Source organism: Corvus cornix, chromosome 4 (assembly GCF_000738735.6).
Source record: "Corvus cornix cornix isolate S_Up_H32 chromosome 4, ASM73873v5, whole genome shotgun sequence".
In the NCBI taxonomy this organism is placed as follows: domain Eukaryota; kingdom Metazoa; phylum Chordata; class Aves; order Passeriformes; family Corvidae; genus Corvus; species Corvus cornix.
Genome location: NC_046334.1, coordinates 48,850,047 through 48,994,225, shown reverse-complemented (window position 1 = coordinate 48,994,225; position 144,179 = coordinate 48,850,047). Strand labels below are relative to the sequence as shown.

The following is a 144,179-nucleotide window of genomic DNA, read 5'->3' as shown; positions in this document are numbered from 1 at the left end:
GCTGACTCGGTGCCCCAAACTCTCAAACCATTCGAACATTTCATAAAAAGCTGCACTTCTGGAAGGTTTGATATGTTTGCCAGTATCCACACAGGCCCTAGCAATTTATTTTTTGGTAGTAAGTCCTACTCATTAATTGAATTTCAGAGTTTTCCTGTGCGGTTTTAAAAGTAATTTGGCTGGAGGTAAGACTACAGACCCCAAGGGCTGTAGCCAGCATTTCTTTCACATAAGTCACAACTTGCTTTAGGTTATATTTTCTTTGGAATGGAATGCTAATTTGTTTAGTTATGTTGGTCTGAGGGCATCAAATTGGACCATACTGTCACTGGTAACAAAAACAACCTCACAGACTGCTCAGGACATCAGTAAAAGTAATTGGTCAAATGACTTCAGCCAGCCATAACTCTAAAGGTAGACATCTGATAAGTAAGTCTTCACCTTTCAGGAGCTATCAGTCCATACATCATTCTTGACAAGAAAAGGGCCTCATTCCCACAGCTTTAGCACCAGAAGGGTTTTTTTCTCCTTAAAAATAACAGCTTTGCACAAGATAGCACTGAAAATTTTATACCAGCAATTACTATCTTACTGAATCATACCTTAAGAACAGTTCTCATTGTATATTTGAGTCTATTTTTAAATTGCACTACTCATTCACTGAAGCAAGACCTTTCAAATCAAACCTTAATACTAACTCCAAGCAAAAGAAGCTATCATGCTTCCAGCTGCTAACAGTAAGATGAAATAAAGGTTAGTTATTTAGTAAAATTGTTTGCGGACAAGTGGCTTTTCTGTCATCATTATGTCTCAGACTAACAGAACAATTTTCCTAAACTATAAGAGTATTTTTAAACTTATGAGTTATATGGCCTCTCTTTTTAAAATTGTTACACTCCACAGCAATGTGAAATTATTATAAGGAGCAAGGCAGTAGTCTTGTTCGTGGATAACGTGAGGATGTGCCCTCTGTTCCTGGAGCAGGTATCACCCAAACCCCTCTGGTGAACAGTGCAGGTGGGCTCCCAGGTCTGGAGTCCCAAAGCTTTCCTCTGCTTTAAGATGAGAGTAGCCCTGTCACAAAGAGCTCTCTCTAACAGATAATATTGAATATAGATCCAGAGACTTTGCTTCTCTCCTTATATTGACTTTGATGAAGAATTAAAATTTAGGAAGAGTAAACTCTGCCCTTAAAGTTTAGTTCTCTTGACAACTGAAAAGGTTGTGCCACCATGTTACAATGCATTTACCTCCTGATTTGGTAATTTTTTTTGCTATTGTCAAACTTTAATAGGTCTGGCTGCATTGATTTTGACAGAATTAATGACTCTAGAGGATCAAAGGTGTCAGTATAACCCTGGCTATGTACAGCGTTAAATGATAACCAACGTACAAGGTTTCAGATGCAGGAACTTCAGCCACCTTACTCTGATGATCTTTTAATGTTATCAGGAAATAAACATTATATAAGGCACCTGAAATGTGATTCATTAAACTTTTTGTTCCAATGCCATTTCTTAGAAATGTTTTATACAGTTGAAGAGACATAAGTAAATTCTGTTTCACTTTGTCTTCTCATCCCTTCTTTGATAGGAAGGAGGAGAAAAGAAGGGAGATCATCCTGGGTTATGCACACAGACTAAAACTCCTGCTTTGGCAAACTGTGTCAAGAAGCAAATGCTCATAGGCACTGGTGAAACAAAGATCACCCCAAGTTATGGGAGAGATGGAATCTGCAACCACCAAAGCCCCTCACCTGAATACGCCTCCGTGGATACCTGGAACTTGGACTGTAAGTTAAGGCACCACTGTGGGAAATTGAGGTGAGATAAAGATGGTACTACTGTCCAGGTGTTATCTCAGACCGAGGGGGAGGTAAACAAAGCTTGGGGAGAAGAAGGTGTCACTGATAATGGACAAAGGAAAGCCAACACAGCAACTGTGCTGGAATCAGCTCAGACTGAGTAAAAGGTAGTTTTGTCAGGGCAAGATCACAACCCACCTGCTCAAGAAACCCACTGACTCAACAGAAGAGAAAGACTGAGCATGGGACTAATTAGCAGCAGAAGTGAGGAAAATATTTAATGAAAAAAATAATTGTGTAGCCAATGAGCATTAATGCCTTTGCTTGCTAAAACATACAAATAGTAGAAAAACTTTGAATTACCTCGGGACTGCCACCACCGAGAAACCCAGGGTAAAGAAGGACCAACAGGATACTGCTGGATCCATGGGTGGTGACTATCTTCCTCTTGATGTCTCTCTTCCTGTCCTCTCTTTTCTATTTTTATCTCTCTACCTCACATTAAATAAAATCTTTGTTATTGATTTTTGCATATGGGCTTGTTTGCACCTAAACTTGGGCAGAGGCACCTCTCACTAATCAAGTCCAATCTACATGCTGGGAAGAAGAGATGGTAGGGTCAAAGTGAAACTAGTACCAGCTCCAACGTGCAGCCTGGGACAAAGCAGGTGCAGCAACTGCCACGGGCAACTACTTTGAGTCCATCACAGTTGCAAGGCTGTACAGCTGTACTACATCTTTACCAGCAGTGACCTTCACACCAGCCATTGGCCCAGCTTAGGAGAGACTTAATGGCCAGGGAACCTTGTGCCCATGTTCCCTGTGGGTGCCGCAGGCAGTTCCCCAGTCTTCACCTTCAGCCAGCACTCCACTGGGAGGGACAAACGCACCAGCGGCATGCCTGAGTACATGGCTCTAGGCTGCAAACACAAGTGCAAGGTAAAATCATGGCATACAGATGTACCTCAAGTGCAATCACCCCCTTTGAGGCTTGGTGAGCTTATATCAGACAGTCAAGCAGCCTGTGATGCTGCTTGCAGTTCTGCTGCCACTCGCATCAGGTGCCAGTTTTGTCTTTTCCTTGCATGGAAGGAAATATTTTTGCCTGAAAGTTTTCTAGTGATTATCTTTCTGAGCCTCTCATCACCTCTTCTAATACATAACATTTTCTAGCTATTTATATGTCTGCACCACATAGCTTACAATCAAACTAATTTTGTTTGTATCCCTTAGTAGAAGTTCTGTCCCCTTACACATACTCTAGTATTCAAAGGATGATAATTCTGTGGTATTTAGCTAATACATAAATGTCCTGATGATAATCAGAAATGGACAAATTGGCAACCGCATCCCAAATGGGTCTCAGCATGCAAGCCTTGATAATATATAATATAATGTAATATATACTATTATATATAATAATATATACCCTTGATATATATGGGTACATGGGAAATCAGGCTCTTTCTTCTTGAAAGTCTACAAGGTAATGCTGAATTCCAGCTACTACACATGAATATGTGCAGACAGGAGACATAAGCTTTGTTGCTCTCTTTGTTCAAACTTCGGTACAAGCTACTGAAAAACCAAACAAAATACTATGCTTTTAGCTCTTCCCATTAATGGCTTGTTTCGCTTTTCTACCTGTTTTCACCTTTCGACAAGTCATTCTAATATGTGATCAGAAAAAAAAAGGGGAGGCATTATGATACCAAAAAACTGCTCATGTGAGTTTAATAGCTCTATTTTTATAATTACTGATTGAAAATTATTATCTCTGCATGCTGTTGAAATATATTTTCATGACACATTTTGCATCAAAAACGCCAGTCTTCCTGCTCAATAGTCCTGCCTTTAGTTTGCCTAGTCCTTCATCTGCTGAAAGGAGGCTCCTCTGTGTGATGCTCCTTTGTGCAGCACAAAAACACACCTCATTGCAGCCATTATTTGTAGTGGGACTGTCTCAGAAGGTCACTGAGATGAGGCAGATTAGAAGACGTGGTAAATTAAAGTGAATGACAAATGATCCAAGGGGACCATGAGTACCACCACTTGATAATTGCTGTGGGATAATATTGTTGGGCTTGAGTGCATGTCAGGGATGTATGATGCTGCCCGTGCCTGGCGCATCCTGAAAGGCACCAAGAATGATCTGATATGGAGATCTGTGGGTTGAGCCAATGATAGTTTGTCTTCTGGATTATCCAAACTGTAGTGTATTCCACCAAATGCAACAGTAATCCTTTGCCTGAGCCTGACAAGCTGGGAATTGGCAGCTCCTCATCATATTGTGTGTCTTGGAAGCCAAGGTTCTGCCTTTCTTTAGTGCAAGAAAGGGGGGCTAGGGGACCCTTTGCTATCCAGAGCCTTGAACCACCCACCATTGCCTTCCTCAGTATGAGCAGCCTCCAACCTGGGGAACGGAACTATAAACATTCCAGGTGAAATATTAAGTGTGAATGCAGATCTGACAGAGACAGGGACTGTCATCACTGATGCAGGACCTGGTGTGACAGCAAGAGAGCAAAGAGCAGGGAGTTATGAGGAAGCACCACCATTCCCAGGGTCACACTGCAGTCTGGCCAACAAAGAAGTATCAGCTTCTGGCAGAGATGGGGCTTTGTGCTGCCTCCCAGGCAGGGAGCAGAGGGACCACTACTCTCCAGCTGCTAGTGGGCTAAAATTTTTCCACTGAGATGTTGCTTCCTGGGATTGCTGTTTCTTCCTTTGTATTTGTAGGTGTCTTTCCCATTACTATTATGTGCACGAGGTTGTCCTGAAGGCTGTCAGGCTTTCAGAGCTAAATTCATGTAGCCACAAACTCAGTGAATCTCAAAAGGCGTCTTGCAGTTTAAGATTGTCAGGCATTTCTAAACTGTGTGGCCACCAGGAGTTTCAGTACATAGCAGATATATTTTTTTGTATGTGTCCTGAAAAGTTTTGCTCCCAAAGGATGTTGATTAAAAATTCTAATAGGAGTTTTAACAGCCAAGCTACATGAAAATGCTTAGCCTTTAAGTACTGTCCCCAGCATTACTAAAATTATTGGGAATACACTCTGCATTGTGTAACAATTATCCCCTGGTTTCTATTTTGTTCCTCTAGATCATCTTGCTTCCTTCAAGTATCCTGTCTCCATGATTTATTGCTAGATCTGCTTTGTCACCATCTGCTCTGCTATTGCTCAAGAAAGAACAAATCCCCAGAAAATATCACAGTCCAGACTAAGCACCATATAAGCATCCTTTTCACATTCAGCCAAACATTGACTAATGGCGAGCTAAGCTATAATCACAAATTCCCTCCTTTCCTGTTCACTACAGTTCAAATTCACATAAAAAACTTGGTGGAATTCAGCTATCCTCCTTGGGGATATAGGTTACCATCTGTCTGGTTTCCAGTGGTACATTTAAAAAACATTTGTCCCATTTTCATAAAACATCCTGCTGTACAGAAACCATTTTAATATCTAATTACACAGCATTATGTATCACATATGTCACAACCAGAATAATTTGGCCTAAGTTTCTCTTATCTAGTCTAGTCAGTTTTTCTCCTTTAAATTAAGTTATCCAAACACCTACAAATCCAACAGCATGCCTCTAGCTAGAGTAATTAAAAAAATAAGTAAATACTGAGCTGCCTGAAGAATATTTTGGATTTAATTTGATAACTTATATAAGATTTTCATTTCAAAAAGAAGCAACATTTTAAACTAAAGGTTAATGTGCTTACCATTGCATTAAAACATCTAAATTAATAAAAGCAGGCAAGAGAACGGCAAAAGGTATCAGTTGTTATGGTGCCCTCATGAACATAAACATATGCCAAAAAAATAGCAAATAAATTATTCTTTCCCACTCCTCAAATCTTGCTAGTTGTCCCCAGAGGACAGTCACTCTGTAGTCAGTCAGGGGACAGCATCTTCCCAAGCCACTTCTACTCAGGGTGCTTGACGTGAAGCCTACTCAAGCCTGTGGGAGCTTCCCACTGACCACTAAGGCATGGTGCAGTCAGGAACCTTTGGAGAGGGTCTGGGAGAGGCAGCCAGGCTGCATCACCCCCCTGTGGTGCGGTCACACCCCCGGCCAACCCACTTGCCATCAGTAACCGCCCCTCTGAGCATCTTTACAATGCAGTTAAAATTCTCTGGGTGCACAGATGCTCTGGGAGTGTTGTGATTTCAAGTGAACATGAAACTTCTTGATACCAAAATCCCATGAAGTGGCGGCATTCCTTGTCCTAGGCCTTGCACCACTTTGCCTGGCTGTGCTGTATTTCTGCCCTGCTCACACAGGGATGATGCTCCAGCAGTGGAGGAATGATGCCTAGAGCACCCTGCTTCCCCATGCCCTTGCCAGGATCTTTCTTCTCCCCTAGAAAAGAGGGCAATCCTCTTGGAGAGCTCCAGTCTGAGTGGGACAAGGCTGTATCAGGAGCTGGAGCTGAATGAGAAGAGAGACAAATGTAAATAAGAATAAAAATCCTTCCTTCTTCTATCCAGAAATTCAAGTAGACCCCTTGGCCAAAAATATCGGTATCCAGCACCAGTCACTATCCCGGGCTCGGCTTTGCAGTGCCGGAGCGCGATGCAGCGACCTTCCAAAAGCATCTTTTTCGTGAAGCCACTCAGCAGGGCAGCCACACACTCACACACGCGTGCACGCACAAACGCATGGATAGCTTCAGTAATACGGGTCAGTGGCAAAGAGGCAGGAAGGGTCGCTGTATAGAGCTCCATGGACAGCATTTATTGCAGCCACACCGTAAAGGGATCCAGGGACAAAGACAAAAGACAATGGAGGGTCCAGGTTTAAGCAGAGGAGCAGGGCGAGCATCAGAGACCAACGATCTGAGGGCATGAGGGCGGTACAAAGGGGGGACTAGGGTAAGGGAACCAATATGGAAACTCTGGGGGAGTGGTGAGGGGCAAGAGCCAACTGGGGAAGCAGAACTGGGGTAGATTAACATAACAGAACAAAGCATGCTGGGGAAGCCTTTTCTGCTCACCCTAAGCTGAGGAGGATCTCTGATACCAGGGCCTGTCTCACCAGCAGACTCTCTTTGTCTGTTGTACCACTGGTTCACTGGCCACCGCAAGCACCAAGCTGTGTCATGATACTTTTTTGTGTTACCAGGTTCTGGAAGATTCAAATAGTATTTCCCACAGCTACCCCAAGGAGAACACTTGCAGCAGACCACTCTTGAGATGAGATACAGATGACGGATAGAAGCAATTATTTTTTTGAGCAGAATTGTTCTGCCTGTATCTAGTCAGGAAGCAGCTATTTTTTTCACAGCTATTTGTCTAAGAGAAGCTATAAATTTAACTAAAGTTCATAGGGAGCATAAACTCTTGAGGGTGGTGGAATACTTCCCTGTAATCACATTGGTTCTGTCACAGTGAAACTGAGGCAAATTACTCAGAAGTCTCCCTCAGTTTCTCTGAGTGTTCCAGATACATGTGACACAGCTGGTCCAAAGAACATTACTGATGATGGAGTGTGTAGGATACGATTCTCCCCCAGAACTCAGAATCAACTTAGAAACACGTGCAGCACCAAGAGGCTCACCCTGAAAGCAGTCAATCTTGATTAACCAGCCTATCTCTACTGAAATGCCTCTGTGGTCTTCCACTCTGGCTGCTTTGCAAGGAGAAGGTCTATTCTAAGGAAGTGTCTTGTTGGAGAGAGGGAGAGACGGAGTGGTTGAATACACACAGACATCTTGAGAGACTTAACTCTGTTATTCCTAGAGCATGAATAATAACAGGACTTAACCTAAGGTGTATGACTGGGGAAAGGAGACCCACATTCCCAAGGACTGGTCATTGGTTGCACATTAGCAAACATCAGTTGTCTGATGTCCTGAGCACACTGTGGGCACTTGACCAGGCTCCCCATGAAACAGAGGGAGAGGCAGGACTGTCAGCAGTGCAGGGCTGGAGGTGTACATGCAATCAGAGCTACCCATCCTTTGCAAATGATGATTATTTTCATTATGTTATTGGGGTTAAACTGAATTCACAGTAATAAATATCAGACAGAGAATGATGTAGTTTAAAATATGGACATTGAATCCTCAGGAAGAATTGCAGAAAAGAAGGGAAAGTTTTAAAATTGCTTAGATTTTAGAGAACTTGTTCTATTCTAAAGACATCCCAGTAGGAGAGAAAAAGCTCTTTGTAGGAAAAACTTCACAGGCATCAGATATTTCATTATACTGCCAAGCTGTTCAAGGAGATTTAGAAAGTATTCGGATATCAATACCAAAGCCTATTTGCTAACTACCCCCAGAGGTATTATTATAGTATCAGGTGCAGCTATCCAGGAGAAAAATAATCTGATACCCATAAAAATTTATCAGCTATTTCAGGACAGATTATCTGACCAAGAACAGTATGACTCTGAAGTTATCTCAGAGGAGACCACCTGAGCTCTGTAATACTCAAACAGACATATGAATGAGTAAAAAAGAATGCTGGTAAGTATCATAACATATTTCATTATAAGTCTGTTATCTATGGCTCTTACCTCTTCAACTATCCAATAAAAAATACATAAATACAGAAGGAAAATTATCTCTAAATTTACCTAGGTTTAACTTTGCACTTTTTGCTGAGTGACAAAATTTTTAACTTCTTGCCCAAAGCTACATTTAAACATCGGGTTTTGAGCACATTCACTCATACAAAAACTGTGATTGCTGGAGCCATCGTGCTTACAGCCAGGGTACAAAATAATCCTCCATTTATGACTTGCCTATGCACAGAGGTCTAAGCACTCCAATAAAGGCAGGATTTAACACTCATCCCACTTCTCATCATAGAATTAATCAGGACAACTGATGGTAAGGCAGGCATTTAATAAGCAGATAATAGTAATGATTTTTGCACGCATAAAGAGATAGTATCTGATGTCCCTGACCTGTACAGAGGGAAAGAAGTCAAAGGTTTGTATAAACTTATTAGAGGTGAGAACAGAACAAAACAAATAAATTATCTGTATGATTAAGTTGCCTTGTGAATGAGAGTGGTTACAAGCGGCCATTGCTTTAAAGAAGTCTTGGCTCTATCACAGTAAGGAAGCTGCTACTCTGGGCACCTACATGTTTTCCATAGAGATTCTTGTGTCACCAGTTCCCTGCTGCTCATGTGCCATTAATTCACCAGTGGGTGAATTGGCACAGATTTGATCACATGGATGCTTCTATTTTATTTAACTGAATTAGGGTTCAAATAAGTCTCAGCATATTTACAAGTCCTTTTTTGTGCTGAGTGTCCACATGGCCACGTAAGGAGCTAAGCAGACATGTTCACTCCTTGTGCTTTCAACATTGTATTTAACCTTTCATCCCGAAGTGATGGGATACTCTGCAGCATTCTTTGCATAAACCTGAAGTATGCACTAAGACAAGATGCTAACTCCATTTGACGACTGCTGGCAAATGCAAGACAGGAATACACATATATTCATACCAGAACATATATTAATAAACTTAATGAGCATTTTAAGAATCTCAAATGACCCAAAGCAAAAAATATGAAGTGCTTTTTTATGATTTTCAAGACCGATAATTATTTTAGTGTCTCTGTCTCAGTTCAACTTCTCTAACTAGATAGAAAGCCCTAGCTGGTACAGTAAACTTCAGAATATGAAAAGTGTATATAATTTCAAACATATCTCCTGCTTACCAGAAGTTAACTAAATTATATTTTGGGAAAAAATTGTTAAAATCTGCTTGGTTAATTAATAAGAGGGTACTAAAGTAAGTCCACAAAATATGTATGCATCTTCAATTACAAAACAATATGACAAAATGAGCTGTATTATTAGTAACAGTGAACCTGAGCATTTTTATTCTTACTGTGCTAAGGACTGTGATTTCCTGTAGCGTGTTTTTAATACCTCCATATTTGATGGAGGGTGTGGGAGCAAGCCATCATGAAATCTGTGACTGGTCTAGCATTCAAAGCTGAGAATGCCTGAGGACTGGGTACTGATGGCATAGTTACCAGTGTTTCATGTGAAGACAAGAATTTTTATCCTGTCTTAACTATTGGTGGCAAAGATCTGAAATTTGCTAGCAGAGACTCCTGCAGAATAATTTTCTGATACTTAAGTTCAACTCTGTAGTGCTTGTGTAATAGAGTGATGTTTGACCATACAGCATGTGAGCTGCAGAACAAAAGTTTAGGCTAAGAAAAAGACAAATAGGTGACTGCAGAGAAGTGCAATTATTCATAATTTGAAAATTGCACTAGAGAGCACATTAGCTTCTGAACAATTAAAAGAGGACTTCTCACAGGAGTGTAAGATTAGGTCTTAACTAGGTTAATCTACATGGTGTTTGCTTGTTTCACTCCTGGGTACTCTAAAGCATAGCATTTGTAACAGGTCTATTAATCAAAGTGATGGAAGAATAAAATATTCCCGCTCAGCCAGGAAGGCATCAAGTCAGTATCAAAATCATAACATTTTAATTTAAAGTCGTCTATCTGGACTTTGGAACTGTTTAGATTGTGCAACCAAAAGTTAGAAACCAAACATTTGAGCTAAGCTGATAAAACATGATCATTAATTGAGGCTGAAGTTAACAATCTGTCACTGAAGAAATTTGTAGTGGCCCCTGAGCCAAAAGTCTGCAGTAAGACATCCAAAGCAAGTTCGTAATAATTCATCATCAATTCAGGATGAGATAAAGTCCTCAAAGGAAGCCAAACATGGGTAATGCAGGGGACTACAGGCAGTCTGTTTGATAAATATTAACTTCTCTTCTGAGAGGGAGGCTAATTCATGATTCAGCTAATTTAGGATTGGTTTTTATAACTGGATTAACAGTAATCTAGGGCTGAGGTTACTGTTACTGGTGTTGTCAAAGATTTATATCGAGATGCCAGCTATCAAACCCAGTTGTTGGACTAAGCAGTGTACTCACACACATTAGTCCCAGCTCCACCGACCTCAGCCTAAACCCCAGTGGTTTATTAATACAGGTGGTGTACAAACAGCCTCAGTAATAAAGTGATAAACACAAGTGGGATGCTCTAGTTCGTAGCCACCCAGCAGCAAAGAGCTCAATACCAGGATGTGAGCACAGCATGCTCTGTTGAGCACTGGGGATTTTCAAGGGACAACCTGTGGGCTGCTGGAGGTCTGCAAGGCCCACAGAAGGGGGTGGTGAAAGCAGAAGCCACATGTATTCCTGGTTCTTCCTCTATGTCTACTTTTGCCTTACGCAATGGTTTGCAGTTTCTTTTATTCACCTAGTGTCCTTCAAAAGCTTCTTGAAAAGGACAGCTGTACATAGGATAGAAGATATAGGAGGGGAGATGAAGGAGGACTCTTCAGTGATGTATTTTCCCTTGATTTTTTTCACTTGCAAAAAGTAGCCTGTGACAGAGAGTAAAATATTGCCGATATGTTACTAAAACAAACTATGTGTGTGGTACGCTGGACACCCTCCTGCTTCTCTCCTCCAGGACTGTGTGACACATCCCTATGAAGCCACTGGCTGTGCCTGAGCAGGTGCTTGCAGCCTTGCTGGGTGGATGAACCGAACTGGCAGGTTCAAGAATGTCCTGCACTCATTACCGGTCCTTCCAGCTCTTGGGAAATGCAAGCTCTGCGCAGTAGCAGCACTGGCAGGGAAGCGAGGTGAGAGGCAACTGGAGAGAGACAGATACAGGTCAGGAGTGTGGAGAGAGAGACAGCTGGTGGATGAAGCATCCACTGCCACCAGAGGCGCGATCTGTTGTGCTCTTGCAACACACTGCACGAATTGGGCTGCAGTGATGTCTGCAACTGCCATCCCCATGGGAGCTCTCCCACTGGGAATGGGACATGCACTCCTCCTGCCCTCTTGCATGGCTTCACCCGGCTGTTCTGAACCCAGCCTTGATATTATAAACATCATCTTTCAGACAAATAATTACTCTCCACACTCTGTGTCATTTCTCATTCCTCACACGACAGTCACGCACAGTCTATATCACAATGCCTCTTTTGCAACACATGCTCTGCACTAACAGAAACTGCTGTCAGAAGAGGAAAAGCCATGACGTTTTTTGGTTATGAATACCTCCTCTCATGTCTCCTGGCGATAAACCGCTCCTGCCATATCCCAGGCCTGCTCCGTAGATGGCAGTGTGCAGTTACTTTCTGTGGTATATTTACCTATTAGCTGCTTTCTTAACATTTGCTGGAAAACTACTTCACTCAGTAAACACCAAAAATGATAACATGGAAAACTATATTTAAACACTATAAATTTCATATCTGAAATAGAAGTATTTGCTAAGTGTTTGCTGTAAACTTCAGAGTATCATAAATCCAGTTGTTTTTATAGGTCAGATCCCGGAAGAAATCTAAGCAAAGAGACTGAAATGTAGATAAGCAAAAGAAAATTTCCTCAGGCTGTTGCATATAAGAATAATAAGTAAAACTTTGAAATAAAGTTATCAATTCCCCAAACATGACTACATTCAGTCTACGAGAATACTTTAAGTCAAATTCAAAAGCTAAATATTTTAAGTCGACATTACAGCTCTCCAAAATAACTAATGTGTTCACCAAAACACTTTATGTACCTCCTCATAGTTCTTTAAAGTTTTAGTCTTTTTTAGTTTCCTACATGGCAGAGTGTAGCCTGTACTGGTTCTGCATGCAATGTCTTCCTACACAATTTTTCCCTGAGTAACAATCAGGCTTCACAATTGCATTGATTCCTACATGGTGGTAACCTCTACAGTGCAAAGGGTGAAATTAGCTTATGCAGACTCTGCTGTTTGTGTCAGAGGATCATAGAATCATAAAATGGCTTGGGTTGGAAAGGACTTTAAAGATCATCTCATTCCAAATGCCCTGCCATGGGCAGGGTCACCTTTAATTAGACCAGGTTGCTTAAAGGCCTGTCCAACCTGGCCCTCAACCCTTCCAGGAATGGGGCATCCACAGCTTCTCTGGGCAGCCTGTTCCAGCGTCTCACCACCCTCACAGTAAGGAGTTTCTTCTGAACAGCTAATCTAAACCTTTCCTTGTTTATTTTGAAAAGAGTGTTAGTGTGTCTGCTCTAGGCTTTGAGTTAAAGCCAGTCCCCAGTTATTACTGATCCAAAATTTAAAATTACTATATATTAATCTCACTAGATAAGACCTCTTTCTGGCACATAAATCTTGTTTGGGCAAATTTTAGGACACTGCACTCCCCAAACAGGAAGAACAGGATCCCCAAATATTTCCTCTGTGCACGTCCTGCTCAGGCAGACAGCCTGCGCCTGACAGCCTGCTCACTGCATGGGGAGTTGGAAGTGGCACTGCTGCAGGGCTTCTTACCTCCCCTGAAACAGTTCTGGATGGCCACAGAGATAAGACTGGATTAGGTGAGTGGCAGGACCCATCTTGCTCGGGATCTGGAAATGCAGCATATCGGGAGCAACAAGCACTTGAGCACAGCAACTCTGCACCTACTCAAAACAGCGCCAAGGTGACCCAGTCCCTGACTTCCCCTAGTGGGAGTTGAGATAGAGCTCCTCCTTAAATGCAGTCAGAACAAAGAATATGGGTCTCAGTCTTCAATCTCACCTAATCGTTCTTTCACTGATTAGATTATCATAAATATAGAACTAATTTATGTCACCAAATGCTAATTTCTTCAGACCTGACATGTCTTAAGTTCTTTGGGAAATCTGCTGTTTGTAGGAAGTGTTAAGAGGCCTTTCCAAAGACAGGATAAATACAATGAATGGAAAACCCCACAACTATCTGCTATAAACATGCAAAGATATCGATGCAAAAAAGGGATGGGTGGTCCTCAGCTGGGTGAAATGTAGCCTGAGGAAGATGGTTGAGGACCTGAGCCAGAGGAACTGAGGGATATGTTCAAAGATGCAGAATTTGGCTGTGTTTTTTAGCATTGGAGAGCTGCTATTTAATGCCCACAATAAATTTGCAGCAGCAGTAATAAAATAATTTTTAAAAATTCCGGTTTGCACTACTAAAATATTTAATAAAATTATCTGTTTGGTTGCCAGTTCAAGCGTAAGGGACCAGTTTAATTTACCAGGCTTAGTGCTACAAAGGAATTACTCTTTTAAATCCATAGGCTCCATTTCCTATGAGTTATTTGTGTACAACTCTCATGTGTAATAAGCAAACTACTAGAGGTAGATATTAATATGTCCTACAAAACAAGTTCTTCCTTAGTTCTTTACAGGATGTATCCTACTGAAGGCTAAAGATGTTCCATAATGTGCCCATTTTCAGATTTCTTTGTGCATTATTTGCCAGTTATTCTCACGCTTTAATTTCATGATAACAAAAAAAAGGAAACTACATATTTTTAAACTTGGGCATATTTTTATTATGCACTCTGTTAGCTACGGATTGAAACAGTGCTCTCATATGCAGCACTATTTATTTTGGAGAAAAAGACAAAAGCATTGGTATATATTCTTTTTTTCTTTTTGAATTCTCCTATTTTTTTTTCCCAGTGTGAGTGAAAAAAACCAAAACAGTTGTCTTCATTTTCTGGTAAACACATTTTCTTTCTACACTTTTCTACACTCAAGTGTCATGTTCTCTCACATCCTTTCACTTTTTTTCTTGGTCATTAATTCAAGGAAAAAGAAATGCACACTCTGCTACAGAGCAAAGCAGGTCTGATGCTATCTCTCTCCTCTGACCTTTCTGTTGCACTGTTCATTAATGTGACTGTTTGGGGGATTAGGGAATTGCCTGGCAATAGTACACTGAGCTTTCCACCTCCAGCTGGTAAGCTTGGTACTGTTTGAAAAAGGCTACAGCAGTCAAGATTATTAGGAAGTATAGTTATTTACTTGCAATAACTCATTTTTTCTCTGCAAGTTACAGAGAAGGAGCTCTGTGCCAAATCATAATTGATTAACAGTTTTCAGGTGAAAATGTGGCCATTTTTCAATCTCTTTTTGGCTGTCAAAACATTTCCCCATGTTCAGTGCTTTGAAAACAGCTCTTAGAACTACAACAAAACAGTCATTTTTGTACTTTATTTTTTACTTTTTATTTCAGGTTTTTATTAGCTCTTGCTCTACTAGTGGTTGGTGTAATTACGTACTGGCCTTTTTTTTTTTAGAATCAAGAATTGTTGCTTGGAGAATTTGTTTCTGAATTCCAAAGCACAGGAACTTCTAGTTTAAAAGTAAATTAAACACTTCTTCAGAAAACCTTACTTGATAGCCATAAGACAGGCTATTTTAAGCCACAGCTCGAGTGAAGAAAGGGTAATTGCACATCATGTAAGATCACCAATTCCTATCTATCCTAGACATCTGTCCTTGCTCTTCTACTCCTCCCAGCTCTGTGCCCCTCTGGATGCGGAGATGGAGAGCATGGCAGTGGTTGTATAGAGGAGATACATTCAGCACACGTGAGTTACTGGATGTAACCAAATCCCTTCATCTTTCATTACATGGTCTCTGTAGAGCTCAAAAGTAAGGCAAGAGTGATCTTCTAAAGGATAGATGGGGGATGGCTGGGATAATATGTTCCTCAAATAGGGACGGCTGCACTGCTGGGTTAAAAATATCTTCTACTCTTGGTGTCTTAGGAGGAGAATGATGGCTTCTGAGGTCTGATCCTAACTCCTCTACCTAGCACCGCTACAGACTTCAGATAAGGAACCATTACAGTGACATGGGTATACCAGTAATCCAACATTCTGCTGCTTGAGTGAGCCCTAAGGCACTCATGATTAATCTCACTTACTTTGACAGTCATGAGGCTGGGATAACCTGACTTCTTTTTCCCCACAACTGTAACTAGCTTTCTCAGTGGGTTACCTGGGGGCAAGAGGAAGTGGTGCAGCCTTTAAGAGCTGGCTTAAGTAACCTTACCCCTCAAATATTCCTGAGAGACTTCAGAAAACAGGGTGGTATTCCTGACTGGGGTGGGAAACCACGCAGTACTGGTCAAATCCCAGTAATAAATCATAAAAGGCTGACTGTCAGAGCTGCAGCCTCCAGCCCAAAACGGAGTAGAACAATGCCTCCCTCCCAAATATGAATACTGAATACTGAAAAAGAAGCAAGGCAAAAGAAAGAAGAAAAGCACCACCCCTTGATTCCCCTTGATTCAGTCAACCAAAATACACTTTATGGGCTTCTTGGGTCTGTTTCAATTTGCTGACATAGGCAATAGGATGAGGCTCTGCAGCCAGAGGAGGAGTGGAGACACAGCCAGAGCCTCCTTGGGGCGTGGGGCTGATTCTGGGGCACCTCCCAGCACTCCTGCCAGCCCTTCCAGTCTGGGCCTGGCAGGTGATAGGGATGCTTGTGGCCTGGCAGGTGGCTCTCCAAGCAAGGCAGCTGCAGGAAGGGTGTTCTCACAACCAGCTAAGAATAAGGATGTCATTTTAGAGAGCAGCATACAGGATTTTATTCAACACAGTCTTTATATGATTAATGAAGCAACTCAGGTAGCTGAAGGGCTTGCAATTTAGGTGGAAAATTATTATTTTTTTTTTTAAGTGAAATCTGCTTGCACCAGGCTGTTTTGAGAAGCTGCTAACTGAATTTGGCCTTTTTTAATCTTCAAAATCCAAGACAAAATTTAACGAAAAGCTGGGGTGAAATGACTGATCCTACAGGATATGACCATCAAGAAAGATATGAGCTGAGCCTATCTGTCACTGCCCTAGTCAACACAGAAGTGTGATGTTATTTAGGAATTTTTGTGAGATTTGGTTTCTGCTTGGACTCTAGTAGCCAAGCCAAAGTTTCAGGACTTTACTAACATTGGTAGTGCCTGCCCGAAATGATATTAGGATTTACTCTCATGCTAGAGCTTCATGGGTTACTGGCTTGCTCTATACTCTAAAAGAATGCCAAAAATATAATAGTGAAAACATGGGAAAAAAAAAAGAAAAAAAGCCCAAATCCAGAAAAGAGAATGTAGCAAAATTATTATTAGGAAATATGAATATGTTCAAGAAGATTTTAATATCTGTTCTTACAACTGATCTATTTGGCAGTAGTGAGGTAATTACTGTGTGCAGGGAGGCAATGATTTCAGAAGTCATTTAAGAAAAATTGTTTGATCTTGCACAGAAGCAGATGATGAGTACTATAATGTGTTCTCCCTGTAGGTTTGCTGTGGAGACACTAAGAAAAGCCTGGTAAATAATAATACCTTAAAATGCAATTAAAGTATCTTCTCTCCCTATTATATGACTGATTTCACCTTCATAGTTTTAATACTGAGCTTTATAAACAACAACAATCAGAACTACACGAGCTTTAAAAACAGTGTTTCTCATTCAAAGTTAATGTGATGTAACTAAGTTGATGACACATCACCTGGAAGCTGGAAGGTTTTGGCTAGGAACAAATAATAGGCAAAGGCAGCACAGGTACTTTGCAGGAACATCACCCAACAAAAGCCAGCCTAACAGTGAGCTACTCGGAGACATCCAACATCCTCAAACTGCAGATGCAGGATGCTCACCAACAGTTTACATGATAGCCTTTTTCCTGTGTTCTTAATTATTTGGGGGTTTAGTTTAAAGCAAATGACAAAAATCAAAACAAATGAATCTGCTTGCATGTCAAACTGCTTAAGGACATGGTTGCCCAGATGCAACATTTACAGGAAGGGGAGCAGAACAAAGGTTTTTCCTATCTATGTCAGAACAATCCAGTTCACCTCCACTACAGTTGCATCACATTCTGCAAGCTGTGTCAGTATTTCAGAGAAAGGAAAAAGACCACAGAAGTCGGTTAAGACCTCAGCAGTTTATAGGAAAACTCATGTATCTCCCAAGCTTTCCAGGTTGGCAGTGTTTGCAGGATCAGTCCTGAAATTTGCCTCTGACTTATTTGGCACAAGGGAGAAAAATCCACTTGTGTGATTGAAATGCCATTTAGCCGCACAAAAGTAAACCAATCACACACACTTGCAAACCAATACTTAAGAAACTCTTAAAAGACTTTTCTTGCAGGATGGGGAAATTTGTGATTCAAATAAAAGGAAGGTTAATTGTGTCCATTTACAGAAGATCCTGTACAGCTGCCATCACCTCATGCAAGAGGGGAGCAGAGAGTAGCCTCTGCCTAAAGGAACACAAAGATGAACATTTTATTAACAATCCAAGCACTAGAGATGGAACAAACAAGGAGAAATAAACCCAGGTCAAAGTCTTCCTGATGTCTGTGAACTGGGGCCTCAGTGCCCCCACCCAGAACTATCACTGCAGTTCCTATCGTAGCTTAAGATCTGAAATATCTCTATATCTCTGAAGGTTTTTTTCAGACCAATTTTTTTTTTTTTTTGGAAGCTGGTGAATTAAGTAACAAAATCAACATATGAGCTGTGAGATATTTACTCATTGACTCCTACCAAATGTGTCTTTCCTGCAAACTTGAGAGGATGGCTCTGTTGTCTCTCTTTCCTCTGCACCTGAGATAGCTAAATGCACCATGAAGACCTTACTGAGTTCCTGCTCCAAGTCTCATCCTGGTCAACACAGAGATTCCTTTTGACCTTCCTGGAAGCTGGATTAGGCCTTTAAAAGTCATACATTTTAAAACATTCCATGAAGGTTATGTTTGCTTTAAAACCACGGTGAAGTAAATGCAAAACTGTATTAATATTTAACATTGGCTTATAAAAACTAGGATCTTGTAGTCAGGACAGCTGGTAAAAGTTTAATTCACATCATCGTTTCAAAATGAAAATGCAGAGGAGAACAGAATATTGCATTTTCACTTTCAAAATCTACTTGTTTTCTTTTATATCCAGTTTTGCTATTTCTATAGCCATATCTGTTAAGCAGCCATGAAAAATATTTTTCTTTATGCAATTTTTTATTTATTTTTCCAATTTGTTGGTACTGGTTATACATACAGAAATCAAAACAGGGAAAAAAGGGTCAGAGGGAAAAAATAAGCAAATATATTAGTTAAAAGAAAAAACCCCACAAATATTGTGCTTGTGGACTGTATTTAGGAGTTGGCCAGAAGAATAATGTCTTGATAGATGGTTCTGGGTACACAGTTTTATTGCTGGTACACAGCACACTTTGTTCCTTTTGTTTGACTGAACTTGCCAACTTTGGAAATTAGTGACACGGGCATTCAAAATGTTGGACAAGTGGTCAGACTCTGATGTACATATTCATACCCCAGTGGTAAACGATGTCAGGAAGTTTGAGATGCAGGAAAAATGAATTCTTTCGTCCAGCACAGCTTTAATATAAGTTTTGTAAGCACTTTCACTGTTCGAGCAAGAGTGCCTCTTAGATAGCACACAGGGGAGGCATCATTTAAAGAAATGTTTCTGTGCTTGAACCAGAAGTCCAAACCTGCTCAGTTCATTTAAAATGTTTTTTTCCTCTAGAATAAATGAATAAGCAGTTCCTGTTGTGGTTTTTGCTTGGTGATTTGCTATTATTCTTCCAGCAGAAAAAGGATTGGATTCTTATATGAACAGATGTGTTCCTCCTCCCTAGCCCCACGCTCATTCTCTCCCTTTGGAAAATAGAGGCGATGGGCCTGGTGTTTGACTAAAAGAGGCTATAAATCTTCCGGGGATGAAGAAGCTGCTACGTCTTTGCACATAAAAGTTATTGAGGAAGGGAAACAGGTTAAAAAGCAAAAAGTCCTTGTAATAAATCATACGCTGTATTTGGTTTTTTAACCCTTAGAAGCGCAAGGCTGCTTTAATAAATTGGCAGTACAGAGACCATTCTGTTTCGTGTTGGCCACAGGCGGGGAGACAGGGGCACAACCGGGTGTGTAGGACGGGAGATGCCCGGACTCCCGCTCAGCCCTTTTCTCGCGGAGGCCGGGCACAGCCTGCCGAGAGGAAGAAGGCCACGCTAAGCAAACGCGTATCTGGCCGCAGCCTCACTCCCTCCGCGCCCGGCCCCGTCCGACCGACAGGTACAGAGCGGGGCCGGCCGAGCCGCGGGGGCCGGGGCCAGCGAGGTGCGGGGCGATGCTGCGGAGGCGCAGGAGGCGGCGGGGGCCGAGGGCGGCAGGTGAGCGGCGGGGGCGGCCCCGCGGGGGCGCGGCCGGGGGTCCGCGTGGGTGTGAGTGAGTGGTGTGAGGGTGTGTGTGTGTGGGGGGGGAGCTGACCCCGCAGCCCCCGGACGCGGCGCAGGAGGCCCCGCACCGCACCCGGGGCCGCCCCCTGCGCGCCCCGTCGGGGCGGGCGGCGGCGGGGCGGCGGCGGCGGGCGATGGCGGGGCGGCGGCGGGCGCTGCCGCGGCTGCTGCTGCGCTGCCTCCTGCTGGGGCTCCTGGGCGGCGGCGGCGGCGGCCAGCCCGGCGGCGGCGAGTACTGCCACGGCTGGGTGGACGGGCAGGGGGGCTACCACGAGGGCTTCCAGTGCCCTGAGGGCTTCGACACGGCGGCCGCCACCATCTGCTGCGGCTCCTGCGCGCTGCGCTACTGCTGCGCCGCCGCCGAGGCTCGCCTGGAGCAGGGCGGCTGCACCAACGACCGCGAACCCTCGGAGCCGGGAGTCACCGCCCGTGAGTGGCCGGCCGCGGGTCCCGAGGCGGGCGGGAAACGGTGCCCGCGGAGCATCCCCCGGGCCGAGCCCGGCGCCCCGTCCCGGCGGGTGGGCAGAGGCGGGCGCGGCTCCAGGTGCGCTCAGGCGGTGGCGCGGGGGGCGCGGCCGCGGAGCGGCCCCGAGCCGGGACAGACCGGGAGGGAGCGCGGGGTGCGCGGGGGCTGCAGCTCCGCGGTCCCGAGGGCACCGGCAGCACGATCCCTCCTGTCTGGAAGGCGCACTTGTATTTTAAGCTCGCATCGGCAAATTCTGCTGTGTCTAACTTTACTGTTCCCGGAGGTGTGAGTGGGCCCCGGTGCTCTGCACGCACAGCCCCACCGTGCGAGTGGCCGTCAGTTTCCCAAACAAAAGAAATCAGGCAGCGCGTACGGAGACTGGTTTCCGAAGTCACACGTTCTGCGCTTATTTTCCACCTTAGGAAAGGAAGCGATTTAACAGCATCTGCAGCATTTGAGCTTCGCCTGCAGGTTTAAGCTGTTACGCTGGACAGTGCCGGCGATTTGCGGGATGAGGGAGGGGGAGAGGTGTGAGCTATACCTAACTAGAGCCAGCGAACGGGACACGATGTAGACAGCTTTTACCTTTGGTAACTATTAAAACTGTCAACAGAAAGAAATTTTTACTGGAACCTACAGGGTTTAAACTCTGATTTTGTTTCAATGATAGTGGTTTAAAGTTCTGTCTTCTGAGCAGATTGGTGTGTCATTGGGACTGAAATGATGTGGGGCTTCATAAACACTGTGAAGTTTACTTCTATAGAGAAGACCTATTACTTAAGTGGGCTAATTTGCACGGCTTTTCTTCTTCTTTCTTCTCCCAGAACCAATCTACGTTCCATTCCTCATTGTGGGATCAATATTTATTGCCTTCATTATCGTGGGCTCGCTGGTAGCAGTTTATTGTTGCACATGTTTAAGACCTAAACAACCATCGCAGCCAATACGATTTTCTCTGCGGAGCTATCAGACCGAGACTCTTCCCATGATCTTGGCCTCCACAAGCTTCAGGACGCCATCCAGGCAGTCCAGTACCGCAACAAGTTCCAGTTCGACCGGCAGCTCAGTGCGCAGGTTCTCCTTCCCCCGGGCAGAGCCAGGGTGCCTTGTGGCCTCCTCACCTCCAGCGTACACATCTGGCTGCTTCCAGACAGCCCATACAGTCCACCTGACCCAGCCTTCGGGATTTCTGGTGTCGCCGCAGTACTTTGGGTATCCTCTCCAGCCAGAGCCTGCCCTGGCTGGGAAAAGCTGCTCTGATTTTACTCAGAGCTGAAAGAAGTTGTGAAGAAGTAACGCAGCCTTTGCAAGCACAGGGACTGCTGCTGTTGGGTGTGCTCTGTGGCTGCAGGAATCTGAACTGTTCCTGTGGGTGAGTTGCCCTTGAAAAGTGCAGGGTCTCACTTGAGATTGCATTTCCCAAACTTGGATCACACTTACAAAGGAATTGTAAAACACTCCAAACAGTTGCTCTAAAACCGGACTGCTCTGCCTAATTTGTGCAGTATGTGTTCAGAGACAAGTAAAAGAACCATACTGGGACAAAGGTACTCAGTATTATAAATGGCATTTTACCTTAATGCAGTTAACTTAGTTAACAAACAATGGCTGCATTCCGCTGCTAATAATCAGACTAGTTCTATAAAGCAGCAATAAGCCTGAGAAGTAAGAGAGGAGTAATACTTACTAAAGAGGATCCTTGAAAACATCTGACTGCTTACCGCTTCCATGAGCAGTGAAAATAAGAGGAAGAATTTTATTAGATGTCAAAATGCAGAGGTTTTTTAAAAATATACACAATCTACCTGAACTTACACTGCGTATTTGTATTAGTAAGCTTTAACTATGGTAGATAAAACTAGTACTAATTAGGCTAGTTGAAGATCAGACAGTCCCAGGTAGCTGAATTATCTATGAAGAAAGCAGAATGTATTCAGCAATATCACCAATAACTTCTGCACATAAAATTCTAAAAATACCATTCTACTAAAGCATTCTTCAGAAGGAAGTATTTATTGTCAGCTTTTTGCTCAGCAAGTATAAGTTGGACAAACTGATCATGAAGTTCTGATTGTAAAATTAGCCATGTATAAAATGTAAAGACAAGTTTGTAATTTAAAATGTATTTACACCATTGACATCACTAATTATTTAGTAGTAACACGCAAAAAAAATTACCAATAAACTGTGTGTTTGAAATGTTGTGTCATCTGTATGACTCTGTACAGATAGTGCTTGTTGAATTTGGTTGGTGTAACTATTTTGTATTTTTTCCTGCTAAAATAGTTTATTCTGCTGTTTAAAGTGATTTACAACTTTAACTGCACCTGTTGTGCAGATTTAATATAATATAAAATTCTGACTATATAGCAAACTGATAGATTCATTTATGTCTTTTGCATGCAGCTGCGGTGAAAAATTGGTGAAAACGACACTGATTAGTTGGGTATTTTAGATTAAACATCCTGCACTAGGAATAAATTCTGTTTGCCCTTCTACATTCCTTCACCTAAGTAAACCAACAAACCAAATGGAAGAAGAAAAACATCTAAACCAAATACATGCAGTAAGCAAATGGAAAATACACAGAAAAAAAATGCAGTCATTAAAGGGCTTCTCTGTATACTTATTTTTGTGAAAAAATGAAGTAATTCTGTGGGCCAGAATCTACAATATCAGAGGCTGAGCTTTCCTATTTTATCAGCTTCAAACTCCCCATGTGTAGGATCTCTTGAAGTATGTTATAGCTGACCTATTTAACAAGTAGTTTAGAAAAGCTTCATTGGTTCGAGAATTGAGTTATTTTTTTCATAGCAAATACCTAGTGATCAGTAGTTAAGACAAAAATATTTTGAAATTATCCTTTTAATATGTTTTTTATTGCACAATTAGCATTACAATCCAACAGAAATTACTGCTGGAAATGCAGTTTCTAAGCAGAAAGAGGAGTTCTATACAATGATGTTTTAAGCAACAGGCTCCAGCTTGAATGCTGTAATCATTAATTACAACCCAAATCATGATACACAGCTGTGTATATGTTTTGCAAGATACTAAAAATTAGATTTTGAGTATTCAGGAAATTAATTGAAAGTTAAGTGTTCTGGCCTGTAATTTAATTTTAGAAACAATCTGCAAGGAAGGGGACAGGAAAATTTTTGCTTGCCTTTGATGAGGTTTCACAGGACTCTTCACTGAATATTTTGAATGGCTACAAAATATGGACTGTTCGTCAAGTAACTTCTTGGAAAGATCATTGAATATTTCAAGAGGTATCAGCTGTCTTGTTCAGAAGCATACAGTGAGATGTACTGATCACTCCTGTATACAGCAGAAACAGCAAACCAATTAAACTGTATTTTTTTACACATTATAATAAGTCTCCAATTAGAAGAAATCTTTACCTCGTAAACCAAGGCAACACAGACTCATTCTGGAAGCAGAAACTTGATCAATTTTAACTAAGAAGGGGCAATTTATGTACCTTTAAAGAGTGGTTAGTTATCAGAGCCACTGACAGATGGTGAGTGGCTGAAATTCAGTGTTTTCCTCAAATAAAGGCTGTACACAGCAAAGTTGTGAGTTTGGCCCAGTCACTGCACGTTACCATTTGGTGCTGTACAGGCCAGGCTGCTTCACTGCAATGGTCCAGAGGGCTCTGCAGTCAATTATTAATGCTTTAACATGTGGACAGATTTTTGCTACACTTGCATACAGCCTTAGATTTTAATGACTATTCAGCCTAAGGAGAGCTGTGAAGTTTGCCATGTAGCATGAAACTCAGCCTAGAAGGGAAAAGACCCCTCTGAGCCACTTCCTTTCTTCCCCTGATGCTGCATAATGGGTTTGTCCTCATAGAATAGCTGAAGAACTTGACACACAGGAATAATTTCACTGAATCAGACTCACATAAGTCTGTAAGTTTATAGAGTGCTAAGTACTTCACAGATCAGTAGCCAGACTCCAACAAATCCTGCAGATGTGGTTCTTAGGGTGGGAAAGATCAGGTGTAGTTAAAATAGCTGTACTGGGTTACCTGTAAAACAGTTGAGGTGGGGATTATGCACCATCTACAAATAGATGGACAAAGAAGACTCTGTAAATTAAAAAAAACCCCTATTATTGTTCATGTAGTTACAGTAGCAGTGACCTATATAGCTGAAGGGAGAGGAAAGAAGGTGGCCAGAATACAATCCATGGATGGAAATGCTTTTGTCTGTGCCAGTAGTTTCTGACCCAGATGGATTTGATGTGCAGGCGAGAATGCTGGATTTCCTTCCTAATGGAAAGAGCCTTTTGGCACTAGATACTCCTGTGATTTATAGGAATAGGAAAATTTCCTAAAACTTGCAGACAGAACAGAAACGACATCATGATAGCACTTTAATGACTAATGAAATGGTTTGAAGGGCTGGATGTACGCTTGAACTGAAAGCAATTGCTTGCTATCAGAAGTAACATTTGCAGGCAGTACTTGCTTTACTGCCACGTTAACAAAGTAGATTTAACTATTTCTTTTGGAATTCCGGATTTAGTTCATACTCCTTTTACTAGCGCTACACCAATCTAAAATCAAAGAATATTCATACTCATTAAATTGATTATTGTAATTCACACACGATGCAAGAAATGCTTGGATTGCCGTTAACTGGTAATGACTTAGATCAAACCCAAGCCTTCTGTGGACAATGAGCAATAGTGACATGCCATTTGTTTCGTGTTTCTACAATTTGGGATTTCTTAAGTGTGTATCTCCAAAATGCATCAAGACTTTCCAGTGCTAGGAAAAAAATTACAAGTACTTGCAAGAATGTCTGAAGGATTCTGTTTGAAACTAGGTAAGCAGTACAGTATGTGGCTATGTAAACTCATGGATTATTTGTAATACTAATCCCACTGGAATAAAAAAACCTGAAAGTGACAATTTCAAAAGTATCAAAATACTTTTAAATTGTCACTTTTGTTTTGTCATTACTGCTCAGTCACAGCTTGACATAAGGACATTAAGGAACATTAAGGAGATGAAGTTGGTTTTCAGTGTTTTGCTACCTATTGCAATGTGCTGTCTGGACTTGAACTCCTCTGAACAATGTGTCTGCTTTTGAGGGAGCCATTGCTCCACAATGTGGCATAAAGTTTTTGACTCACAGTTACACTGAGGCTGTAATTCCATGCTATCCTGTTTTCATTAGCAAAGGCAGTCAAGGAAATGCCTTTCTGTTCTTTTTATTCTTTCCATCTATGACTTGTGCAAATTCAGGGGGCTGTAGTGTAAATCAGGTTAGTGAAATGATTTTAGCTTAAAAATAATGTTTGGTGTAAGAAAGGAGGAAAAGGATTTGAGAGGGAGCCTGGATCATTATAAACTGGATTATAAATGGAATAATTTCAATGGCCTCATGACTGCCAATGTAATAGAGGTGGTAAAATATCATGAGGTGGAATGTTCTTAAACCAGCTCTGCTGCTACAGACTGGATCTTGTGACACTAGCACCATCTAAGATGCATCTATTATTGAACCTGCTTGGATAGAATACAAAATAAATTCATTGTGTAGTGTATATATAAAAATCAGTCACCTATCTACAATCAAAACTCAGTTAAGGTTTGGATATACTGATTTTTTTCAGTGGCAGACACTGTTAGAGGAAAGAAATACCAGCTACTATCAAAGCCAAAGGATAAAGTATTTACCACTGCTGTCTGAAAAAGGAGGTGACATTTACTGCTTTTTCAGTTTACCTTAAAAAACCTTAAGAACTCTATGGTATTTGTGAAGTATTATTTCTGGTATGTCTCATTTTAAAGAATTCAAACCCAAGAATGATGAGATATGTTTTCCTCTGAAAGTAATCCCTAGCATTTTCAACCAATCAAGTCAACAAAGCTTCTTAATTTAATGGCAAAGTTTATTAATTTTTTAACAATTAAAAGACAAAACATTTAAAATTTGCTGTTCAAAACATGCACATTCACCAAATCCCAAATGACATTTAACACTGCATAGAACTGAATGTATTACTAAAAGAACTATTTAAAAAACACAGTGCATTTAACATCCAGTTAAAACTAAACCTGAGAAACTACCATAAACACCGAGTCAAAAAATCTTCATTCATGCAGCTTCGTAATTTCCACAACAGTTTCAGCAGTAATGGCTTAGTGGAGCTGTAAAACCTCACTTTATCTTGAATGCAAATTTTGCTGTTTCAGACTGACCGCTTTCTGCAGCGGTTCATACATGTCAAACACTGAAAATTGTAATGAAAAATTATGTTGAAGTAGAAGAACAATATTAACATACTTATGGCTTCTATGCTACATTAAAGAAACACCATAAAATATGATTAAAAAAATAACCAAACTTGTTCTGGTCACAGCTTTGCAATTACAAATCACACTCTACATGGAAATACTTTTATTTTGGTATCAACCCTCAAAAGTGCCCAACTTCGCACATCATTGCTCAGATGAGTCGCCCTTATACTCACAAGCAGTCCAGTTGAAGCCTATATGAGTAGTGGTTTGCATAAGCAGGAACCAGGTTTGGAATGCTAAAATATTCCTTTGTTTAATAAAGATCTATTGGTTAACAGCGGGGAAACTGGGGGAGCGAGGGCAGAGGGGGGGAAGGAGAAACTCATTATTTGTTGAGTTCTGTTACCAGTGAAAACATCCAGGACCAAGGAAGCTGAACTGACAAACTCATTTGCTTACACAGCACTAGCTTCTCGATATATTATGAGCAGACTTTTAACGAAGGCATTAAAAAACAGAGATCAACAACCACCATGCATCGCCTCAGAACACTTAGAAATAGTGCCTCATGCAGACAGAATGATAAATTCATCAGAACTACAAGTGCTTTTACACAATACACACACAAAAAAAAAAAGGGAAAAACTTTTCTCCTTAAATTTAACACATATTCCAAATTACTCATCATTCAAGATGGGTTCAAATGTCATGATATACGTCTTAAGACACTTAATGCTCCTCTTTGTAACAAGGTGAATTTTATGGATGTATGTGGACATATAGGAATCTTCAGCTATCTCTTAGTGTTTCAAAATATTTTATTTATCATTTTATACAAATAGAATGATGACTAAGTATAAATCTGTTGAAACTGCTTTGCAAAAATATGTGTAAAATTAGGAAATGGCAAGAAAAAATTCCAGATACAAAGTGTCAATAGGTTTGTTAAAATTTGTTTCCAGTTACTCTTTTGAATAATTTATATATATATATGTATGTATATATTTAAAAATAATCAAGAAAAATTATTTATATAAGATACCCGATTTTTAGTGGCACAGGTTCAACTTTTAGATGGAAATTTTTAATACTAACTTGCAGTGCACATGAAACAGATGGAAAAATCCATGTGAACCCTGTATTTAATACACTTTTGAATTTTCAAACAGTAAGAACAGAGGCATTGTTATGAGCATTTCTGCCTAAACTGTTTTTTTTTTTTCCTTTAAACAAACATCAGCAGAATCCCCTTATTTTAACAAAGATATGACATACTAACAGGATGGTAATAGATTATATTACTGTGTACTTAACATGAAAATAAAGTGCATACTGTATACTTGGCCTGACTTAAAAATGGGCACACATAGCTAAGATAATCTTATATTTTAAAGTGAAATTGTATAAGCAATCAAAATCCACTGGTTTTGCCACATTTGTTTTTTTTGCTATTTTTAAGAAGTGGTATCTTTCAACCACTAATTATCAGAAAAAGCACACAGACAGGAGAAAAATTAATCAAAAGTAGTAAGAAAAATGCACTTTGCAAAATACTACTTCGAATTCTGAAACAGTGTAAGGATGAAATGCTGTGATAAGATTATCTTACAAACCTTTAAATTAGTCTAAATTTAAATTAGTCTAAATCTTAGCTGTTTCAGTCACTTTTTTCCTTTTTAAGGTAGTTAAATTTGGGATATACTGCGTGTTTTCTTCGAACTGTGTTACAATGGTGAGACAGAATTTTATTTCATCGGAAGAATGAGAGATCATGTAAATATCTCACTGTATACATTTTACAATGTATTCTAATCCTTATTTGCAAAATTAGCAAGGAAACATTTAGAACAGAAAAAAAATTGCCCATAAAGAGAGTATGTACAGATTAATTTTATACGAGTTAAGTACACTGAAAGATTATAAAGGGGCAACAGTGTAATGGTTAATTTCAGAAATGTTTTGAAGTTGGTCATTCTCCCTTGGACGACAGAAAATAGGGATCCCCATTTTAGGAAAGGGGCATGCCCCCAAATTTTTTCTTGCCTTAGGTCAAGTGATTTGGCCCTCCCATATTGATCCATCTATTTATCTATGCCTGAAATGGCTTTTCTGAGGGCAGTCCTTGTCTGCATGCCTGACTGGCAGAACTGTTTCTAGTGGGATACGTTCCCTTTGTCCTTGTGCCTTCTGTTTAAAGATCACTCTGGGCAAGTGAGAGGAAGACACTGCGTAACGTGCATATGAAATGCAGACCGCCTTCCCACTGGTACACCTTCCTAAAGATGTACTTTCATACAGTGCCTTTTGTTGGGCTTTCTCTGTGTATTTTCAAGTTCCTCTTAGAGTGGAGCATAAGAAACTTGGACAGTGAGATTAACTGTAAAGTGTTTAGCTAGATGGAAGGCAAGGAGGTCAAGTCACCTTTAGTAAGTACATGATGAAGGAGGGCAGAGAAAAGATGGGACTGGATGACTTGCTATGATTTGAGAGCAAAGAGGAAATACTTAATTTAACAGATCACTGGGGATATTGTTGTTCTGCTTTTCCATCTGGTTGATCTCCATTGAAAGAAAAAAAAGAGATCATTCCTATGTAATGCATAAAAATTTAATTAACAATAAAACCAACTGCTACTATAGAAAATTGTACTTTAAATGTAATTATGGTGGCTTTTAAACCCAGAATTAAACATGGACTAAAAAGTTGCAAGAATTAACTAAATTTTGAAGTTCAAGTAGCTTTTCTTAATTTGAAACCTGATGATTGTTGGATGGCAAGCTGAGAAATATGAAGTATAACTACTTAAAGAATGTATCACAATGTTCTCATTTAATACCACCCTCTTTTTTTTTTTTCCCTCATACCAGGTGTGTATCTTTTTCTGCAGTCACTTCCTCTCCATTTTAATTAAAGGTGAGAGTATGTAAGTATTCTGCATGACCAATAAGTTGTAAAGAGACTGCTGCAATGTATTTCACACCTTTATAGGAAGTGACTTTAGTGCAAATAAACCAGTACATACCACAGACTAGCGAAGGGCATGCTTTGCTCTGTATTTCAATGTATGCATTTCAAATAATCTTAGTATAAAAATGTTGAAAATTCGATTAATTTTAAAAAATAAGTTAAAACAAACTTTCTTTTGAACCTACAGTATAAGCAGATACAACTAAGCATCACAAAAATAATTAAGTTTGCTAACGGGAAGTAAGGCAGAGCAATTCTTAAAAATTGAATAAAACATTATGTGTACTCCATTATACAAGTTGGCAGCCATATTCAACATATGCAATACTAAATGAACATAAGGGGAAAGCTTTTATAAGGCCAAAGGTGCAAAGACTTGCAGTTTTGAAAGCAAATGCCAAAAAGGCCACTCAAATTAGACTCACTGTACTTTCTCCTCAAGTGTGGAGACTCAAGCATGCAGTTCTGAGATCAGGACTGGAGATAGTTTCCTTTCAAACTGTTTCTAACAACAGAAAACATTTATGGAACTTCTTTGGCAAATGCTTTTAGATTAGTTTGACACAAACATCTATGAGCATATTGACTCTTTCTTAAAGAAGGTGAATTAACACCATTAAGATACTGTTTTTTTCAGCACTTGTTGAAATCAAAGGCTTGTTATCAACTGTATTTAAATATATTAACACTTAAAAACCTTCACAGATGCTAGTTGATCTGTCAATGTAAAGTATGTTTAGCAATCTGACCACTGCCCTTCTAGTACATGACCAGTATTAATTCAATTTCATTGTAAAATAAGCAAGCTGGCAAGATACAAGGTAAATTCCAATCTGTTTACAAAGGCTAAGCAAATACTTGTTAAAAATTTAGAGATGGTGTGTTACAGTATAGTTGCACAGTGCTTATGTCTACTGAATACACAAATCCAAACTTTATGGAACAAGACCATCATATATCTTTCAATGTCTGATAACTGGACCATGGCCACAGCTCCCAGCAAAGATCTAGTAGCCTGTCTCACAAAAGTAACAACTAAGGCCCAAGTCTCGAGCTGTGTTCCTTCACCATTCCTCAGGCCTTTGCTTTGTGGTATCGTAAGCTCTTATTACTTCAGACTGGGAAACTATTCCATTTTCATCTTGAGAGAAGGCGTAGCCATCTGCAGATATAAAGCAAAAGAGAAACAAATTAAGTTTTGATCAATTTTATTTTTTTAAAGCTTTAATAGAAACAATGAAGGTGAATAAAGGGGAAAAAACCCCTTTTCAACAGTTAGTTAAATCCTGTGCCATTTCTTACAGAATTCTGCAGTTATAAAACAGCAGGAAGAACTCTGCGCAGCATCTCAGGTATGAAGGGAAACTTAACCACAGGCAAAGAACATGGTCTAATGGATTTAGGATACTGCATCTTTACTATAAATAAATGCAGCAAAAGGCAGAATTTTACTATGTTATTAATGGATACTAATTTTTGTCAGTGAGCACTTACGAAGCAAGTTTTGCTGCAAAGAGTCAGAGCGATACAAGTTCACATGGTTCTTCTTAAAAACATTCTTCAGTAGTTGGGCTCTTTCAGTTAAGCTAGAGAGAAAGGAGACACGTGAAAAATATTTACTTACTAATTACCCTATCCCTTTATCTTTGAGTTTACTCAATGGGAATTTATTATTAAATGAGAAGTGTCCACCCTCCTTTTTCTTTTTAAATTGTGCCTGATGAATTACCAAGATGATGATTAAAAGCTTGTGTGAGGACAGATTATTAAGTCCAGACCCCTGGTAATGGTTTTACTTGTCACAGTACAATGGCAAAATATCCGTTTGAAACACTGCTGTGTGCTGACAACACAAATGAATAATATTGTGAACCTTTCAGTGTGACTCCTTTAGAAACACACAATGTAAAGAGAAGACACTGTCTTCCTTGATGTAGCACAGCTTGAATATTGCCAGGCTGAACTGAATTAGTCTTTTTTTTTTCTTACATAGAAAGTGCTCCCAGCCTCTATTGACACAGTACCCCAAGGGGATGGGAAATGAGGTGCAGGTAAAGCCACATTCATGGTCATCAGCTGTGTGTACAGAAACATATCACTTCCATGAAAAGCGTTCTAGGAAGGAGTATTCCCCAGGAAACTCCAGAAGGTGTTTTTCTGGAGATCATACCCAAATAACAGACTACTGTTGCTGCTAAGGTTGGCCCATCTCCTTCCTCCTCAGCACTACTGAGTTTGTTGTGTTGTATGCTTATTGTGCTTTAGTGTGACTCAAGGTACACCCCATTTCAGCCCAAGTGGAAAACAGAAGCATTTAACATTTTTTAAATTGAGACTCAAGCGTCAGCCAAATGCTGCAAACTGTAGTGAATGGAATAGCAAAGGTATTGGGTCTCCCGTCTGTCTTTCTTACACTAAAGTTCTCTGTAATCAGAACTTATGTTTCTAAATACCAGGTAGATGAGCCATAGCTCAGAAAAATTGCAAAATCTTATCATTTTTAATAACATACTAAATATGTGCAAACGACTATATTAAAAAAAACAACCAACCAAATTCCTCAGTGTCTGTCTTGATTTGATATTCATTGTGAATTACAGCCTGTGTTTCAAGAAATACCAACCTATCACTCAAACATTTCAAATGCTGAAAAATCCAGCCCTCTCTCTATGTAAACTGGTCTAAAAATTAGTTCAGTTTAAAAAAAGGCATACCTTACATTTAATCAAAGTATATAGTGATTTGATATTGCTACTGTTTTGCTAGATTAGCAAAGTTGTCTCTTGTGCAATGACGTAGTAAGTAAAACACATTTCACACACCTTATGTTACCAAGTTATGATCACTCAAATTACTTTTTAATATTATTGTCAATTAGCTCAACAGACTTACCTTCCCAGGCTATCAACCAGATCAAGTGGTGCAAGGAAGGGAGCTAGCCTGCTTTCCTTACTAGATTACCATTCAAGACATTAAATTAGAAATGTTCATTCTTTCTTCAGTGACTATATACTTCTCACATATGAAGCTGAACCACTGTTTAAGCTGGAGAGACTAATGGTTTATCTCACCTTTCTGTTCCCCTCTAGTCTGGTGGTTAAAGCATATGGTGAAAGCTTGGCTTTTCTAAGTTGGAAAAGGAAAATAAACCTACTATTTGCACACCCACAGAGGAATGCTATCTGGAAAATCTACAGGCTAAGGTGATAGGCAGGGGAAACTGCTTCTGTGGTCATGTTTTGAATGAAAAGATGGAATGAGACTTCCTTCTAAGAAAAAAATTAGGTACCAATTCCAGGAAGGTAGTTGGCATCTGCTGACTGAATCAAGAATGGAGAGGCTGAAGTACTGAGACACATCTTACTCTCAGTGCTTTCCTAAGCTAACTCTCTGGGATTTTTTTCCATCCTGCTTGCTCCTCTATGTTGTGTAGGAGCTTTCTTTTTTAGTTTGGAGCTGTAAACTGTTTAAGTGACAACACTAATGAAAAATTAGGGACTGAAATCTAAACTACAAGAATACAGAGAATGAATAAATAAATCAGTATCTTCATGGAAGATTGGAAGCCAAGGAGGTGGAAGACAATGGGTACACTTAGATGCAGTTATCAGCTGTATCTCCTTTGCAAATACATCTGTGAAATCCTTATTAATGTGAGTGGAAATCATCAAATTTCTATGAAATGTTTGACAGGTGTTATTTTCTAAAAAAAATATTTCATTAAAAACATTAGCATGCCTATTATAGCATTCTCAGTACCATCATTCTTTGCTTGTGTTCCAGAGTGGAATGTTCAGATTGCTTAAATGGTAAGCAGTGAAAATACTGCCTCAAAGTTTTACAAGAACATGAAGTATGCACACATCTTAGCTGATGTATAATGAAGTTTCTCCACTGCACAGATCTGATTGCTGGTAAAGAAAATACACAATACATAGGAAATACGCTTGAGAAAAGCGCTTTCAGCTATTCAGGTATTATATTCTGCTCTTTTTCTGTAACTGAAATACTGTGGGCTCTTTATTCTAAATCAGCCTATTCGAAAGCATATTTAAATATCTACATGTAAGCCAAGAAAACACGGTTTCATAATTAACCAATGTTAGATCACAGTAACTAAGTGGCTGTGCTCATTATATGTACCTATATGGACAAGCAGAATATTAACTATTTTTGAGCATGAAATGTATACCTTTACAGGCAATTAAACACAGTTACAGAAAAAAAATTACTACTTTATGGATTCCTGACCAACCACTTATCAGGTCTAAAAATAATTTCTCAGTGAACTGAATTAAAAACAATGATTTTATGAAGCAGCATTTGAAGTATATATCTCTAAAGATGTTTCCACAAGTTTGGGCTGTTATTCATGTTATTGTTAGTCCATGTAAGATTCACCACAGTAATAATATTTTTGCAGTAAGTATTAATACTGTTGTTTCTGCTTAAGCATTTTATATAAGTTATCCAAAAACCCCTTTCTGAATAATAGCTTATATAAAAAAAAGTATCCTTTTACCTTAGTCACTTCAATTTTAAGTAGAAATGGCTTAGTGGCATTCCAATTTTATGTCTCTAATGATAGAAATTGTACTCTTTGTGGCACAAATTTGTTAATACACCGAAGCTGCTCTATTATTTACGCTATCAAGGTACCCTCAAGTCAGTAGTATTCCAACATGAAAGTTCACTTTCTGTTGGAAAAGTGGTGGTGCAAAATTTGCACGTTCTTACTCAAGATATATTCTTACTTAACTGAAAAATATACGGGACAAAACAAATTCTAATGTGTTGCTTACAGAAGAGCCAAATAAAGTATTTTTGTACAGTTTCAGTGAAAAAGCTCATTAAACATCCTTACACATACTGAAACAGCAAGATACAATAGCAATGCTCTTCCTGAGCCTTCAATGGAAACAGTTTAAAAACCTTTTCAAATCATCATGGTAAAAATAAAAGGGATGGTATATTTTAAGACTGTATTATCATGTCCTACTTTTAAAGCACATTCTAAAGTACAATAAAAGTCTTTTAGGAACAATATTTAAAATTATTTCAATGTCAATGCCAGTTTTTATGCTAATTTTCAGAAAACAGCTGAAAGTGCAAATTTATAATTTAAATAGAAAATTCCCATCCTAAGAATCTTTGACAGGAAAAAACCAAAAGGGCAAAGCCTTACAATATTAGTTGTAATTAAATGCACTCAATATGATGTCAACACAGTTCTAAAAAATGTGCAACAAATATATTCTAGCTGAAAAAAACAGCAATAAAAATTAGCAATATCATACTTCATAAAATCACAGAATTGGCTGGGGCTGAAAGGGACTTTAAAGATCATCCTAGTTCCAGCCCCACTTCCACTAAATCATGTTGCTCAGAGTCCCATCCGTCCTTGAACACTTCCACATCCACAACTTCTGTGAGCAACCTGTTCCAGTGCCTCATCACACTCACAGTAAAGAATTTCCTCTTAATATCTAAACTAAACCCACCCTCTTTCAGTCCTGTTATGACAAGCCCTTATACAATCTCATGGCTTTCTTGTAAGCCCTCTTCTTGGTAAATATTCAGATACTGATTGATTACAACACCTATTCAACAGAAGAATCCTGACCTGTTATCTGTGGAAGCTGAGACTTTTGTGTTGCAGTATTTCTAAGATGAGAGTGGACAGAGTGGAAAAGTTTCTGAGTTATCTTTCTCACTATTTCCCAGTTACCTTTTAATCAAGCAGTGATTTGTATCTTCTTAGGTTATTTTGGCATTTCACGAGAACAAATCCCTTTTTCTGTCACAACAGAAAAAGGTTCTCCCAGAGGTATACACACTAGAATAAGAAAGTCTTATGTACATATTTTAAAAAGATGTAGAGGACATTCCTTGCCCATTTAACTACTTACTCTACACTGGTAACTAGTTAATCCAGGCTTCTGAAATTTAGGAGACTCAAAAATGCTTACAAAAGTCGAATCAAATTTTTGTAGATGCAAGTAAGCCAGTTCATCAGACCATTTCTTTAACAATGAATACTTTCTCCATAAAAGGTAAAATTTTGGCTGTATTACCTGAATTTAAATGCATTAAAAAATAATGGATGGAATAAAATCTTTAGAGATACTGAGTTGTGTAACATCCACAGACTTGCATATAAGGTGGATGCTTGTATCCTTCAGAAATACTGGTCTAAAAGTAACTTTGTGGAGAAGGAATAGATCTAAGAAAGACATTCTGGCAGGTAACTAAAAAGCTTTCATGGAGCCCTCATGACTACTTAACTGTGGGATAAAAAGCTAATTACAAAACCGATGGTGAAAACAGCAATATCATTTTACCTATGTAAAAAGGGATTTGGAAGACATGCTGTGTGTAGAATGAGAGAAAAGCATCCTGCCTAGACAACTGAAGTTAAAGTAGCTGAATTGGGAATACAAGACAAGTCTGGTATACAAGACAAGGAATGCAAGTATGAAATACGAAAAAGACAGGTTACCTTACTACTTCTTATCCACAAGATGTTCCCCTTTTAGCACCATCCAGTACTAATGTCTGCTTTCTTTTCTGCAACTCACTATTCTACAGCTTTTTCTCTTTGCAAAAGGGCACAGAGTATAACTGCTTCTGGCTCAAAGCTCAGCACACTGACAGATGAGTTGGTTAATTTGGAGGAAGATCTTGCCCTCAATCTGTTTGAATGACCACTGTCACTGGAGAAAAGCATCTGTAACAATCAATTCACATCACCTTTAAAAGCAAGAGAACTTACTCTTGCAAGCACTAGCTAGGTCTTGCAGTGATGAAGGAAAAGCAAGCTCTAAAAGTAGGAATTGCCACCAGCTAGGGGGTTCTGCAGTACTTCCAGTGTGAAGCTGCTGCTACAAAGGCAGCGTATAGAGCCTGATAGGAGATTGTATGCAGGTATCTCCTCTTTTGTAGCCCACCACACCAGACTAGGTGTTCCATGGGCTGGGATAAGCTTCCAGGCCTCTTGGCACCTCCCCTGTTCCTTGTTACCAGGGGAGATGAATCCAACTACAGACAAAACATTCTTGTGAAAGCTCTTACACTAGCTGGATACTTGTCCATTAAAAATGGTGGTTATCACCTTGGTATCATTTGATCTCATCCTGGTAAATCCTAGTAAGCTGATTCCCACTGAACTGGAGGAGGGATACAATAAGATTGAAGGGAAAGGGAACTAAAGCATCTTATAAAGTACTTTCTGAAAATTGAACCTATAGTAAAAGAAGTGGCTGTGTTTTTTCTGGTCTCTTTCTGTGCATAGCTTGGTAGGAAAAAAGCCTTCTTGGCTAAGCTTTTTGCCATGAAGATACTAAAAGAACAGCCATCCAAAGCAAAGAAAGAACTGGAAAATCAAGTATCAGCAGTTTTGGCTTTTTTTTCAGACTTCACAAAACTCATGAAAATGAAGACAAGAAAAGAAAGCTCTAGTTCAGCCAAATGGCACTAATGAATTGGAAGGGGGGCAAAGGGGGATTTTGTCATCTCATACATTCAGTGAGTGCTTGCTATGAGTCCAGCTGGGGTTAAAATGTCTGAAATACTTTAGTAAGCGCACACCTTTACATGTAGAAAACGTCCAGTTTTACCTTCTCCCTTTTCAAATTATCTGCCTGGTGCGTGAAGGAGGATGTAACAAGGGAATTCTTGTGGAGTCTTAAGTTAAAAACTTTTCTTACCTCATATAGGTTAATCAAATTAGTTTGTTCTGGACTGGCATCAAATACAAAGCCAGCTTGTTATATTCAATTTCAGAAAATCCTAGACAGATTTTTTCTGTTTGTCCCTATGCTACTGTGCAGCTTTTACAGAATTTAGTTTTTGGTTTTTGTACTTAGGCCCTGTTTATGGCTATAATAGAAAATGATGCAGGTTTGAACTCATTTTGTTCCAACCTATTTCCTTCTTATTTTGTTTGTGAATTAACTGTTAACACAGGCCAAAGTGACACAATTAAAATTGTACCTCAGGTTTGTTCTATACATAAGAACCAGAAACCAGTCATCTACAAAGAAACACATCAGCTAAAGCTTTTGGTAAAAACCTGTATGTCAGCATACGAAAAAACCCACAGGCTCAGTAGACCTGAAGGTCCTTCACAGATGCCTTTCATTTGTACAGCTTTTGAAAAACAACCTTTTGTCTTTGATACATGTATAAAGCTTAAAATATTTAGCTTTTTTTTTTAGACAATGTTCTACAGATTTTTACTGTACCTCTTTCCATGCACAACTGCCCCAGGATCCTCAGACTTTGCTTCCAACTCCTGAACTTCATCTACTAGTGTCTTGTAAGTAGCTCTCTTTACTCTGTAAGTACATACAAAATACTGCCAGATTTACTCTTCTTGAAAGCAGAACAACAGACAGTTTTAACACTTACATAAATATTCAATTTATAAATCCATTTCCCCAGACTTAAAACTAAGCATTACATGGAGAAATATCAAAAAACAAAGCTAAAGAATGAATTTTATCAGCTGTTCTTGCAAATTAGAAACAAAAATATTTATTAATAAAACACTACAATTATTGAAACATTTAAAATACTACTAAATTTCGTAATAAGGTTTTTCAAAAACAAAGATGGCAAAAAAAAAATTTTATATAATCACCAGAATTGATCTTAATTTTTTTTTATTATATTAGCAATTAGAATACACACTTAGAAGTCAGTACTTCGTTCTGTAAACACTGGCATTTTCGTACTCACACTTTGTATACTATATCAAGAAGTAAAGCTGTCATAGGAATACACAGGAGTCCCATCCAAAACACTCCGGAGCTGAACATCATAGCTGCCTGAAGAGAAAATGCACAAAATGCGGTGTCAGGACAAGAACTAGAAAAGATTTTACAAATTTCACGTAGTTAGTTGAGGCTATCAAAAGCAAATTAAAATGAACCATTCTAGTCTGACTAAGGTGAAATAGAACTCGAACTCCTTTCTAAAATTGCCTGAGTTGCAATATAAATCCAGTAAATAGTAAGCACTATTTCATGTCGAGAGGCTGGTAGAAAGATACCCTGCTTAGCTCTTTGCAGGGGGGAATCACCCGTCCGCAGTGCTGCTCTATACCACTATGTTGATTACAGGCATTCCCACTAAAATCAGATTTATCAAAAATTCACCCTTTCCCAACTTTGTAAACACAGTTTTCCCCAACATTATGAGCAGAGTTTTCCAGTCTGCAATCGACTCTAATAGGATGTAATGGTTTCTGACCCTTCATATGGATACTGGACACTGTTACAATCATTCTGCAATATAACTTGGATCAAAGTTAGCTCCCACAGAACTCACTGTACCACAGTTCCCACACTGCCACAGACTCCTGTTAAACAGACGGCTTAAAAATGAGAGTTAAGGAAACAGCTATTTATGTAATTATGAAAGTATGCAACATATTGTTAAATGAAGATCTAACACATTAATGCATGGCGAAATATTTGAAAACCCTGTAATTGTTTTTATCTGTGTATTTTTTTTTTCTATACACTGCTATATGTAATACATAGGAATTTCTTCTGTTCATAACTTGGTCTGTAGAAATACTAAAAACTAAAATGTACTGAATGGCCAAAATAAACATCACAATATATGGACATCAAAGGAAAAAAGTCTTTACCCTTGTAATTCATGTTCAAATATCTACATCAATAATATTGTGGATGCAAGGAGTATGATAAATACTTACTGAAGCATGTTACTAGAAGCTTGATTGCAGTCAGTATTAGAAATATTTTTATAATATAATTAGATTGTAGAGAGGTTGAAAGTAACATGACTCCACAACAATATCCTTTCAAATCCTTTGTTTCATTACTTGGAGACCAATTTCTTTCAAAGGTTAAGTCACAGTATGTAAAACAAATAAGCTGAAATTTTACTAGTTTTAATTAGCAGAGCAAGCTTGCAGTAGGTAGCTTGCAGTAGCTGAAGTCTAATTTCTCAACATGCGTACATGAACATTTTAGAATTATACTCAATGTCAATATATAAAAATAGAAGTGAATTATTTTCAGAAAAGAACCCTAATTCTCATATAAGCAAGAAGTTCTATTTACCTTGTTTTTGTATCCAAATCCCCAATGACATTGATTCGTTGGAAAGCATTAGAATGTATTTTAACTAAAAATATGGTAAACTTTCCATGGCTATGTTAAAAGGACATAGATATTGCCCTGATATTCTACTAACTATTTCTGCCAACAGCTGTCAGCAAAGGTGTAAACACTGAGCAGTGGCAAGTTCAAAATGAAACAATTCACATTTTTAAAAGAGAAAAAAAAGAGAAAATTTTGTATCAGGAAGTGAAGGAAATGTATAAGTGAAGAAAATGTATTAGCAGTCACTTTATAAGCAAAACCTGACTTTTGACATACTTGATGCAATACTCATTTTCTAGAACAGGAGCTAATAGGAAATGTCTATCACAAATGCATTTTGCAAGACATTTTATAATTAAGTAGCAATTAGATAGACGGTTCCCATAAAAACAAGAAAAAAGCACAAAAATACAACTTGAACTAATTACAATTGTTAGTTCCTATTATTAACAACGTTTTTTAATTTATAAGGACATAGCAAAGAGCTGTCCTTGTGTTAGCCTCCCGGTATTAAATGTTTGCTGGTGAAACAGCAAAAGTGATAATGTAGGTCTTAGGATGTTAATTCTGACCATTGTAATGCTAACTATGAATGAAGGAACAACTGGCGCCTACTATTCACTCCATCCAGCCTTTGGCTTTACAAATGAACAACATGAATTGAGGTAAAAAAAAAAGTTTTTCTGCGTCATATTTGAAAGCCTGTCAGATTTTTTTTCTTTTTACAGAGTTAATCCAAACCTAAAAGATTTAAAGCCGACATTCGCGTTAAAGACAGAGGCCCTCTTTGTATTTTTTGGACGAAGAGGGGAAAAAATAAAATCCCACAGAGGTATTTCCTTCCTTTCTGTACAAGAAAGCTCCCCCCTCACTCTGTAGAAAACATTTTTGTCTCTAACTTTTCACATCTCTCTACACATAGGCAGGTCATCTGGGAAATGGCAAACCAATCCTTTTCAGACAATGGCACTAACAGGAGCAGCCTGTTCTGGGGACGGACTCTGGCTGCCTCTGTTTGTGGTTTACAAATTGTTCCTAATGTGAGAGATTTGTGGTCTATGCCAAGTCTTCCCCCTTTAGGCCTTGTGAAACCAAATGGAATCTGCCACAAAAGTGGCTCCCAGGGGAATTCAGAAGTAATCCAAAATGAGAGCTGGGAAGCCCAGTTTATTGTAGGACTTACAGATTCTGCAGGGAAGATAAATAATTTGTTCTATGTGTAGCTCATGCCCAACATATTACAACTTTCTAAAATAAATTAACATTGTTTTTTAAGTTTAGATTTTTATATAGGTTCTCATTTTTCAAAAAAGAAAAAAAATCTGAGAAATACTCCTTTTCATGACTTAGTGGCAGATAAGAAATCCTGGCTGCAAAATATTTTTAATGCACTGCTGAAGATGTAGTGTTAGGAAATTACATGTCAGAATGAACAGAGAATATTTGCTTTTTCCTCATTATGAAATGATCTGCCAAAACAGCTAGCTCAGATTTTAAAAAGCCTTTTAAAAATAAGAAGAGAAAAGATGAAAACAGTGGTAAAATTCTTGCTGTAGAAAAGCTTACCCTTTTCAGTTTATCTATTTCAGGTATCATCTAGGTACATATCTTCTTCCTCTAAACTACAAAGATATAAAATACCTCAACAGCATCAAATTAGCAAAAGTTTCTCCTCTCAACATACAGAAAAAACTTCATTAGTAGTAGTTATGTGCATGTGTTTGCCTTCATATGTGCCAAAGTACTTACTGTTGTAGTATTAAAACAGATCTGCATTAACTTCCAGTGCAATGAAGTTCCTACAAGTAAGTTCTTGTACTGCCTCTAGTCTTTCTTTGCTATGTAGAGTTTAAAAAACATCTTTTAGCTACTTTTAATTAAGAACTGTGTTCCTCAGAATTCCAAAGAATTAAGTTCCTCTCTATTAGGATCACTGGTTATTAGGTACATTAACCAAGACAGACCACTGGAAGCAAAAAAGGTAAATTGGGCAGTTCAAAGATCAGCTCTGCTGTTCTTGCTCGAGAGAATGAGAATGTAACTACTGAATATGGAGAAGGATCTTTAAAGTGTATCTGGGAATAGCAGATTCTGGCTCACAAATAAATGTCTACCACCAGCCTTGAGTACAATTAAACTGTGACAGTTTGAGGAGTCAAAATGGAAACTACTTATCAGGAATTAAACAGAAAAAGAAAAACCCCTTAGACAAATACTTTTGATTCCTGAAGTGAAAGACAAAAAGCAAACTTTAAATAATTAAATAGTTAAAATATGTTAGTATTGGAATGGTAACATAATTTTAGGCTCTCAGGGGAGGACAGATGACCAAAAATGGGTATGTTTTAAGGGATGAATACTGATTCACTTAAAAAAAAAATCATCAATAAATCACTGAATTTTTTTGAAGTAATAATATTCTCCACACACTGAAACATTTTATTTCTCTAAACAAGAGGTTTGCATAGGTGTAGAAAGGAAGACACATACAGATCACTGATTATTGTTTTGCCAAGACTCACAGGTCTGAAAAGACAAGCTGGGAAAACTTGGAAGGGAGATGAAAATGTGCTGAAACTGTAGGATAATGCCTGTAGGGACCTTCTGCTGAGAATGGTTTGTAGAAATATTTTGGATCATGAAGGAAAAGCCTAATTTTTATTGTTGAACTATTTCAAAGTTCTTGAAAGCTGTACTTCAAACATGCTCTATAATCAAGGAATAAACCCTTGCTGAAAATTTAGTACACCAGTTATTCCCCATGAAATGAAGACACAGAATCTGGATAATATTTTAATCCAGACTGGTAAAAAAGCAGTGCAAAAGTAAAAAAAAAAAAAGAAAAGAGAGAGAAAAAAAGAGAGAGAAAAAAAGAGAGAGAAATAAATTACAGCACAACTACCCTAGATATTAGCCATTGAAGAATGACTGTAACCCACAAATTTTGTGACAATGAAGTGGGAATTGATAGACTTTGGTATCTGCTTACCATACAGAGCTCAAAGCAATTTTTAGAAATAGAGACTGCCAACTCCGTTATCTGCCAGGTTCCCTTCAAAGCATGGCACAGTAATTCTCTTGTTTTGAAGAATTTAGAGAAATAATTACTTCCCAAATTTTAGGGGCATTATTTATGACTGTCCTTGCTAACATTGAGGAGAAGTCCCATAGCAATTTTTCTTAAATATACAACCGTTTAAATTTATTGTGCTGTATTCTGCAAAAGCTATTAAACTAACACTCAGCTGTTTTTTAAAAATGCAGGAGACAAGTATCAATTAATAGCACTTTTTACAGCTGGAGGGACAACACAGCAGGGTGCAAAAGCTGTAAGATCCTCATAGAGAAGCTGTTGATGTATGGGCTGGATGAACAGACTGTGAGATACACTGAAAACGGACTGACTGGCAGTTGGTGATCAGTGGCAGTCTGGCTGGAGGCCAGCAACTGAAAGTGTACCCCAGGGGTCAATACTGGGTCCAGTTCCATTTAACATCTTCATTAAAGGTCTGGATGAGAGGCAAAGTGTACCCTCAGGATGTCTGCTAATGACACAAAACAGGGCGAAGAGTGGCAGATGCACTAGAGGATTGTGTTGCCATCCAGAGAAGCCTCAAAAGGCCGAAGAAATGGGCTGACAGGAACCTCATGCAGTTGAACAAGGAGAAATGCAAAGTCCTGCACATGGGAAGGACATTCCCCAGGTACCAGTGTATGCTAGGGACCATCCATCTGGAAATCAGCTTGGCAGAAAAGGACTTGATCCCAATGGACACCAAGTTGAAAATGAGCCAGCAATGGACCCTTGTGACAAAGAAAGGGAACAGTATCTTTGGCTCCATTAGATAAAGTATTGGCAGCAGAGGGGAAGGCAGGTCCCCTCTACTCAGCACTGGGGCCACACCTAGGGAAGTCTCCAGTTTTGGGCTCCCCAGTACAAGAAAAACAGGCGTACTGAAATTAGTCCAGTGTCCTGAAGCATCTCTCATACAAGAGAGAAACCTGAGATAGTTGGGACTATAGCCTAAGAGGAGGCTTAGGGGCATCTTATTGATGGAGACAGATTCCTGAGTGGAGGGTGCAAAGACAGCGTTAAGCTATTTCCAGCAAAGCCCTGTCAAAGCACAAGAGGCACGGAGCACAAACTAAAACTCGAATCTGAACATCAAGAAAACCTTTCTTACTGTGAGGGTGACTGAACAGGGACACAGGTTGTTCAGAAATGTTGCAGAGTCTCCATCCTTGGTAACATTCAAAAGCTGTCTGGACATGGTCCGGGGCAACTTGGTGTAGGGTCAAAAGCATTAGACCAGATGACCTCCAGAGACCCGTTCAACTGTTCTATGATTGCATTCTATCCTAAAAACTTTGCTTTGTAGGCTTTGCTCTACATTAGACTAAAACAAATTCCCACTTTAGGATCAAACTTTAGACAAACATCTTACTAGAGAGGACCTGTTCATTAGAGACTGAAGTATCTGGAAAACTACATTTTAAAAAAAGTTATTTGGGGTTTTTATGTAAAAAACCCCAATGCAGTAAAGGCATGTCTAATATTTTAATAAGCATGATTCCATATAAGTAGGATACTTGGCATAATGCAGAGAGAAGCAATATTTAAGAAACGAACACTGTCAATAGAGTATATTCTAATACATCTTTTCCACACAGTGCAGCTAAATCATCCCACAAGAAATACTACTGTTTTTCACAAGGCTTCTGCAAACCTCAATCAAATGATCTAAAATTCTGTAAAATACATGCTTGTACCTTAACTCCAATTTCCGTCAGTAGTTTTATAAATCCCCTGGGTCAGACAGAGCAGAAACAGATGGTGCTTTGGAGAACTTTACAGTGCATTGTCTACAGTACCACAATAAATTAAAAAGTTTTGTGGATACTGTTGCTTTAGTGTCAATGTCATACTTCTTATTCGAGTAAAGTATTATTATTCTAAGCTATCTTATTAATCATACCAGTGTAAAAAAAGAGGCCTAACAATTCAGAGCACATAACAATAACAAGGAGCTTTACTAGTGTGAAATATACAACAGATTGATTTGTTTTTCACCCCTCCTCAATTACAGGTTTTCAACTCAGACCACAACCAGATTTTTTCAGGAGAGAGATAACTGTAACAGTTTAGAAATTTATCTATTTTTATAATTTAAAAATCAGTCTGTTTTTTTTTAAGAGGACTTAAAGGAAAAGTAGACCTATTAACTGCAAGGGTGGAAGCATTAATGGAAGGTTCTAGCAGCTTTACAGCCTACTGACACGAGTGGAGACTGCTCTTAGTAGGTGATATAAGTTACAGAAATTTCATTAGTTAATGCAATTATTGCAAAAGGACTACATAGATATAAAAACATAGAACAATTTAATCACAGCTTCATTTATTTGTGCAGTCATAATACACAATATGACAAAATATGGACAACAGGAAACTTCTGGTAATTCCCTGAATCACAGATTAAAAATGCATTTTGTTCAGTATCACAGAACAGTTCTCTGTGTATTGAAGAATTTCAAAGAAAAAAGAAAATACACCTACAAAGCAAATAACCTTATCAAATATGAACAGACTTGGCATTTACTTTTAAAAACTTACGCCAAGTTCATCTGGCTTAAACAGAAAACACCATTAAGTTATTTAAAATATTTTGAAAGTATATTTAAATTATCTATTTGTTAATGTTATGCATAGAAGTATCAACTTAATTTGTATCAATGTAGTAGAAGGACAGACTCCGGCAGTTGATTTTTTCAAGTTCACAATAAAAATTTTCTTCTAGTCTGTAGTGACACCTTTTTTTGAAATTAAATGCAACTTGTTTAATGTAATGGGTCAAAACATATGGTGTTAAACGTAACCACAAAATGCCTACAAAGAATTTTATGTTGGTTTTTTTTCTTCCTTTCTTTTGTGTGCATCTGTATTTAAAAGCACAGTCTTTACTGGTAAAATATTAAGAAAATAACCTGTAAAGTTCCTTGTTCACATGATTCCATAGTAGACAGTACTGACAGACAACAAATGCATGAATAAACATTTCTGCAGATGTAATGCAAATTGTAATATAATAAAGACTGTGTTACAGAGGCTGCAAAGTTGTTATAAAATCAGTGAAAGCTTCTGAAACGTTTTCAGTATTTCTTTCTCTTAAGTGGTGCATCCCCATTCCTTCCCACAGAAATAGTGTTTTGCTACTACTACCAAAATCCTCCTTGCAGAAAAGGTACTTTAGTACTTTGTTTTAAGTAGGTAGAAGTTGAATTTCTAGTCTTTTAGGGTCTGTATCTAAGACTAGAAGAATATAGTCCCTAATTCTTAGAATAAACTCAAGGAAAGTAATTTTTAAATGAATGATTTTAAAGTACAAGCAAAATAATAGGAAAGTAAACAGTAAGTTCAGCTTAATTAATGCTAAAATATATATGTCTTGTTTCTGCTAAAAGACTCATGAAGTTGGTTTGCTACAGTACCTGAACTAGCTACAGATACTATACTACATAATTAATTACTTAGGTTATCACCCCTTTTTATCACATACCCTTCTTCAGTTTTATGGCCTATTTTTCCATTTTCTTCAGCTTCATAAAGCCCATTGCTTCTCTTGTAGTTTTCATCCATTTTTCCCTCTAGCCTGTGTCTGCCAAAAGACCATGGTGAACTGACAGTTTTCATCTGAACATCATCAATCATGGAAAACAAATGAAGGTTTTTTTTCACTTGGAACTTTATTTCTTTAAGAAAAAAACCCCCACAACTGGAATAGAAACTGTTTTAAGGTTGACAAGATGTAACTGGTTTCAGAACTTTAATATGGAAACATGTTTCAGCTACTATAACCCAGATGCCTAGTATCAATCTCTAACAGATAATCAGCTACAGAACTACCAGTCATTCATATCAGGAGAACACTTGTGCCAGATACCTTACTTACGTGAGTCCAAAGTAAAATTTCAACTCTTCTGGTGCACTACCTATTTGGCAACAAGTTACCACTACCTACAGGATTTAGGATTACTGTACCATGGAGAGCCATGCAGTTCCCACACTGGGAGAAAAACTACTGTATGGGTGGATAAGTTGGGCTAGGGCGGGTCTACTAGCCTTGAAAAACCAGAAAACAAATTGTCTCAGCATTCTGGATGAACTGGACATTTTGGATCAAGGGGGCCCCTGTGTGTTTTTGTTCTGGGAAAACTCAGAGCAAAAGAGAGAGACAGAAAAATGTACCTGACTATACTATTAGGAACATGCCAAGGAAAGGGGTCTAGTGACCTAGACAACAGAGAAAAAAATGCTATAACTGTCATAATTTTTCATTTCACTTTATTTTCTTTTTGAGCATGGCATTCTGCAATCTTTCCTTCTGTGATACCAACATACAGCAACCTACATGTAAAAGCCAACTTTAATTATCTTCTGTACAATTGGAATGATACACAAAAAGACGGAAAACATAGTGTAACAAGTCAGGAGAACTTGCAAAAATATGTGACATATTTGTTTCTTTGTTGAATAAGTGATTGGGTGATGCTTTGATAGTAAAAGATGAACACAGACCAACAACTCTACTGCTTTAACTTTGGGCCACTAGCTTTAGTGCTCAAACATAAGAGTGTTTTAGCAGCATGAACAGACTTTTCTTCTGTTACAACTCTATTTTATCTCAAGACATTACCTTGCAGTGTTCTCCATTGAAACACATTTATCAGAGTTGAATATTTTATAGGAATGAATACAAAAAAATGAGTTTCAAAATATTTAGATGAAAACCTTCCCCTGCATCCAATGAATGAGTTTTCCATCACCTCCATATGCTTTTTCTCTCCCCTTCGAGAGCACTAGAATTTTATTTTCTTGGAACAGAACCAGTAATAAGCAGGAAGAATCTTATTATTTTCATGACATTATTATGAAGAAAGACTGAATCCTTATTAGAATTTTTCATTAAGTTCTTTTCTATTTCAAAGAAGACAAGAAAAAGATGTTTCTAGAAGACATCATCTAGCTGGGACTTAATTGCTGGAATGTCATGTCAAGAATACTGACTGGAAAGACTATAAACCTACTGAGACAGAATTGTTGTTACGAGCTCTAAGAAGAAGAAAGAGAATACCTTTAAGCTTTCTAAGGACTACAGATATATAACCTATAAATCTGAAGTTTATTAAAAAGGGGGCATTTTTAATGAACACATTTGGGACAAAAAATGCATAATATCCCCTTCAGCATAATTTAACAGATCTGACCAGCTAAAATGGACAAAAAGCTAAGAAGTAGATGTCAGCTTTTGACACATTCATTTAACTTTTGCCAAATGTAGTTGGATGAATTTGAAGAAATTAAACAACCAGTATTTGCACATGCAAGCAGAGTTGCTTATACGGATTTGTTTCTGTCATACCACAATCTTTTGCACAGTTAAATCTGTGAATCTTTTAGTTTGAGTACTTATGGAAGGCCTGATTTGCTACAAAGAAACTCAGTGAATTCCTCCCTGCCAGAGACCACTCAGTCAGTACGGTGGCTTCCAGGAAAGCAGTCAAAAACCTTGCTTCCAGTCTGAGCTGCAGTACGCATCCACAGGACTTTTAGCCACACAGAGTGCAGTGCAAAATGGTAGACCAGAGCTTTGAACATAAGCTTTAATGGTCTATGATACATTTAGAAGACTTTATTCTGACATCATAGACATTGAAATATATTCTTAGTAAGGAAACAAAACCAACCTCAGTCAACAACTTCTCCCTTCAAACAAGTTCATGCACATACACCAAAACTACGATATACACAGTACATGAATAAGCAAACACACGAACAAAATAAGACTACCCATTTTAAGTGCAGATAAAGTTCTACCACAACAAATAAATGATTTTAGGTTCATAAATCAGACTACTTTGGCACAATGTTGAATTCAAACCCCAAGAGAATTATTTTTGTAGACAGCTACATCTCTTTAACAAAGAACCATTTCTACAAGACCACGGGAATTACATTCCCTCAAAAATGTGTTTTCACAGCAGCTTCAGAGTCTGAAAATGTACTAACTAAAACATGGTTATTTCAATAGTGAAGTAGCCACCCTTATGTCATAACAGGTATAACGCATCATTTTGTTCCAACTATGCTTATCACCATGAAAGTTCAGCTGTCTTAAAAACCATAAAATCTCTAAAAACACCAAATTCCAAAAACATTCTGTTTCTTCAATAAAATACAGTGTATATGAAGAAAAATGCTGAAGTATGAGAGCTTCAATTACTTTAATTTACAATACTGTACAGAATTAGTTTTGAGTAGTGGAGGCAATGTGGTAATGAACAAAACCTACATATATACATAGATAAGACATTATAATAGAGAGGAAAACCAGCTATAAATTGTGTAATTTAAAATTCTTTCCCTTAGGTGTCCAAGTACTTAAGGTAATGCCTCGTGTTGTCCATTATAATGTAGTAGTTACAGAAATGCCTACATACAATTTTTTCCTGTAACTGTTTATATAGGAGGCTGGATTTATGGGTCTTAATTACTTTCAAGTGAGGGAGAGAGATGCACCTACATTTCCCACATCCTGCATAAATTTTTAAATTGCTGAATTATATCACAATAGTGGTGGAGTTAAAGGGACTCTCTCTTTCACTGGTGTAAGGCTTGATTTAGTTGATACTCTTTGAGAACCATTAGAAGAGTATCTTTCTGACACAAGCAGGTATTTTCAGTTTCTGATTCCCACTGAGAATGCACACCACGCTTCTCAGCTCAGGAGGTACTGGTCATGCCCAGAAGCAGACATTAGTGTCTGTGAAATTAATACTTCAGATGTTTCTGGAACTGAATAGTATCGACAATGTGGGACTGCAGTTCCAGTTAAATCAGATAAGGCAGCAAATAAGCATCTTTTATGGATTCAATCCAATTTGGAATATTCAGAGCAGGTTTACACAAGTGGGATTACAAATGAATGAGAAACCACTAATTACTGTCAAAAGGTTAAAGATACACTACAATAATGCATTTCAAGCAGTGCATTAATAGAAAACGAAGTGTGCATGACAAGCAGTTCATGTAATGTTATGGCACCTCAAATTTTTTTGAGGCATTTCACAGTTTTAAGTACTTGGCAGATTAGTAGAATTCAAGATGAAAAACAGCCTTAACCAGGCTACTACTGGTTACTTCATTATAAAAAAAAGCTCCAGGAAAATAAGCTCTATAATTCTGAGTACTGCATTTGGTAAGACTTTTCTTTAGAAAATTAAAGCTTACCTAAGAACTGCAGAGCAGCTTACCTGTCTATACTTTCTCATTAGAGCACATACTCACAGCCCGTTAGCTGACCTCCATTTTCACAAGGGTAAAAATTGACTGTATTTTAAATAAGCATGGCTACCATACTGAAGGTATAAAAGACAGAATGACATATGCACCTCTAGCAAGCAGAAGGATCCAGTAAAGATTAGGTCTGTGCTACAGACTGAAACAATATTTTTTTCACACATTTGGGTGTTAGTTAAAATATATTTTTACCTCTCCTGACATATCAGGTGCCATAGGAATGACTGGCCACAAAGAAGAGTAGATTCCAAAAAACACTACCCAAAGTGCAATGCTTCCCCAGATAGCTATATGGCTGAACTGTTAAAACAAACGAACAAAAGAACAATTATTACAGATGCATTATAACATAAAATAACATCTTTGCTACTTAGTACTTACAATGCTATTTTGATATATTGGATTAAATTTCCAATGCCTTGTATTACTTTAACTCTACTACTTCACTTAGCTATTTCTTAAAGGAAAATGATACTGTCAGCAGCACTATTACTGCATTTTAAGCCAGTTTAAATTCAGTTACAGTAAGTCCAGAGTAATTTGATTTTTATAGTTTAAGTATTAAATTTGTCCTAGTTTTCAATATTGAGCATTATTTTTTTATATGTGGATATTCTGTCCTTCCACACACAGTAACCACAGTTTGCTACTGTGTGGGCTGACAAACTGTTAAAGGATGCAATATAATAAATAAGAAGAAAACAATACAATTATTCATCAATCGTATTGCACAGAACATTTGAGAATATGGTAAAGACATTTGCTTACCAAAGTCCAATATGAGGTCTCTAACCCAGCCTTCAAACACACAGTCAGAACCACAAACTTAAGGAGAGAAAGACAGAGAGAGAATTCTTAATATGGGAATCTTAACATACAGAAATTATTAGTTTGGCTAAACTTTTAGGAGAAGACAAGAAAAAGTAAATTGCCAGTAGAAGATTTAAGGATACACCCCAGTAATGAAAGAATAATAGAACACTAAGAATTACCAGCTTCCATTAATAATGGCCACTCACTTGATTTGGAAAACTCATCTTTTGCATTAGAAATCTTATCCTTGCTTCTTAGAACTCTCTAAGTCTGGCTATTACCAAGTTGTTAGCATCTTTATTGATGACATTTTGGTTACACAGAAAAGTTTGTGGAAAGTGTAGTAGTCCTCTTCAGTAGAGACTGATGACCCTCTAATAACAGACAGGATGACTGAAACTTTCCACACTAAGACAGATTTAGAAGACACAGATGCTGGACTGAAAGCCTGCAATTGTTCAAGCTTATGTTAGTCTAAACTTAAAAAACAACCAGAAGTTTTATTCACTTCATTACTAAATTACTCATCTGCACCAAACCCTGTAAAGCCAGAGTCAAATGTTGGTAATCTAAGACCTATGTTCTGCATACAAGTAACATGTTGAAGTCTGTTATGTCATTTTCATTATTCCCTCTGATCTTTACTCTTCTTATCTTTACACATTTTATAGAGCAGTCTCTGAAAATATCAGATTTGTAGGACATGCTCCATTTTAGTTTACAGAGGAGCAATAGGAGAAAGTTTATAATTCCACACCAAGGACTAATTGATAAATGAAAATTGTTTATCTCCTTCCTTTGAAATTCACTCAGACAAGTTTTCTGTTTTCCAAAGAAATAGTTATTACATTTTTTAACTCACTTGTGAATGTATATCACAAGTTCTGCTTTACCTGGAATCTGAAGAACATGAGGCTGAAAAAAGGAGTCATAAAGACCAAGCTCCAACTCTAACAGCTAAAGTTTAAATTCTAGTGTGTTGGACAAGTTGGCAGCACTGATCGTCAGTGAGTTTGTTTGTGTTGAACTTCAAACAGCCTCCGAAATTCAGAAGAAATGTACTTCCATCAGAAGCTGAAAGCAACTAGTCAAATATGTATGACAAAACTTTCCCTATGTCTGGTGCACAGAGGGATACAAATACTGCCAGAAAGCTTTCACCTATAAGCTTATACTTTCAATTCTGAAATCCCGAAATCTCCTATTTCAACTGTGCTATTAAGGACCAAAAAAAGAAAAAAAGAAAAAAGTCACAGCACCACAATTTCATTATCTAAAACATGTGTGAAATCCAATTAGAAGAAAATTGAGGATGATTATGAGTATTATAATTTGCTTCGTCTATCCAGTTTGGGTTCTGTATTTGGATGTGTGAAAAAAAATTAATTATGGAAAAATAACCCAACAGAATCATTTGGTACACTTGTTTGCTACTTAGGTCAGTCATATGAAAAGAAACATCCTTTAGGATGAGATCAAACATTCCCACTGCATAGACAAAATGTATACACAAAAACAAACACTGCAGATCTCTGAGAAAGGAGATACACAGTGTGAGTATATAGCCTTTACTGACCTGTGATGGGATCATAACTGATACCCCTAACAAAATCACCAACTCTGCACAGCCACTCCCTCAGGAATATGGGGTTTACTGCTCCCTCCTCTGCTTGATCCAAACTTACAATAGTGCACTGAATCCTACCCAGGAAAAAAGAACTCAAACTGGTATTCTGTATAAAGACTGAGCTTTTCTTAAAAAAACCCCAAACCTCTCAAAAATGGTCATACAGATATTTTCACAGCACTATATTCCTATTTGAAATCTATGTTTAAAGAAATAATTCCAGGACATGATATGAATATTTCTGACTTTATTTGTGGATCCAAAGAAACAAAACTATATCACTTTCTGAATTCTTTTCTTATTGACTTTTGCAGAACTGATGACTGCAGACTTCTTAAAACCACATTAAAAACAGTATGAGGAATGAGAATTACCCTAGCCTCAGAATTTTGATATGACTGATGACTGTTACTGCCCATACACTTCACATGCACGGATTTAAAAAAAAATAAAACTCTCCACCCCCATTTTGAAAATCTCTCAAAATTCTTGTATGCTCCAGATTTCCTTGAACTCCTGTGCAAGAGCAGGAAAACATAAATTGCAACTTCTATATATCCCCCGACTTTTAACCTGACGGAAAATAAGTGTTTTTTTGGGAAATTCTTGACCACTCTGCAGGTTAGTAGCAAGAAATTAACCTCTCAAGTTTCAGCCCTCCTAGCTGAAAACCAGTTGCAGAATGTGACAGATGAGCAGCATTGTGACCTCTGTTTTAGCATGTGTCTAGAATATTTTCCTTCTATTTCAGTTCTGATGTTTCCTTATTCCCCAAGGAAAGTGATTTTGATGTGAATTCATATTACAGCCCCCTTACTTTAATGGAAGAATTAATTTCTTTTTTGTACCTGCCAACACTAAGAAACTTGAGAAATTAATTAAACTTTTAACATTGAAGAACAGAGGACAGTAAGCATAAATTTAATTTTGCTTCTAAGAGAGAACTTGGGACAGCTGCTATTGAGTAACATTCATATCTAGTAAGTGAAAACCACGTATTTAGCTTTACTAATTTATTCTAGGAGATAAAAGATTAAACGAAAAAAACCCAGTAATGACTAGTATCTATGAGAGTAACAGAATCTTACTGTTAGGTATGGATCAGGTGTACTTCTGATGGTTTGACTGACTCTGAAAAGGCATTCCACAACCTTTCCTCAATATGGCTCAATGCCTCTTTTAAGGCCTCATGATAAATTAAGAGAGAGAGAACAGGACTGTATCTTCAGAAATCCACAAACCATTACTATAATCAATAACCTGAGATTTCTCCAATGCAGAAACTTAACCTAAACTAATAAGCATGCTAACTAGGGAATAGTAATTCTCATTATTTAAGAAACCAGAGAGTTTACAGGAAAGGAAAAATGTATCTTCTGCATCTTTACTGAAATGCTTTTTTTCAAAAATGGGAATTAGAACACAAAGTGCACTTCAAAACTTCTCAAAGAGTCATTCAAGAGCCATTTCTTATTCTTAAGGCACTTCTTAAGGCACTGCACTGACTTAAGTCTTCTATGAAGAGAATTAATAGTAAGAGCAGCACCATATCCTTAAAAGAGTTAGAGCCAATATAGACTTACAGTGTATACAGTGTTCCCCAGGAGCAGGTAGTCAGAAGTTTTGCCATTGCCGAATACACTACCTGGAAAAGGAAAGAGGGATAAAAATAAAACATTTAAACATCTGCCACAGCACTGTATATGATCCTAATTTTGATACAAAAGAGATGGTAACACTTTCTACAGGGTACTAATAGATTTCATCTTGAACTGTACTGAACACTAGAGAACTATGACTTGTACAATGTTTAGTGCTTTAAAACTTTCACTGGCTTCAGGGATTATGCAGGGAACAGGAGCTTTTTGTAACACCACATACCAATAGGACCAACCTTGTATTCAGTAGCAATGCAAATAGAGTTACTTTTAATATCAGAGATATAGCATCTTACCTTCAGAAAAATGTGAAATATAATGGTTTTAGTATATATTGATTGTAACATATAAGTAAGCAGAAAGCTTAGAGTCAGATTTTCATGAATTCTGGTATTTTTGGTATGGAAACTTTGCTCTTATCCATATTTCTGAATTCAACTTCAGTAAAAATACAAAATATACTCAGTTTAAATTCTTGAGATGCTTGTCATTCATAAAATTTTCAAAACTGACTCAACTCAAATATATGCATTAATGTAAGTACATATCCATTTGGCCTATATGGAAACACACATACATCAGTTACACCAAGACAGAGCTCTCAAGAGACACATTTTCATAAAACATCACATTTTCATAAAAACCACGTGTTTCCTAAGTTTAGGATTCTGAAGCATTTTCCATTATTTATCGGAATTTTATGACTATTTTTACAGCACAGGCTTTTCTGATCCCAGTTCTGTCAAATTTCTTTTTAGACATGGGAAAACTGACAACGGAATTATTATGAGGGAATTCCTCATTCTCAATTAAAAGTGAGGTGTATGCCACTGAGGTAGCTACATTTTCACGTTCAGTTTTGAAATGCTTTTAGCATTCAAGATTGTTCGTATACTGCAACTAAACCAACTAAACTCTAACACTCTACTGTAGAGGCTCTAACCACTGGGATATTGCTTTTTATTGCCTTACACAGAGATATCAAAATGCTGTGTATGTAGCAAGTAAGGATAAAAGACAACAAAAAAAGAAAATAATAATAAAGAAGGATTTTTTAAAAAGCTGTATTGGGAGAAAGAGAAGAATAAAGGTATTTATCTGTGGGGGGCATTGAGGGATGGGTTTATAACTCCTCTGATTAGGCTGGACAGAGGAAGGTGACAAAAATGGTGATAAAAGCTGAAAAAAATGACCAGTAGTTGAAAACACTTATTTTTCCACTACCTCAGCTGGCATACAGTATATTAAATGCTGCTAATTAAGTATGTTTGCATATTTGTGTTGAATGTTTCTCCAGCCTTCATATCATCTTTATATATGCTTGAAATTAAATCCATTTTGGTTGTGGATGAAGAGTGTTCCTCTCTACAAGCTTTTCAGGACTTGTGAAGACAGTTTAACACAGAAAAAAATGATCTATTTACTGATATTCTGGAGGAGACAGCAGGTGACAACTCCACAGAAAAATATTAGATTGAAAGTCCTCCTTCACTTAGCTGTCTCCCATTCCATGATGAGGAGCTCACCATGACTGCATCCTTAGCTCTAGTGATACTGGTTGCATGTTTGACACTTCCCTCTCTAATTTTCTCCCTGGACAGACTAGCACACCAAGAAGGACTACAGGAGCTGAAGCCTGAAAAAAAAAGCTGAGACCATGGCTTATTCTAAAGATTATACAAAAGAGGAAGCACCTGGTGAATTTACTAGTACATAAAAGTTTGGCTTCTGCCACTTATGTCGACAAAGTTGCATCAGAAGAAGCTTCTGTGAAAATTTATGTGTCACTTTTCATATCCATGTGACAGCACATGGAGTGTAAATTTTGGGTACTGTACAATGGTAAGGTCCCATGGAGCCAATTTTGACAAACAATTCTTACAAATCCATGCTTATGCTCTGATCACATATTTCTTGATATGCTTTACTATGACATATGCAGTTTGAAAATTTCTACTTACAGATAAGAAACTGGTGGATAAGCAAGAATAAGACTAAACAGGAGAATTTGACCAGGAGAAGGGCTCCAAGAGATTTTAATAATCTTCAAGATTTGATTTTCAATGTTCTAATAATACATGCTCAAATATGCACTGCACTGCTTTACAATATATACCTAGCAGTAAAGGGCATAATGAGAAAAAGACAGAGAGCACAGGCAGACAGCTAAGTCTATTTCCACCAGCCAGAGTCTTGGGACTCAGCACCCTAAGGCACAAAGCTGAGCTGTGCCTTTCATATTTCAGGATCTTCCTGCACCTCTTCTTTGCTAAGAGAAGGTAGAAGCTGAGACCTGTTCTCAGAAGTTCCTGTCTCTGGTACTCCGTAGGAAACTAACAGCATTATTTCCCTTTGCTCTTTACACACACAGACAGCAGAGATTTAATTAATAGCACATCTTATTTTGCACTCGTATCTCTTTCATGCAAAACTCTGAGCACCACCAGACCCATTCCAGATACTGATTATACCACATGATGTACACAACTCCCTCAGGTCCCAGTTCTGCTGCCTTACCCATCCTTTCTCTAGCAATGAAAGGGGAAGGCAGCAGACAATTTGTTCAGACTTGTAGAGGCCACTTGCCAGCAAGTCAGTTCTAGACCAGGGTTTGTGGGCTGGGAAGGCTGAGCTACAGTGCTCATACAGGTATCTCAGCTCTGCCATTTACACATGAACTCTACTCTGCATCACCACATAAACTCATTAAACACTTATCCATGGTGTAATGCATAAATCTCTCACATGGATTGGCTACAGCTTTGAACAGGGATTTCAGTTTGAATTTGGGATTATGGTTTTAGAGTACGCACTGACATTCTGGGATCTCATTCCTCCTGGGCTGTCTAAACCTCTCCAATGGAAACTGTTCCCACTGAACTCACATTCAGTGTGATGTGAGTGGCCTTTCAGAGAAAACAAGCTGCCACACACCTCCCTTTACCCATTAGGAGTTACCGAGTGTAAAATAGTGTGCAAGAAGTTTTTCCCCTAATCTTTTGGGGCACAAGCAGCTGTGACTGTCTCACTATCTAGTCTTAACAGTTTCAAGATGTCCATGAGAACATTTCTGACCCCTATGCCAGGGCAGACTGCTCGGCTACATCACTAGAACTGAGCACAGACTAATTTTCAGAAAAGCTGCAATGTACACACTTGGTTTTCTTCTCCCCACAAATTGGAAGCAAAAAAACCCCCCACGTTTATGAGAGCCCTCCCAGCCCCAAACATTCCTGCAAACTGGAAGCAGTGGTTTCAAATTTCCTTTAATTAACACCACTCTACTCTCAACCACCTCACTTCCTTCTGCAGCTCAAGTGCATATACAACAGCTGAACTAAAAATTGGACAGGACTGAGCAGTCCAAGATGTCACTGTTCCTCTGCCACAATCCTACTCATAGAAATATAAACTGGCAGGTTAGAGTGCCCTTGAAGTAACAGGATAGAATGTATACACAACAAAAACAAACGTCGACAAAATGAAAGAGACAATACAAGGGATAGTAGCAGTTTAGGATCTTGTAGGTATTTACCATGGTAGTGTATTTTATAAAAATTAGCATAATTAAATAGCAATCTCTTTTTCTCGATCTCGTTTCAGTTTACATAAACCCTATTGAGATAGTTAAATGTATATGTACATAATATTTTTCCAATTTTTACACAGATTTTAAATAAAACATTGTAAGTATATGGCATCTGGTCTAGTTCTATAAATGGTATCTTGAAATTTAATCACACTGAACTGTTAGTATTTATAAAGCTTCCCTTAGAAAAAAGGTAATATTTAGATATTTCGTACTGTTCAACATTTTATTTTTATTTTTCATAATACTTACCATGCTGGAGGGCTTTTAGTGGAAACCAAAACAGAATGAATGAGTGGAAGAGGCCATTTAAACAATGAACCCAGAAAACCTAAGAAAGAGAAAACAGAAAATCCATGAGAACCATTTGCAATAAACTAGCTCTGTGAACCCTGACCTTTCTTTTTATCTGTGTGTTAGATTCACAAAATGTGTTTTTGTCAGGCCACCACTGTGAAGTAATATAACTGACAGGCACTTTCTGCCTCTTAGCTCTTCATGGGTCATTTGTTTATTTTTATGCTTTGAAAAAAAGTGCATATTATCTCCTCCTTTTAATTTCAATTCAGAAGGGAAAATAAATTTAAACATATGGGAATACCATCAGAAAAATTAAACTAAACCAGACAGCTGGAACAATTTTTACATTCTAAGTAGGGAATTAAAAAGGACTCTTTTATAATTTGCATTTAGTGTAAGAATAAATTTAGATAGTAGAAAAATCAAAACCTGAGTTACACACATGCCTAATCTATATATTCCCACACACAAAGGAATTCAAAAAGGACGAAAAACTGTTTCTTCCTTAAATTTCTCTTTACATGCTCCATTCTTGAAGAACACAGTTTGATCATATTATAATTCCTTTAATGTATTTGCTAAATAATTGAAGTTTTACTTTCAAACTTATTTTCATTTGTAAAAGATGCCTTCTGCAAAGAACTGCAATACGTTTAAGGATAAACAATCTACTAATGCTTTCCATCATATATTGCATAATGACATAAAAAGACTTAATAAAAAATATGCAGCCCATTTCCATCAGCATGGAAATTATGTTCACTAACAATGCTTTTGACTATTATGGCTTTTATTGTAACTAACTGATGTGTATTTTGAGTGTTAAGGTGTTCAAACAATTGAAATTAAGTTGCTTGTCTCACATTTTCCACAATGTCTCAATGTCTTTTGTTAGATTATACAGCTACACTAGGTTGCATAATCCAATTTACACTCCAATACTTTGCACATTTAAACTTGTGCTACTCATTAACCTTTGTCTCTCCTTCTTGCTATGTCATTACCAGAAGTTTTTATTTGACAGAAAGCACAGGTGGGTGCAAGAAAAATTAGTTCTACTTTTCCATTTTCCTGACCAATTCTTTTTGTCCCATGCTAATCCTTTAACCTCTGTCATGACCTCATAACCTTTGATCCCTTTTACCATAACAAATATCTGCATCAATATTCAAGGCAGTAATGTTTCCAAATCTTTAACACCAACTATTCAACTTATATAGGTGGGAATTTTGTAGCTGGTGAGTTTGTAGACATTTACTCATAGCAAATGTTGTATGGGAACAGCCACAGAATTTCCGATTAAGTCAAAAATACATCTTTGCAATAATAAAAATACTAAAAGCTTATTTTAAAACAGAAACCAACTGTTATAACTCGTATTTACACTATTTATTAAAACTATCACAACACAAAATTGTCTATATTCACGGGACCATGAGAAGTCTCATATTTGTAAAGCAGGGACACAAGACTCTGTTACCTAGCGTCCTTACAGCTTTCAGGTCAGCTTTTGTAGGGGAAGGGATTAAATGAGGAAGAAGGGAAAAACCTCATCTGCTTCAGCGAACAAAGATAGTTTAGACAAACACATATATATATTGGGGTAACTGCAGTTATACAGCACAAGTGGCACAGATATAAGAGCTAATTATGCTGCGTCAGCTCTGCACATCTACTACAGACCATCACATGTAGGCATTGTTAATTCAAGGATGTATCGAAAATGTCCCCAAGTTCAACATAAAATGACATTACTTGAAATGTCACAATTACATTTGCAAGAAAAAAAATCAGAAGAAACTCTTACAAAAGTCAAGTACTCAACGAAACCACAGATTCAGGAATAAGTTTAATTTAGTTTTCTTAAAGAAATTATTTATGGGCAATGCTGTAGAAATTTCATATATTTTATTTATTAAAGAGTCCTACATTCTTTTATTACTACTTATGCTAACCTCTCTAAGACGAATGTCACCCATTTCCCACCAAAAGTAGCCTCAGATTCCTTTTGATCCACAGACACATTCTTGACTCTAAGTATTTTTTCCCAAAACTCAAAATTAAACCATAAAATCACAACTCCAAATTGACAAAGAATAGTACCATGTCCCTCCCTCTACAAATCTAGTGACAGTTCTTATTGTTCTCTGCAACACTTCTCCACAGGCTTCAGTAATCCATTTCCATATAACAGTACAAATACATACAGCCCAGTGACAGTGAGGTCTAATCACTTCTGCCTATAGAAGACAGCTTTATTACCAGCAGTGAAAAAAGAAAAAGGGATTGAAAAAAATTAAATCCTTGTTTTCCATTTCCATACTTGCTAAAAATGAATATATATATATATATATATATGATTTCTACCACTCACTGACAAGCGTACACCTGGAAATAGCAGATATAAAAATCCCCTCCGTTTTTAATTATGAGCAGAATAGAACCAAAAGGGTAACTATACTGAATTCCTATGAATTTTTGCTGTATTATGATTGATTTTTAAAAAGATCTACCTTAGTATTAAAGTCCAGTGCATTTTGGGAAGTCTTGTATAACTCAGGGTATTTCAGCATGTTTTCCTTTCGGCAGGATCTCTCAAATATTCCAAGAGTTAGCGGAGGCATTGCTGTAAACATCTAGTAGATGGTTTAAAAATAAAAAAATTGGAAAACTTTAGAGATGAGGACTTGCTTAAAGATTGCTTACTCAAGAAACATTCATGGTTAAAAACTAAAGCCACACAAATTGTCTTACCACATTGTAAAGACCTATACACCATCTTTCAAAAAGAATTTGTCCAGAAAAGCCATTGACAAATGCAAACCAGATCTGCAAAAGACAGAATCATGTATTACTGAAATGTCTTGCAAGTTACAATAAACAGATTTTTCCTCAGCTTTGCAAAAAGGGATATCCCTAGAACACATTTACAACACAGTTGAAAATGTTCTGGTTTAAACCCATATGAAAAAATTAATGACAAATCCAACTTTCAATCTAGAACAGATAGTGGGCAATCTAGTCAGATATGTGAGCAATTCCATGTAAATAGGAGAACATTCAAAGGAAGTAACTATTTTCAAAAGAAATGTCAGGCTCTTTAAGGTTTTAAGTGATTTAAGCTCACTTAAGTCTTAATGAAATAAAAATTCTGAGAAATATGGGCTGGCAGAGGGGCAACCTACAGATTAGTAGTTATCGTCTTCTCATTGTTAGCAAACTTGACTAACAGATTTCATAGAGTAAGCTGCTGTTTGGAACTTAAAACTACCAATATTCCTTACTCATGAGAGGATTAGGCTTTACCAGAGCACTAAAGTAAAACTACTTAGTTAACAAGCACCAATTCAGCTACAGGGTACTTTAGAGAGGGAAGTGGATATCTCTTTTATTGCATAATTTTTATCATTTTTTGCTAAAAGATTGAAAGAAAACAAATTTCATTTGAAAGGCATGATAACATATTTTCGAATGTTTTTCAGCATAGCACGCAGCACATCTACTTTCTCCTATTTTCTCATCCTTCTATAGTTCAATGATGAAGTGGAGAAGCAGCCCATCTGATGAATCTTTATTAACAAGTTACACTGAAACGATATTGTCTAGGACAAATGTAAGCTCTTAGGTAACACAAGTCAAAATCATCTGAACATTCTACTCAATTTAAGACTCACATTTTTCAAGTGAATTTTTAGATGCTGCTTTCTTACGGTTCACATTTCATTGAACTTCATTAAGGGAGCATGAATTGTACAGTCAATACATATGTTTATCAGTGTGTTCCCAGGCTGGCCCCCAGGTGACTGGATTCTATGACCAAACTCAGATTTTTTTTTTTTTTTTTTTTTTTTTAATCATGTGGTGGAATGTCTGAACATGTTTGTGACCACTTTGAGATGGAAAACCCCATGAATCTGGCAACTATTAACACTAAAAATGGGAGGTAAAATCCAGCAAAAATTGCTATTTGTTCAATTAAGATAAGAGAAGAGTAAATTCTTTTTTTTTGGTGGCCACTTATTGGAAAAAGATAGAATACAAAGCCATGAGTGTTTGAGGCTGCAATACAAAAAGAGAGAATACCCTGAATTTTCTGAAATCTTATAATGCCAAATTTCTTTACTTTGGTAGATTTAAGTGCAACAAGCACAGTTTTCTAACCTTTCAGACTGTATACTGAAAAGAAAATGGAATTACTTATTTCAGCTGAATCAGATTTCTATCAGCTCTTGTGCATGTCGATTTTTGACTTTCAGAATAGGATTTATGATTTAACTGTGATGAATTTAGCAGAGATTTGTTGGCAGCAGTTTCTCAGTAGCTGAGTGTGAGGGTGCAAGATGAGTACATAATCAGTTGTGCATTATAGAATAATTAATTCTGCACTCAACATCAGTACAATTTTTTTTTCTTGTTTGTATCGAATACTGGAATAAATTTTAGAAATCTCAATTTGAAAGTGTTAGGGTGGTGGAAAATGTGTGACTCAGTAGCTGGTCATAAACACATGTACATCTCATTGCTGGTAATTTCAGACAGAGTTTAAGTATTACTCTCTAGGAAGAAAAGACAAGACCACAAGTACACATAAGACTTGACCCTTCATAACCAAGGAGTACATGGAAAAGACATTAACTTTCTACTGTGATTTAAAGAGCAGGCAAAGTGTTATAAAACTCTAATTTTAAATGAAAGGCCTAAATACATACACTGAATCTATTCCACATGTTGACTGCTCTTACAGGTAAATGACATTAAGCAACACTTGGAAATGTTTTGGAGTGACTTTTTAAAAGAAATGCAAGTACTTAGGATAAAATTTTAATTTGCAATGGAATGTTGCTTTCAGCTTATTTTGTACAGAATTTAAATTAGAATTTTCAAGGCATTTAAACTGAAAATGGTTTTACTGTAAAATTGTAAAGAAATCCTTTGAGGCATAATATTGACTTCCTGATATACTAGCATTTACTTTGTTCTAAAGAAAGCATGCAAACTTATAGGCATTTTAGTTCATTTTAGTGTAATAAGGAACTGGAATATATCTTGGTCAGAGGTTTAGAGGCAAACTAAAGTGACATGAAATTTGGTAGCATCTCTAGGTTCTGAAGCTCTTATGGAATCTCTCAAAAAAAGTCTGTGAAAAGAAATCTTCCAATGTGGCCAAAAGCAGTGATCTCTACTAGAAACATTACTATTTAGTGGAATACCAGATACATAGCTTTAAGAGATGAAACATCTTTAATATCTAAGCAGAAACATTAATTTTATATTGTTTACAAGACAGTATTTGAATGTTCACATTAAGAACAACTATGGCTCAAAATTAAAGGATCAAGAGAGTGGAAAAAAAGAAGACGAAGGACAAATACAGCCCTCACCTCAAACTGTAAGAGAGGAAGAAAATAACCAATGAATTTGCCCTAACTTCTCAACTTTGGACCCTAGAAAATTACACTCTTAACTCTATATGAAAAAAGTAATATGGAGCTTACTACATTATTAATAGCGAGAATGACAAGAAACACTTGCTTTGCAGTGGGCAATTTGTTCATGGACAAGTGTGTTTCATCCTAGTTATGACAGACAATGAAGGCAGCTGTTCCTGCAAAGTAAGTTTTTAGGACACTACATGATTCTAATTTAGGAACAGACTCAAACACTTCTCTCTTAGGGTATAGGTCCTACTCTAACAACTCAAATTACTAATCCAGCACCCCTTTACAGAACAACAGGTAATTGGTGTTCTTAAAAAGTATGTTAGAGTATATATGTGAACAGGCAGTGAAAATTCAGACCATTCTGTAGTTCAATGGCTACAAAATTTTCCACTGAAAAGGAAAGATTTAGGTCCCCAGCCCATCTAAAATGAGATGGACCTCAACGCAGATCTAAGTTGTCCAACCATGCAATGCAAAAACATGGGCATGAGCACAACCACTTTCTGCTGTGCGTTTCAAACTGAATTCAGTGCAGTTTGCACACTCAAGTAAGCCATGGCATAATGAGCCACAGCAGCTGAACTGTGCAGCTCAGACCCAGTGTGAGTTTGCACAGAAAGCCTGCTCATGGTTTGGGATTATGCATGATATGGGTCTCAGCATGATCATGGATATTCATCTGACATGTCAGGCAAAGGAAATCAGGAACAAAATTGTAAATTCCAGTTATGGACACAAGCAGCAGAAAATGGGTAACTCAGTAGTGGGAAGAAAAGAGCTTGGGAGAGGGGGAAAATAACCTCCCCATCATCCAAAGTTTATGGATTAAAAAAAGTCATTACAGCTCTAATTACTTAATAAATTAATTATTTTCATAGTATCACTTAAATAGCCATGTTTAAACATCTGTAACTGAACTTTAAATCTCAACTCCCCACATCTGCTTCTGCCTGTCTTGGTATTTTACTCTTCCATTTGATTTTTCCCCATGAAATATGAATGACCCAAGCACATCTTCAAAATTCTTATTTTTTTAGAATTGTAAATCCCTTTTATTTAATATGAACCAGTTATTTTATGTTATTACTACATAGAGAAATGAGAAGTAGGAATAGAAAAATTTTGTTTGTCTGATGTCAAAGGGTGATTTGCATAACTTCATAAAATGAGTAGTTTAATGATAGAGTGTATACAGTAATGGTAATTGTAAAACTAAACCCAATCCACAAAGGAGTTCTCAATCATGAGATCAATCTCAATCTCAACCATCATTATAAAGTAATGACAGCCCCTCCAAAATAAGTATAAGACTTTGCATAGGCTTATCCTACATGAGTGTGATGCTCTGACCAGGCTTCATAAAGCACATTAGTGGTCTATTAGAGATTCAGAGTTTTCACTTGCAATTTAGACTGATACCTCAGAATATAACCTCTCAAGTCATTGTGACTAGTCCTATACAAAAGATGAGGCCCATATTTAAAGAGACATTGCACCAAGACACAGAGTAGAAAAACATTATTACAGACCACTTCTAGTTTCTTACGAATAGGAAATGTCAACAAGCACTGATCACTGTGCCTGAGTATTACTATAGACCTTTACCATTTTCTGAACCAAGAAACCAGCTGACACCAATTTTGTATCAGCCCATGAATGCCTAGGAAAAATGCTCTATTTTAGATTATATGGAATATTTTGCATTACTTTCTTGATTAGTACTGAGCAGATATTTAAAAATAGGATACACATCTATTATGTTAAGGTATGTATTTTTAGTTATTGTCAAAATAAAAGGAAACTTGTTTAAAGTAACTTCCAGACGTGCCTTTCACAATACTATTTTCTGAAGTCCAAGACAGAGGAGGTGTGGCCACAAAAGCCTCACAGAAGTTTTCCTGATGTAGCATTTCTGCATATTAAGCAGCAGCTTACAAATACTCATTGAGCTCTCTGCTCCCACGCCTGATCTGTACAAAAAAACTGAAAAGAGAGACTCAAGACTGGCAGTTGTCCTTTCTGGAGACATTCAATGATGAATTTCTGCCCATTCACTCACAGTATTGACATGAGCTATTAACATCTCTGAAAAGTTTTCTGAGCTGACAAATGTTGGATATACAGGAATTCAAGCAGAATTCATCTTGTCTTCCAGAGAAGGTGTGTATGGTAAAATCCTTGTGTGCATTATAAATATATAAAGGGTAATAACAACCCATATCAAAATGATCTCTTTGCCCTTCCATCTGCTCAGGAGTCAGAGACTACCTGTTCAAAAAATCAAAGCCTTTTGATCTTTAGACTATGATCTCTGTCCACTGCATTTAACTTTCTTTCTCAAAGAATACAAACAGTGGGATACTTATATCTGATTAAGGTTATAAATTTACAATATGCTTGCAGGTGACAATGACAGAAAACTAAGAAAAATAAGTATGTTCTAAAGCCCACCTCTGTATGCTTTCTATAAGCACGAAGTATACATTAATATTTTTTTTTCACATACTTCTAGAGCTATTGCTAATGAGTACATCTGGAAGTCTGATCATGTAAGTAGATATCCAGCCTTTGAAACACAGCATCTTAAGTCTGCCATTTCTAAGCAAAAAAGGATCTTTAGTTTTTCTATACCTTCCTACTTTGTCCTTTTTCTAAACAGGCTACAAACTTGCTGCTACTTAGATAGAAATTTATTTGCTGTAGTAACGCAGTAAGGAGAGAAAAAAGAGGAAAATTTAGAAAATGTAAAAATATGGTAAGAAAAATGCATTGTCTACAATGCGTTTTTGGCTCTTTTGGCTACAAGTTTTGTACGTAAAAAAATGATTAAAGTATTTCCAGATATTGCAATGTGTAAGGTCACATAAATAAGTATCAAAATCGGAAATATTAGGCTAATGTTTGTATCAGGTTTAACAGAAATAAGGCACTTTCCTCCAGTAAAACTGAACACTTTGTCACTTTAAGATACTAATTTGAAAATATATTTAAAAAACTATGAAAATTTATAGAGTATCTGTTAACCCCATTAATACAAAAATACATGAGACTACGGATAAAATTTATTTTGAGGTCAAGATTTGCAAAAATTAAATATTTTTTCCACATTTTTAACCCAAAGTTTCAGTAAGAATATAAAGTTTGAATCCATTATAAATGTAATTACTAGATACATATTTAATTATAAAAGAGGCAGCAGCTGTTGGAAGAAAAGGAAGGGAGGGGAGAGAGGAAATTCAAAAATTTATTTAAAACATATGCCCAAAATTTTAAGGTTGCCATGTGGTCATGAAGATAGTGAAAACTATAACTATACATGCTGTTCTAATCATACCTACCAATAAATGTACATTTTATTACAACACAATCCTCTCATACTACTGTATTTTTCACAAGACTTCACTCCTTAAAATCCCAGGTGAAAAAACTGGGTCAGCTACTTCCAGGAAAGTATCCCTGTTCTTCAGCAGGAGCCTAAGGATGCACAGTCACCCCACCAGCAAGTGAAAGGTACCCAAGAGGGGGACTAAACCTGCCTGTAAAAGCCCTGGGCACAGCTCTGCCCTGCAGTGCAACAGAGACCTTTGAAAGGGCTTCTGAGAACCTGACCGTCACTGACTCCAGCGCAAAGAGCTTCAGCACAAACATCTCTGGGTAAATTTAAGACAAACTCGTAACTGGATTCCTTAATTACTGCAGTGATGTTACATGTACAGCATTTTAATAAGCTAGCAGTATTATAAACATATTAGGTATGCATTTTTAAAACAACTGGGTTTTTAAAAGTAAAAAACAATAATTAATATTAATCAGTTTATTAAAAATGTCAAGATTCAGTACTAATAAGTGTTTATTTACAGTTAAAATACTTCTTTAAAATGATATATATAACAACCAAAAGCTCAAAATTAAGATTTCACTTTCAAGAAGTAACATTTAATGTACTGTAAAATTACCTCGATAATATAAAGGACTATATTCTTGTAGAAACAATACAAGATGCATTTAGCTACTCTGTTATAATTCCAGGCTCCATGAACCAACAGCAAGTTCTTCAAATACTTGAACTGCAAAAAATGAAAAATGAACAAACATACAATTAAAACATACATACACCAATATAAATCATATTTTAAAACATTTTATTGTAGTATTTTGCAGTGTAATGACTGACCTGAGCAATTGAGTAGTCTGAAGAATTAGCAGCCTGTAGACCTTCATTCCCACTAATACCAACACCAACATGTGCTGTTTGTATCATACTAACATCATTTGCTCCATCACCAATCGCTAGAGTTACTACCTTAACTTGTTTTTTAACCATTTCTACAACTTCAGATTTTTGAAGAGGTGATACCCTAAGGGATAAAACAAAGAGGCAAGTTTAATACAGGACTTTCATATGTATGTACTTTTAAAGCATACTGTATATTCTGTGAAAAGGTAATAAACCCAGGTCAATTAACATACCGGTCTTGTTATTGCCCTTCAAGGGTATACACTAAAAGTGCATTCACAGCAAAATGCATAGAAAACTTGGATTTGTTGAAGCAAGATGTTAACAGGACTGGAGAAACAAAGGGCCCCTAAACCACAGCAATGGAAGGAACCCCAAATGCTGCCCCTACCAGTAGCAACTTACAACAAGTGCAGACTTTGGCATGGTTTATTGTTATGCTGTTTATTTTCCTCTCTGTTTAAATACTTACTTTATACAGAAACAAGAAGAGATAGATTTAAAAGCAAACAGTCACAAATAGAATGGACTGCCATTATGTTACCACAGCCTACACTGAGAAATTAGAGGAAGTAACTTTGCACATGGAGTCTTGTTCCTCTACTTAGTTTATCTGCTGGTAACTTTTACCTTGTTCTTTTCAGGACTGTTCAATTACCTGTCATTAAGAGAATGTCTGTTCACAGTTGACGGGACAAATTATTCCAGGGGTGACAGCTCAGCTGACTGAAAATATATCAGTTTTGCCTACATCTACCATTGTATGTGTCACACATGTACCTCCCATTTTGTTTTGTAAAAGTTCTACTCTTCAAGTTGAAATTCAGTCCTTGTAGTATTTGAGACATGGTAACTAAAAACAGTATACAGGAATTATTTGCTAGGACTGCTGTGTTTCACAGGGTGGGGAAATAAGGAGCAAGCCTTAAGCAGCGTGGCAATCTGTGTTTGTGAATTCTGGCACTGGAGTCAGGGATCTAACTGCACCCCTCTTGTCTCACGGTACAAACAGAAACCAGATGAAAAGCAAAAAGCCCTGTGAGTCTGTCTCCCAAACTACCACCATTCACCGCTTCCTACAAAGAGAGCAATTCTGGTACCGACGCATGACTCCTGTGTGAAGATGGATATATAGTATCACTGAAAACTGGAGTAAAAACAGGTATTTATAATTAATTTCCTACAAGTCTTCTATATGCTCACTCAATGCAATAAACCTCCTGGTTTTTTATTATAAATTTCCGGAACGTGGCAATTTGGGTTGTGAATGACAAAATTTCAGGGTTAAAGCTTATATGCAGGGATGTTCATAACCTGGACTTAAATATCCAGGTTAAAAATTGAAATAAACATTTCAGAATGTTTACACACAGAAACATACAGGAAATTAAGTTTCAGGGAACAAATTTGCAAAGGAAAGCACGAAAGAGCAATTCGTTCTAAATAATTGCTGCTGACTGAGACACTGCCGAGCAACAGGGCCTGTGGAGTTTGTGAGTACATTTCCCACCTGAACCAAGACTGCTGGTATAGCACTGACAAGCTCAGTCACAAAAAGAACCAGACCACTAGGCGCCACAAATTCTGCTGTATTGTAGCATCTGTGTAATGCTGGGGTTGCTCCTGGAAGCTGAGGCTCCCAAAGGGAACATTCTCAAAGTACGTGAAGGCCTCATGATACTTGAGAATATTACACTGTTATATTATTGAGATTACTGACAGGCAAGGTTTTTTAAAGAATTATAGTTCAAATAATTCAATCAAATCCAGTAACTGACTAGCAAAAAATACTGTCCTATTTATATTAACTGATTTTTAAGATCACAAAACCAGTGCTAATGAGGGCAATAGTAAAAACAAGTCACCTAAAAGGAAACACAGTGTTTCTTTGACTAAACACATTAGTCAAACTATTTTTCAGTAGATGTCATAATAAAATGTTCATGCCTGCCCCGTGATTTCTGGCATTACAGCCAAGAGTGGATGATTTGCCAGTCCTGACACTGGACAGACTGACATTACAGGTTACAATGTATTGCTCTCTATTTGGACCAAACTTTTGATCCTTAATTTGAGAGGAAAAGTTTTCTTTTCCCACTGGTCGCATAAATTTCCTCATTACACTTCTTCCTGCTTCCCCCTAAAAAAAACAGAAACAGAACAAAACTGCCATCTCTTTTAAAATAAACATAAAAGAGATGTTAAATTCTTCACATTCCACTCTAAGTTTTTACAGTTAAAGAACTCTAAAGCACCAATTATTTTCTCTCCATTAAGCACTAATAACAATGCTTGGCCATCACTTTGTCCAGCTATCTGCAAACTGTACCATAGCTACAAAAAGCACAACCAACAAGAAATTACATGACTGCTGAAGCTAATGGCCATACCAGCTACCTTCCATTCTGTCTGAATAAGAATGAAATTAGAAAATAACTTTAGAAACCAAAACAATCAGAGACAGCATAACTCCTTCACATGACACACAAGCTATGATCTTTCAAAATGGAAACCAAATTTTTTCTTGGAATTGACATCTGAGGCTTGTGACTAATTAAATTGTGTTCATTGAAAAAGTAAATGCAGCAGAGTGGGAAAAAAGTTCATAAAACCCCCATATCTCTAACATCACACTGCTATTAACCATTCCCGTCATTAACAAATCCAAGTTAAAAAGATTTGTGAAAAGCTAGTAAGGGTAAAAATAGAAACAATGTTTGAAAAATTTTGATGAATATGTCCTTTAGCAATGCAAATTTCACCAAACTAACATAATTTTCAATGAAAGGAAAGCCTTTTCCCACTAAAGTAAAGGCTATTTGTAAGTCAGCTAAGGTTGTTCATTATTATTCTGAAACACAGTTTAAAACTGCAGCAGAAAACCAAGGTTTTCTAGACATGCTTTTTATGTCCTGATACCCACATTTATTCATATAACATTCAGGAAAAAATAACTTTTGTCTAAACCAGTAAACTATAGTAACAATCAGAATTCTTAGTAGTTAAAATATACAACATCCCTGAACCTTGGAGTACTTAAAAGCTGAAAGAGGATTCTATGCTGAGGAAGTCAACTTACCAAGTGTTAGACAGAACTGTTTTAAAATGTATTTAAAAAAATAAAGGAATAAAAATAATACAGCCTTCAAACTGAAGGTAGCTATGTAATCACATTATTCAGTGGCCAGCACAACACATGCTATTGGACTTCTGAAAAAGCTGTGTGGGATGACTACAGCCTTGTGGAAAACCTGGGACGAAAGTTTCTGGGCAACACCCCTTTTGAAAAATTCTGTGGTCCACCTATATGAAAAAAAATCTTTCTATGATCTTTTGGTACATGTTTTATTTGAACTCTGCTGTTGAGAATTGTATTAAAACTTGCTACTGCCAGCTTCTACAGAAGATTACTGACCTGAGTACTTATTTTTAATTTTTTAAACTTTTCATGAATAGTGCCTTAATTCCTTTTTAGACAATGTTATAGGGGCAACTGGAAGATGGCACTCTCATTGCCTCAAGTTCATGGTGAAGCCAGTAAAAAATATTTTTCATTCATTTTGCTCACTCTTAGCTGTACATTTTCACTCCAGAATAACCCACTTAACATTCTTCTTGCATATATTACTCTGAATCCAATATAGAGTTGGAATTCAGTTTGCTAAAGTCTTTAAGCCAAACATCTGCTTGGAATTAATAACATACAGAATTTTTTTTGAAAAGAAGCATCTACTGAATATTTTTCAGCTTCATCTGGGTTACAACTAGTCTTAAGACAAATCCATTGGTAACAAATGCTTCTGCACAAGCGAATGCAGTCTGCAAACTTAAAAGAAAGTGATGTAATTTGTACTTTTAAAACCAAGGAGAGCTTAAGATGTTTACTGCCTTTATACAGATGAAGAAAGAGCTTACATTTTTTGTTTAGTCTGGATTATATATGTATATATATACACACATATATAAATAAATCTTTAAAAAGTTATTTACCTTAATTAAAAATTACCATTTAAAAATTTTTATTTTCAAGCTCATAAACAAGGAAATGAAGTTTTTGTTACTAACGACAAAGCATTTAACATAAACAAATATTTTGGCAGAATTTTGACTTTTGGGAAACATGGGATATTTAAAATATTTACATTAAAACAGTGAGTATTACGATCAAGCATTTTAGTTTTAAACCTGTAGCCAATTTTTAAGCAACCACAAAATATGTCAGACATATATCTAGATATGCATTGAAGCCAGCTGACCTAAGTCTATTATGGAAGTGTAAAATTAAAAAATGGCAGAAAGAATGCTACTAGAACAGAAACTTTCATTTTGTATTTTGTTGTTTCATCACAAAACTGCCAAAGACAGCTTTATGTACACAATTCCCCTCAATGTTTCCACAGTTCAACAGAAACAGCAAAATTATCTCTTCAAATGGCATAAAACACATTTTGTAATCAAGGAAAGAGAAGAAAAAGAAACATAGCTTTGGAAGATCAGTTCTACATGCATCTCCTTGTTACTGTACTGAGCAAAACTCAACCTAGTAGAACAAGCACAAAACTCCAACTTATCTGTCAGAAAGACTACTGCCATTAGGAAAGTGTTTATACACAGTATAAATTGTTCATCAGTGTTAAGATCTCAGTCTAAAAGACAGTAAAACCTTAGTTTGAAATTCAAACTGTTTCAGGCTGAAGCATGGCTACAAAGCTTAACCACAAAAACATTAATTAAGAAATCTCTTGGTAGCATGACTTTGGTTTTCAAAAAGGATGGAAAGACTGCAAACCCAGTGATTACTTGGATACTGTAATAATACTTCCTTTGCTGTGTCCTTCTGCAAAGGCAGAAAAATAGTTCCATTTTGAACAGATTTTTCAGGTGAATCTGATTTATTTTAATGGAACAATGGAAGTTTATAGCTCTAATAGTTGATATTTACAGAAAAGGATAAAAGGCTTAACTGCATAAAAGAACTCCATAATAATCAGGCATAATAATGATTAAAAAAGGAATTTCCACCAACTTCAGGTAATAAAAAGCACCCAGCGTAGTACCTTTAACATTTTTGTGCACTTCTTATACAGTGTAATCCACAGCTTACAGAAAAGTAGCCTGTGGAGAAAGATCTACAAACGGCTCCAGATATGCTAAAACCTGTAGTTAACTGTAATATCAATTCAAGGTCAAGACTAGTGTCTCAACCTTGTTGAGATTACTCTCAATGGATTACAAATTATTTTTCTGGAAATATGCAATCTGAGTGACTTTGACAGGTGCACTCTGTTACGGACTGCTCTACAGTGATATTTCACTTGAATGACTGTATTTCATAACTTCAGTTTCTTAATTTTTGTATGTCAATAAAAACAGCATAGAGAGAGAATAATGTGAACCTTACCTGCAACAAATAACAGCTTTACATGACAAAGCCAAATCCAGGAAATACTGTCTTACTCCAAATGTCAAAGCATACTTCAGAGATTTACCATCGATAATGAGAGCAAAATCATTTTCCTTCCTTAAAGCATCACCAAGAGTACTGCAATGATGGCTGAGTGTCTCTCTTGTTCCCTGTTGCACAAAAAAATGGTGTCCATTATTTTGAATTCTTAATATTCTTAAATCCAAAATTTTCAGTGTGATCAGAAACACTGGAATTTTGGTTTTTGAGGAAATTGCCTTTTGATCCTGCTATCAAATATTATAAAGTGAAAAGAATATTAGCAATAGTTGCACTATTGAAACACAGTAGAAATGTTGTGTAGGATTGCTCTTGCATTCTGCCAAAAAAAAAAAAATCATATTTTAACATAATTTAACAATTTTAACATCGAGTACATGTTATACAAAAGAAATTATTTTGTATTTTTCTATTGCTAATGACAGCTTGAATCATACCTACACCAGCCACTATTTTGTGATCCAGTACTGAGAACTCCAGCTTAGTAGACAATATATTCATCTGTATTTATGCAGCAGCCTGCTTTGGGAAGCTCACTGACATCTAGTTAGCTACAGTCCAGCTCTACCATGGAGTGTCACGAAGGAGAAAAAATATTGCTTGTTGCATTTCTTTCTTTTTGAATGACCTTTATAGAACTGGGTAAAAACTGTAAAACCAGCACCTGTAGCTGCTGTTCGACAGCAGCTGAACATGAGCCAGCTGTGCCCAGGTGGCCAGGAAGGCCAATGGCATCCTGGCCTGTATCAGCAATAGTGTGGCCAGCAGGACCAGGGCAGTGATTGTCCCCCTGTACCCGGCATTGGTGAGGCCACACCTCCAAATCCTGTGTCCAGTTCTGGGCCTCTCAGTGCAAGAAGGACATTGAGATGCCAGTTCATGTCCAGAGAAGGGCAACGGAGCTGGGGAAGAGTCTGGAGCAGAAGAGGGAGCTAGGATTGTGTAGCGTGGAGAAAAGGAGGCTCAGGGAAGACCTTACTGCTCTCTACAGCTGTGTGAAAGGAGGGTGTAGTGAGATGGGGGTCAGTCTTGTCTTCCAGGCAGCCAGTGATAGGACAAGAGGACATAGCTTCAAGTTGTGCCAGGAGAGGTTTAGATTGGATATTATGAAAAACTTACTCACTGAAAGGGTGCTCAGGCATTGGAACAGGCTGCCCAGGGTAGTGGTGGAGTCACCACCCATGGAAGTATTCAAAACGCTTGGGGATATTGTTTAGTGGTGAACTCTTCTGTTTAAACTGGCCTTAATTTTTCATCAGAAGCAGAATGCCATCAGGTAGCTCCAAGAATACTACATATTAAAACAAAAAAACCCCCTACCCAGGACAAAACAAAACCCCAATTATAAAACTGTCATATTTAAAATTCCTTTGTGGGCACACTCCCTATGCTGAAATCACATGCCTCAAATTAAAAGCAGCATAAAAATGTCCCTTATTCAGGTGACAACATTTCCATGAAATATTTTTCAGTGAAACTGAATGGTAATCAAACTATTTTGTAGTTCCAGTTTAAATTCACAATTAAAAGAATAAGGCTATGTTATGACTTCTGTCTATGATTAACAATACTATAGTGAAATTTAGCAGTCCATTAGGTTAATATGAAGGCAAAGAAAATCCAGTGCTTTTTTATTACAACTATAAGAACTGACTAACAAAACCCACATTTTGTTTGTGAAGCTAAGCAGATGTTCATGGGACTAGAGCCCCAAACAACACTGCAAAAACTTGAGACATCGAAATGCTTTCAGTTCTATACCAGCTAATGCCTACTGGGGAGAGGAGAGGTGGGTGGGGTTGAGGTATTTGTCTTTTAATTTCGTAAATAAGGGTGTTTGTTTATACAAAAGAGGATCTTTTTATTTTAGCATATTTTTTGTAAGCTCAGTTCACAGAGCTGGGATATAGTCTGAACAAATATATTTTTTTATTCTGACTTCCTCTGTCTTGCATGCTTAAGTCATAACAATGACCATATTGATGAGGTATTTGTTTTATTAAATCTTTTTTTTTTACATGTCTTAGAGACAGGGGACTCTGCCCGTCCATAAAGGGATTTTAGGAGAAGCCACTGGTATTCAGTGGACATGTACTATTATTTTAACAGCAAGGGGAAGAAGCAACCACTTAATGCCACTGTTCTCAGTGCAATGTTTTAGTGTTTTTCAGAAGAGTATGCAGACCAAGAAAAGCCAACCTCCCTAACTCCAATGACCCTATCAACATCTTTATATAGTCAGTAGGCTATACCTTAGAGCCAAGGAGGAGAGGACTGCCACAGAGCAACTCTTCTCAAAGATCCCAAATACACAAGTGCCACTACACTGGGATTACTTTCTTCAAGGCTGCTCAGTTCCACCTGAGTTGAGGAAACTGCACTGCCCAACAGCCCTCATGGGTGCACAGGTACCAGTAAAAGAGACAGACCTATGCCACTCAAAAGCCAAAGTTTCATTCTGTGTGGACTCCTTAGCAAACATTCCAGTTAAGTATTAAGAGTCTCTTGCCAACTGCTACTGGTAGGCAGAAAGGAAAGAGGAACTGATCCACCTTTGCAGCTGCACTGACGCAGCATTCTGCAATCACAGCACTCCATCCCTCTCTCCATTTCCTGAGACCTGATCCACTCCTCTATTAGAACTTTCAAGGTAATTTTTGACTCAACCAGTCACACTAGAAATACAGACTGACATGTCATTCCAACCACACTAGCAAGCAAACACACAAGATATACACAAGGACACAAGAAAGACGTTCATCAAACAGTAAAATGCACACACCATCAAATGAGGCAGAAACTTTGTAAACAGTCTCTTGTTAAAATACTTGCACAGAGCTAGTTTACTCTTATGCTTTGAACTGTCTCTCAGACTATGTTCACCTGCTGCTGAAAAAACCCTTTATATATGTAATCACCAAAACTAGATTTGCAAGTGACCAGTTTTGCATATACAAATTCAGCTGCCATAAGATATTTGCATCTCCGTGTACTCTGTACTTGGGGCATGTAAGGAAAGGATCTCTCAACCTCTATACAATCTAGACACTCCAGTCTGAAACAGGGAGTACAGTGCAGCTATCATTTCAGCTACTACCTTTCAATCTTAAACTATATTTACATAAATTTACTACAAAAAGATATTGCTTGATAGATATTTATTGAACTTTTGAATCATCACACGAGAAGTGGTTCATTTGTAATGCTTGTTTAATGTGAAGCTCCTGGCTTTGCGCCTGCATGGATAAAATCTACTACATGGAATTTTTTGCTCACAGTTGTGAAGTTCCTTTGTGTAGTAGCTACACTGTGATTTCAGAAGGTGTAGACTGTTTTCCAGTTATTCAGTAACATTCTGTCACAAAGACCATACAGTCTTCCAAGCATGGAATACTAAAATTAAGAAAGCAACTCCCCAAAACAAACATGAACAACATCCCCCCAAACTACAGTTTTGACAGAATTTTCTATGTTTGTCCAAACAAACAGACACTCCAAACAAACAGACACTCCAACTTATTTTTTACACCATCTCCACCATGATGTCTGGATATTTTAAGCAGTAAAACAATGTTTTACTCTGAAGATTTTACTTACATCAAGAGAGCCTTCATTTATAACAATTAGTCCCATGTTCTTTCTCAAAAGTTTACAAGAGTGACCTGTTAGAAAAGATTTTGTTTTCAAAAATCTGTTCCACAAAATCCATTACAACATAACAAGGCTTTTTTTTTTTCCTGTAAGAGAACTACAGACAAAATTAAAAATAAGATTTCCCTTGCTGAAATCAATGATAAAAAAAAAATTCAACTGCATTTTAAACAGGTACATACAGGTACTAAGTCAGAACAGTTAGAATTCCCTTGCTGCAACTTGCAACTGTTCTACCTTATTCGGGAGTGTTTTAAAGAGTGTTACAGAAAACAATATATCTCCCTGAGCCTTGTAATTTTTAGAACGCAACTTGCATTTCACTCAAAACTTGCATATATATATGTTTCCGGTATTTTCTTTTATTCTTTGCATTAAACAGGATGCATGTTGTGCTAACGAGGTAGGCTGCCTAGTCAAAAACATGTATCACCATTCTTAATGAAGTAGAAATATTGGCATTATGTGTACCGCCTCAAACCTGAAGGTACTAAGAAAAATGACCTTAGATCAACTGTATCATGTGCATATGGAAAGTTCTTTAAGATTAGAAACAATAACACCCAATAAAAAGGATCCATATGACTAAAGTAAGGCTTTATTTAGGGCATGTATCCACACTACAGCAGAAAGTGCAGATATGGTCACATGCAAAGAATATTAAATCTTAAAAGCAGCTTTCATGTATAACTATTTAAAAATACAGATTTATCATTGTTGAAATTAAGTCTTTTTTTCCCATCTTTCATAATAAAAGAATAAAAATAAACCTCTATTAAAAGGTTATAATACTTTAGTTCACCTTTCTTAGAAAGAAGGAAAAACAGAGAAGGGAAACTAAGAATACTTACATTCTCTTAATATTATTCTCTCTCACTGTCAAAAGCCAATGTATTCTTTCTAATTCATTTCATATGCTATAAAAAAGAACAATTGCCTATTTTTCTGCCTCTTCTCTACCATAACTTTTTCTTGCTCTTAGTATTTTAACAGAGGCAGAATCCACCATTCCCTACCCTCCACCTATCAGTGACTAAAAAATAAGTTCACATTCAAATTTTGGAGTGACATATAATATTATTATTTTTTACAAGACAACTTCCCATTCTGAAAGAAATTTACTCCACCAACTGCTATTATTTCTAAACGTGTAACAAAGCCATCAAATAAATGCAAATATAATACCAATATTAATGGCAGTCTCTTGTTTGTCCCCAGTAAGTATCCAAATTTTTATGTCTGCTTTCATGAGTGTTTCTATGGTTTCAGGCACTTTGTCTTGTAGTTTATCTTCAATTGCTGTTGCTCCAAGCAGCTGAAGATTCTGTGAACATAAAATATTTTGTACACATAGGTTTTTTTTTGGTTTAAATTCAATTTCAATCTTCCATTTATTTTATTTAACTCTCTGTATTTACATCAAGATTAATGAAATCTAAACTCATTAATCGGATAAAGAACTTCCAGTTTATTCCTATGAGCTTTAACTTAAATATCTGTGTGGCTTGACAAAACTACACAGTGTGACCACCCAAACTTCAACCAATTATTCACAAGCTCAGTAGCTTGTTCAGCAACAGCTACCTTTTCCTGAGGAGTACCTCTCTGATTTGAAGGCTTCAGGAGTACTATTACCATGCCTTCTCTCTTTTAATGATTTCTCTTCACTTTGTAAAAAAAAAATCCAAAACTCCTGTCAATTCATCTTAGTACTTCATGTCTGATTTTAACTTCCTATGGAACAAATCTACACAGATTTTGTGAATACAGCCATTTTTATATTTCCTATTTCTATACCTTTAAAACTAGCTAAATGTTAAAGACACCATTATAAATCTAATAGTGTGCAATCCTGGTAGCAGCATGGCCTGCACAGTACATCCTGAGAAAGTACTTGTGCAGCTAATACAAAAATTTGTAAAGGCAGCGGGGTTGTCACGGCATTAAAAAGTTACACAGTTTCAAGACTGTTTTGTCACATCTAGATAAACTGCTCAGCAATGTTCACTAGTGACTGAAGCTATATACCCTCATCCCTCTTTTTCATGAATTAAACACCACAGGTTCTTGAGGCTCTGAATTTTATGCAGTTTCATCAATCTAATCTCTTTTATACTTTCCAAGGAAAAGAATCCCCAAATAAGCCCCTCAAAACTGAAGTACCAAAACTTCAAACACTATTGGTCTCATGCACTCCTTTTTCTTACAAATTTAATAGTCATGGGACCTTTTTTTGTTTAGGCAGTGAAGTCTTAAACACATTGGCTACTCCAGAAGCGTGGCTACTCCAGAAGCAGTGTTGCTAGAAAGGCTCTGCTCCTGTGACACTGTATCTGGGTATAAGCTCACTTTGGAGGCCCTCAGTAAAAGAGAGGTTGACAAAGTGGAGAAATTCCAACAGATGGACACAAAAATAGCTTAGGGCCCAGAGCACGCTATATTAAGAGTACCTGAAGAAGTAGGATGAGTTTAACATGGGAAAAAAATAAGACTAAGGGAGGGATTCCTTCTGCTAACTGAAGCTTGCAGAGCAGCCATCCTTCTCCAAAATGCGTGGTGCACAGTGAAAGAGTAAGAGGCAACAGTCACATTCTGCAGCAATAAAAAATTTAATTCAGAAAAAGAGACTAAGTTGTGCATCAAAAAAAATTACCTGCTGCAGCTGGGAAAACTCCCTCCTTGTAGATATTCAAAACTTCATCAAAGTGTTGGGGAAGCAAAACTAGAGTAGGGATCTGTGTCTAGATGACCTCCAAAAGTCCCTTCCTAACTTGACTACTCCACTGTTCCAAGATCATTATATAATGAAGCAGATGTTGTTTATCTGTTTTACACTTTTTCACACACTAGAAGAACTCTGAAAAAAATCTTTCCAGTAGGTTCCACCCATAATCGACACTTTCCAGCAAGGTAGCTACTTGTAGCAAAAACTTTAGTCAGATTAATTGTACATTAATTTTGATTATCTAAACTGCAAGGACTACATGACACCACTGTCAGTATATTTCCAGAATTTTTTTTTCTGTCTAAGTGCTATTCCTCAATAGTGATTCACTTTTCATGGTATAGAAAATAAGGACAATCATTAAGAACCCACTCTTCTGCTCATCCCTCTGCCCACCCCCATCCTCCCCCCCCACCAACACAAACCCGAGAAAGCTACATCAAGCTACACATACTTTTTCAATTAGTTCATAGCTCTCCTCAAGTTTGAGCATTCTGTTTTGTATAGCTGTAGAAGCACGGTGATAGACATCTAACCATTCTTGATAATCACTTTCTGAAATCTCAGCCACAGCAAAACACAGAGTTCTTAAGCCTAAAGAGAAACCAGATAATGATTCAATATTAGTTAGTCCCTTCCCTGATATGCCTGCAATGAGTAAGTTTTGAAAGCTGAATTTTTTCTGTATTTTATGTATGCTTATGCCTGATTTTCAACTTACTGCTGCACATCTTAAAGAACTTTTAAAATATATGTAAATAAAAATGTGTTATAAATAGAAATTTATTCAACAGAATAACAGTTTCAAAAAAGCTGAATGTAATACCCATTATATATTTCAGGGGAAAAAAATAATCAATTTTTATGTAAGATTCAACTTAGTTTAAACTGTAAACAAGACACGAAGCAATCCCAACACTTGCTGAACAAATATGTACATTGAAACATTAAAACTGTAAAACTGGATTGTATTTCTGAGAAAAAAAATTATAAACTTAAATGCTGTTATGCTGGAAAGAAGTAAAATTAAAACATATCAGCATAAGGTTACAGCTGCCCTCTTCACCCCTCCTCAATATTCTTAGGAAATTCTAGTTTGAAGTTTATCATCTAGAAGCCAACTTTGAGTCCCCTCATTTAATTTTCCCGTCTCACGTATTTTTTCAGCTCTCCAAATTCTTAAAATAAAATCATTATGTACCATTTGGCAATTTTACTTAACAACATTTGAGCTGGTTGTTATTATTAACAGATTTTTTCCTTCATCAGAAATCTGAATTAAGCATTACAGCAAGAATTTGAGACTGTGTGATTATAAGAAATACCTATTTTTTGACAACACACATTTACATTCAATTTAAGTAGCTAGGTGTGAATTTTCTAACAGCTCATTTTCACATATTACCAGATTTCTAGAGAATGAAGTTGACCTAACTCTTTACATACTAGCCACAATTTGCAGGCTGATGGATTTAGAAGGGGTGCAGGCAGGACTAATGTAGTTACCCTTTGGTCACTTGCCCACTCTGCTCTAGGAGATGAGCAGCACCATAACCAGGGATGGCTGAATGTAATCTTTATTTGTTCACAGCTTTCTGGAGCATACAGCTCAGCACCAGCGGCAATTTTGAAATTTTAAGACGTTGGGCATGAAATAACACAAGTGTCTTAGATGTAGGAGTAATTTAGTTTAGATAAAAACCATGTGTAATCCTAGTACCCTGACAACTAAACAGCATTAGGAAGACAGTGTCTCACCATCTAGACTTAAAAGAATAAACTCAAGGCTGACAGCTCAACAGATTTTTTTTCTCTGCATAGTAAGGGTATGCTAACAAGGTGCAAAGCAATGAATACAGGTAAAGGGGAGGAAAGGAACATATGTCTGACTAACAGTGATACTATTTCCACAATGCTTTCAACATATTTTCTGCAGACCATAAAATGAAGAAAAGAAATCCAAGTGTATGGAATGTCAGCAAATGGTTTTTTCAACATATTTACTTTCTCTTTTAAAATCAGTGCCTAATTATTTTTTCCTGTTTTTAATATGATTCTTTTCATTGTGATTTAAAAGAATCTTCCAAATAAAATGTGGAAAACAAAATATCATTAAGCCTGGTTCTTAACAGACTGGAACAACACAGGAAAATTACACATGACTTTTCTATTTATCCAAGCAGGCATTAACACTCAAGCTTAATAAATGCTTATATATAAATGCCAGCCATGCTAACCACTTCATTTTTGAACAACACACCAAGAGCAGGCAGCAAATGCCAAGGACATACTGTCCTGCCACATGAAAGGATACTCGTGAGAAACTTTGCAACATTATTGGCTGCAATTTAAATCTCAAACAAAAATAAATACTAATTTTTTAATCGATTCCAGAGATATGTAATTTTTTTAATAAGACTGAATTTTATGCTTTTTAAAAGGTTAGAAATTCACTCTTCTGAACAGTAGATCTTTTCATCTGTTGAAAAGAAGGATACAAAAAGCACCTGAACAAACCTCTTAATCCTATCATATCTACAGTGGTTCAAAAAACAGGTGGAATTTTTCACTTTTTATGTTGATTCATTTACTGCAACCTGACTGCTAAGGAGTTGTATTACTGATTTAATAAGAACAGTAATTAAGAACTGGATTGAAATTTTCTTACAGGACAGCACATAGTGATCTAATTTTGTCTTTTCTGTAACCAAATATATACCTTATGACCCAAACTAACTTCACACCTAAGTAACTTTTTCTTGATTTATTCTGGTTAAGCCTGTCTAGAACCCTAGAGTGTATCTGAGGCTTTGGGCTGTACCAATTTGTTTGGGTACAGTTCTGCTTTCAACTTCATTGTATAACTTATTCTAACTTTATTACTTTAAGAGTCTTTAAGACTAACCAAATGTTTCCAGCAGAGATCTTGATATGAAAAACTAACAAAAGAAACAGATCTGTGACTTGCTTCTGCTGTCACTGATAGAACTAAGAGACTGAAGCTGCTTAATACAGTAGTCAAAACTCTAAATTCCATGATAAACCAAAAGACAAAAACTGGAGGACTCATATGTAAGACAGAAAAATGACCTTTCATGACAGCAAGAAAGATCTGGCCAGAGATCAGTTAACAAAACGTAAGGATTTTTTTAGAAGGAAAATATTGTACCGAAGTTTGCTTTCCAATGTAAGTTTATTTCTTAAGACATATTAAAGATAATGTTGATGATTCAGTAGCAGTGTATTTGAAAAATGAAGACGTAAAAACTCTGCAGTTCAGATTCCCTTAACTCTTCAAATTTTGCTTTCAACTACTCTCTATCAACTCACTGATAAATTGAAACACTATGATACTGCAGACTACAACAATATAATCCTTTCCTGAGATACTAAGGGGGTACAGCATTGAACATCTAGGAACTGTGCAGAAACCTTTCTACCATCTGCTTTTCTGCTCACATCTGTACTGTGAAATCCACTGTAAATAAATGACTAACTGGCTGCTTATGTCAATCATCTTAATTTCAGAGTCTTTGCAATTTTATTTACTATTCCTACTTCACAAACCCTCACAGAGAGGTTCCCTAGCTTTTGCAGCTGTTTTGTAAAAGTGATTGATAAAACTGCAGACACCAAAACACATCATATGGATGCTGGCAATCCCCCTTACTGGGACTGGTGACAGAAACAATACAGCTAAAAGCTACCTTAAAAGCACGACACTAATAATTTCCAACCATCTTTACTTTGGCTACTTCTTCCTGTGTGCCATCCCTACAGCATTCACTGGGTATGGGACATGAAAGAGACCATGAGAAATGAGATCTTCACAGAAAAAATGTGCCATGTGTTTGCTCTCTCGAAAAATATGTTTTGGTTAAAAGATTCCACTGTGTACTCTGTGGGTGTGTTGGGTTGTTTTTCAGGGTTTTTTTAAGCATGAAGTTATTAATGAAACTTCTCAGGAAGATTTTTCTTAAGGAGACATGGCTCAAACATAATTTTCAAACTTAACATGAGTAAACCACCACTGTAACACAAAATTGAGAAGCTGGAAAGTTGAGCAGTAACTGAATTTTGTATTTATTTTTATATTGAGTAATACCACCCACCTTCTGTAGCAAACTGCTCTAGATGTTTTAAGGTGATTTCTTTGTATTTTGAACTTTCGGCAAGACGGTCATAAATTACAGTATCCTACAAAACAAATAAAATTAGCTCAGAACACTTTAATAGAAAAATTATTTCTTTTTTAGGTACACAATACAAATCATGTAGGAAAATGGCAGAAAAATAGAACTGTATTATTTAAGCATCAAAAATTAGACATAATTTTATTCCAGAAGTTCAAAAAGGATATTCTAATCCTCAGATTTTCTAAACTTATAAATTCTGCTATAATGCAGCTTTTTCTTCTACATTTTTTGATGCTATTTCCCCTTATTTTGAAAAGTGCCAAAATGCTGTCTTCCTCTTTTAATATTACGCCCACAAAATAAAATTAGTGCTTCATAACTGCCATTTTCAGTTTTTTTGTAGCCAGCTTAATATACAGAATATTAACAACAGTTTCTTTTCTTCACTTGAGATGATAAAAAATGGACATTTATATTCAACAAACTTCCTTTCTTAAACCATTCTGGAACTGGATTTCATCATCTTCCCCCTCAAACTTGACCTGACATACAAACCAAGAACTAAAGAGCAACTCTGCTATTCCCATAAGCATTATGATAAGGATACCTTTCCACAGGTCCTGCTTTTGGGAAAAAATACTTCTGTGTAATATCAATGGTTGGTTAAAATTCCACTCTAGTCACTTATGCTAGATTACTATCTCTACCTAGTGATCCATGCTCAGCTACTCCAGCAAGTAATTAATACATTCATCTACATGTTCATCCATTTTCCTGGAGTACAGAAGGAAGCAATTAATAGGAAGTATAAAGGTATTAGTCCAGTACAAAGAATAGGATGAACAGGGCCATCCTATCTTCATAGGCACTTAGTAAAAAAAGACATTAACTGGTCCATCACATTGAACAGCTACACAGCAAAACAATGTAAATTGAAAGAGGTACATCGACATTCCTTTCCCCACATTTTCAATGTTTTGACTGCAGTTATAACAATCTTTTACTTTTGTATTTGTATTGGTAGCATGTATTCTTTGTTACAGGGAAAACAGAATAAAACTCACAGCTCCTTTGCAGTAGAGTCTTAACTTTCCTGATGGTGTGCGAACTATCACTGACATTCTCTTCCTAGTGCTGAAAGAGAAATAAATGCTCTATATAAGGTAGTTCATCAATACAAGCATTTACCAATATTTTACCTAGTAATATCAATATATATCTTATATTACACACAGGATAAAAAGTCAGCGCTCTCTATTCTGAATGATGTTCTCAGCTGACTGGGATGGAAACAGTTTTACTGCCTAACAATTAAAAGGAATGCTATTTTCCTAGGCATACTTCTGTAGGCCTTTTTCCCATCAAAATGATTTTGAGAATTTTCACCTTCATCTGAATACTGTCTACTGATGACAAAAAAGCATCATAAAGAACAAAGCACTTATCATCAATATCATAAAGAGGTAGTGTATCATGGACTGTTTCAGTTTTTCCTTCCTTCCCAGTCAGCCAGAGTCACTCGTACACTGTACTGTGCTGCAATCCTATTACTGTCATCCCAGAGTTTCATTTATCATGCAAACTTTGCAGTATGCTAAGAACTGGAAAGGGGCTGGACTAATTTTAACTACTCTCTGGATCTCAGTTGTTAATAAAATCCAAGTTATTTTTTATTTTTGTCCTCATAACTGAGGTAGAAACTGGAGAAAGCATGGAGAAGACTGTCACAGCCTGCTTTCTGTCTTCTTCTCTTTGAGGTTCACCAAAAAGCATTCTTTAGGTGCAAGATCATGTCCTGTCAAGATGTGTATTTTTATCATAAGTCTTTCAAATTTCAACTTTAGAAATAAATCTACAGAAACCATTCAGAGAACAAAACATTTCTCATACAACAGTCCACACTAAAACAGAGATGGAAATAAATGGTCCTTTAACAATTTTGGTTTCTGTTGGAACTGGATCCCATTTATATATTCATTCATCAAAGAGTATGAATGGTTCCTGAACTTTCAGACTGCCATGGAAATTCCTGTAAATGGAATGTGCACATAGGTGAAGGAAAGAATTTTATGATTACTGATGAAGTAACAGGCTGAAGAGTACCTTCAGGAAAACATTTTCTAATTCCACCTGCGTGTGCACTTTGCTTCAAGTAAAAATTTCTCAACAGCAATATTAAATTACATTGTTACCATGAATATTGCACAAAAGAGCATACAAAGCTATTAACTACTGCAAATGCTTTTCCATTTCACCTCTAATCCAAAAAACCTCAGGTAAGTAGAATTCCAAAAAACTTTAGACAGTGTCCAGTTGGGGATCTACTTAGACAACACTGGAGAAATTAAGATCATCTAAACTACAGTTAAGCTGCCTAAAATAAAAGAAAGTTGCAGATTCACATTGATTCCTGCCAAGACAATATAGCCTACTCAAATTCATTACACTTGCCTGAATGTTCAGTTCAGAAATTGTGGAGGAATTACAGCAGGTTAGAGGGTTGTATAAACAATAATTTGATATATTTGCCCTTGCCAGGTAAAGACTGAGCAATACCAGAAGATTGCAACCTTGAAGTCCTGCATAGAGCATCATATTATTTTACTGAAGGTGTATCAAAGAATAACCAGTGTTTTCCCATAGCATTCTGAAACTTTAGCTAGACAGACAGATACTGAATCTTGACTGACATACATTTAGTAAAGCTGCAATAAAGCTAATGACCAAGAGTTATTGTCAAGGACTCCTTAGTTTTATAAGCCTTTTTACAGCAGTGACAGTTTTATTTCCTTTCCTGGTGAACTACAGTAAGCCACTAAATTGCACTACTACAAATAACTGTCAGTGTGAGACCACTGTTTTTTTCTGTTTCTTCACTGTAGACGTGATGTGAGCAGCCATAAAGATGACCTGGTTATAATGGGAAAAAACAGAAGATGTTTGCTGAAATAGTGACAGAGAAAATGCCTGCAAGCCTAGAAATTGGAGACATCCTGAGATACCACCAATCTGCCCAAAACAAGAAACTATAACCAGAACTTTTTGTCTGGAAAAGGGAGAAAATACCAGGAGAATGTAGGAATTGACAAAAATCTGGAAAAATAAAAATTGGTCTGGGAGAAAAGAAGACACCATCATCTACTGGCTGTCCCAAGGGAAATACAGGAATTAGCAGCATCTACCAACTGCTGAATGTAGTGGTGTCCTGCATCCCCTTTTGTCTGCGCCCCACATGAATGACTTACTTGTACCCAGCATGGAGCCTCTTCAAGAGCCAGCTCCACGCAAATCATCCTCAGGGTGTGTTTGTATACATTCCTTTACTAACAGTAATTTTTAGTAATCTGTAATAAAAAAAGAAAGTAGAAAAAAGCGCCCCCGTGTCCTTGTGTGCTATGGAATCCTGCAAACCCTGTTGTCATCTCTATGTACCTGCAGGCTGGGTAACCCTTTGGGCTGTTACAAAGAGGCAGAATACCTGGTAATTCCCATGGAGTTGCAATGGGATTATAAATAGGCAGAAGCATCTTAAAGTGACAGAAATACCTCTCTCAGTCACAAGATTTGCAGCTTTCAGAAGTAGATCTTCATAGGTCCAGTAACTCTAAAATCTGACATTTAGGATGAAACAACCACAGAAAACAAACACTGCTACAGAGGTTTTGGTACCTCCTCTGTCAGCCAGTCACTGTTTTTTTACTTTTAGAAGTATCAGGTCTTCAGTCACAAAATCAGTGTATTCTGGAGCTCTTTGAATGATTGTGAGGAGGTAAGGCCTCAAATGCTCTGGGATGACTTCTGTCTGCCCACTACAACAGCTAAGACAACATGGATTACTCATGAAAGCGATCACACAGGAGAGACTAGTCAAGGTATGAATTACAGGTAAATACATTGGCATTGTAAATCCAAAATATAGGAATTCAGACAAGAAGCTTTAAACTGTAACTATCACAGATGGTTTCTGCTAGGCTATGGAAGTATGCCCCAGGGACATAAATGAAAATCAGTCATTAAATCAATACATCGACATACTCCAGATATTGAGATATTATTACTACATATGTACTCAATACTTGCCAGTGAAATTAATGCTGGTGCTAAAAATGCAATTTATTCCTCTAGGAAAACAAGCAGATACAAATCAAAACCTCATTCAGTAGCACAGCTAGCAATGACATGTTGATTCAAGGACCAACGTGCAATTTGTGCACTGATAGTGGATGTTGCTTATACGTAATGACACAAGGAATCACAAACTCAAAATCTTACTCATTTTCACAACTAGCCCAGGTGAAAAGACAGTGCACATAGTCAAACATAAGACGTTCTACGCTTCTGCATCTTTGACACAGCGCCTTGCTATTCCCTGCCCTGCAAACACTTACCCTAGGAGTTGGTTTGGGCTGCCAAGAGACAGCTGCAGTTTTTCTATTTGTTACAGCACTAGGTGACAGAATACAAGAACAGGCACAACAACACTGCACAATTCCTTCCCTAACAGTACAGGAAGCCCTGAACAGCAGAGAATCTGAACAACTCTTTACTTTCTAGAACTAAAGGTACCATAAGCAGTTGTGGCATCTGAGCAGACTATCTACTGGAGGCAACATAAACTCAGCACAAGTTTTTAAAACACTATTTGCTAATTTTAAGAATTATCAGTATAGTATTTTCAGCATGCTTTCAGTATGCTCACCTGCCAATTAGATTGACAACTACTTCCTTGCTATGAACAAAGTATAATTACTATGTTCCATAAGTCTACTTCTCTTTTCACAGGCACAAGTGTAATCACGGAAAAAACAGAATACCAGAAGTGGCAAGCCTACCAGGTACTCCTACAAGTTTTACTTCTGTAATGTGCTTCTCCGGAAGACTATCCTATCAAATGTTGACACTGTTGCACTCTACTTGCAGAAGAGTAGTAATCTAGCCTGTACTGGAAAGCGGCAATGAATTAATTTGCATTTTTTCTGGGAAAAACTTGGAACACCTGCAAACTCTTAACAGTTTATTCAAAACAGATTACTTCTCGGAAGCGACAGGCTCCTACCCATGCAAATGGTGTTGTTTTGGAGCCAAAATTTCTCTTGCTGTGGAACACGGGTGACCTCTAGTGCTTCCAACAAGTCAATTCAAAGCACAGCTAAATATTGCAGAATAAGAAAAAAAAGTCTATAAAAACTGAATACTTAATAAAGTTCTGTGATCAGTATCCACCAAAAAACCTCCGAAGATTGAGATTTATAAGCAATTCTCCCATCTCCACAAAGTATCACTGTTTAAATTACAATTTTAGACTGACACAGAAATTTAAAAAAAAAAAATCTGTGAAATCAAGACAAAGCTGAAAACCAGAAACAAAGTAACAATCCTTCACTGTTACTCCAGAAACGAAGTATGAACTTCCACAGAAGTCAAATTAATAGCAATGCACTTTGCAGTACATAGTTGCTAACTTTCAAGAAAAGAAAATGCAAGCAATGCCTGCAAAAAAAAATGAAACCATGACATAAATCTAAAAAATTCACGTATGTCCTCTACATTATATAAAAAGAATATTAATTGCAAACAGACACTAAAAGACATTCATAACCATAAAAACTACTTTCTGTTGCATCTTTCATTACGTTTCATATTATTATTGCTATTACTATAACTAGAGGCAACTACTCTGATTTCACCCAACTCATACATCTTCAGTTTGTCTCTCCAGTATTGCACTGGATTGTTTTATTTTTTCATTTTTTTGGTTCTTTAGCTAAGCTCAAGGGAAATATAATAGGACAGGAAGGAAAACAACAATCACTTTCCACAGGCACAATTAGGAGTAATCATTTTAAGAAAAAAAGGAACTTCCTCTACATGCAAATCCCTTCCTTACCCTTTGCCAAAGTAAGCAATGGACCTACACATTTATAACACAGACAGCAAACACCGATAAAATATAAACAGCTCTACATAAGAATTGAAACTGCATTCATATTTCTTATGGGTACATTTGTAACTCCAAGAACTTTAACACAAAATTTTTACTGAAAGCAAAATACGTGATAAACTCATATTCCAAGTAAACCAACTGGTCAATGCTGTAGTGATGCTGCTCAGAACATAATGAGTTTCAGTCTAGAGTATTTAAACAAGCCATAGTTATACAAATGTATTTAAGGTCAAATGCAAAATTTAATTTTATCAGTCATGATAAATACACTCGCTTTTTAATAAATCATATGGTGCCAGGGCTTTCAGAAATACGTTTAGAAGTTTGAGTACTTTCCTATATTACTTTTCACAGATTTTTTTAAAGTTTTGAGATCAAAGGTTTTCTTAATCTTTGAGCAAAGGCAAAAGTGAAAAATATTAGTCACAATGTAGACAACAAGAAAAAAAAAAAACCTCCAAAATTTTTTTACAATAAACCAGGTGTAATTTTAATTTTAATCATGTACTCTGCTTTGTATATAGTGTGTTTACATATTACACAGACGAAAGCTACACAACCTGCATACTTTGTCTGTAAAAATATAAAAAAGGCAAATATTTTTATTCATGAGAGAAATTTCTAAGTATTTCCACAAAAAGACACCATGTAAAAAGTTACCTTGTAAATTCCAGGACATTTAGCAGTTCATATCTCTCTTCCTGTCCCAGCTGAAGAATAAAAAAAGAATAAATAAAAAAAGAGTAAGAATTAAAAGAAAAATCTCAAGCAAAAGAACCAAACCGAACCAAACATGTCAATACAAATGTACCATAATGCGAAGCAAATACAGTAAATTATAATGTTACTCCAATGTACTTACAGACTCAATGATTACTGAGTCAGGTGTCCTTCCAGTGAATACAAAACGAAGATGCCTGGCTGCTCTGACCAATGCTCCTTCATCTGCAGCAAGTTAAATAGTTATTTTACAAATGTACCAGAAAACGGTTAGTTTACCCCATGATTTAATCAACACAGTCCAGGCTTTTCTACTTCTCATTTCCTTTTTTCCTTTATGGATTTTAAGATTAGATGTGGTGCTGGAAAGAACTCTTTGTTCTCCTGTTAAAACTGATGAAATGAGTTTACAGTTCAGAGAAAATAAGCCCTGAAAGGAACACTCTCAGCTCAGCAATGCGAGCACCCTCTGCGAAGCACCTAGGTTAGCACCTTCCTCAGTAGGGCACTGGACAAAGCACATTGCTTTTGGTTTAAGTTCTGGTTTGTACAAGAAGAGTTAGAAGTCATTCCTGTAAATAATAGGTTTCTTCATTGTCTACATTCAGGAAACCAGCAACCACATCTCCAAAAGTCATCAGTTCTCTCCAAGTGGCTCCAGGACGTCAGAATGGAATTTGCTTGCAATGCCCAGTAAAACACTGCCATGACTTAGTTAACTTTATTTATGGCCCTACCTCTGCCCTTGTCTCTCAGCTGTTGAAGGACAGGATTCAGAGAGGTAGGCACCTAGAAGCCGGGGCAGTCAGGGAAGAACCTCTCCACCTTGGGTAATTTTTACCATCATAACTTGTAACACATTAGCTCAGCAGAGCTGAACATATTTTAAATCATTCTGCCTTGCTTCATCATTTGCTGAATTCGAAAATTGTCTATGAACCACAATAAGCTTGAAACAGACCTTTTGCATTATAATATTTTGTCAATCTCTAACAGAATTTAACACAATTTCTATCCTATTAAAAACATTTCTGTTTTGATTACAGTCTCTGTTCTAAATCAGTATAATGGTTACCAAGTACAGAATAGGTTCATAAGCAAGAACATCAATTTGTCTCCTGATTGATTTTTATTTACTTCTGAGCAGTTCCTTTAGAATTCCACAGCAGTCTGACAACACCTTAGTAGTGCTGTATGGTTACTGATTATTTGCCCTTACATAATCCACAGGACATTCAGATGTATTTTCTAAAGAAAATTTAAAAAGTCTAAATCCTTTTTTACAAAATTGATTTTAGTTGATACCAACTCTTTTTTGAGGTATAGGGTTTATAGATTTTTTTTTAAATTTTGGAAGTTATTTCAAAAACAATGAACCGAATAAAATTTGCTTGTTGAGTTGATAGAATATGTTCACTGAGTTATCTGAGTCTTACCTGGAGATGCTGCTTGATATATAATTTTATCACCTTCTCTTTCTGGAACTGCTGTATGACACACTGCCATCATCGTCAAGAACTCACATATTATAGGTGCAGTTGGCTAAGAAAAAAAGGATGTCAGAGTGTGATGAATCATTTAAGCAATAAATAACCAAAATGTAATAATAGATACAGACAAATAATAGCCCACAAAAATTTAATGACAGATTGTTCCTCTTTTCTTTAAAAACCACCTATACACTAATCAGCATGCAGGGTAACTTCTTTCTGCTGTACTTAAATACCGGTTATATAAATAGAATTTAGTGGCATCTGCTATTGTAACAATCAAAATTAGATAACCATATAACATTTCAAATAATCATTTTTTAGAGAAGGTAAGTATGAATAATGTATTGAAAAAATTTTACTTTATTCACAGAAGTCTCTTTGGATGTTGTCTTTTTTATTAAAAAATAATCTCTTTTACTTTTTTCTAATACTGTATTTGACAATGCTTTTTAAGAATCTTTACAAAGATGCAGCACACATCTAACATCTAACAGCAAAAATCACATAGAAAATGTTGCAAGATCATACTGCTTTTCAAGAGGACATTTAAATGAATATATCAGGCTAAGAACCTTATTACTACAGCTGGCATTTGCAAAATGAATGAACTGACTCCTGAATGGTTGTTTAAAAGAAACCCCAGCATTCCCTGTAAGTGAGCTCAAAGCAGCTGCCACCTCAGCTGAGGGTTACTTGTAGCATATTTATAGTATTTCAGATTTGTAGTAGACTAACATTACAATTGCTCTATAAAATACAATAATCTTTGAAGACCTAATTTAATTCTGTAGTGCAGAAACACTAATGGGAGAGGTTCCTGTTCTCTTCCACTGAGGGCCCCCAAATCCTCTAAGATGTATTCAGAAGTGGCTCAGTTACCTCAACAGGTTGAATTACAAATTCTTTTCCAAAGCACTTCAGAAGACATTTAAAATACAGTGGTGAAACCTCTCTTTGAATGTGTATCTCAATTTTTAGCATGCATACAAACACATTTTTATAGCTTGCAGGCTCATATTATATATATATACTTAACACTATGTATCTACCAGAAAACTGTGAAGGTTCAACACTTGCACGCCAAGGACACTTCGACAACAGCAGTAATAGTTGATGCCTCTTTCAAACTATGCTACTCTCCCTGTTACCAGCACTGTAAATATAAATGGCCTGTGCAGGTAAGTGTAAGAGTCCCCTCTGCTTTAGATACATTTGAGAATGGCTCTCAGATGTCTACCATTAAAGACTGCCCCATTTGTAAGAAAAAGATGCTTCACTGTCTCTTAGTTAAACTGGAACTAGTCTGCTGGGAAGACAAAATTTAAGAAAAGAGCAATTTACTTACACTCTTCAAAAAGAGAACAAATAGTTACACTGTTTAAAGTAGGTGTTGGTTATGACTAGGTAAAAACATCTGTTGTACAAACAAAAGACAGAAGGTTGTAATGATTGTACTGATTCTTAAACAGATCATAAAATAACTTGTTCATTTCCTGAGAAATGTATTGTCTCTTTGGTACAAGTAACAGCCTCCAAAATGCCTTTTTCATTTCTTCATCTGAACTGAAGATCTAACCTCATGGAAGCATGCACACAAACCCACTGCATACGGTTAACTCCTGACTCCTGTCCCAGCCCAGGTAAGTCATGTCAGGATGTAAAATAACTTTGCTTATCCTAAAAGCTTTAATGGATGTCATGACATCATCTGAACCACAGGAGTACCAGTAAAACACCCAGAGAATGAAGAACATGAGACTACTTCAAACTTGTAACATCTGAACCATAGCATCAAAATGAAAAAGGAGGAAAAAAAGGGTTGGATGTAATTAACATGTATCAGCAACAATTATGAAAGTTTTAATGAGGTCATGCTGATTTTGTATAAATACACTATTTATTTATTTTCCCCTCAAAGGACATAATCTTTTGAATTACTGGAAGCAATGGTTTCATCTCACGAAACAATGGTAATTGTTTCTATATAACTTACATGGTTGTTTTGAAGATTCTCCAGTAATGATACATCACTAAATGTTTTTTCTTCTCCATTTTGTGGGCCTTGCCTAGAAATAATTAAGTAAAAAAGAGATCATTCTTAGCATGATTTTAACAGTTTATATACAAATCATCCGAACACAAGTTTTGGGCTGTAGCTGCTACAATAAAGGCTGCGATCATGTACTGTGAGAAAAAGAATTGAAAAGGTACTCCTTTCACATTTCCAAAGTTTGTTTAATTTAAAGAAACCTTGGTTTATATAAATACACTTAAATCCAGCAAAGTCTCTCTGCTGAATTCAGGTAATGAAGGATGAAGTAAAAATATATCCACAATGTAAGACTGAGGCTTCTTTTCTTCTGATCTCTAGAATGAGATTACAGAAGGGACATAAAAAAAAAATGCCTAAAGAGATCACATTTCAACAAGAAATTAGCAGTTTTGGGATAGGTTTCTAAATGTTTGCAGAAAAGCAAGTCTGTTATCTGAAAGAGGTAAACAAATGAGTTCAGACATGAGAGAAGTCTGCATGTAGAGGGTTTGCTTTCTATTACTTATGATCAAAAAGGAACATATTAAATTGAAAGATAAAGAAGACACAGCAACAATGGTGAAGTATAGAATTAAGAAATGCAAGAAAGAGATGGTTCTGGACAAATAAAGTCATACACTAACATCTCCCGAATTGCACAAATATTCTGGCTGAATGTGAGAACTCAAAAATGTAGATACTTCTTAGAAGATTTGTTACTGCAGCTGTCTACAGCTACACTCTTAATACTACAGCTGAATATATCTAGATGACTTTGAATTTGAGTGAAACAAAACAATACTGAAAGGTGAATCCAGCTGAAGGAAATTTTTTTTTTCCATTTACTTTGGGTCTTGCTTTGGATTACATAATCTTACAAAAGAATAAATATGTTTGGTGATTTAAATTGAAGAATAAGCCATATACATCAAAGGCAGTCTAAGGATTCTCTATGAAAACCAAAAGTGATCTGTTTTAGTCCTGCAATAACTGCTGTGGAGGGATATAAAATGCAGAACCTCCTCTGTACAGCCATGCAAGGACTACTTTTTCTAACTATAATTGAAGTGAAAAATTTGAAGCATTCTCCTTCATGAAGACTTTTTTTAAATGCAAAGCAAATAGATCTTGAAGTGCCAAATAATAACATCTTCAGACTTAATATATTTGTTTAGAGTCTAAGCTTTAAGATTTGCTTGCTTAAAGCTTTCTGATGTAAATTTTCCAGATTCTCAGTGCTAAAATAAGGAAAACTATTTGCAGGTATATGTTGTAACAAAGTGGAAAACAATTCTTTCTAATAATAATAATAAAAAAAAAGATATAAAAGATTTGGGATTTAGTATATTAGTCATGTTAGGGCTAGAAATGTTACTGTCACAAACAGATTTTATTAATTGCAACAGATTTCCACACCAAGAAATTTCAAGCATTGTATTTTATAAGTATTTCTAATATATTCTTTGCCTATAAAAGGTTTGGGTTTGTTCTTCTGGACATCGGTTTATCCATTTCAGATGCGCTCAAAAAGATTTTTATGTGTGCTAGTCAAAACTAGTCTTTTTACTTAATAGCTTATAAGCAAGGATGTTTAACTTCATGGAAGCACTTCATTGTTTTAATGAAACCACTTGTATGCAGTTAAGCACACTTATGCATCTTTAAGAAACATTTTCCTTCTGCATCAAATGATGACATTCAGATCAGGTAAGATTTTGGGGTGTGCATGTGTACTACATTTTATGTGTTGTGAGAGGAATTTTTCAGGATTTGAGGGGTTTTTTCTATCTAAACTTACTAATTCTAATTTAGAAAAGACTTTTTTTTCCTTCAAATGTTTTCAACAAAAGGTGACAACACATTGCAATTCTGTATGACATTGCCTTGTTGCTACTTTCAACAAATAAAACAGTGATAATTTAAAGGCTGTAAATGACGTTTTTTTTCTCTGATGTACCTGAGCTTACTTTGAATGGTATTGCAAATACTTAGTTTAAGAAAGTATAATGAAGAAGTACAAGGCATCATGTAGATAAGAGCAGAAAGGAAGTCAGGACTTTATCTTTCCTGATGCCCCGGCAAGATATCAATGTCAATCCCAAGTGTATTTGGCTGCTCTAATCTCAGTTCCATTTAAGAACTATGTAGTGCTAGTATTCTAAAATTATCTGTAGGAAGTAAAATAGCAACAATAACATTACATATTTTTCACTCTCAAATATGGATTTTTTTTCTAAGCACATCATTGATTATTACTAACGTATTACTGACTAACAGTAGAACAGCGTGATTGAAGTTACCATAGTACCAAATATGTAACAAAAGACAAAACTTCCTCTCCAATAAGTAATTTTGAATTGCACCAGGACTGTCAGTAGAATGACTGCACTTTATTTCAGGGACCCTATCAGAGATTCTATTCCTGAGTACGCAACCTAATGCCATAGAATTTGGATGGCATAAATTTGTGTAAGATGGTCAGTCTGCATGAATTCAATGCTGAAATAATTTCTGAGTAGTAAACTATCTCACATTTAGCTCAATTTTTAAATACATTGCTCAGTGTTTTTAAACCTGAATCTTCAAGAAACAGCAGAAGCTAAATGATCTTTAGAGCTTACCAATCATCTGAAGGAACACTATAATCCTCAGGCTCAGGGCAATGGCTGCATAAGAAGCAAGGGAAAAATAGAACAGGGAGAGGAGAAAGAATCACAAATGCTAAAAAATTGGATCATGTATTAAAAAAAGTAGCTAGCTAATCAAACCAAATTACCAAAAAAACCCCCTTTTTGCAACTATTTTGCGAGCGCCTAGATTGCAATGAAAATTACAAAAATATGGTGTTGCTATTGAGACTTCATAAACTATAACAAACCAAGTTTTTGCAAGTCTCCCTCAGGCTTTTATTTTGTAACAACATTAAGCAGGGTAAACAATGGCAAAAACATGCATTTTGAAGTTGCCTTACAGCAGAAAGCCTGTGGTATTCTCAATTTCTGTTCCTCTTTGCAAAAAGAGATGTCTTGACAGAAATGATCCTGTCTCTTGTAAGTAACATCTTATAGTCACAAAAAGCTGACTGAGCTATAGATATTGCCAGGTGTAAGTTTATTTTAACTGCAGTATTAATGCATGGGTACATATGGACAGGCAGAGGCACACAGATGAAGCAGCATGTAAAAATACCTACCCATATGCAATTCCTGCTACAGTACACTTCTTAAATTGCATGACGTTGCATGTCAGGGTACCCGTTTTGTCAGAAAATATGTATTTGACCTAAATGAATGATAAAATCCATTATAGATTAACATTCAGCAGTTAGTGACATATCTAGTAGCATTCATAGCTATCAACATATGAAATATTTTCACCTCTTCTGCAATTTTCACATTTTATAGAAAAAAAGCCAACAACAAAACCAATACATAAACATGGCAGATATACAGCCCTCATACCCATTTCCAAAGAAATCAGTCAACGGAGATGTCAGGACACCTAAGCTTTCTTCAGTGCCCAGTGGTATACTTAACCATCCCTCATTCTGCATTCTGCTGAAGTGCAAGAAACTAGTGAAGACCAATGACTTTGCCAGTAAAACATTAACCTTCTCACAGAAAGCCATATGGTAAGAAAAGTATATCTATATGCATTTCTAAACCCATCTTTTTGACATGGAAATATCTTCTTAAAGCCGAAATGTTAGTAGAAGAGCAACAGATCAGAAATGCCAAATAACAGGAAAAGAAGAAATACGTTCCTTTCTACCTAGATCTCCTGTTTCCCTAGCATTATAAACCCTTCTGTTCCAGAAACTACTAGGTAAAGCATTTTAAAATTCAAAGCTGAAGTACATGAACCTGTGATATTTTTAAGCTTCGTTTAAACCCAATTTTAAGAAAAAAGTTAATGTATGAAGAAATGAAGTCATCTGTGATGAACGAAAACTTCTGTGAGTCACAGATAAATTTCAACTGATTAAAATTCATTTCTAATTAAAAATAAATCCAAGGATTCTTAATTAGGAATTAGTAGGACTAATAAAGCTATGTATTAGTAAAAATGTTTCTGAGGAATTATGACTTAGCCAAATCAGCAGTTAGAAGAAATCTTCCTCTGTGTCAGGTTTATGCTGCACTTTTTGTTTTGTTTTGTTTTTGTTGTGTATGGGCACAATGAGAAAATGGGAGCTGCAGCTAAGAAAATTCAGCTTTTTTCCCAACACCAAAGTTTTGCCTTTCTTAAAACCTAAAGATCTCTTGGGGGAAATCTTCTCTTCCTTATGTGCAACCCTCATGTACTTCAAAGAAGAAAATTGCTCTTTTTAGCGCAGTCCTTTGGTCTCCCTACAAAAATCTGCTCAAATTAAGAATCTCTCGAAAAAATGAAAGTGTAAATCCCAAGAAGTCTGACTAGCTCCTGATGGTGAAGGAGAATTTGATGAGAAACCTAAGAAATGAAGACAAAAACTACTGAAGTCAAAAGGAAAGAATGTGTCTGGGAATGTGAATAACAAACTAGCTGCAGAGATAGAAAAAACAGACAGTGTAAAATGAAACAGAAGGAAAGCTAAGATTCAACAAAGACTCTTCCCCACTAGAGGAGCTCGTACCCCCCTTTAAAGCCAGGAAAAGAACAAATTTTTCTGCACATACATGTCAAACCCAGCAGGCAAAAGCCCTGTACTCCTCTATGTAAACCAGTCATAGAACATGTTAATCTTCAGCCAGTTTTTCCAAAAGGCACATCTCTTAAGTATTAGGCCCTAGGACTGCTTTGCTATATGGCTAAAACCAAGTTATTATTTATTTGGTTTGGAAAGCCAGAGACAACATTTACATTCCCATGCAATAAAGTAAAGAATTAGTTATTTCTAGGTTAGGAAATGCAAGAATATGCATACTTGTGTTCATAATACAATTCAATTAAATGAGCATGTAATTTATTTTCCACAGCAAGAGTTGCCCATCAACAGTGTACCAGAAAGTTTAGCATGTTTTTAAAGCAAGACTGCAAACACAATTGACTGAAAGAGCAAATACCATGTGCAGTGCTTCTAAAAGCACACCCTGCGTCCCAGACTCACTTGTAGCAAGTCATAATTCCATAGTATGAACAACATATAAGTGATCTCTTGTGAAAAGTCAAACTGGTTTTACAGTATTCAAAGAGAACTCCAAATCAAAAAGAAGAATTAAGCTCAAATTTCCACGGTTTAATTCAGCCATGAGACTCCATTCCATTCACAGCTTCCAGTCTTTAGTGGCAAGAAAAGAGGACATATATAAACTGTGATTCAACCCTAAGATAGTCACTGTCTCTTCTGAGGAATGCAGAGCATGTGGGAAAAAAAGACATACTGAAGACACATTATCATGAGTGTATATACTGCGACTAAATTTTGTGCCACAGACAGCCTTAATGCTCAAAATTTCTTTGATTTTGTAACTTTATTGATACACTTCAATCTTCTGTGATGACCACATACACATTGATACAGAGATTGTTCATTTAATTCTGGTTTTAATTTGCTTATATTGCAAAGTATTTTTAAAAATATCTGACAAAAAGAGAATAAAAATAAGCAAATACTAAGGCAAGAATATATTTTTTAAAATAAATCCTCAAATGAATAATTTCAATACACAGAGTTAGAACCAGTAATTTTTTTTTCTACCTGTCCAAGTTCTTCATTGAGATTGGAAGTACGAGCCATCGCAGCAGTGTCCGTAGGTTCATAGTGCATGTCTATGTCCTACAGACAAAAAAAGTACATATATTTAGAAATCCGTCTTCCAAAACTTCTTACAAAATATCTAGCACATAAATAGAAAAGTTAAGTATAGAAGAAAAGACCAAACATGAATAGATCTACTTAAGATTGTTTCAAGATGGGAAGCCACAGACACTATCAGATCACTTCGAAGAGTCCCCAGAAGAAATAAGATTTTCTCATGGGAGATTTTGCTCAGATTATTTCTAGTGATCTGTATTACTGAAAAACTGTTGACCCATACATCTAAAATGACTTTAGCAACAAGCAGAAATACTACACTGTGACTCTTAGGGAGAAGTCAGTCTTACCTAATTCTATTGTATGCACAACCAGTCATTTCTAAATAGCAAGATAAATATATCTTGAGATAAAAACATGAAGATAAATCTGCAAGTACACAATAAATGTAAAATACAATTCACATGGTGTGAGTTCTTTTCCTCTTACTTGTTAAATAAACATCAGAGTTTGTTTTCAAATACAGTAAAAGATTAAAATGTCAAATATGGCAACGTAGTGCAACAGATTGCAGATGACCAACTTCTCCATGCAAATGTAATCTACACACAAAGAGAAATATTATTTAGGATAAATGTCCAGAGTCCCAGATTAGGATAAATTAAAGTCAACTAATCCCTCATAAACAGAAACTGGGGCAGGAAGAGAAGTTAAAACTGCCTTTCTGATTTCCTGTATAAACAGTGGCAATCTACGCATTCAAAATGGGTCTTTGCTGAATATCGATTTTAAAATACAGAAAATTAAGGAAGAATTTCATTGCATTCTCCAATTTGTTAAGAGTTTGTTTTACAGCACAAGAAAAATTTAAGAGATTGAAACCAGCTGACTGCTCATAAAAGTATTTAACTTTTAAAATAAAGCATGTGCTTCACCTGCTACTTCACATGCACTCTTATCTATATCTCGGTGACATATCTCACACATACAAATCTATTTCACACATTTGATCAAGGAATCAGACTGAAGTGTTCAGAATGCTACGATAAACATACACTCGGGAAAAAACCCAGAAAAATGGAAGGCATGCTTACATGGCTTTAAGGAAAATAGCTCACTTCCACCTCAAACAGAGTAAAACCTTCATTTCCCCCACTAATTCATTAAGAAAAAAAAAAATTAAAGGATGACAAAATGATCTTTATGTATTTCATAAGTGATAATACTAACAGACACTGCCTTTGCACAATAAACCCCCACTCCATTAAACTATGGTTGTGCTTGAGAAAAAAACAACAAGCAAAATGCCAAAAAACCCGAAAACATGGGGTGAGTCAGGAAAGAAAATCTGAAACTGGACAAAATTCCCCAGCACTGCAAAACACTGTCTTCTGGTCATTCTGAATGAAACTGATACCTGAATATCAATAATGAGAAAGTAAAAAGCACAAGAACATTGTCAGAGACTGATTATAGTTCATGGCTTAAACATTGATGTGTAAAGCTGCACCACCGAAGCCCACCTTGAATGGGCTCCCTGACTAAAACCTTGGACTGTAAGTTAAGCCAGCTAAGAGAACTTGAGATAAGATAAAGTGACACTTTTGTTCAGTCATCTCAGGTCTGGGAAGAAACAGATAAGGCTGGGAGAGCATCTATGGGAGGGAGGGCCAATCCCAGTAGCTGTCCTGAAAATCATCCCTCGATGGCTTTGGGCTGGGGGAGGCCATAGGTCTCAAGCTTATCTCCTGCTGCCAGGTTTGCACAGACTCTGCCCCCACCAAGGCCGGAGGGGGAGGAAGGTCTTGGGGGTGTGGCGCAACCTCTGGTCAAACGCAGTGAACATCCATCCTCCCTTACACAAACAGGCTCAGCTCTGAAACAACCCCCCACCACCCCAGGAAAGCCACATCCACAGGACATTCATGTGAGGGGCACCTGAGGGGGTGTTACAATCCATCAAAGACCCCCAAAGCATTCCCCAGACTCATTCCTGAGGCCTTGCACCAGAGCACTGCACATGATGCACAATGATGCAACTAACCCAGAGCCTTGACAGAGACACTGTCAAATTTGCCCTGGGCATTTCCACCCGGCCCAAACCAGGCTGGTTAACTAAATATTAATCCATTGAATTCTATGCCTTTTGGAGGGGGACCCTCGCCACCAAGAAGACCAGATGGAGAGGACTGACACCACGTCATTGGGAGCCATGGAGGGGTGATATATTTCTACTTAATCTGTCTCTCTCGCTCTTCCTGTCCTCCCCCCAACTTTTTCTATTTCCTTCTTTCACGCTCATTTACTGTTAAATAAAATATATCAATTTTTTGGTATCAACATTTAACCTCATTTGGTTTTAATCACATTTTGGGGAATATGAGAACCTGAAGTTTCTATCTGCAATCCACAGATAGCTCACTTTGCTCCTCTACAATTAGTGGATTAGAACAAACATGCTCCAAAAATCAATCTGGTGCAGATATAAGAGCACTAAATAAAAGAACTTATTATTACCTCTTCAGATTCCACTAATAAACAGCATTTATAAAAAGTCTGAAAAGAATGTATACATAGACAAACAATCCATCATTTCACTTACTTGTGAATCCCTCGATTTTAGAAATTAATGTGTATTATAAAAATAATATTTACCCAATTTATGAAATATGCCTGGATAAATTTAACGACTTCAAGGGTAACCAACAAGCTGATTGGAATAAGATTATTGAAGAGAATGATAAAAGTCAAGAAATTCAATCCAAAGTTGCTTGCTCCACCATCTGCCAAAAACCAAAGTAAACAATAAACATTTGAGACTGTACTTAGAAGTATATATACTTATTGTATTCAGAATATTGTATTAACAGCTGATTTTTAAAGTGTTCTAAGAAATTTTGGAGTTAATTACAGTGTCACTTGCCTATAGATAAAACCTTCATCAGAGTTAAGGATCTCTATTATAATAGAGGAGTTCAATTTCAGAGATCTTTGCAATCATCTCCAATTTCTGAAGAGCAAACTTACCAGCCATTCCCTCTTTTGCTACATTTTAAGATCAAAATCTGGGAATATCTACATAAGCAACCAAGTTCTAAACTCAAAATATTACAGTTTTATATTTTGAAAGGGGGAAATACATAGTGGAATGCATTTTTTCTCCATCCACACTCACACAATCATATAATCTCCCTCAACAGAGCAAAATACTATGAAAAAGGTAAAGTCACACCCCATGAAAGGAAGAGATGAAATGAGAGAGTTTAATGAAAGTTCTAAACAACTGGAAATGTGAATATTAACATATAAACCAAGCAGTTTTATACTACTTTTTCCTTTAAAGTTTTATGTTTTCCTTTTAAAGGTAACTAGCAGCAGCACCTCAGAGAGGATGCAAATGGGGAAGTCTGTTCTACAGTACAGAAAAAGGGTAAAAGATGGAGCCTGCCTGCCTGTATTCAAGATATCTCGAAGAAAAAGGGCCTCAGATAGGTTTCCACTGTCTGTCCAATGTGGATTTGGTTATTACTCTAAGATCCAGGAAAGAAGGTTTTGGAGACTTTCATTAATATCAATTCCAGCATCAAATGAAGTACTAATCTAAAAGACCAGGGAGCTAAAAAATTAAATAACTAGGGGGAAAGGGGGATAAAATGCTTCTTACATATTAAAAGCATCTGGTATCAGAACAAATATGTGCTGAATACAGCCTTAAATGACATACCTTACAAAACCCAACACAATTTCATTTAATCATGGGACATATATCAGGAAATAAACTGACATGGATAATCAGTTGAAAACACACAAACTGAAGTATCAATGGCCACTATTTCATGCATTCTTTTTTCAGGAATAACAACAATTTATGAACTGCTTCACTACTGTGCTAACCATATAATAGCCACCATATTCTTAAAACTTTTGTATTTCCCAGAAAAGAAAAAAAATGCACAGATGAAGCACAACTAATGCCATTCTTTGATATTACTGAAAATTGTGAAAATTCTATGAACTATTTCACTTTTTCTTACCTTGCTAGGAAAACACGAAAGTTAAGTTTCTTAATTAAAAAAAAAGTTTCTTTCTCAGCATCGAAAAGAAGGGAAGCAAGGTTCATCATAAATACAGACACAGAAATTTTAGGAGTGCCTTCAAATCAGAACTTCAAGATTTTTCTTTTAGAACTTACCAAAACCCCAAAACCCCCCACTCTGCTGACTACATTTAGAAACTTTGTACTCAGGAGCTTTGTTTCAGTTTTGGTGCTGCCTAAGTAAAGATGGCTATAGACCCACCATAAGAAATTCTGAAAACATGAATAATTGACTGCAAAGTATATTCATGAAAACTTCTTTTAAATCTTGTTTCCTCACTGAGGGTCAGACTATGTCAATATGTTGCATGCTGCCGTGAAGGCCTGTGTAACATCACAGTGTCCTGCATCCACCTTACGTACAGCTGCCCAGTATAATCTATTAGATGAGACCTCCCATGCCTCTTTTATCTTCTTTAGGAGAAGTCTATTAAGCTCTGATATTAACTAGTTAAATCCCTACACACTAAAAATTATAAGCCACAGCGTCACTTTCTAAGACAAGCAAGTTTAAAAATTCAGGAAGTCACTGCAGCTTTAAACGCAATCTATCGGAAGCAGTTCAAAAAGGGTTTAGTCTGATGTCTTGGAAGCTGACTGTTTATGCCAGTGGAATGCTGACACAGACTTTGGTGAGCTGCAGAGATGTAGTGCCTGAAAGAAGTAGAGGAAAACAAATCATCTCACCCTTCCTGAATTTAGCAAGAGCTAAGATGGCACAGTAAGGCAAATTTTATACTTGCTGTGATATACCTAGTCTAATGACTTTAGCCAACAAACAAAGAAGAGAGACTGACAAAAAACCCACTGTGCAAGGGAAGGCAATCATCGTCCTTTCTAAATATGAAAGGCAACTGAATACTAAAATATTAATATAATATTTTAAATCTTACAGTTTAGATCAAGATACCAGTCTCTTCCCATATGCCTCCGGTTCCATATAGCTGAGCCAATAGAGCAGATCAAAGACATGGCAATAAGGATGCAGAACAAAATCAAAATCTGAATATTTGTAATTCGTTCCACATTAGACATTTTAAGAGGTGGACTTGTTGAATTCTGCAAAAGACAAAAACCAACAGTGGCTATTAAATATTAGATGAGGTAACATGGTTCTTGCTTTTCAAGTTACATGTTACTATATCCTTTTCTAAATATTTTCCCAAATACGCCATCATCATAAATGCTCTAAAAATGTTTTACTTAAAGAAAACCCACTCAGCATCTTACAAATATATGAATTAGAGCTTTAGAATTGTGTCACAAGAAGTTTAAACAATCACACAGAACACTGGTAACACCAACAGTTAACAATAAACATTAAAAACAAAGATACATACACCTTGTCAGTGCAATAGAAGACAGCTGCTAATACAAACACACTTTTTCAAGTAACTATTTTACAGATTAGAAAAGCAATAAATATGACATAAATGACCAATCTGAAATTCTTATTTTTCAACAGGTGCATCTCTGTTTTGGTATTTCAAAACACATTAGGCAAAGTAATTTCAGTATCCTCCCTCCTCATTTTGTTTTCTGGCAAGAATGATTACCTTTGCACTTGAAAGAAAGCCCCACAAGAGGACAGTTTTAGGAGCAGACAAATATAAAAAGATAAACTATGATAATAGAACTTGCTAATAAATAGTTTTCAAAGCACAAGTTATAAGAGAGAATCAATGAATATGCTTACAAGTAGAAAAACTACTTTGGGACTAAGTGACTAAAAATGACCAGAAACTGCTTTATTTTTATTGCTTTTAATTCATATGAAAGATGCTCTATTATTGACATTTTACTACTATATTGAATCAAGCCATGTTTCTGTACCTGCATAAGTTTTGTGTCATGTCCAGTATAGACAACTATCCCGTGAACCCACTGAGTATTTCTCAACTGAGCTCCTCGTAGAAGAATCTGATCAGATCCCAATGGCACAGTACTAGAAGTAAGAAATTTTACATTTTAAAACAAAACCAATCAATGTCAATGAATAAATGTAATCAGTAGTTGCTAAAGCTAATTTCTCAAAATTTACAGGATTAATACATTAGGAACCTAATTTTCTCAGTTAACTTTTTGGGAGTTTTGACAGAGAAAATTTGACAGATAAAAACCAGGCCAAAAATCTAACTTTGCAAAAATATTACTTACCACCTAATTTTTATTATGGACTACTAATTTCTATATGGTACTACTAACCAAGCATACTGAAACTAAAAATGTCTAATTCTCCTGTGATTTATGATTACCAAGTTTTTTCCTAAATGGTCTCTTACAAAATTGATTTTCAAAAGCAATTTTCAAATGAAGTAATTTTGTGAACTCTGAAGTTAGTCCACTCTTCTAGTGAAATAAACATCCTTATGAAAACACTTATTTAACATTCACAATAATATTTAATGCGGCTTCTTTAAACTGCAAAACCAGGTATATTTTGTTCCGTTATTCTTTTAAAACTGTGTGTAGTAAAGGAGCAACATACCCTCAAAAGACATTGGAAACATTTAATTGTCTTAAATTCAGACAGCTGTCTTTATACATATAATGTAGGTCAAGTTTTTCTTAAAATACAAAAATATTAGATAATTATTACCCTTTCCCTTGGAAAAACATGCCCTGTTTTGGTACTTTTCTTCCTATAAATACCAGCTAGCAGTTCAGATGTGTCAAAAGTACTCTAGTGTTTGGAATTTTTACCTAAGACTACTATCTCTACTTTTTTGAAAGCAACGCATTATTAAGATCACAAATTAACTGATTTAGGACAGCAACTGTATCTCTGATATATAAAATATAAAGCATCTGAAAAAGCCATTATATTTAGTAACATTTTGGGTAACTCAAAGACTATAGTCAGTCTCAGTGAGTGAGATTCAGGCAATAATTTCTTCTGGACCATCATGTCCTCTCCTCTCACACAAACTTTTAAGATTCTAACACTGCAAGTAGAATTATTGCTCTTTTAAAATTAACAGTGGCAAACAGCTTCTTGGAATCAGTTCTGGAAGAAATTAGGAAAAAAAATTCTGAAAAATATTTGAGCGCTTTTCTATAAAAACCAAACTACTAACAAACACCATTCCACTGCAACTTGGTCCACTAAACTTTCTAGGAAACTAGCACAGAGCATACTGACTGTTTAAGGAATTCTTCTCCCCAGCAATTAAGTATACCTCAGCAACTGAAATCCTGAATGATATTGCCATGGAAAACAATTTCCAGGCACAGGCACTGCATCAAAAGAAGGTATTGGAAGAGAAAACTGAAATGTAAGACATATTTACTGATATATTTAGTAATACTTACTTGTTTTCTAAATCTGAACTGTGCTGCTCATGTATTTCAAATATGTTCATATCATGGCAAAACCAGGAGACTAAATGTCCTTTCAAGTATGAAAGAAACACCTGGGGTTGAATTACTCAGGAATCATTAAGAAGAACTCCTGTTGATATCAAAGGCCGCTTCTGCACTTGTATTTATTTGCACTCCTTGATCAGAACCGTTTTAAAACTTTAGAATCATTTATCAATACAACACAGACATTTCAGTCACAGAATGGATTCCCTATCATTCTAAGAATAAATAGATATTTTCAGTCTATTAACACTAACATGAATGTCACAGAAGATGAAAGAAAAAACTTTCTAGGCTATATGCTAGTCTCCCATAGATAAATTGGAAACTTTTTGAACTGTGGACCTCCTTTGGAATGCCAAAAGGTTCTGTCTCTTTTGCTGTTAAAGGAGAGGAAAGCAGAAGTCAAAATCTTCAACTCTAAACTCTTGTACTCCTTCAAGAGTCAGGTAAGTTCCAAGACTCTTTCTACAACTTCCTGATCTTTCTCTTCATTTTCCCTCTCTAAAACCTGTGGAGAATATGTAGCAAATTCCCTTCTATTGCAGAATCCACTGACTTTTTTTTCCATCAGGACAGTGGCTCTCAAATGGATAACATTCTTCAACTTGGACAGGACTTTATTCTGAAGAGTGTTTTACTGGGAAGACAATCACAAGAGAATAGGATTCCAGACACTGGGAGTTGTCTCCAGTAGAACTGGTACAGAGACTAACATGAGATGAGAACAGACAGCAAAGCACCCAGGGGCATGGAAAGCCCTGCCAGGTGTCATGTGACTAATTCTCAACATCATGATCACGCTTCACTCTAATAAAGCAATGGTGCAATGACTTGACAGAGGCATCAAGTGTCTTATTTCCCAGCCTCAGCCTTCTTAAAGCTGATCCAACTCATCTGATTTCCCTTGTATTTTACATAAGTACTGACTCTCAACAACAGGCTTGGGTTGTTTTCAGTAAGGGATGTTCTCAATGGGGAAAGACGCTTTTAGAATACTTTCCTGGCAGAGCTGCCAAAGATATTAAGAACTAGTAATTTCTGAGACACATGTGAAAATATACACACCAGAATGTTTTTGTTAACAAGTATACTTCACTCTTATCCAAAATTTTAAGAATGTCTTCAGGAAAACACTTACTTTAAGTCTGGACAACTAGAATCTGATGGTGAGGGCACAATGCCCTCACCATTCTCTGAGCCACTGTCCAGTCACAGTTTCATATAAACCAGGCTAAAGAACTTTTCTCCTTTCTCTAGCTAAATATCTTCATGGACTAAAACCAAGCTGACATGCCTCTGTATACTCATCAACATAATAAAGAGCTGCACACTTTGGTCACATGGTTAGCTCACTCAAAGCTGAGGGTAGCAAGAAAACTTTTGCCTCTTTTAGTTCACAGATTTAGCCAAAAGGCAAAATAACTAATGGGTAATGGGTGTTCTGTCTTCTTGAATACTGGGTATCCAAAAGAAAAAAAAGAAAACCTTTTTTTTTTTTTTTGAGTTGCTCTCCCATGAAAGGAAAAAGAAAAGACTGGAAAAGTCAATGAGATACAACATTTATGACACTCCAATGACTTATATTAAGTGAAAGAAGAGGGAGATATGTTTTCAGTATTCTCTATTGCTTTTGCAAATATGTAAAGATGGTAATGGATAAAGTGTAAATCACAACTGGACCTACATAATCTGGTAGGAAGGTCTAAAGATCTGGACAAATAAGTATGAATTAGATGAATTTGCGCTCCCTCTAACATGGACAGAAAAAGAACATATCACTGATTTTTCAGGTTGAAGGAAGGCCAGGATCCAAAAAGAGTTACTTACCTGCAATTCTTTTTCACTGAAGGTAAATATTATATTAGAGCCACACTTTTGGAACTATCCTACTGCACAAGAACTACAGGCATAATATTCCAAAACAGAATTTCTCAAATAAAAAATTGCCTGACCAGCAGATGGCGTCTTCCTACACATTCTTCAGGCATGATAGCCATCAGAATATTCAATATTTTTTTAAATCAAATTTTTAAAATTAAATTATTAGATTAAAAAGGAAAGTATGTTTTTCCTTATAGCCAGGGAGGAAGAATGAATGTGTGGATCTGTTATAACTATTACCTTCAGAGAAGAATTACAGGTAAATGTTTTTCTCTTCTTAATGACAAGTACAGTGGAATTATAATACATCCACACTCTTGCGACTGAAAACTCCCGGAATGCATCTGTAAGAAACCAGTAAATAAAAAATGGAATATTAAGGGGAAAAAAAAAAAGAGGTATTTAGTAATTAGTTAGTAGTATATGTATCAGTCTAAACCCACAAACATGAACAATATTGGATATGGAGAAAGAAATAACTACTGAATAACTAAGAAATACTGTGAATCTTTGGGAATGAAGGATTCAACAATTCTGGACCTAGCAATAAATCTTCTGGGAACCCACAGAGGACTCTGAATATCAGTATTTGGTAAGCATTTAAGTATTTTAGGAATTTTTTTAAGCAGTTGTACAAGCATGTGTATTGTAAGTGCACATTTTCTATTTTTAAAGGAACATACTTTCAGTACACTAAGGTATTAAACATCTTTCAGCTATGAAATTAGAAGAATTGGTGGTATATAGCAATGGACTCTGTTCCACTCCAGACTTAGACAAAGAGAAGAAAAGAACAATTAAAAAAAACCAGACAAGCAACCATTTCTATCCAGCTTCTGTAACAGATGACATGTTTAAGAATTGAGTTACTAGGCACATATTGCAGAACTGTCAGAATGTGATTAGCACTCTCTTCTATTATTAATACCTAATGTTTTCTGAAGGACAACTAGTAAAACAACTCGAGTTGTAGACGTTAGAAGTAAGGTTTTATGCCTCTAGTTTTTCAAGAGTAAAGTCTAGCAGAGAATAAATAGAAAAAGATTTACTATTCATATTTTAACTTCAGTAGTTTAAGATCACATAGCTATCTACTGTTAGACTGAATCTCCCAAAATTTTGTTCCTTGTATTTACATACCCATGCCCATCCAGTCTGATGTTTCCAACAAAGTCATAGAGATGTCGGTTTGGGCTCTCACATTCAATTCTGCCAGAAAGTTGCATCAAGCTTTCTGTGTCCTTTATGTCTGATGTTAGTGGCAAACCCTGTAAACAAAATTCGTCATGAAATTAAGAAACACTATCCAATAAAAAAATCCCTGAATTATGAAACTGATAGTGCAAGATGAGAAAACAATCATCCCAATGGGAGTAAAATGGGCCAGCTACACTTTACTGTCACAACTGAGTGCTACAGTGAAAAAAGTCACCTTGGCATCTGAAAATACCGTGACCAAGACAGGGGTCATAATCCATCACAAAGCTCAGCAAGACTGTCCCTGCACAGCGACAGCGCACTCAGTCAAAATCTGCTATTCCCCACCTGAAGGACAATACTGGCCCCATCAGCTGCTTTCTGCAGGGCTTCTGCCTCATCATCTGCTCTCTACAAACAAAGCCAATACCCAAACTACTTATGTTTCTACCTACTTTCCCAAAGGAAAAACCTGAAAATAAAGCACAAAGAATGACTGAGGAGTACCACTCATTGCTCCACTTTTATGATGCCAATAATCCATTTTTATTCAAACCACTAAAATTTCAGAGTCTTCTAAAATGTCCATTAATGTAATAAAATGTTTTTATAAGCAATAATAGACAAAAATAGTATCAGCAATATTCTCAAAAGTGAAATACCTACCTGTCGAATTTTTAAGTTTGTCTCACCATCTAAGTTAGATGTTTCAATGTAGCACATGGCCTGTGGTTCACTATTAAGAGAAAAAAAATCCAGAATTTAAAATTATAATGGCAAAATCCATAAACTTCCTGTAATCTTGTAATACTTATTTATGCAAACAGGTTTGTCTTATCAAATCTTCAAACTAGAATAATTTACAGCCAAGTCTATAAAAATTAACAGTACATTTTCAGAGAAGTTTGCCAAAGCCTATTTTCTTAAATGAAAAATTGATAAAAGCACTGTATACAGCAAGTGTTTTATCTTTATGCATGAGATTATGATACAGACACAGCTTAGTGCATCTGTAGTGCTTACTAGAGCAGGCATCAGGAGTTTAAGATACTAAAGTTTCCTTGCAAAAGGTTTTCTTATAAAAGAAGTCTAAATTATGGATAACATAATAAGGTTTTTGAAATATATCCTCCTTCTGCCATTTCAAAAGCTTTGTTAAACTAAAAGTTTTAAGTTCATGCAGAATATTACTACTTGAATGCTTCATCCATTTGACACACACTGAGAAATTACTAAATTACTCCAGTCATGTCCCATTTTCTGGGCATAAGGACAGAACACCTACTACTTAGATTTAAGACAGAAAGAAGTTTTGATTTTGAAAAGGATCAAGTAAGTAATAAATCCCCTTAAAACATAAAAGAATAAAGGTTTACTCTCTACACGTTAAAGCTTCTAGTGTTTTCCTTCCTTCTAGCATGAAATTTGAGTGTCAAGTGTTTTTAAAATTTTCTTTATTAATGCAACAGTGGCTGCTGATAAGTGACAATTTTAGATTATTTGCAGGATAAGGTTAAGGAGGCAATTCTAACACAATTTTGTGAAGTACAAGCATTAAAATGTGACAAATTATCATAAGGTGCTTTCAGGCTACTGTTTTATTCTTGGCAAACTTTTCTAAAAATATAAATAACTTTAATTTAGCCTGTTTGGATAGCAACACCTGTGGAAGATACTTTCACAATTCCAACATTTTTATTAGTTGACAATAAAAACCAAACAATATTTTTGTAAAGCACTTTTAAAACAAACTAAGGCAGCAAAGACATTTCAAGTGAGACACATGCTTAATTGCAACAACTGTAGCAGATTACCGTGACCTCCAAAGTAAATTACAGTTAGATCAAGGCAGGCCCATTGATTGGTTAGGGAAAAATAAAGTGTGGTAAGAGTACAGACAATAGCATAAAGCTGACATGTCTAACAAACATGCATTTTATCACAATACACAAGAACAATGCTGCTTTTACCACCACATGCAGCAGAGATTGTGCAACATCCAAGTTTGTGCAGAGGGTCCTCTACCAGTCCTACCAATGTTAAACTATATTCTTTGCTGAAAATAGTGAGTTGGTAGAAACATGTATATTCATTCCTCTTAAACATATATTTACCCTGGTGTTTAACTGTGTTATTCAATGACCACTTGTTTGATAAAATTTCATGGCGGTAGCATAAAAACCAAGAGGAGTGAAACAACTTTAATTTCTTGGAGTGTTATTGTGTATTTACACTTTAATGATTTGTATCATTTTATCAACTGAACCCTTTCTAATTTTATAAATATGTAGGTTTTGTTGAAGAAATGTGAATAGCAAAGCAAAGATTATCAACATGGCAGTGTTATTCATATTTGGTATATGAGGACCCACATACACGTATGCTGTGCAACTACTTTATTCTAACCTTGATGACAGACTGATGAGATCAGCTGGGAGATGTTCCCCATTGGTCACTTTCACTACTTCCCCTACTGCCACCTACATATCCCAGTTTGAAATGATTAGAACAGAAAAATAAGTGACAGGGAAAAAAAAACAACAAACAAAACAAAACAAATGAACAAAGACAAAAAGACAGAATTGGAAATTATTATTCAAACAATACATGTTAATTAAAATGTCTGATGACAATTTTTTCAAAATCTATTTTAATCAGGTCAGAAAGAAAAGAGCTAGAACACTTTCATTTTTACTCAAGTCATTTATTTTACTGTAAGGCACAAACTTTAAGCTGCAGAACACACTGACATTTTACTGTAAACATGAAAACCTGTTACGCTTATTTCTCAACTGACCAAGTTTCTAGCCACTCCATATATCAATTAAAAAATTAAAGCCACAATAGATTTTCCACCAACTTTTCTGAAGAGCCAAGTAACAAGTACCTTTTCTATGTACACATGCTGAAAATTACTTTTTATTTTTTTCCAGTTTCATAAATTTCTGTGTACACTGAACTAGCAAGAACCATGCAGAATTAAATCTCAGAGGTTTGCGTCCTTCCATCCTAAGAGATTATAGTTTCCCAAAATAATTAGGATCCTCTTGTTCTCTAGAAACTGCTATTGCTGGTGAAAAGAACCCAGTACTATTAGTTTGAATTAAAACCAGGCCCACAGACTCTCATTGCTTTTGGAACCTAAAATGTAACTGGGCATCAGTGAACACCTGAAAGCAAAATTGATGAGAGTCTTCCTGAGGAATACATGGCCACATGGAGATGAGAGATGGAGGACAGCATATGCCAGTATGCAGGCAGAATTAGAGGTCATGTAGTAGTACAGGGTTCTCTCCAGGAAGGAAGGCTGAGACAGGATCCTAGTAGTGTAACTAGGGAAGAAGTTTTAGCTGGAAGAAATGCCTGAACTGGGCCTAGAAAAGCAATCACGATTCAAAGAGTCCACATTGCAAACTTGATCCTAGAAGAAAACCTGACAGGAAAATTCAGTGTAAGTAATGGTCAAAGTTGGACACACATAGTGTGTTCTAATAAGGGCACTAAAGAGGGGCTAAAGAAAGTGGAAACAGTCCTGACCAAGTCCAGTAGCAGCTAACTAGTATTTCCACTGTCAACTCATGACATAAGATTCCTTCAGGGGGTACAAGGATTGCAAAGTAGGCTTTTCAGGAAGTTGGTACTTTCCTGTGTGTAAACCACAACTGTGGTACAAGTGTCCTCCAAATTCGAAAGGGCAAAACCGCGAAGACACCTAGGCATAGACTCAGATTTAGGGGATTACTCAGGAAGATTATGAAGAAGCTGCTCTGAGAGGACGTACTCTGTTCCACCTGCAAGACACTGTAGTTAGCATGACAGAAACTATTATCAGGCCAATAGAACAAGTGTCCTTGCTGCAAGGTATATTGCCTACAAAGATCTTGGTGGAGAAGCACCATTAAAATTTATAAATGCTTCTCAAAGTACAGACGTAAAAGGTTTACAGAGGACACTCGATACAAGCTAAGTTATGACTAACATTAGCACTGAAGACAGACTGTGGGGAAAATTTACAATATTACCTGGCAACTACTTTACACTTGATAATAATTTAATAGAAGTGTTTTAGAAACAGCTATACTTAATTTCGAGATAAAATGGAAGACAGAGAAACAGTGTTCTAGTCTATACCACAGTCTGTCAACAGAAACGTATAGAATCCTAACTTTATTAACTGTAGGCATGAGTGGATTAATTAACTTCAGTGGGGTCATAAAGGGTTTTTACCTAAATCATAGTCATACACATAACATTTCTGCTTGTGCCAGAAAAAAAAATTACAGTACATTCACATTTAAATAATATTCATTGAAAAGGATTCTTAGAATATGTTGTCTGTTGACCTGATCAAATAGATGTTGAAAAACGTGCATCTTCCACTTAAGATGTGGATTTCTTAAATAAAACTGTCCAAGGAAATGATGATAAACAACCTTTGATTGTCCATGTAAAAAGGGTCACAGCATGACATGCTAAAAATTAAGTCTTGCTTTCAACTGATGAAATTATTCATAATATATGTATATTAGATAATAAAGTGAATGTTCAGACAGTGCTAATTTGATGAATCACGTATTGTGTTCACTTTTTTCCTGATTCAATTATCAAACTGGAGACTATATAATTTAAAAACTATTTCTGTTCCCTGTAATATATCCATTTTGATTTACTTATGGGATGAAATTTGTTGGGTACATACCGAAAAGCCAACATGGTTAAATATGGCAGTTGAGGTCCAATTTTTAGACAGAGAATCAGCCATTTTTGTATTATATCCAGCAACAAAATAACATACTACATTTTTCTTAGGGATAAATTGAATGCCAGTGTAATTCCAAAACTGCAATTGTCACAGTTTAAAAAAAAAAATTGCCTGAAATGATAAATGACCAAATGAACAAAAGACTACACTTCAGAACAGCAGCACTTTTGTTTATTCTTTATTTCCTTGGAGCAATTACAAATAAATAAATAAATGCAGGGTAGAGAAACCAGCCTCTACACTCTAAGCATCAGTGGGCATCTCTACCTTGATGAGAGCAGTACAGTGTCAGCAGGTATATACTCTTTGCCTTTTATTATAACTATATCTCCAACATCTACCTGAAAGAAAACTGGGAATTGGTTAATGGTCTCAAACAAAATGTATTATCCCCTTGTTTTAAGCACAGTAAATATTTACCTGCTGAAGTTGTTAGCAAAACTGTTAGAAACTCACACACTTAGAGAAGTTAGATTGTACAACTGGAGTTCCGTCAAAAGTTATTGTAATTCTTTGGAAATCTAATCTTTAATAAGCCTAATTAGCCAAATAAGCCTAATCTTTAATAGCCTTCTTCTCTATGCAGTTCTTTAATTTTGCTGGTTTTGTAAAATACTTTACTGAAAGACTGAAGTTAGTTAAAGAAGAAATTAATATCACCTAAGAGCATAGTTTTCTTGCATCACACTATATCCTTGCTTCTTCAAAGGTATAAGCCAGTCATCTAAACCTTGCCTCCAAATTACGGTGGGTCAAATTTTCTTCAAGTTTTCAGGTATGGAAACCACTAAAACTAAGTGACTAGATGGTAGCATAACATTTAGTTCTTGAAAGATACCTTTAAGACTCCCTTCCTAATCACTGCATAAAAGTCTTTAAAGTTCTCATGATTTAAAATAATGAAGTTCAACAAAACCACAAAGTAACTAGTTTCCATAAAGAAGTTTCTGCCTTGGCAAACCAAATAATACTAAGGAAGTGAGTCATTTTGCCACAGCCATCATATTATTCAGCTTATTCCCACTGAACTTAAAGTCCACCAGTTTGGACTCATGCCATCAAAACTGACTTGACTTCAAAGTATGTTTTCAGAGACAAATATCAACAAACAAAAAATAAAATACAAGAGATTATACATTTCCCATAATACCAGCTATTTTTTATCATTAACAATTACTTTGAGAAATAAAAAAAATATTAAATACACATTACCCTCTAAAAGTAACCAGTAAAGACACACACCTTTTCCCAGTGGACAATCTCCCATGCACCGTTTCGTAGTACTAAAAAAAAAGGAAAAAAAAAAAGAATTTTCCAGTCATACAATCTAACTGCACTTTACAGGTACGTGCTAGATTCCTTACGAAAAGCCATATAGAAACATCTCATTTACATAATATTTTACAGCATGCCTTGTTTCTGTGAATTCAGATCAAGCATTTCAAATATATAGCACATATTCTTTATAACAGTTTTTGTACCATTGAATCTTATTACAAAGTCAGTCAGAACCTTTTACAGGGCTTGAGAATCAAATAAATCTGATATAGATTTTCTGATAATGTATTTTCCAAAATAAATCAGTAACTGGAATAGAAAGTTGCAAAGTTAGAAAGTTATGAAATTATTGGGGGGGGGTGGGGGTAGGCGAGAGGCATATATTCAAGGTTCATAAAAAGTGCCAGGAGGCTCAGAGTTTATCTATTCTGCTGTTACTGGCATATCAGAGAACTTTAGGATCACTACTGTCTCCTCCTCCACAAATATACTGAAAGTATCCCATGCTATTTAGAGTAGTATTTAGTATAGATTTTCCCTGGTAGTAGCAATTAATATTAATATAATTAATATTGCAACCACATTCCACTATTCTAGTTTTAAGTGTTACTATTATGATACAAAAAACATGCCTTGTTGCCAGTTAATTGCCTAGATTGTGTTTTCAGAGAATAATAAAGGTAACTTTTTTCTAGCCCCAGTTACTGAAGCTGGATGTGCAAAAAGAAAAAGAAAACATATTGCTGTGTATCAATACTCAGATAACTTTAAGAGATTGTTCCCCTTCACTGTGTCTTCCAGCTTTCATGGCACCAACCAGATGAAAGAACTGATGAGAATTAAAAATACACCTTGCATCAATCCAGACAACTAAGTTTCACAAATAGTTACAGTACAATAACTGTCACTGGAGTTCTGCAGGTCTGAAATGTAAGTACGTCCCCAGATGTGGCCAGGGGCTTCGTAAGAAGGGGCTTCTGGCTGTAGAGGGAAGGTCCCGTCCTGCCATCACCCCATGCCAAGGTGTGTGCCCTCGCTGCTTTATGCATGCTGCCTCCAGGGTTTGCTGCACCTTTTGATGAGCCAGTTTAACCCACTACATGGAAGGACACTATCATTTTTCCTTTCTGGATTTGTTTCTGGCTGGTTTAACTGGTTAAAATCAGCTCACAAACAGATGAGTCAGACTCACGAAAACATGCTGAGCCACCTGAAATCTCAAGAGTACTCTCACCCTAGCATGATCCGGTAAGCTTTTAAACACAATTAACATACACTAACATTCAGGTAAATCCATTTTCACACAAGAAAAAAAAGAAGTGGTGTTGCTATGCATCTTTTATGTAATGGTTAGAGAACTTGCACCATAAAGCCTTCTGCAGCCTGACTTTCGCATTTGTATCTCCCACTTTTCAGCTGTCTCTAACATAATTTCAAAAGCATGTTCCATCTGCCCTATAGAAGGCTACTTCACCACATTGCAGAAATGCAGATTTCATCCTGTCAGAACGTCTGATGGTGTCCTGCTGTGTTGTATAGGTATTCAGCCTGAGGCAACAAAAATCATCCCCAATGCAGCCTAATACATCCAAATCCTCTGCAAAAGCTTTTTTATAGTAATAGAAGTTTAGAAAGTTAGTTACCTAAGATTAACTGAGATACAGATCATCATTAAGGAACAGAAAGTTGAACGGGGACCCGTAGACAGGATCTACACATGCACATGTCATTTCACTAACAATTTTGTGTGTTTAAAGGGCAACCAAAGGTGTATATACAACATACTATGCACATCGCTGCTTTTCAGGGTCACAGAACTGCTGAACACATGAAAGTAAAGTAAGAGAGTGCCATACTGATTAACTTCTAAGTTATTGATTTGACAATAGATTTTATTTGACAATACATTTAAAAATTGCTTAGTCAGGATGCTAGGATCAATGCTGCACTTATGTGAATCCTGCATTAGTTTAAGAAATGTGTTTCTCAGTGCTAGCAATATTTATCCTCATCACACATTTAACTTCCAAGATACTCTTCTGCATGCATGGAACATTTGGCAATCTTAGGAACAGTTACCAAAGACCCAGATGAGAGGTAACCAAGAAGAAGAGTCAGAGAAGAGAGTAAAACAAGCCTTTTATTAAAACTTTGTACACTCTAGACAAAAAGAAAAATTGAAAAGGCCTTTTAAGATTTCACTGCCACCAAAACTGTTTGTAATCTCAAAAGCTATGAGTGGCTGATGAAAGAATTTTGGATGTCGACATTTAACTTTCCTTTGTTTTTTATGTATCTGTTTCTCCAGGCCTGGCCTCTGGAGATTTCTATTTCCTGTGCTTTCAGTCAATAGTTTTGTCTCCCTATCCTAATCTCTCCATACCTGCTACTGAACAGTAGTTTCTACATGCTCAATAGTTTCCTAAGTTATCTTGCCCTCCAATCCCCCATAAATTTTACAGTTAAGATTTACATACAATTTATGTAGGCTTTAAAATTTATGTTTCCAGTATTTAGCAGTGCTACACAATTGTTTATCTTTAACCAATGACTACATTTCTCCCCAAAAAATTAAGGTTATTTTCATTATATATTTAAAAGGATTCCATGTAAGATTTGTCTCTGTGGTATTTTCCATACTTTCTGCAATCAAATTCACATGACACTCATTCCTCCTCCTGTTTATAAAAACAGGTCTATTTGCATCAAGAGAGGTCTACCTCAGAACAAATAACACGAAAAACTGAAGAGCAGCAAAGCAGGAACCTAAACTCTTGACTTCCTACCTGATAAATGTGTTTAGGACATACTAATATCTCCCTCACTTTTTGAGCTAAAATAATCCTGATTTAATACTACTTTTCTTTATCAAAATCTATTAAAAAAATCACATGCCAGTGTTTTGGTTAGGGTACATTGGCTAAATATCTCATCACCTCTAATCAAACTGTTTCATTGATTTCATGAAAAAAACCCAACAAATGAAACCCAAAAGAACTCCATTAGTCTTTATCCACAGTTTTGAACCAGCACAGGAAGAAAGTTCTATTTTTTGATGCTTCCTTCCTATTGCTGGCTGAAAAAAATTATATGTGTACTCAGAAATGCAGATTTTTAATTATAATGTAGGCCCATTAAATATACAGGTGATTATGATCTTTTAACAGTGACATCATCACCTGTGCTAAATGAGTAAATGTTCAAGTTTCTTAGGAACCTCAAAACCTTAATCTAGAACATACTCTATTTTGTGGGGCTAATGTCATTGCAAATTATTATTTCAACTGTTTACATTACAAACTTTGAAGTAATCTGAACATGCAATTTGCCACTCAACTACATGTCAGCAGTTCAAATTATATAACGACCATGTGCAAAAATGCAAACCCCCACAAAAAAGGTTAAAAAAATTTCCTACCTTGAGTTTGTTTCTTGTTCACCGCATTATCAGCTTTGTGCCTTTTCTAAATTAAAAATGAAGAATGGTTAAAAGATTTCTGTTGATAAGATAAAGCTTTCATACTTCTAATAAAAACCACCTCTATTAGCCCCTCCCTCTCATCTACTCAGTAAACCAACAAAATGTTTTAACAGGACTATTAATTACTTGGGTAGTTATGAACACCAGGAAAGTCACACCAAGTTCCAGGCTAATTGTGTTGTACTACAATATCCTGTCCTGTGGGCAATCTCTATCTAGACAAGTTCCTTATGTAAGGAACTGGTGCATTTCAGTACAACTTTGCCCTTTCCTGGAACTGGGAGATGATTCTACCAGAGCAAAGATCATGGAACAATTCTTCATCTAAGTGTCTCATACAGACATCTGAAGTCAGGCAATGACTGTGTAAACATGTGTTTACATGACTCCACTTCTACAAAGCTGCCTGCAGACTTCAACAACCCTAACAAACAGACAAAAAGTCGACAGCACATCCCTCCAAACAGGCCATGATGCCCCTCAGTTTTAATACAGCCGTGAGAAATCTTTCCACAGTAATCCTTTGATACAACTATTAACAACCAGCATTTTCAAGGTATGACCAAACTCAGATACAAAAAGCTTAGGAGAGTACTAGTTTAAACACACTATTTAGGACTCATGAACTCAGTTCTTCCTGAGCAGGAATATGTTTTAGAAAATTAATTTAAATAGAATTAAATGGTTAGGTACACTTTTTAAACAGACATTCAGATTTCATGCCTTTGTGATACAAACAAAATTAGAAGCCTTCTTGTAAAATGAAAGAAAAGTAAGTCAAGCTACTTGAGTGATTTATTGCCAATAAAACGTTGATATGATTCTGAGCTAGCAGCTCTTAAAAGGCCACCTTATAATTTTACAAAATTGACATATTATTTTTACCAGATTTTCACAGATTACCAGCAGACTCTCCTTTCAAAAAGATGGCTGACTGCACAGACAAATAACCCCTGCTCAAATGGAAAGCGTAACTTGACCAAAGCAATCTCTATTTGCCCACAGGGTGAATGTCCTCCATTTTGAAAAGGTTAATGTGCAGTGTTTTCTGAGGTATGATGGGTGAAAATCATCGAAAAAAACAGCTGACAATCTAGCATTGCATGTCACCAATCTTGCTAGCACTTTTAAGCATATATGGAAAACACATGCTGCTCATGAATAGTACCTTCTGCTAATGTCTTTCTCTTATTGGTATTTCATTCCAGAAAAAGAAACATTTGGTTCTTGAGCTGAAAGTATTATTTTGATAAGTACATTTATTGATATCAATATACAAGGTTCCCATCCAAAAGCTTTAATATTAGATGAAGATTATCATTCCTGGAAATCCCAGGTATCTCACTGTGTAAAAAAACTGAGATATAACGAAAATTAACGGTTAAGGGAAAACACTTTGAATATTTTACTAGGCAGAAGGTGGTCAGCTTTCTCATCAAAAGCCAGTACAGCTGTACTGGTTTCAGGTATCTCTGTAGCATTTGGTAATGAGAACTTTATTTAGCTGATATATGCAAAACCCACTATACCCGATCCCTGTCTTTCTCCCCTGCCACACCAAACTGTACACTTCAAGTTACAAAGAGCAAACGGTAGAAATAAATAACAAAAGAAAAGTGACGAGATGAGATACTTTAAAAAGGACACTTTGTACAGTAGCAGCAGCCTCAGTTTTATATTTGCCTAGACTCTGACAGATGGTGTAAGTCCGTAAGCATTAACTGCAGAATGGTTAAAAATATCCGAAAGAACATGAATTGATTTTACAGCTTTTTTTCAAAAGGGGTTTTGTTTATGTAAAGAGAAAGCAACAAAGGCATTTAAGGCGAAACTGACTGTAAGGCAGCAAAAACTGGAAACGCCAAATAGAAGAAAAATATTTAATAGAAACCTCATTGTGTCTTGCAGGACCACTCAACTCTGTGACCCAGGAGCTTCGTACAATCTAGGGGGCCTGTATCTTGCCTACCATCCATTGACTGAAGTAACTGAGAAGAAAGCTGAGTTGACTGTATCAATAACGGCAGCATGTGACCAACCACCCTCCATTCCAAACCTCCTTTGCAGCTCAGCACTCTTCCTCTTGGCCACTTTCTGCATATACATTGTAATTCTGCTCAAACACCATAAATCTGATGTTCCCAGGGAGCTTACTATTTGTGTGCAAGGAAAGACTACACTACCTGCAACCCTTTCCAAAACTCAAGAGAAGAGCCCACAAACAGGAACACTTTTCCTCTAGTGGACAAAAGGCACTCTGCTGTATCATGACATATCTAATGTCCTGTCCTTCTTATAACACAGCTGCAGAACTAAAACAGAACAAAAGCAGATGAAGAAATTCTCAGCATCTAGAGTGATTTGGTAAATAATTAAGATTAATTTAATTCCTTAGATACAAAAGACATAAATTAAAAGACTCAATTATTTTAAGTAAGTTAGAGAGATAGGTTTCTGTCATATACTTTTAGTTAAAGAGAGGGCAGGAAGGTACTTGGAAAACCCCAACATCTTTTGTATGAAGTGAAACAGAGACTGAAATTCCTTTCTGTCCCCTTAAAATAAAATAAGTCAGAACGGACACTTCTGTGTTGACAATGTCGCAGCTCTTTTGAAGTTTTCTTTCAACACAAGAAGAAAGCAAAACAACCACTACCACAGACAGTGAAGGAAAGAGCCTAGGAAAGCCTGGCAGAGGTAGAGGCACCTGCCTAACAAGGACCAATTCTATTTGTGTTCCTGGCCATCAGGAGTCAGCAGATCACTAAGATATGAAATGCTAACAGTAAATTGCACTGGACTGGAGCAACAGGAAAAACTGAAAAGGCCTATTTCCCTTGCTGTCTACAAAACCATGAAAAGTCACAAGAGCGAAACGAAGGATTTTATGCATGTGACGTTAGAAATAAAGAGGTAAATCAAATGCTTGGACCTGGATTTGACAACTGGGAAACACTTTCATAACATTATAAATGAAAAATACGATAACTATTTACAAAACACTGTTATTAAATACTTACAATATCCTCTATTATCTCCTTCACCGCAGCTACAGCTAAAATAAATAAAAGAGGAACCAATGTTGTGTAGCGGCCTGTTGGTGACACATCTGGTATTTGCTATTAAAAAAAAAAGGAGAGAAAAATATTTTGCATTGCTGGTTGAAAACATTTTTAATACAAGAAACAGTACTCTCTGTGCAAATAAAGACAAGTGAATTCACTTTTTAGACATGGTGTTTATTATTTCCAAGAGAGGTTTATAGGCTTTAATTCAAAAGCAGCTGATAAAATTAAAGAACATTTGCATTTTAAGCAGTGTAGTGTTCAGTGGTACTTTTTCCAGAGGTTTTAGTGTTTGCAGAATATTCACCTTCCTTTTCTGTGTTTACAATTGAATTAAAACACATATTTATAAAATGTAGCTAAACTTTCCAGTTTAGATTTTTGTTAGAGTGTACACTAGTCCAAGGAATTTTTGCTTTTTTACAGTTTTAATCTCTTAAGAGATATTTTTAATCATATTAGATATTAATTGACAAATTTCAAATAGCTGCTTTCTGCCAGACTAATGTAAAAAACCCCATTTTTGCTAACCAGGTATGAGCACAGGTGACACAAGCAAACGTATGTAAAGTAGATTGTGAGAAAATGCAGCTGCTTATGTGATATACATGGATGGTTATCCATAATTATCTTTATATTGATAGAATTCTTAATGGCAACACTGATAGTTGAAAAGATTGCTGCCTTAACAGACTTACTATGGGTAATGCAGTGCAATGACAATAACAGCTCTGCAAGAAAATGGTACACTAACTAGTGGTGCCTCAATGTGGTTAAAAGAGACCCTCAATTTATCATAAAATGTTTTGAAAAACAGCCAAGATTACTTATGAATTATATACATTTCTTTTTGCTACCACCACACTGTACTTCTGAAAGAAAAGAGGATGTTGTATGTACATATGCTATGTTTCTTGTAAGACTAATACAGATTTATCTTCCAGGTTACTGTAGATGTTTTTCAAGGAATTAAATGGAAATGAGGCAGAAAGTTCCTGTTCAGCAAGTGACTATATGCTGCCTACAGAGGAAAGGGATCCATCACTTCTCCAGCTATTCCCACCTTTTCATTCCTTCCTAATGTATGTCCAAATTCCCATTCCAACTGCACGTTATTTTGCAGGCAAAATCTGAAAGCAAAAGGGTCACCAGCCTGTACTCCAATTCCATTATTCTCTACTTCCTTCTCCTGACAATGCAGTCTCACTGATAGCCTGACATGCTAGCGGGCTTTAAAGTCCTAACACTCCACTTCCTTACACTTCTGAAACCTCGTATTCTGTGTCTCTAGCTTGAGGTGCACAGTGGCACCACAGGGAACACTGCTGGACCACTGGATTAACCTGAGATGCCAGACGGGGTTAGCAGGATATTTATTCAGAAGCCACAGGCTTCCAGGCAGAAAACCTAATGAAACCCTGAACTTTTTTACCCCCAGGAAACAGTGTAAGCTACTTATGCAGGTGTATCATAAGACTGTCCCAAGCACTTAAAGAAGAAGCAAAGAAATCAGAGTAAGGACAGAGGAATAAACTTCGACTTGCAAAAACATTTGAAGTGAGGAAGAAAAAAATACATATGGCAGTTTATGTGCCATTTTTCAGTAATTTTTGTTTGGTATGTCAACAATGGCCTCCACAACAGACAAATCAACACATTCTAAACAATGCATTTGAAATCGTGCAGAAAATGTGGTTTTATCAAATATGTCTGAAATGAAGAACTAGTCAATGGTAATTACAACTGCACCTGAACACAGTTCAATTTTTCATTTACATTAGCTAATGCATTGAAAGAATAGTATACAGAAACCCCACAACTTGCTTTATCAACTTGAGCTGTCGCAAAATTAAAATATTCTGATAGATAGGCAAAATGTTATGTACTTCTTCAAAAAAGTTTCAGTAAGCTGGGTGAAGAATTTCACTTTACAAATATACCTAATGAAGCTACAGTGGCGATAGGAAAAAGACTGTGTGCTTCATTCCGAACCAGTACACTGACTAGCTGGTTTACAGGAAATAATTGATGTAGTACTGGACTGCATAACTGGTTTTCTTTGTCCAGGCTCAATTTCAATCTTTATCTCTAAGAATAAATAATCACTTCCCCTCAGCTGCAATTCCTGTCCCTCAAAAGAACCTGCAGGAATAAAGTTCATAGACTTCAGGATTTTAAACAGTACCCTCTAGAAGAAATGCCAACTACAGGTAACAGTTTTCTGTATATGCCAGATATTTTTAAACAGAATTTTCTTTTCACAAGACTTTTTCACCCAACAGCATTTCAGCTATACTTAACCTGTTTTATAGAAAAATCTTTGTGTGCATGCTGTTACCTCCAAGGACTAAAAAACCCACAAACCCAAGCATTTTATTAAAGATATGTCTACATGATACAGCTGTTCTGATAGGCCAGCTAGCTTGGAAAGAACAGTACAGAAACCTTACTATCTCAGTATCTCTGTCTGTAATATAAATGCTCTCTTAGCGCATTTAAAATATTAGAATCTTAGTGTTGATCTTACCTGAAGCAATGCAATAAAAAGAAAAAATGCATTAGCAGCTCTTCTGAACTGGGAATAAAGGAACCTTGGCAGGAATGTGATTATGTTGTACTTTGCAGTGCTGAGAGGAAGAGACAAAAACACATGCTATTATTACAGTACTAAAAATTCTTCAAATGTATTATTTCCATCTCAGTTATACAAACTTTCAAATGAAACAGTTTGCTTTTTGATTTTAAACTGATAAATATTGGATATTAAGTGTGCTTCTGCTAGGCTGGAAGAAGAAAATATAATTTATCCTAGCAAAACAATCTCCGCTAAGCTATCATCACAAATGTTTGAACTCTCAGCTCTGTGTCAGCCTGTTACATCTGTTTAAGAACTGACCACCACCATCTAAGAGCCTAAAACAATCATGCCAAAACCTTTTAAGCAGAAGATTTTAAAGAATATTTTAACTTCTTTTTAAATCAGTCATATTTACTTTGACCTTGCACAAAATAGTCAATACAAGGGGCAATGAATGTGTCTTGCAAAAGACCTCAACACTGTCAAGTAACCAAGCAAAAGACAGAAAGGCAAGTTGTATACACCAAGAAACATCATAATAAGTTTCTCAGGGTAATGGAAAATCCTGCCACATTATTCCCAATGTCTACAGAATTTCTGCACATTATCAAACGTACCTTCAGAAAACATACCTACTTGGGACAGAGGTATCTTTGCCATTCATTTCCTTTGAATTTTAACAACAGAACTGAGGATGTTATCAGATCTAAACACACATTATTTATGAGTATTTACTGTATGACTGAAAATTCATCAAAAACAAAGAAAGAACCACAGCATAAACCATCAGCAAAGTCCCTAAAGCCTGAACCTGAAATTGAAAACTAGTCTCATAGGCAACCACAGCATCTTTGTTACTGGCTGGCTGAAAAAGCCAAGTGTTTCCAAAGCACAAACAATGCTGTGCTCAAGCACAGTACACCTGCATCAGCATTCAGCTACCACAAATAGGTTCAAAGATGAACTGAACTGAAACCTGAAGAACAAACCTGTCCTCTAGGGACATGCTGATGGTACAGCTGCTTTACAGCTGTACCGTCCCCACCCCATTCTTAAAAATTCAGAAGGTCAGATTTGTAACTGAAACAGCTTACTTGTCTCCTCAAGTGTCTAAGACTGTCATTGGTGGCCAGTGGAAATGACAGAAATGGAATAAACTAAAGCTTTTCAATTTTGCTATTCATCATGCAGTGTTCTAGTGTTTTTGTTAATACCTGACATGGTTATTGCAGAATCTGGTTGGCTGGGGCTGATTGATGAATATAGTTCTCACTTCCTCTTGATCAGCTAGGGAAGTTTTCTCTGAAACATCCTCTGTCTTCTCATAGCCTGTAAAAACACAGCATGTTTTCTATATAAAGAGGTTTACTTACACAAAATTCAAGGCACTTCATGAGACAAAAGGGACATTTATTGTGAAAGTGAACCCAATGTATTTGCATTTCTCACAAGTCATGACCCCTGAAAAAACAAGAAAGTCTTTTTTATATAGTCAAGATGCTCAGTAAAAATCTACACTCCCCACAGACCATATTACCTTGCAAAGATCACTGAGAGCAGCCTAACAGTGAGACCTGCCAGTTCCCTCTGCACTCGTGATTGCATCTTATTCGATCCCACGGACTTTTGTTCTGCCAGTTTGTTTAACTGTTCCCTAAACTTGTCCTTCTCCACCAAGGTAAATCTTTTTTGTTTCAGTCTTTCCAACGGGTAGCAGCAACCTGTGGTTCCTGAAGGCTGACCTTATCATTAGAGACTAAAGGGGAGAAGACACTGTTTACTGCATTCTATTTTTTGCTTCCAGCTTCCCTGCAGCATGCAGCCTAGAGGCCCCACCTTTCCGACAGTCATCATCTTCCTGCTGATGAAGGAAGAACAAGAAGGGCATTTGCAAGTCACTCACCAGGTTAAACCCCAGGTAGGCTGCGACTTTGTCAGCTAAACCCATCTCTCTCTACTCTTCTACAGCCACCTGTTGCTGCTTTGACCTTTTGTATGTTCCCCTTTTTACACTTGAGCTTTGTCAGGGACTCCTTGCTAATTCATAGAATCATAGAATGGTTTGGGTTGGAAGCGACCTTAAAGATCATGTAGCTCTAACCCTCCTGTCATGGGCAGGGAACCTTGCAGTCAATCAGGTTACTCAGAACCCCATCCAGCCTGATCTTGAACACTTCCAGGGATGGGGAGTCCGCGACCTCTCCAAGGCCTTAATATCCTTGTAGTAAAGATTTTCTTTCCAATACCTAATCTAAACCTACCCTCCTTCAGATTAAGGTCATTCCGCCTTGTCCTATCACTACATACCCTTGTGAAAAGTTCCTCTATAACCTTCTTGCAGGCCCCCTTTAGATACTGGAAGGCTGCTAGAAGGTCTCCTCGGAGCCTTCTTTTCTTCAGGCTGAACAGTCTCAACTCTCTCAGCCCATCTTCATAGATGTATTCCAGCCCTGTGATTAACTTAGTGGCCCTCCTCTGGACTTGCTCCAACAGGTCCATGTCTTTCTTATGCTGGGGGCCCCAGAGCTGGATGCAGTACTCCAGGTGGGGTCTCACAAGAGCAGAGAAGATGGGCAGAACCACCTCCCTTGACCTGCTGTCATGCCTCTTTTGATGCAGTCTAGGACGCAGTTGGCCTTCAGGGCTCCAAATGCACATTGTCGAATCCTGTTGAGCTTCTTGTCCACCTTCTCCACCCAACCTGTATCTGTGCCTGAGATTGCCCTGACCCAGGTGCAGGACCTTGCACTTGGCCTTGTTGAACTTCATGAGGTTCATACAGGCCCACCTCTAAAGACTGTCAAGGTGCCTCTGGATGACATCTCTTCCGTCCAGCATGTTAAGTGTCACACAGCTTGGCATTGTCAGCGAACTTGCTGAGGGGTTACTCAATCCCACTGTCCAAACCACCGACAAAGATGCTAAATAAGTCGGTTCCCATACTGACCCCTGAGGAACGCCACTTGTCACTGCTTTCCACTGAGCCGTTGACTGCAACTCTTGGAATGCAACCATTCAGCTATTTTTTTATCCACTCTGTGGTCCATCCATCAAATCCATATGTCTAGAGACAAGTATATTGTGTGGGACAGTGACAAATGCCTTGCTTCATCCAGTCCTTCTGCCACCTGGGCTTGATTTCTTGCTCATTGTGATGGACCAATCTTGAGCTGGAAGCCAAGGCCATTAAACTGGTTAATCTTGGTTGGTTGGTCTCATTGGTTAATGAGATACCACTCCTTGCTGCAGATTTTCTCTGTGACACTAGCCAGATTATTCCCAGAGAAGTGACATCCGTATATGCTTCATTTTGTGCATGCTTAACTTGAAATAGTTTTATTACACTCACTGACGTTCCCAGCACCTGCCTCCAGTAGCCAGTGAAAGCTGAGTTTTCTGTCTATTCTACGGACTATGAGGAATCTTGTGCCAGCCTGCATCCCAATTTTCATCTGTGAAAGGGATACCAATGTATCCTTCTCTCCCAAGGCTTTTCACTAATGTTTTGTCAACCAGTCAGCGATGACATTGCTGACAACAGGCCTAAGCAGTCTTCAGGCTGGAGCTTATAAAGTACCAATGGATATAGCATAAATCAATCACCATTAAGTTTTAACATGATAACAATAATCTGTGTTTATACAGCTGCTTGTTAAATATACACTGTTCATTCTGTACGAGAATGAGAAAAAGAAACTGAAACCCTGTATGTTATAATGCAATGGAATACATCAGAATGTATAGCATGTCAAGGATAATTAAGGCTGTACATGAAAACTTAATGCTTACTTCTAGCATGTTCTAGAAATGCTTGCAAACAGGTTAGGCAAAATCCAAGCCATTCTCCAGTCCACTGGCCCAGTGTATTGCCTCTTACCTATTACCTTCAAAATAGATTCCTGACACTACTTTGCAAGGTCATGTCTCCACACATTGAGAAAAGGCTCAGCAGAAACTTTTAATTTCATCCCATTCGCCATTCATAATTCACAGACTCTATTACGATACAGGAAATCCCCACTACTACATTGACCCTCTGCAATTTCTCTGTTTCTTTCTTCACGTGCTGAAAGGCACACACATTCAAACATCAGTGTATTTCTCAAGGAGTCTCTTCAGAGGAAGGGCAGCCAGCCTGACAGACTGGCCCCCCTCAACAGGTGCCGACACAATACTCCTCAAGGAACCACACAGGCTTATTTGGCAGCCTAAGCCAGCAAAAAAAAAAAAAAATCTTCAATAACAACAAATTGCAAATAAATAAGTAACCAATGAAATAAACAAACACAGCTCCCAAACCAATTAGAGCTTCTTTCAACAAGAGCACCCATTGAATACTGTATTTTGCCTCCAACAATAAATTTGGAAGAAACAACTCTCTTCCAGCACACAGGATTTGCAGGGACTCTTCCTAAACCAATCTTGATTAAAAAGTTTCTGTGTTAGTAAAACAAGAACAGTAGATTCCATACCTCTAATTTTTTCTTTAGGTAGGGTAGTGCAAGGCTTTCAGCTTTCAATCCTTAAAACAGTCTTATTTTCATTACAAGAATGGGACAAAGTTACATACAGATATACTGTAATATGGAAATAAAGGGAAGAAAACAAACCCTCAACCAAATTGCCAAAAGGATTTTAATACACTTCTCTTAATCATTAAAAATTTCTTTTTTATTCTCTGAGTAGAGCTTTCAAAACCTTTGAAAGCTGATGCTGTAGCCAAGAACCTCTTATACAACTAAGTGCTGAGGTTTAACCTGGCAGGAAGCTAAACACCACACAGTCACTCACTCGCCTACCCCAGAGCCAGGGCAGAGAATCTGAAGAAAGTTAAAACTCATGGGCTGAGATAAAAGCAGTTTAATAGGACAGAAAAAGAAGGGAAAATAATGATAAAAGAAGATAGAAAACAAGTGATGCACAATTGCTCATCAACTGCTGACCAGTGTCCATCCAGTCTCTGGGCAGCAGGCTGCCAGCCCCCTGCCAACTCTCCCCCAGTTTAGTTGTTCATCATAATGCCAAAAGGTATGGGATATCCCTCTGGTCAGCTGGGAGTCAGCTGCCCTGCTGTGTCCCCTCCCTAATTTTTGGGAACTCCCAGCCTCCTCCCTGGCAGGGCAGTTTGAGATGCTGACAAGTCCTCGATTTAGTGTAAGTGCTGCTCAGCAACAACTAAAACATCTATGTGTTATCAACATTATTCTCATCCTAAATCCAAAACACAGCACTGTATCAGCTACTAGGAAGAAAACTAAGTCTATCCCAGCCAAAGCCAGAATAGTCTGTTTGCTAGCTCATATTCCTGAAGAATGTGGCAGAGTTCAAAAGTGGAATCATTAGAAAAAACAAGGTGGCTTCAGAAGTATTTGTTGCAAAGCCGTGACAGACCTTCAGTGACAGAACAGGCACTGGGAACCTGACCCATCAATCTGTCCTTCTGAGGAGCCAGAGCACAGAAGGGAATTTAAATGACCTGCGTGAACCTGGTGGTACCCCTGAGATGGCCAAGCCTGTCTAGAATGAGACCAAGTCTTTTCCCTGTTGTGAAACACTGGGATCTAAACACACTTGGTAGAAAAAAACCCCAGACATAACTGACTAAATCACTAAATCTGGTAAAATGTTATATAGTCCTGAAGACCATAAGTAGAAATACCTAAGGATATATTAGGCACTACAAAAACAGATAGTCTGCTGAAGGCAATCTGATGACTACTACAGAACTTCAAAATACATTCCTTCTTTATGTGAAAGTCATCTCATCTTACCCAGTTCAGCTTCACCTAGATTTTGTACAGGTATTTACCTCCATCAACAAGAAGAACTAGTTATTACCTACTAGTTTTGGTAGGCGGCATCATGGCACCTCAACTCTCTACCCTTTCTCAATGACCTAATATAGTTCACTGAATTCCACCAACACAGAGAGGAAAAGGATTAGTGCTTCAATCTTCAAAGAACCCTAATAAGAACTGCCAAGAACAATTCCACTCTTCCAGAACATCTCAAAAGAAACAAAATTATTTTAATTATTCAATTTCATATTATTTAATAGATGCATATATTAACTGGAAAGCTATATATAGCTAAAATAACCACAGTTAGTTACTGTATTTAATAAAGCTTTATGTAGGCCACACTACTTAAAGATTCCCCATGTGTTCTGCAATCGCAGAATACATGACACCAATTTCCTAAATTTGTTTAAGAGGGCCAGATATTCTGTGCCTTGAGCAAGACTTTATTGATACACATACCACTTTAGAATGGTAAGCAGCATGTGTTCTTTGCAACAGGATAACAGACACAAAAATCTATTAAAACACGGTTATAAGCATGCCTGGTTATCCTTCATCAGCCATGAAGAACCTGCTGAGGTTTGGAAGAATGGCACAAAATCAGTAGTTCCTTTTTGTTCAAATTCTTTTCTCTATGCACATAACATGTTGGCTCACAGACCCTAAAACACCTACAATTTTTATTTTGCAATAATTTACAGACTGTAGTGTCAATTGTTCTGTGCAACTGTTGACCACTTCTTGGGAATGACATATGTGCACATCATTCTGACAGCTCAGATTCCGTTTGCTTCATCTGAGCACAACAGTCGTAATAACAGTATCACTATCTTGTTATTTGAGAGAGAGCTTAGTTCTTTCTGAGATGACGTCCAGACAGTCCAGCCTGATAAGGCAGCTCATGATCCATGGAAAAGGTCTCTGAAGCAGAAATTAGTTGCTGCAGTGACAGGAGAGAAAAATGACATTTTAGACCCAAAGATACAATACAAAAATTCTAGAATAAGGAAAGTAATACTAAGCTTGTCTCTCAGAGACCCCCAAGTCTTAGGCTAAGGAATGGTCCACACCATGACAGAAGTCATGGAAGCTGTTGTTTGTGATTACAGTATTACTAGTGTTCCAAGAACACAGAGGGACCCTGCCAATAACAACTCTGCACTGGGGATAAGACTTTGGTGGAGTTCTCTGAAAGCAGCCTTATCATCACTTTGCATTGTGCTTATCTAAGAGACTTGGGTGATGGCCAGAACCAGGATTTTACAGTTCCTTTATGTCCCTGTCAAATACTGAGACCCACATGGCAGAATACTGGAGTTCTCTTTTTTAGAAAACAGTAGCATTTACTTACAAAGAGCTGTTTAGAAATGCCAACTACATAGTCTAAATGTGTGGACTAACTAGACTCGGAAGCACTCATCTCAAAAAGAAAAAAAAGGAAGAGACGCATTAATGTTGGTTTCATTGTGAATTATGTATACACAACCAGAACTAAATACAGAAAAAATTAATTAGTGTCACATTAATATAAGAAAAAGAAAACAGTACCAGATTTCTAATTTTTTTGAGTAGTACTATATATAAAGTACACTATGAGTCATATAGAATCAACTCCACTGGTATAATGAAAAAACTATCATGTCATTTTGTGAAAGTTAAGTTTCTTAAAAGATGTTTTATACCTATTGCCAGTCCTAAAAAAAGTGGTTTTGGCAAGCTTCTTAAACCCAGTATTTAACTGCTTCACAGTCATTCAACCTTGAAAAATAAACCAGACTCTTTTTTTTCCCCTCTTACTGCAACTGTGAATCTTGGATAGCCAGTTACCTTCAGGGAATATCACATTTATTCAGTTAATAACCATTAAGAGTTCTGTAACTAGATAATTTTAAAGAGAGCATCAACGTTCCCAATTTAAATATGCAATGCTCAGCTTGCAGTGAAAACCAATTGTCTGGAACAAGGGTAAGTGGAAAAGAACTGAAATTAAGCACTGAAAAATTGGACATTTAACTAGTCTCATTATATACGTCTACTAATCACTGTGAGTATACAGGACTGCTGCTCTGGTTGTGAACACATTTCAGAAGTGTTCCTGAAAGGATGCACTTTCTCCCTTTCTTCTTAGAAAGATGCATTCTTCTATTTCTTTGCCACTAACATTTCCTAGGCAGAAGCAGATCCAGACCTCCTACAAACCTACTTTTGGTGGAGGAAGGGATATAACATGGTAAAACTGGAAAAGAACATCAAGATATCAGCCCACTTCTAATCTATGTTTGTTTGCGCTTTTCCTTGCACAGAAATTAAATAAAATATTGTTTGGAAGAAGGAAGAAACATACAGGGAAGAAGTTTCTGCCTCCCTATATCAAGCAAAGCAAAGCTAAAAATAAAATAAAATAAAGTAAAATAAAGTAAAATAAAAAAACCCTGATGTATGGTTTAAACGAGGAAACTTTCAGACAATGGGATAAACCCTGCATACCTGCCTCAATACCTCTTGTGCCACTACCGGGACACTGTTATTCTTACCTGTAGCAACCAAAAATCACAGGTTGTCCCAACATACTGCTGCTTTGGGGTCCACGATTCCGAATTTTACTTTTGCATGCAATGAATGTTATAGCAAAGTAAATTCACTGCAGTGATTCTTTTCACAAGGCAGCTGCTGACACGATATCTGAAGGCTAAGCAAACCCACTTAGGCACGAGACATGAGCGCTGTCCGAAGCTCCCTGGCACATGCCCTGTATCAGAAACGCTTATTTCTGATGATCAGCGCACACGTACATGCTACACACAAAAGAGGGATTCCGGCTTATTCCTGGGGGCCGAGGACCCCAGGCCATGAGCCACCGCTGCCGCTTGGGGCCGGCGGGCCGAGCAGCCAGCCACCGCGGGGAAACGAAACCACCGCTCGCCCTGAAACCGCCGCTGCCATCGCTGAAAGGCAAAATGCCGCCCGGGGCTCACCGGATATCGACAAATACGAAGCCTCCCTGAGAAGACCGGCACCGCTGACGCCCCAAGCTGGGGTCGGCGCCGCCGCAGCCCCACCGGGGGCGCACGGCACGACCGGAGACCGCGGAGAGGAGCGCGGCGGCGGCGCGGCGGCGGCTCCCACCGCCCCCTCCCGGCCAAGCGGCGCAGACCCCGCCGCGCCGGAACGCCGGCCGGGCTCCCCCGTCCCTCCGTGCCGGCGCGGAGAGGCGGGCGGCTCTTACCCTCTGCGCGGGAGCGGATCTCGGACACCGTTTTCTGCACCGCCGGCATCGCCGGGGCGGTGGCGCGGCCACCTCCCTCCAACGGCGCGCCCTGCACCTGCCGCGCGCCGGAGCGCGCCCTGCGCCGCTGCGAGGCCCGGGGCGAGGGCGGAGGGTCCCGACGGCGGCGGCGGCGGCTCCTCCGGCAACCCGAGGCGGCGGCTCTCCCCGGCTGCGCCTTTCCCCGCTGGCGGCGCCGCTGCTCACTGACAGCCGCGGCGCCCGCGCTCCGCACTCGCCGGCCCCCTCCGGAACCTACCAACTCCGCCCCCCCCTCCCCGCCTCCTTGTCCCGAGGCGTCCCGCCGCCATCTCCCCGTCCCCCCGGGGTCAAGCTTGTCGGGTCACTGCGCCTAAGCGGGCACCGGCACTGCAGCGGCCTGTGTCCCGCCTCTGGAGCGAACGAAGGGCTTCCGATGCGCCCCCCACCCCGTGACGCGGGGGGAATGGAACGCGCCGAGCCCTGGGCCGCTGCCCGGCACTGGGGGCGGGCGGGGGAAGCCCCGGGGAAGGTCGCCCGGTGCCTCCGGCAGCCGCGGCGACCGGGACGCGGGGCCGGGGCGGGGAGTGGCGGGGGCCGGGCGGGGTGAGCGGGGCCCTGGCAAGCGTGTGCAGCCCGGCAGGGGCGGCAGGGGGCGGAGGGCAGCAGGCCCGGCGGGGAGCCGGCAGAGCTGCTCAGCCGCGATTATATACAGAGCGGACTCCTTCCCTCCCTCGGTGTCGTACGCTGCTGAGCGATGTGTAAATGGAGCGAGGGGCGCGGTGGGGGCCGGGAGGCGTTCATCCAGAGAGGGAATTTGAAATGGTGTTCCATAGCCCTCATCAGGCGAAGAGAGGGTTGGTGCCACGCTGTGTTTGACAGGCAGCCTTCAAACTCTCGCCTGGCTTGTATTTTTAATCTCTCCTCAGTCAGGATGCCGCAGTTTGACAGCCGTGAGTCAGTGTGAATCCAGGCGCTCCTCCTGTGGGCTGTTGGAAAGGAGGTCCCAGCCGCAGATGCGTCGGGCGGAAGCAGCAGCAGCAGCAGCACTTCAAGGCTCTGAGCGTGACACTGGGGTGACTGCAACAGGCTGAGCAGTGCGGCTGCCGCATGTTGTCCCTATGTCTCGGTAAAAACAGGATGCAGAAGAAAATAGGAAAGATGATGGGATTTGGAGCCAGGTCTACTTGACATAATTATTTCTTATATCTGTTTCAGTCAGGCATAAAGCATACTAACTGCCTAGAGGATGATGGAAGTTTTGAAATGGAATAAAGCTACTATTATCCCATGAATCTTGAGAGGGTTTGAGGCTGACATGTCCTCTAAAGGCCACCATTGTGTCCTTCAGAAAGTACATAACACAGATTGCAGATGTAGGATTGCTGCTGTTTTCACTACAGGGCATACACACCCACTCTGAGAAAATAAGATATAGATATATATAGATATAGTCTTTCTTAACAGCAACAGAGTGAATCTTTGTTTGATAAAATTTTATAAATTTAATCTCTGTAAATAGATCAAGTAAAACAAGTAGATGTTGTTGGTACTTAGGGATATGGTTTAGTGATGGACCTGGCAGTCTTATGTTAATGGTTGAACTCAATGATCTTAGAGGGTTTTTTCAGCATTAATGGTTTTATGATTTTATGAGCCAGTGCTTCACTCATAGAGGAAAGTGAACCAAGAATTTGTTTTTTGTAGCTGCCGAGCTCAGATACCAAGGAAGAGGAATACTTTGCTTCAGAGAAGACTGCATTAGGAAATAAATAGCATGGATTTCTTTCAAGTCATAGGCCAGAAAACCTGCTCAAGACTGTCCTTCAAAAGAGAATGCTCTTCTGCATCATCCTATGCAGCAATCTGTGTGGGTTGTTTGTGTTTTTGTGGGTTTTGAGTTTTTTTGTTTTGTTTTTTTTTTTTTAGAACCAGAAACAAGGATTGTAGAAAGATCTCTCTTCATGCATTTTTCTGGTAAAACAAAATGCATTGCTCATCCAGTTTTAAGAAATCCTTAGTGTGGGTTGGTCAGCTGTGGGCAGTCTTGGCTGGAGCAAATCACTTTCTGCAAGAAAGAGCTACTAGTTTTCTGTGAGAGTCCATTGAAGCCTGACTGAAGCAGTCATTTAGGAGACTCAACATATATAAACCTCCCAGCATAAATAGGGCCCTTTTGTAAAAGAGGATCTTTAGGGGGGCGGAAGTGGTGGTTTGCAATTTCTAGCAGCTACCCTATTGTTAAAAGGCTGCAACCAAACCGTGAAACTCACTATAAATCAGTATACATGCCAGTCAACATGCATTTTCCCCCAAATTACTGCAGCGCTGGTGGCAAATAGGATTGTCACTTAAATCCACATTTGGATGCTATTTTATAAGCATAAACTGGTTTTTTTGGCTGTAATATCCCTGGCAGGTGGTGCTTATTCCTGATACCTTTGGACAGCTTGAAGTATACCCTCTTTAGAACAGAAGATACTATAACAATGCTGCCAAGTGTTATTTAAAATTATGAATAGTTATTTTACAAATAAGGCCACTATCCACCTCACAAAACAGCACAGCCACAAAATTACTAGCGTTATTTTTGGTTTACTTTTGTGTACTCTGAGTTACTATGAAAGCTTAATCGTTTCGGGGTTTTTTTTTTTTTTTTTAAGAGAAAACCCTTTTTAAAGTTATAGCATGAGTTATATTTGAAAGAATGAGAAAGGTTTATTAAATCTTGCCATCAGTTAAGGAATTCTCCGGTTTTCCGGTTTTTATTCTACAAAGTCTCAATGGTAAGATAAACATGTTTAACCATTTAGTTACACAACAGACAGTTAATCCAGATGTCATCCAAATGAATGAAACTCAGCCACTGTATTTCCTAAGAGTCTCCATCCACTTGCAACATTACTCCAGGAGAAGCACAGTAGCATCTATTTCTTCTGCCTTTCCCCCACAAGATCTGCCAGCAGAACCAACTGGCCCGTGTATTTATTTCTTTCCTTTGGAAGGCAACTGTATGAGCTCCATTCTTTCAGCTCTTCTATGTAAATGGAGCCTGTGTTACTCAAGAATTTTCCACCTCCACACACCACCCTTCTTTTTTTGATACAAACAGGTCAGAAAAGGCTTCTGCAGCTTTTAAAGTTGAGAGTATGCTTAGTTTATGCACTTGAGAATATGCTCTATATTTAAGGAATCCAATATTTAGTTTTGGATCATCGCTTGTTTGGAATGTACATGACAGGACTGCAAAACAGAAGCAAGCCAGTCTGCTTTCCAACACAGCTGTAAGTTAAACAATATGCCTATATTCTGCTTTAAAGATTAGATGACATTCTTAATTGAGTTTCCTCTTCAATGTTTATTTTGAAATATGTGGAAGCTCTGGTGGAACAGATAGAAATTTATTAGCATTAATTTATTAGCACACACTACCTTTTGGAACAAAAGATGACAGAATCCTAATTTTTTAAATATATGCAGAAAAATTGCATATTCATTGAGAAGAATAAGTTATTCCAGACATTTCAGAAAATGTCTTGCAATGACAGCTGAAATGTTGAGCTAATAAAAGAAAATTGTGAAAGGATACACGTTTATTCATATGTCAAAAATATCACCTCCACTACTCCATAGCCTGATGATTTGACTGAGCTATGATGATCCAGTCTTATCTCACCATTTCATCTCTAATGACCTTTGGGGATATAGAGTACTTAACCCAACTCAGATCTGTTCTTGCAAATGGTATAAACACTTATTTTATTAGAAAATACAGAAGTTTTCATTCTTTGTGGTATACTAACTATGCACTGTACTAGCCTACCAGAGTAAAAAATACTCTACACAAAATGACTGCATATAAAGCAGGATAAATGAGGTCTGCAGGCTTGAAGTTTTCACAAACTTGGTACGTATAAAATTTTAGTCTAGATTTTCCCAGTAATGCTATTAATGCATAGGAAGTGGTGCAACTTCCCTTTGTGATATATTGACAGAAAACAAGTGGCCAGGTTTCATACAGTAGTGGAAGGGAAAATTATTAGTCTAACTTTTGTTTCTTTCCCAGAGCTTTGTGGAAAGGGTTTCTGGTATATGTCTTTTTCTGCTTCATAGGATACTGCAGCAACTCGTGGCTGTGCAATTAATCTCAAAGGCTCATAATTTTGAACCATTACTTTTGTAATTTACTACACAAGATACTCCCATAGCATGGGAAGTGTCTAATGAAGTTTTATAAATAGCTACATCTAAAATTCAAAAAGGTACAGGGAAGCAACCGTTTTAGCTCAGGTGAGTCTGTAATTTACTAGAAGACTATGTGTGGTATTGCTGAACACAACTAGTGCTGTGCTCAAAGGAGCAATAGCATATATTTTCTTTCATTACATTCTTTGACCCTCTGAAAGGGTAATGCTTACAGGCTTTGTGTACTGATATTTAAATCCAATGTGCATATGTCTAAGCATAAGCTTCTGCTACCTGTTCTATAAGCAGATCAGATTAAGTGCTTTAAAATTCTTCCTGAAACCATTAAAATGGTAATATTTTATTTACAAAATTACATGTTACCTCGTTGTTATTTTCTAAACTTTGGAATTTCTCATGTTAGGTTTTTAATCTTCTCAGATAGATATATCTCCTAAGCAAGTTTTTTAAAAAATATTGACTTTGCTGATATTTCAAATACTTCTAGTGAAACTCCTTACAGTTACTTTGGTGGTTTAACAGAAAACAGCGTATCTTCTGCTTGCCCAAATGTTATTTCTGGGAAATTTTTATTATAGAATGTGCTTTTTCCATTCAAGCCAGTGTAAATTTACATTGAGCATTTCCTTTGTGATTATGAAATACAAAACTTCTCCTTCCCTGAAGCAAAGCATGTTAATAAAAGACCCCTGAAGTGGATATTTAGACATACAGAAAATACCACAAAACACATGAAATAATTCAATCTCTTGGCTGCTTTGTAGAAACCTATCAAGGCATTCCTGTTAGTTTCTCACTCAGCTGCTGTAGCAGTGCCTGAGTGCATAAACAAATCAGAGGAAAACAAAAAACCCCAAGACAAACAGAAAGAGAGCAGATCCAGAGTGTAACAAATAGACACTACATCTATATATCCTGTTCTTTGTAGTTCAAGCTCTACACCTGAGCCCAAAGATCCTTTACTCGAATTTTCTTTATACTCTTTTAGATTCACATTCAGGGCACTGAAGGGAAAAATACTTAAGGATTTGTAATTCCATAGCGTAAACCCAAACTCGTGGTTGGTTGCAGAACCGGTGGAAACCTGCGAGAACATGTTCTCTGGTGTGCATCCTGTAACACTGTGTGGCAGCATCAGTTGGCCCACATCAGACATGCAAGTTCCTGAAAAGTTATGATCTCACATGCTAAAAGGAAGTGTGCTAGTTGGAAGCAGCCAACCTACAGATGTCCACAATGGTGCAATACAGTTATGGTCAGTTCTTGGTCTGCTTTGTAGCTTGGCCTGGAAAAGACAGTACAGATACTATTAAATGTGCCATCAGGAACATTCCTTTTGGTCAGTAAAGCGAGTGTATCCGTACTTCTTTAAATCTACCTCATTATCCTTTTCTTTCATATCGTCTATTTTACATGTGGAGGGAAGTTACTCTTTATCTTTTCCCAAAATACGCTTTCCCATAACTCAATTTGCAAGAATGATGGACGGATATGGACAGAGAGGCTATGTAGGAAGAGATCTTTGGGGACCTCTGCTGTCTTCATTGTGCCGTATACTTCTTTAGAAGTTGTCACACATGACTTCCAAATTCTCAACTTTGGAAGCATTTATTTATCTTTTATTTATCTTTTGAACAGTTTATTTTTGTTTTTGGTTTTTGTTTTTTTTTTGGGGCAAAGGCATCTAGTGATAGGACAAGGGGAAATGGCCTTCATCTGGAGGGTAGGTTTAGATTAGGTATGAGGAAGAAATTCTTTGCTGTAAGGGTGGTAAGGCACTGTAATAGGTTGCCCAGGGAGGTTGTGGACTCCCCATCCCTGGAGGTGGTCAAGACCAGGCTGGATGAGGCTCTGAGCAATCTGGTTTGGTGGAAGGTTCCCTGCCCATGGCAGGGGGTTTGGAACTACAATATCCTTACAGTCCCTTGCTATTCTCTTTCAATATTAACATGAATAATGCCAGCCCTATTACAGTGAGGTCTTGGCTTCAGTAATAATGCTAAGAAGAGTGCTTAGCCTTTCAGAGGAGGTCACAGAATCGCAGAATCACAGGATAAGCTGAGTTGGAAGGGACCCACAGAGATCATTGACTCTAATTCCTGGCCCTCCCTCCCCAAGAGTCACGCCATGTGCCTGAGAGCATTGTCCAAATGCTTCTTGAACTCTGTCAGGTGCTGTGACCAGTTCTCTGGGAAACTTGTTCCAGTGCCCAACTGAGAAACCTTTTTCTAAAATCCAACCTAAATCTCCTCCAACACAACTCCAGGCCATTCCCTTGCGTCCTGTCGTTGGGCACCACAGGGAAGAGATCAGTGTCTGCCTTTCCTCTTCCCTTCAAAAGGCAGTTGTAGACTGCAATGAGATCTCCCCTCAGTCTCCTCCAGGCTGAACAGAACAAGTGACTTCAGCTGCTCCTCATGTGGCTTTTGCTCAAGGCCCTTCACCATCTTTGTTGCCCTCCTTTGGATACTCTCTAATAGTTTAATATCTTTTTTATATTTAACACAGCTGCACGCAGGACTTGAGGTGAGGCTGCCCCAGTGCAGAGCAGAACGGGACAATCCCCTCCCTTGCCCGGCTGGCGATGCTGTGCCTGATGCCCCACACAACATGGTTGGCCCTCCTGGCTGCCAGGGCACTGCTGACTCATGTTCAGCTTGTCATCGACCAGGAGGCCCAAGTCCCTTTCCATGGCACTGCTCTCCCAGTCTCTCATTCCCCAGTCTGTCTGTACATCCAGGGCTGCCCCATTCCAGGTGCAGAGTCTGGCACTTTCCTTGTTGAACTTCATATGGCTGGTGATTGCCCAGTCACTACTTCAGAACTTCATATGGTGGGTGATTGCCCAATTTGTCAAGGTTTCTCTGCAGGTGTTTAAGACCTTACAAGACTGGGCTGAAATGATCATCATCTTGGGTTTCCATGGTCTTAAGACATAAATATAGGTCCACAGTAGAGACAGTTTCTTACAGGACTGCCAGTACATATCTGCTGAACCTACAGGACCTTGTCATGCTGTAGCTGGTAAACTGGGTAAACAGGAAGCAGTCATACAAAAGCAGACAGTTAAAGGGGAACATGAAGGTCAAGGTCTGTGTGTAACTCTCTTGATAGTCATGAGTGTAAAAAATAAGAGGAAATTCATCATGTTGGACAAAAGAAAACCAACAAGGCAAAGATTTGAACTCTTGCCAGACTTCTTGACCTTCATAGTGGGTTCAAGGCTATTGTACCATTCTGCAGGCATTCCTTGATGTTTCTGAAGCTCTGGCAAACACACGAACACTCATTGCTCAGCAGACAGAAACTGAAACAGTCATGCTGATAGTTTGGGTATAGTGTTGTGGCAAGCGGATTTATCCACAAGGAAGATGGCACGGGAGCAAGCGCTGTTGGCACATGAAGAAAATGGATCAAGGAGAGTCTGGCCAGCCAGATGGCCTCTTTGTGGCTGATCACATGCTTATGCAAATACTAGGTTAAAGCCACGGAACAGAAACAAAATGCATATGTTTATACTAGATTGGTTTCTTCTGTGAAGGCAAATCATATAAGAAAATGCTAAAAGGGTAATGCCTGGTGGCACACACAGATCTTAATTACACAGCATGACCATTTCATTCTGCTGTTCAGTGATTACTTTCACTTTAAGAAATCAGTGCAAATTTAAGTTATATAGTTTTACCTTGATAACAATAGTAGAATTCACTGCTGTTTTCCTCCATTTTTTGCTGGGTTTAACACTTTCAATTTTAAAGATGACACTGTATCTGGAATAACTTGATGGTGAGCAAGGCTGCTGAAGTTTAAATTGAAAACGGCTGGGATACTTTTCCAAAAAACATTGTTAAAATACTCATATCCAATTAGATGCATGTTTCTGGGAGAACAAGGAGGGGGAATAAGGAGAACCTCTATCAAAATAGCAGGAATATTGAAATATGAGTAAAGAGAAGAAAATCACAACCCAAAAATTAATTATCAATCTGAAATCCACTCAGAATCTGTTAAACAAAGCAATATAGTGCATGAGTCAGCTCCATGTTTTGAGGAGAGTGAGCAGGTGTCACTCTGTAGTAGTAGAGCAGTACAATGGGCACTGCCTGTAGTGCCCTTCTTCTGTGTAGCAGATTTGAAGTTGGAAACTGATCTCTGTGCCTTCTTGTCTCTTCCTGATTTCAGTGCATCCAAATATGAGCAGCCAGCCTTTTGAGAGAGAGAAAATGGTGTGGTGAGGGACTCCTACATTAAATATTAACTGATTGTTTAGTTGAGAAACTGCAGAACCTTTGCAGACATGCAGCTGATCTGCCTAATGGTAAGAGGAATGCCTTATGACATTGCTCAAAAGTGGCTGAGAATAAAGTCAACTTGAAATTGGGTGAGTCATGACTCCGAACATCTGAGCTTGCAGATTCTCAGTGCAGTCAGTATTTGACAGCCAAATCTCTGAAGGTTACACCATCTGCTGGGACTTGAAGGACAGGGCAGGATTCCCCTCTGTACTAGCTTTTCCCAGATCGAGAGGGCACTTACTAGGTTAACAGTGAACAACTAAAAAAATTAAACTTCCTGTGTTCTTCAGTGTCACTTTTGGAGACAATTGCATGGCAAGGAGGATGAGGTGTGATTGCAGCACTGAGGACTGGAGTCAGGAAATAGTTGTGGATAGGGAAGGTAGGAGTACTGGAACATTGTACTAAGCAAAGGAAGAGAGAGGAGTTAAAATAATGGATAAAGTGTCTTAAGCTACCCAAGTACACCTCTTTTAGGATGTCAAGAAGCTCATGCTTTCTACACACTCCTGGGCAAACATCTGGTATTTGGCATTGGGGTGGGTGCTTGTCCTAGTCCTCAGTTAAGAGCCTCAGCTCTTGGGCTGTGGGTAATAACCAATTGTCCAACAACTGTTATGACAGGTAAGATTTCAAACTCAGGAGTGTCAGAATACTCACGATGTTTATGGTGCATGTCATCAAGCATTCCAGGAGAATGTTAGTCCACCTGTAAAAGAATACCTTTGACATCAAAGATGCAGGTGGTTTAGATAGAAATATAATGGTTTTAATGAAAACTGAAAATAACCTGCATGATGTTTTTTTTTATCTTTGGCTCTAGAATGCCTTTAAAAATCTAGGAAGTTTCACTGTATGGGTTACAGAGTCAGTTTGTCCTGAGTTGAAAGTCACAGCATCCTGGTTGCCTGTTGAACTTTACAGGCTTTAATGTACACATGAAGCACTGCTCAGTTTAGGCTTTGGTAACAAACCACTTTTCTCAACTTCCCAAAGAAGTTTTGTTTTCGTATGCTTTTGTGAAAACTTTCCTTTGATATATTCCGTGTCCTTCAGTAAAAAGAAAAGCTCAGAATTAAATCCTGGGCATGCTAAACATGACAGTCCCTTTTGCTATTGGCCTTAGGAGTGCAAGGATACTGCCCAGATCTTTTTTTCAGTAGTTTTAAGCCCATCATGTTATTGTCTAGTTGGTAGAGCAAACTAAAAACCTGCTTCTGCCTAAAACACACAGTGCCAAATAATACTGTGGTATAAATCAGTATTATTCCTCAATGAGGTGACCTATTGCATTATCCA

General features: G+C 37.4%; 2 protein-coding genes across 5 annotated transcripts; one reads left to right on the top strand and one right to left on the bottom strand.

The window, feature by feature from the left end:
• The first annotated feature begins 20,015 nt into the window (after nt 1-20,015).
• On the top strand, nt 20,016-22,919 carry SHISA3 (shisa family member 3). The gene is made up of 2 exons (XM_039551582.1): nt 20,016-20,310; nt 21,172-22,919. The coding sequence occupies exons 1-2, from the start codon at nt 20,016-20,018 to the stop codon at nt 21,621-21,623; spliced, it is 747 nt and encodes a 248-aa protein (XP_039407516.1). The 3' UTR covers nt 21,624-22,919.
• Nucleotides 22,920-26,239: 3,320 nt separating this feature from the next.
• ATP8A1 (ATPase phospholipid transporting 8A1) lies at nt 26,240-134,612 on the bottom strand. Of its 4 annotated transcripts, none has more exons than XM_039550881.1 (37): nt 134,362-134,612; nt 126,549-126,663; nt 125,284-125,383; nt 122,712-122,810; nt 119,629-119,674; nt 116,175-116,215; nt 115,200-115,273; nt 110,837-110,906; nt 110,114-110,241; nt 105,560-105,671; nt 104,620-104,785; nt 102,286-102,413; nt 99,574-99,651; nt 97,087-97,175; nt 96,515-96,559; nt 93,855-93,927; nt 91,805-91,910; nt 90,511-90,593; nt 90,309-90,358; nt 84,769-84,838; nt 83,681-83,765; nt 80,023-80,162; nt 78,029-78,167; nt 76,790-76,854; nt 73,130-73,302; nt 67,666-67,849; nt 67,448-67,558; nt 60,805-60,879; nt 60,564-60,686; nt 58,003-58,081; nt 54,087-54,148; nt 50,832-50,888; nt 50,256-50,363; nt 38,313-38,401; nt 37,817-37,909; nt 31,068-31,159; nt 26,240-30,735 (listed from the first exon to the last, which is right to left on the bottom strand). In XM_039550881.1, the coding sequence occupies exons 1-37, from the start codon at nt 134,408-134,410 to the stop codon at nt 30,638-30,640; spliced, it is 3,495 nt and encodes a 1,164-aa protein (XP_039406815.1). In that variant the 5' UTR covers nt 134,411-134,612; the 3' UTR covers nt 26,240-30,637. The 4 variants fall into 4 exon arrangements, with proteins under 4 accessions (XP_039406815.1, XP_039406814.1, XP_039406816.1 ...); XM_039550880.1 differs by lacking the exon at nt 115,200-115,273 and adding an exon at nt 112,577-112,650 and having other exon boundaries at nt 134,362-134,610; XM_039550882.1 differs by lacking the exon at nt 96,515-96,559.
• Nucleotides 134,613-144,179: the final 9,567 nt, after the last annotated feature.

Bases quoted from the DNA above. Each gene is read 5' to 3' on its own strand.
- ATP8A1 (XM_039550881.1), bottom strand. From the start codon at position 134,410: ATGCCGGCGGTGCAGAAAACGGTGTCCGAGATCCGCTCCCGCGCAGAG. The intron at 90,359-90,510 runs GTAAGTACATTG...TTTATTCTTCAG, and splicing joins ACTCAGTAATCATTGAGTCT to CTGGGACAGGAAGAGAGATA. The intron at 83,766-84,768 runs GTGAGTTTTATT...TTTGTTTTGTAG, and splicing joins GACTCTACTGCAAAGGAGCT to GATACTGTAATTTATGACCG.
- SHISA3 (XM_039551582.1), top strand. From the start codon at position 20,016: ATGGCGGGGCGGCGGCGGGCGCTGCCGCGGCTGCTGCTGCGCTGCCTC. The intron at 20,311-21,171 runs GTGAGTGGCCGG...TTCTTCTCCCAG, and splicing joins GGAGCCGGGAGTCACCGCCC to AACCAATCTACGTTCCATTC.